Source organism: Oxyura jamaicensis, chromosome 5 (assembly GCF_011077185.1).
Source record: "Oxyura jamaicensis isolate SHBP4307 breed ruddy duck chromosome 5, BPBGC_Ojam_1.0, whole genome shotgun sequence".
In the NCBI taxonomy this organism is placed as follows: domain Eukaryota; kingdom Metazoa; phylum Chordata; class Aves; order Anseriformes; family Anatidae; genus Oxyura; species Oxyura jamaicensis.
The window spans coordinates 28,105,542-28,249,720 of NC_048897.1; the positions used below are offsets into that span (position 1 = coordinate 28,105,542).

The 144,179-nt window shown below is 40.4% G+C and overlaps 1 protein-coding gene and 1 long non-coding RNA gene across 12 annotated transcripts in view; both read left to right on the forward strand.

The window, feature by feature from the left end:
* Positions 1-31,802: 31,802 nt before the first annotated feature.
* PTPN5 (protein tyrosine phosphatase non-receptor type 5) lies at positions 31,803-115,409 on the forward strand. 10 transcript variants are annotated; one of them, XM_035328875.1, is made up of 15 exons: positions 31,804-32,122; positions 35,946-36,106; positions 56,884-56,992; positions 77,419-77,597; positions 78,498-78,617; positions 80,407-80,490; positions 86,263-86,501; positions 90,463-90,652; positions 93,188-93,272; positions 97,505-97,584; positions 98,057-98,194; positions 101,588-101,698; positions 105,361-105,521; positions 108,676-108,789; positions 112,084-114,776. In XM_035328875.1, exons 4-15 carry the CDS (start codon positions 77,439-77,441, stop codon positions 112,175-112,177), a joined length of 1,575 nt encoding a protein of 524 aa, XP_035184766.1. In that variant the 5' UTR covers positions 31,804-32,122; positions 35,946-36,106; positions 56,884-56,992; positions 77,419-77,438; the 3' UTR covers positions 112,178-114,776. The 10 variants fall into 10 exon arrangements, with proteins under 10 accessions (XP_035184775.1, XP_035184776.1, XP_035184766.1 ...); XM_035328877.1 differs by having other exon boundaries at positions 31,805-32,122; positions 77,434-77,597; positions 112,084-115,409; XM_035328876.1 differs by lacking the exon at positions 31,804-32,122 and adding an exon at positions 32,180-32,326 and having other exon boundaries at positions 77,434-77,597.
* Positions 115,410-123,511: 8,102 nt separating this feature from the next.
* LOC118168462 overlaps positions 123,512-144,179 on the forward strand; it is a 36,817-nt gene continuing 16,149 nt past the window's right edge. The window contains exons 1-13 of one of the 2 annotated variants that reach the window (XR_004751571.1): positions 123,512-124,263; positions 124,354-124,601; positions 126,281-126,543; positions 126,862-127,142; positions 127,454-127,543; positions 128,210-128,262; positions 128,934-129,052; positions 131,019-131,096; positions 132,843-133,016; positions 134,138-134,302; positions 135,805-136,186; positions 139,205-139,411; positions 141,496-141,795. This is a non-coding gene — a long non-coding RNA (uncharacterized LOC118168462). Of the gene's footprint in view, positions 124,264-124,353; positions 124,602-124,662; positions 125,120-126,280; positions 126,544-126,861; positions 127,143-127,453; positions 127,544-128,209; positions 128,263-128,933; positions 129,053-131,018; positions 131,097-132,842; positions 133,017-134,137; positions 134,303-135,804; positions 136,187-139,204; positions 139,412-141,495; positions 141,796-144,179 lie in introns of those variants that run through there. The other variant, XR_004751572.1, reaches the window with a different exon arrangement.

Sequence of the window (144,179 nt, forward strand, 5' to 3'; positions counted from 1 at the left end):
TGAGTAGATATATAGTTTAAGTAAAACCCTATCATTCTTAGAAAATCTTGCCTTCAAAATATATCCTGGGATTTCTGTTTCTTAACAGCATTAAATATAATGGAAGAGTATCTTTTCATAACTGCCTTATGCAGTAGAGCTATGATATAGTGAGAACAATGACCACAGTAACTAAAAAGGACATATTCAGCAGGTTTGTATAAAAAAAGTTACACAATTGTTTGCAATATGGTCTGTAGTATTATCATTACTGCTTAGGGAAACAAAATATTTCACCAAGGATAAATACAGCAGCCAAAAATCAGCTATTATGTAATAGCTGAAAAAAAAAAAAAAGGGGGGGGGGGGGAAGAGAGAGGGAAAAAAAGCACTCCGCATCTCCTCATGCTCCCTGGGGTATCTATCCAGACCAGATGTTAGGAGGGAAGGATGTACTAGTACAGCCTGCCGCACAACCCAGATGACACTAGGATTAGGCTTCTTGCAATAGTGTAAGCAATGAGGTGTAAGAAATGCTAAGGAACTCATGCTCATGGAAGTCAATGGGGAGGAAAAAACTCCTGTGCTTAGTTGTAGGTCTCTGCCTCAGAAGACGGAGTGTAAATTCTGGCTGTGTTGTCTGGCAAATCAGCTATCTCTTTCTGTGCCTCATCTACCTGTGTAACAGCTGTGGACAAAGAGTGATTTTTTTGTATCATTCAGAACCATGCTGAGAAAAGGAATCATTAATTTTATTATCAAATAGTCATCCTAGTAGATGACAGTCATTACACGTTGTTATACAATAATATAGTTGTTATAAACGACTATTTACATGTTATTACTCACATTTGTTATGCAGATAGAACAGTGCATTTGGAAAGCTGTTCTTCAAGTATGAAAACTACACGAATAAAACTTATTCCCCTTCCTGCATAAGCTATACCATTATGCGACACCTACCACCTACACAACTGTGACCATATGCAGTAGTTGTTGTTTCTTTCTTTTACTTTTTCTACTACTTCAGTAGAGTGGATGCAGTATTGCTTCAGAGCGCAGAGATGGACTAGCAATAAAAATGCTGTTCAGATGCTAAACCCACACACCATTTTTCTGGGCCTGAGGAAAGGATGGACAAGTAGCAGGAGAGTTAATGTCAGGAAATAATAATAACACTAATACTTCACTAATTACTCTTTTCCTCTGCACTCAATCAAAAGCAAGATTAGGACTGCAGCTAACCAAAAAATAAACCCCAACAATTTATGTTAAGAATAAGAGGATACATCTGTTTCCTGCCTTAGCCAGATCAGCTCACCCTTGTCATCAGAATAGCTGCGCTGAGACGCAAAGTTCTGAAGATTAAAGCCGAGGGTCACTATTTTTACCCAGAAGAGCTCAAGAATATGCGTAAGACTAGTTAATTATGTCATCTCTGACTGTGACAATGCAGAAGTATTGCCAAATGGGGAAACTCCTAATCATAAAAAGCTCATCTGAGGGAATGCAAGTGAGAGATTAAGCAACTATCTGCCCCCAAAGACTTCTTGACTCCATTTCTAGAAGTCAAAAAGACAGGCTTACCATGTTACTAAGCACAGAACTGACATTTGGCTTTAGCAGGACTTTACCAATATGTCCAGTATGTCTCAGCTCTTACTGTGGAAAGTCTTTTCCATATTTTAGAGCTGGGAGAAAGACATATTGAAAATGGTCTTTTTCATTTAATTTTTCTTTTACATAGCTCTGTTTCTGGACTGTTCGCAGGATTTCTTTTTTAAGATGAAATTTGCTACAAAAACTATCAGAGTGGGAATACCTAGTCACACCGTCAACTTACTACCATCTGTTCACTGGTTACTCATGAGTGGTTGGAGTCCCCTTTGTGCTAAGCGCTGCATGTATGCATAACAAATGAGAAAGTGCCTGTCCCACATAGCTTAGAATAGATCAAGCTAAGATTTGCCCAAAGACTGCCAGATGTACGTTGCAGAGTTGGGAAAAGAGCCCAGATTCTCTCATTTCAGATTCTATTCCAAAGCATCATCTTTCTTTCTGAAATGGATTTGAGACTGTTCTATGTTAGCAGGGAAAAGACCCATGTCACTGACAAACAGGGTTTCAGTAGTCTGTGGCTACAGCTGTGAATGGAAAGGCTGGTTTTATTTCAGCTGAATGAAGGTGGATGCTCTGCTACAACCAGTACTGTTAAGAATGACGGCAGCAGAAGTAATCACTTTGCTTCACACAGTCTTCTATCCCTATGAAGCCTCCTGTCATAGAGGAAATAACAGTTTGGTAAAGGTCCAGGTCAGAACTGGTCTTTGATCTTTTGTAGCTTAGCAAGGTAATGTCTCCTAGTTAACTGCCGTCAAATTATATGATCTGTGGCAGATATTTAGAGACAGATTTATCCTAAGAAAACAAAGCCTTTCAAACCCCAGCTGAGAAGGTTCTGCAATTTAATTCCATCATCCAGAACTGTTTTATCCCTGGATATAAACAATGCCATGTGTAGCATGGCCTATTGGCACAGCTGTTGTGCCTTCATTTCTCTCACATCCTGCTCTTAGGAAGGCCATTTTTACTCTCTATGGTGCAAAAACCCTTTCCAGAACATATCGCTGCAAGAAGTTAAAATACCAACCTCACCCTGGACCTACTCCTGGAGGGTCATATACAGAGGATTTTGTGCCTCCTTAGAGATAAACAAATTCAGAGGTGCTTCCCAGACAATGCCCAAGATCCTAGAAGTCTTTGCATGTCCAAGCTCAGACCTAGACCCTGCACAGCCCCACATAGCCTCAGACTGTTACTGCAGATAACTGCTTTACAAAGCTTTCGCAGTGCCATTTTCTAGCTGATCTGGCAGAAGTTTCTATCAGGTCTGTTTCACAACTCCTCACATATTTTTGCTTTGTTTCTTTGCTTTTAGAATATTTGGGGTTCTTCTCCTTCATTAAGGATCTAGATCAGCAGACACTTATGGCTGAATAATATTCCCATGTATTCCTCTTGACCTAAGTAGGACTTTTCACAGTAATAAAGCCTATATATCCAGCAAAAATGTATGCAGATTCAGACCTGGAACATGCAATTTCCTCAGTCCTCTTTCAGTTTGACATCTGATCCCTGTCTTTTTGATTCTGTGTAATCCAGAACAACAGCCTCCTTTAGCAGCTAGTTGAAAAGCCCAACTGAGAAAGCAGGTAAGATCCAGTGATGAATACGACAGTAACCTACCATTAAGGGGGTGTGAGATTTAACAGTAAAGAACCTACAGCGCCTTTAGAAAGTTTAAAGAGTTAAAGGTAGAGGAGGAAGAGCTAAGTGAGAAATAGAGATATATCTCAGACTGCTTTCACTACCCCTATAAATTATTGGACATCATTTCTCACTCTTCCCTAGTATAATTCCCGACTGCCTACTTCTTGTCATTCTGGCATCATTCTACCTTCAAACTGCCTTGCCAGGTTTCCACAAATCTGATATTTACAAAAGAAAAATACCTTTGGAATCCTTTTTAGTTGTCACCTTGCTTTTTTTTCCTTTTCTTTCTTTTATTTTTTATTTTTAAATCCAGCATCTAAGCACCTAGTTGGGCAGGGGAGAGTTTTGAAAAGGGAAGGGAGAAAGGGAGAAAAGATCCCTGCTCATATAAGCAGCCTGTTCCTGATCTTCACTGGCTCCTTACCCAAAAGGGGTAAGGGTTTTGTCAGTATCACAGAATCCGTGTTGTAGAAAATTTTCATGCCATCTTGAACCATTAACCTAAAGAGCCTGGTGTTACTGCACTCCTAACTCAAGCACTGAGTTAAATGGAACACATCTGAATCCAATTTGTATGTCCAGATTACTGGTATATTGGAGTCTCAGAACCAAAGAGGTGCAGAGAGGATCCAGCAATGTGGAGAAATTGCACAGGATTGTGCAGTGATTGCTTCTGTAGCAGGAGAACACCAAAGGCTGTCGTGGGCCCAAAGAGACAGGTCTTTGTATGTCCTACAGATCTGCTCTCAGATCAATTTCTTAAATCCCTCCAAGCAGGAACACAGAGGAGGTCAAAGCTACCACTGCAGGCCAGAAGTTGCTCTGTGCTATGTCTGCAATAGCGTTGTATCCCCATTAATTCCTGAGCACAAGGAGGTCACCACATAAAGCTCTTTTACCCTAGCTCTGTAATAAGATAGCTTTTGGATCAAGAGGCATTTAATTATGATGTAAATTAAGAACTATGGAAGGTGGTATATAGTTTCTTGACAGCCTCATTGACAGCATTACATCTGTACTTTCAATGAAAGCAATCTAATTAAGGAAAGCACAGCCAGTCTGAGTTTGCCTTGCAGGAGACAGAACTACAATGATTAAAGCATGTAGCAGAGCAATGGAAAATCAGTATTCCTCCACAGTTCATGAAATGAAGCACTCAGAGTGTCAGTTTTGAATTATTTTGCAGTATATTTTGAATAATCCAGTATATGTCTGTAATAAAACACTGGAATCCCTAAACCCCCATAACCAAACAAATGCATCCAGGCTGAAGATTAAGGTTGATTTGGGGGTGGTTCTTTTAAAACTCACCACTGCCAAATTTCAGCTGTAAGGGAAGGTGTTATATGTGCAGTTTCTAATGTTACTGCTCAGCCTGCAATGAGATTATGGTATTGTTAAATTAAAGGAATTCCTGTTCTGTGCTGTTGTTCTTGGCTGGTCCAGTATTGTGGGTTAACTTCATGTGATGTATTTTCTTTAGAACAAATTTCCTTCAATTCATCAGCAGAGGTTCAAGCTGCTCTGCTAAGAGTTTGTGACATTTTTTTGGAAGTGGTTACAAATATGCCAATGAAAAGTTAACAGATTGTCAGGAACACTCCCTTGGGAATGACGTTTCTCATTTTTCTTTATTCTTTATCTTTTGTTTATGCTTCTTTCCCTTTCAAGACTATATCTTTCCAGCCCGGCAAAACTGTTGTATGGAGCTGGCTACTTACAATACAATACTACAGAGCTGCAGAAAAACCCAGGCCAGGCAAGAACAATCTAATTATCTGCCATAATGGAGGCCTTGAGCAACAGAGATTCAAGAACAAACCTTCTGGTTACTGGTAACTGTAGTTTCTGTTCCTGGCTCTCTCACAGGCTTGTTGGATAACCCTGACCACTCTTTGCCTCAGTTTTCTTATCTGTGAAATGGAAAAGATAATAATACTAACAGACAGAGGCTGTTGTGAGTTTCTATGCATGCAGATAGATGGTTACCACCAGTGGTGAGCCATGCAAGAATGACACTCAGCTTCTGGTTGTGTCTCTAGATGCTGCACTGGTCAGCTGGGGTCTGTTCCTCCCACACAAAGCAGCAGCTGTGTAGAGATGGGAAGCTTTGAACTCAACACCACTCAGAAACACTACGCCAGATCCCAAGTAACATAGCCTTGTGGAAGTCCAGTGCTCAGGAAGAGATGTATTACTGCAATATAACTGCAGCTAAGCTTGGACCTAGGACCCAAAGTGGTATTCTAACAAAAACATCCTGCACAACATTTGAAAATGCAGGTACCTACAAGGTCCTAACAAATTACTTGATCCCTGAAATTTACAAGGTTGGAACGAACATCTGTGTGTAGGAGCACCTATGACCTGCTTCATTAGGTCTATATCTGAAGAAGAGGAGATAACACGACAACAAGGCATTGCCACAAGCCACATTTGCTGTGCCTGAGTCCCTACAGAGGATGAACTGAAGGGCATCACTGCCAATTTATTGCCATCAGTTATTTCATGGCATAAAGACAAACACCAACAAATTATAAGTGGTACAATTCCTGCAGAACAACCGGTAGGTCACCTGTGGAGTTGTCTCTAAACAAAAATAGGTGTTATCCTATGCTTCACAGAACACAGAAGCAGTCAACGCACATAGCAAAACTGGAATGAGCTCTCTGACAGAGTCATCTGGATCATGACAAGAGTGTGCCATTAAGCATTTAGTCAGAGGGAAGAGGCATGTGATTGTAGGTAATATGGGTAAGTCATCAATCTTGGTAATTACAGATAAAACAGTATACTCAGCCAAACAGTGGAGAAAGATGGATTAAAGTAACATGGTGTCATTAAGAACAGATTGAAACAAATAGAATGTTTCAAGCACAAGAATGTCTGCTATTTGTTTTCCTCTGAAGTGCTTTCATTTTATAGAAACAGACCATTCTGAGAAATTCTAACTGGTACACTGAATACAAATGTCTGTCCAAGCCTCTCCAAATCCCTTGAGAGAGTCAGGGGAATAAAGGCAGAAAGGACTATTAAGAAGTTTTTGTTGTTGTTGTGTTTTGTTTTTGTTTGTTTGTTTTAAAAAAGGGGAAACAGTCAATGAATGACCGTGTCATATAGCCCTGTTCAAACATACACTTTCTTAACAACTGCAGTGAAGTGCAGCTTTGAATTGGATGCGGAAAGAAATATTCCCCCCACCCCCCCAAAAAAAAGTTAGATTTAGCTCAGCCATGAAAGCTACTCCCTTTAATGTGGCAACAACAGGAATACAAGAGCTTCACATTCCCCTTTTATATGTTTAACCTTTGACAAAAAAGGTTAAACACTTTCCTTACAACTGACTCAAATCAGGAAACGCAAGAACTATACTCTCCAGATGAAGCCTGGCTAGCTGCAAAATGCAGTGTCAGCGTCTGAAGTGAAGTAAAACAAGGATTCCTTGTGCAGTTCCTAGTACTGCTACAGGGACAGGAAGTGGGTCAGCAGTAGGGTCTTTTCCAGACGAGAGAGAGATGAAATGGTGACGGGAACAATAAGGAAGTTCGGGGTGGGGGGAGAATTGGCTCAGATTTCAAATATCTCACTGAGATCTACTTTACATGCATTGATGTATTAAAATTCCCCTAGCAACATAGCAGGAAAGTTTACAAAACATTAAACGGAATATCTATGAAAGCTTCCCATGTTTTCTGTTCTTTGCCTTACAGATATTTTAGGGCCAGATTCTCATCTGGTGTCAATACGCCTAATTCCATTCACTTGGCTCAGATTTGGCTGACTGTGCTAGGCTGTTCATCAGGAGACTGATGGCCAAGCTCCTGAACCGTAGCAGCTCCAAACAAAGTCAACTGAATCTGCAAGTACTTAGCATCTCTGAAATTCAGGTCTGGGGACCAGATAGTGCCACCAGTTCCTACTTAGAGCCCTAACAGGCTAGAGATAGACTCCAGGTTAAACACAGGCTGTGCTAGGTGGGACAGTCACTTGCTGAGCACCAAAGAACAAAGGCTGCAGGAAACCAGGAAGTGCTGAACACTGACCTCTACCCAGTATAAGGCATAAATAAATGATCAGAGGTGAGTCCAAGGGTGACTGCTTTCCTCAGAGAAGTTTTTGGAGGGGACCACCTATTCAGGACACACCACAAGAAGTGCCAGGCACATGGTTCCTCCACCTGGAGCATGCTGGGGAATTGGAAGAGAAGAGAAATCACTATGGATATGGCAGTAGCATCTGGAAGTAAGGTCTGCCTGTTTTTGTAGACAGACTGTGGCTGGTATAACAGCCGTACAGCAGACATCATGAAATGGTCATGGTAGGGTAGACGACTCTAACGCTCTTCTCCCCGTGGAAACTTCATACTCTGGGAGGGAGAGGAGAACATGGGATGTGAAGAACCAGGCACTGTTTTCAGGAGTAGATCCTCTCCACTCAGTCCTCCTAAGCACTGAATTTGCCATCTTCCCCTACTTAATCCCTCTGCTCTAAGCCCACATTATTCTAATGAGCTCCTGGCTCTGCCAGGAGACAGCCCGCTACAAAAGCTCAGAGGGCTCTAGAGCTTCTTGTTGCCCCATGCTTCCCAATTCCTCACCTTTCCCTGATGCTAGCTACCAACCCACCCCGCTGCCCTGCTCATCCCTCTCTTAATAGTGCTTAGCTGACTCCCCCACCCCAATGTGTTTGCTGGTGGCAGCAGGAGGCAAACACAGGAGGAGACACAGGGAAATACTTCTCTTGCCTGAAGCACACGTTTTGGGGTAGAAGGACACAAAAGCTCTGATAAACCACAGCACAGTGTAAAGAGCTTAGGAAATGGTTGTGGCCAAGTTCCCAGTTCCCTTCTGCACAGTGAGGCAGTTGTGAAACTCTATGTAGGGGCAGCACAGCATGGGACAGTGTCCGGGTGTTGTCCACAAATATTCTCTTCAAGACAATATGTGGAGAGGATGGGAGGAGGAAGCTGTTTCAGGACTCTTTTGACTGAGAGAGAACAAAGCTGCTTGTCACAGCAGCATGGAGTCCTTCAGTCAAGTTGGTGTGGATGCAGGCTTCACACCATGTTACAGCATGGAAACAGTCTTCTATCAAGCCTAAAAGAAGGTGATCCCAAACCATGAAAACAACAGAAAAAAATCTGTTCTGTAGATGTGATCTGTTCAGCATGTCTAGAGAATGGCAATGCTGTTACCCACTGTTTCGAAGCTCCATCTCCTGCTTCCTCCACTATATGTGCACTATAGCCAAGGGTGAGTCCTGGTTGTGGAACCCTGTGGGTCTTCTCCCACCATCAAGAACAATTTCACTTTAAGGGAAATTGAATCTGGCTTTTAATTAGTGATTCAGTTCCCCTCCAAAACCAAAGTAAAATAAATTAAAAGGAACTCTTCTGTGTTTGAAGAGTATTCAAAAACCAGGAGATTTTTCAGACACTGGGACGATGAGGAAGTGCTGCTTCTGCCAATGCACTGATCTGCAGCACATGTTGTATTGCATGGTGCTAAGAGGCAGCAGCTTCCACCTCCATGTTCCCCAGGAAAGCCACCGCTGCAGTAAACTATGGGTTATACTGCATTCACAAAGGGTGGTGAGGACCATGTCAACAAGCATATTCCAAAATCATCAGACCCTGGGACACCAGCATTTTGGTATAAACTGTGCCCCTCCTGTCCCTCTCAGTAGAAATCTTTCAAGCCCAATATTCTATATCAACACCACAGAAGACTATAGAAATTGTCACACGAACACTGCGTTTTCTGCAGCTTGGTATGTAATGCTAGCAGGCACCAGGTGGCGATGTAATTACAAGATCAACAGCGATACCACAAAATCGTGGTGTAGTAGAAGTGTTATAAGGATTATTATATAGACATTTTCATATATCATTATTGATCCAAAAAGAAAACTCTACCACCCTCTAGCAACTGCCTGATCTGATATACACTAACTTTCTGATCCTATGTAATAAGATAGATTTGACATTTAAAAGACTAAAAGGAAGACTAATATGGGATAGCTGACAGCTTTCAGCAGGAGTTTTTGTCAGAGATTCTACGTGGGTTTTCTCATGTTTTTGCATAAGCATGTGCATTTGTGTTTCAAAGAGTAGGAATAACTTGTGAATGGACAGGATAAGCTCCTGCCCTTCTCACAGAAATGGCAGACTGTGCATCACTGTACTTTGCAATGATCCTCCATTGGGTGAGAAAGGGAAAAAAGGAGTGGGTAGGACGGCCATGTAAAGGCTGACTCAATGAGCAAATGTTCACTAAGTGGAACAAACATAAGAAAGTAATAAGGCAGTAATGAACATCCCAGCTTGCAGACTGAAATAGCTAGCACCAAGTGCTCAGACCTGGAGCAATAATGGGCTCTCCAGTTCCGGACCAGGGGCAAACACATCTCAGGCCTGTTTCTCTTCTCATCAGGAGCAGTACATTACAGTCAGCAGGGCTATTCTGACATACATTCCCATATCTGGATGCCAGATGGGAAATAAGTAACACATTTTGAAGAGAGGGAGTGACTAACCATTAGAACAGACCAGCAGGGGAAGCAGTAGATTCTCAGTCTTCTGAGCCCAAACTGGATGCTTGCTTTGCACAGGCTGTGTTTTAGTGAGACTCACAATGCTTGCTGCAAGGACAGCAGTCTGAGCTGTGATTAGAGAATGTACTATCCAATCTGGTTTGAAATCTTATTCATCTACAATAGTCAAAGCAAATGAGGGGAGAATTGGGCCCTGCATTATTATTTCTCAAGTGGGTGCATGAACCAAGCTTGTGGTGTAATACATGCAACACAGGATTCAAAGTTTATATTTCATAAGTCATCTGCTGGTATAATCACATCATTGGAAATTCACACTAGCTCATCTAAACTGGTTACAATACAAGTGAATTCATTTTCTTTTTGGAATTAATACTTTGATTCTGCATTGTGATTTTGGATGACCACAAACAAGCCTAATTTACAGGCAAAATCAGTGACCCCAATACTTTGGTTTTGCTGTTGCATATCTGCTGCTTAATTCCACTTAAGATTTCAGGAAACTGGCAAGAGATGGATACATATAATTCAGGTAGAATTTGCCTCTCTCTGCAGTAAAGTATGACCTTGAAAGTTTAAAATAAATAGTAATCACATTGAAGATTCATTTGCACACAATCTCTTCCAGATGGCAAAGTCTGTGAGCTAGTTTAAAATTATTTCTCATCAAAAAGACATCAATTTTTCTCCAAACAACTAATACAGTTTGTAAAAGTATGTCTGAGTCTTCAGAGAAATACATTTACCTCTAATGAACTGTAGTACAAGAGTATCCAGTGAGGATGGACCTATGCTACTGTAACTGACAATTGGTAAAAGTGATCTGGAGAACTTCATCAGCTGAATTTTTAAACAAGTTCTAGATGAACCAGCTCTGGGCTCACCTAAAATTGGCTAGATTGTGCCTACACTTCTGTTGCTTTTAAGCAAAAATTAATATGCCACCAGCCATAAAGTTTTGCATCTCATCTTGATTAATGGATTGGATATTCAAGAGGATCTTCCTTTACTTCAATTAAAACTGTGTTACAGTTCATGATTGGTGTAAGTAATTTAAATAATGAGTTCTTTTTGAATCACATGCTCTGTGCATTACAGAAGCATCTTATAGTCTTGTCATCTGCTTATTAGTAAATTGCATAAAAATACTAAACCATAGCTCTTCACTGAGATGAAGGAGATGAGAAACTATTTTTATCCTGCCTTTTAAATATGTGGATGGCTATGAATAATTTGTGAACTTTCTGTACATGTCTCCAATCCCATCTCCATCTTCAGGCATCACTGCCTATAAAAAATGTACTAACCTGGTCAGAAGGCAGTGGGCCAGGACAGTCCCAAGGAACCTAACAGGACTGCCTGCAAGAGAACAAGGCAAACTAGGTCTGTGTGGCTACCTACCAACAAGCTCCAGTTTGAATCGCTGGGCCATTTTATCTTCTCTGTAAAGCCACTGAAAGTATTTCAGTTCTCTGCTGTTTTCCACATTCAGAATTCAGCATAAAAGACAACTGTGCTGATTACAGGAAGAAAAGCCTGAATCCCAAGAGGACTCAGGTTTATCCCTGGGCTGGTGACAGGACCCAGACTGTCAGTATTGGTGCTCAAGTAAAGTTGTCTCCTTTCAAAACCTCAGCCTTGGGTCCCAAAATATTTGTGCCTTTCCCAATTTGGAGATCAGACTGTAATCTACATAATAGATGTCTTTCAGGGATTAAGTAATGTGTCATGGTCAATATGGTGAATGAATTACTCTTTTAATTCATTTTTTACATGGTGCTGCACAAAATTGACTCTTCCGTTCTCATCATTTCTAATCCTGCGTGCACATCTGCAGTCTTTAAGATGGCAGTCCCTTTTCTTGAACAGAGTGGGTTTTGCTTTGCACCTAACTATAAGCCCAAATTAAGCACTCCCTCACCCTGCTCTTCTAGGTTTTTCATCTCCTTTTCCTTGAACAAGATTTTGAAACATGGCTTTCAGACATATTTTTGACACACTATTGCACTGCGCCAAAGTCAAATAGCAAGTTCTCTGGACTCGGCAGATACTTGCTCTCTTTCCGAGAGCAGTACGCTTTTTATAAAGCACAAACCACAGCCAGTTATTTCAGTAGAGCTGAGCTTAAGCTGTGTTTTCCTGGAAAAATATATTACCAAACAGTAACAAACACAGCTGTCTGGTTTTTGTTTTGGGTCAGGTGGTAGGAGATCTGAAATCAATTCAATCTCCAAGACTCAAATCCTGAATGAACAGAGTAAATGAGAAAATGTACTGCTCAGGGAATTATAATGTATGTTCACTTTTCACTCCCTCTCTTCTAGTGACAAATTCTACTTCCTATTACACCAGTGTAAATTCACAGCAATAGTATTGATCTCAGTGGGGTTGCACTGAAATATATGCTCATATATCAAATTAGGGTATGGCCCTCTATCCAAAGGTGAAAAGCATGCTGTGAAAGATGCTGATTACTTATTAACAGTGGGTGCCTGCAGTATCACTAGCTGAGGTAATCTATATCTCCAGCATTTTGAGGATCATTTACTAAAAAAGTTTAGTTTTAAAATACATTTTAAGCTGTGAGTTTAGAAAATGGGAATCCTGAAGAAAGCTTTCTTTTTTTTTTTTTTTTTTTTTTTTTTTGTATTTAAACTCACAACTCTGAGAAACTTGCTCAAAATCCAAGTGAAAAAGAACTATCTTGCTCTGTATCACCCCCAGATGCACTACTGTGGGCTAGCCAACTGTGTGATCTCATGGACACTGGCCTGAGGATTCCAGCAGCCAGGCCCTGCTGCCCATCTTGCCATGACCCACCCCTCTCCTAACCTCAGTTTCTGATCTCTCCATCCTGCTCCCTGTGGCCTTACTTAAACTTCCAGCTGGGAAAGTACCACTGTTTGGGGCTGTCTCAAAAATGTCTTGAGTAAGGATTGAACGAAGCCTATGTCGAAACGGTTTCCCGGGACTGATGAGTGTACATTTTCTGAGCACAGTCTCTTTGGCCAGGGCTTGACTCCAAGAGTCACGGCCAAGGTCTAGCTATGCTGGCAAAGTCCCTTGCAGATATTTCTTACACCATGACTAAAGGAGTTTTTCTGAAAGCATTACTACATTGGGGTGCAGTCCTCCCCTCCATCCCACACCTCCAGCTAGCAATTATTCTAGCCAAATACTATAGTACAAACCTGACCTCAATCTACCTACTTCTTCGCATGGACATGACATAAATAAAGTTGCAGATTTTCCCATCCATGAGAGATCAATTGTGTTCAGAGCAATAAGCAGGGTTCTGATTACAGGGAGCAATACCCTTCAATACCACCAACAGGAGCTGTGTGTGGTGGGACAGTGGTGCAGCCAACACTCATCCACCCTCCCCAGCACAGATGCAGCTGCTCCACAAGGGATTCAAACCTAAAATCTCTAGGGTGTTGTCGCAGAACATCCAAAGAGAGTTATTAATTAAGAAGGTTGCATTTATGCTCCAAAAACTTCACTTCTTCAAGCAAACATCTCCATGTTCTCCTTTCCTCTCCTACATTGCCCTGTCTTCACACCCTTGGCTCCTTATTCAGTGTGTGAAGTTAACATCTAAGTCTAAGTAAGGGGGCCATTTTTCTTATAGACCATTTTATTTTTCTTTTGTAACAGCCCCTGCCATTTTGCAAAAAAACGTTCCCAGCTTCAGAGAGAACAGTGCATGCCTGCTGTGGGTGTTATGCGAACGGAAATTATGTGGTTTGGATTTTTACATGAGAATTCCAGGAGAAGGCAAAATGTTGCAAATAACCTCTATAAATCATTTTAAACAAAGCTCAGGAAATGCCCTAATGATTTAGCTGGCAATATCTAAAAAGAAGTTCACACTGTTCTCTGACTCCTGGTAAGTAAGTATGTTTGCTTAAGATGTAATTGAAAAAGCACTGTGTTACTGTTTAGATTTTCCATTTTGTGTCTCCTGTCCAGACACAGATCATTGCTGGCAGCCCTTAATTTGTACTACGCAGCATTTCATCATCCAAACAACAGTCCCTCTGGGGCTACAAAGTAAAAGGCTAGAGGGAGATAGGTACCAACCAGAGAATGGCTGGGGAAGGCTGGAGTGAAAGGCTGGTGACATCTATAGAGCTGCAGAGTTACTGCAGTTTCCCGTGCCCTTCACTTTCCGCAGTCATTCAGGCTGGTGAGAAAAGACAACCCTTTACTCAGTGTGGGATTCTACACTTAAAACCCTGGTCTGGTTATTTTCTGTCCTGTGCTGCCTCACACTTTTATTTACATCACTGCAAAATACCAGATTACTGTGTTGTTTTTTTTTTAAGAAATGTTCTTTGCTGGACAGTAAAGAACCATGATTCTTTACAGGTCTTTTCAGTTCAATTCAGAGCTAAGTATTGGGTGGAAAGGGGATACATTCTCTCCTGTAAAATACCTGTTCCAGTTACACAAGTATGAGGAAACAAAGTCAATATCAAGCACTGTATTTACCATCCGAAGAAGTAGTCTCAGGACAGCAGCACGAGGATAGTTTGTCTTGTTGCCATTAGCCTTTGACATTCAGAGTCATTCTAGAATGAGCTCTGGAAAGAAGAACATATTTGGAGCCCAGTAATAAAAACTGGGAATTTGTGATCATTCCCCTTACCAATCTTCCACCAAGCTTAGAGGCAGAATAGCGGATGAGCTGTTCTGAGAGCTTATGCAGTTATAAAATTCTCTCTTGCATCATTGGTTTTATAGGAATAAAATTTGTCTACAGTCAAATCTACTTACTTGTTTGTCTCTCAGGTAAGTTTTATACCTTTCAATAAAAACTCATCTGTCTTCACAAATGGGTAAATCTTACTTATTTGGTATATAAAACCAACATCAGGACATCCCATATTAATTCTGAGATACTAGAATTCATTTATTGCCTACTTAGTATTTTTTTTACTTCTACTTTTCACTTCTATTTTTCTTGTTTAGCTGCCCCGGGAGGGCTGCAGTCCAAGTATTTAGTAAGAAATGGCCTCAGTCTGATGCTCTGATACAAGACAAAGAGAGAAGAAATATTAGCATCCTTGTTTTATCAGTAGGAACAGAGGTACACGTTAATTTGCTCCTATACACCAAAAGTCTGTGTCAGAGCTGGAATTTTAATTTAGATCTCTCAAGTCTCTGCAGTACCATTTCCAACGTCTCAAAGAAAACAGACTTGAATTTCTGTCACATTTCTGAAGGCAGTGGGCCTTAGGCAGGCCTCCTTCAGCTTCCGTACACGACTGAAATGCCTCAGAGAGTTGCTCTGAGTGACAGCAGGCACTTCCTTTGCCTGCTGGCAAGAGGCACACAGGATAAGTGTGTTTATTATTTTCTCAACCTGCATGTTTGAAGGTTACTTATGCAGGCTTAGAAGTTCACGTGTGACTCTTCTGTGCCAGTCCTCAGAGTCATGGTCTCTGCTGCAGAATATTTGCAATGCTCTTTTGATCCACAGCTTTGAAGAGAGATCTATCAGAGAAGAGGGGGAACTGCCACAGCTGTCTTTTCTATAAGTATTTATTTATGCTTATGAAATCAGATGGGAAAGGTGCCCATCCTGTGCCCTAGGCACTCCTGATGATTATTTAAAAGCACAGCATAATAGAATGACAAAACCAGCAGACGCACACAGAAGCAACCTTTGCTTAGAGCCTATCTCAGAGAGTAATATGAAAGAGTATCCAGACATCCAGGAGGAAAAAAACAACCACCCCCCATGTTAAAAAAACAACCATGTTCCTAAAAGCCCTACAATTTGCTGACTCCTAATGTGGGACTCAATGACGACAGACTGAGGAACTCTGCAAGAAATGGAGTAAAAATAGTCAGGTATGCCCATAATAGCCAGTATGCCCATCACAGAGCAGGTCCATGGAACATTCAGAATGTGGTTTATGGGGAAGGAGGGGGGGGGGGGGCTCAAGCAATTGGACACTGACACAAGTGTCAGTAACTCCATATATAAATCCCTCTCTGGCTCCTGTCTCTTGCTCACGGCTCCTAAAAGCAACAGGGATAAGACATAGTGAATTCATAGTCTCTGTTCTTACCCAGTACAACAGCATTCAAACACAGGATGCAACCATTTACTTTAATGTCACTCTGAATAAAATAAAATAAAATAAAACACCTGGCAAATGTCCTTCCCCCTTCTCTCTCCCTGTAGACTTCTGAGGCTTTTCTAATCATTCAGTGCCATTCACCAGAGGCTGTTGTTTTCTCCCAGGTGGTTACAACTGCCTTCAGAGAGTATTCCTGAAGTATCTTAAGTGGATTTCAGAGGAAGCTGTGACATTTAGATCCAGACAGAACTAGGAGGTTTAGAACACCCCACTGGCTGAGTAGCTGACAGGATGAGCACACACATTGCTCAGATTGTCTCAGGACACAGAATTAGAGCCCTCCTCAGACAGGAGGCAGGAATTAAGAATCCATTTTCAAACACATCCCAGTGAAATACCAGCCACTCTAGCTGTAATTCTTTTGCTTCCTGCAGCTGAGTAGGCACCCAAAAACTAGACCCTGTACTGAAAAAAAAAAAAAAAAAAAAAGAAAAAAAAAAAAAAGCAATGTTATTTTCTTCCTGAAATATGTCCTGGTCCATATCCTCCTTAGATACTAATTTTCTAGGAGGTCTATCTTAGATGCTGCAGGTTCCCTGTATTCTACACAAGCTTCTTGAAACACTTCTGCACTTGGTGTGATGGAAAATGTTGTGACAGCACAAATGTTCACTGAATTTACTCTTATTACAGCCCATACAAACATATTTGAACCAATTACTCACTCCCCTGTAGAAGATGCGGAGAGTTTGCTAACGCCATCAATTTGAGTTTTGAAAGGCCTTCTCCTGATGAGAATACAGGCTGGCTTCAGGCATCTTGAAATGCTTAAACTGTGGGTCTGTACACAGAAATACAGGCTTCTGGGATTTTATATTAAGCGATCTCTCTCTCCCGAGGCACAGCCATTTCACCCCATCCAAGTCACCAGACTCACATTAGCACTCTCCTTTCATATTGTGTTCTTATATTTGTCCTGTCACGTGTCCTATTGGGTTCCACTCTGACGTTGCTAGGGTTTACATGAATGTGGTGGCTAAAGGGATTACTTCAGCCTTCCGATGCCACAAGCCCTGACCTTTGCTCCTTCTCACCAACAAACTTCAGGTTGCTGAGCCAAGACTGCAATGTTTCCAGGTCCCATCAATATTAGTTTGCATGTGTGGCCTCTGCTTCGGTGGTTCATATGAACTGCAGTACATCTGCCGTGTGCTTCTTTTCTCCGGTCTTCCAGCTACCTGAGGTCTCCTGGTGACACTGAATGGACGGGAGGTAGTGCACCTAATGCAGTACACCCTGGGGCTTGCCTGACTTTAGGCAACTTTGAGAAACCCAGTGGGCTGGCATGACAATCCCAAATCATTCAGCTGGCACGGAGACAAGTCAAACATAATTCCAATCTAATTACTTTTTGTTGTTGTTGTTCAGGAAATAAAAACACAACCAATACACTTTTGTACTACAGAAACATCTGAGGTCTTCATTTCCTAAACACCATATACTGAAACTTTCCAACCCACAGAAAGGAAAATATCAATATTATCATGTTTGGCCAACTCCTGACAAACATAAATTTTCAAATACCAGAAAAATATGTAGGACAGAATGCTTACATATTTTTGCTCTTTTATTGCAGAGTAGGAAAAAAGTGTAAGCATATATACATCAACCTCCAGATTATTTCTGCTTTCAGATGGAAAGACAGAGCATTAAGAGCCTGACTTCTGACTAATCCAAGGACATACAACAGTAGATCACCCCTAGGAGCCAGGAATTCTCACTCTGTCCATTGCTGTAGTGATTAGATGATGATGCCAGTCATGATAGAAACCATATAACAGAAGGTGGGTGTTGAAACACCTGTAACTGGCACCAACTAAGATAATCATATATAGTCTGTGTAATCAGAACATTTTAAAAAAATACTTTCTCCAACCCACACAGGAAAACTGTATCATTCTTTACTCCTACGATGCATTGTACTATATTTCTTCTTGTTAATACTGTATCAACAGTTTGTGTAACACTCTTACTAACACATTCTTAAGTTAGAAATAGGAAGTGAGTAATAATGCAATCAAGAGTATCTCTTGTGTTATTTTTGTGTGTGCATGCAATATATTAGTGATATGTGTCACTACTCTGAATCAACAAGAGAGATATTAGATTGCTTGATTCCTGAGTTGTGTTAAATGGAAACAGAAGGTCATCCTTTTGTTGCTTTCCTGCTCTCAGGGATATTGTATCAATAAATATAAACAGGACTCCCATGTTGTAAAAGAGTTGACATAGAATTGACATTTAAATAGATGGATTAAAATACTGTAAATTTAACAAGCAAAATGGACTTCAGATAGAATTTACTTTGAAATATGGATCTATTCATGCCTCAGTACTGCTCTAGGCAAATCTCTCACCATCAAATTACAAAGAAAACAGGGAAAGGAGCTTTCAGTTGGTGCTTTAGCAAATAAACAAAAACTTAACTCTCTTGTTTCCCAGTTGTCAAAATGTTCCATTAGCTATTTGAATCCAAACAGCTTTAACCAGTCACATAAAGAACATGGAAAGACTAAATAAAGCCCCAGGCCTTTTAAGACTTAGTCTGCTCTGGATTTAAGCAAACAGAACTGACATTAGTTTCAAACAGAATTTCCCTGGCTTATGCCACAGATGAGTTTGACTTTAGAGAAAACTTGTTTCATACATTAAGTAAAATATATGCAGGTATGAGTTCAAAATAGCACCTCTGAAGTTAGGACCTGGGGGCAAGAGGTTAAGGAGGAGTAAGGCAGGCTTTGTAAGGTGATACCACCTTAAGCAACTATAAAAGTTCAAAGTAAAGTAAGCTCTAAAGAATTCAAAAAGAAGGTCCAAAACTTCATAGTTTTGACCCATTGTTTAGTTTTAGAAGGGATTTTCTTACTTTTTCAGCTGGAAATTGCAGGTATCTTTGAATCTTCAATGACAGTAATACTGCAGTCTCATCACACAATGCAGTATCTTGACTCTCCAGACCGGGAATGAGACAGTCTCTAGGCTGTGAAGAATTTTCTTCCCTTCGTTTACCATCCACTCCGCAGCAAATTTACATTGCTGGAAGCTGAAATCTCCTCATCCATAACTTCATGAAAATGACATCAGTGGAGCTTCTGCTTTTTGAGAGGTTGTGCTTCACCACAACCCTCCATACGTCCTTCATTAGTGATCGCCTGGCACCCACAGGTAGCCACATTTCCAGTCCCTTTATCACCTTGTTACTAGTGCTGAGAAGCAAAATGCCTTTCTCGCATGGTCCAGAGCATGACCTAAGCTGTGAAGAATTGTGGGTAGGCATGTGCAAGAGAATATCTAATGATTCAGTCAAAACGGAGCAGAATCAACCTGGGTTGTGCAGAAAACAGCATAATACAAGGATACTACATTACTGAAAATGTAATGTCACCTTGTCCTTTTACCACTGTTCTGAACCTCAAACACACTCAGGATACTAAATTCCCAGCATTTACTGCTGACTACCTCATAAACCTTCTTTTGCTTCTGTTGTTATGCCTTACCTAGATGAGAAGGGTAACACCCATGGGTAAATGCTGCTGGTTTTTACAGTTGCAGAACCCTACTAAAGCTACCAGGATTGAAAACATTCAATTAAAAGAAGAGCTAGCTTATTGATATGAGTCACATCTCATGTTATCTTGTTCTGTCCTATTTCAGTTTTGGTCTCATATTTCACTGCAGCCAAGCAGTCTGAAACCATGAAAATGTCAGGAAAAAAATAATAAATAAAAAAATAAACATTTAAGGTTGTGAACTGTGGTTCTTTTTCTTCTCCTTCTGGGTTTTGGTCCCTGAAAACTCATAACAGGAGGAACATTTTATTCTTATAATGTAGCTATGCATTAGCCATGACAGCATCACATGCTGCCAGACCTGCAGTAAAATGTTACAGTTTCTTGACTCTGCCTTTGAACTCTGTCATTCTGCAAGTATTGACTGATGGAAACACCTCTCTTCCAGTTGGTTCCTATAAGGCAACAATCTCTGCACAGATTCTTCCCATATCAGCAGCCAGACAATGCAACACTTTTCTGAGGTAAAGCTTCATCAGTATTCCACTGGAAGAAGAGTGAAGTGCTGAGAGATTAATATTCAAAGTCATTTTCCCTCTCCACTCTCCAGATGCAAACTTTGGCAATCTCCCATCTCCAGACTGAGTTGTTGCCTGAGCAGGTCCTTGTTTTCCCCTATCTTCTTTACCTAACAGCCTAATTTAAGTGGAGGAAAAATAGGTGGTCAAGCTGAAAGAATAATAGAGGGGCTTCCAGTCAGGTTTCCTCTTTGGGTTCCCCTCTGGCAAAGCCTGAGAGCACAGTGAGTCATCGAGCACCCTTTGCTATTTGCCTAAGTCTCCACAGGGGTTCGGTGGCACTACAGGAAAGCCAAGCTACATCTCCAGAGACACCAGAGACAGTCTACCGGACCTGCAGCTTGTCCCTCTGACAACTCCAGTCAGATGGAGACTTTTCTCAGCAAGCAATAGCGATGAGGTACACTGCTGAAATAAATCTCTCCCTTTTCTCCTGCAGAACCAAGCTGTGAGGCAGACATTAATAAGTTGGGTAAAACCAAAACGGTTTTCAACAGCATGCTTTTGGTTAATCAGGCTCCATTTCCCTGACAGAGCAGCACTTTGCAATAGACCCTTAATGACCACTATTCACAGTTCTCAAGCTCGTTTACTGCTTTGTTCTGATGGCATTATTTTATACAGGAAATAGATGGAAAGATGGAACGTAGCTATTACCACTCAGGAAAAAAAGCAATAACTCCGTTAGTTCTGAATTCTGTCTCTGTATCTGACTTATAAAGGATGCTTAAAAAATTACATGAATGCAAGAAAAGGAAAAAAAAAAAAAAAAAAAAAAAAAAAAAAAAAAAAAAGGCAAGTTTCCTACCCTCTTCAGTACCATGACCTTAGCCACTTTTAGAGAACTCTTTGCCCAGACCCACCCAATCCTGAGCCAATATCATGAAACTTGAAGACCTGTAACTGTCACGGCTGTGTGGCTTGGAGGAACTGTACTTGCTTGAATTCCTACATCCTTCTTTTGAAGGCCTGTGGCAGTTAATTCCCTGCTTCATTCTGAGAAGATATAGTAACAGGTTAGGGATAGAGGTACTCTTTGGTGATACGACTGTTGGCATAACACAAAGATTTAAATATATATATATATATATATATATATATATTTAAAAAAAAAAAAATAAGGAGAAGAGATTAGTCTCAACCTTCCATTTAGGGTTGGCTGACTTTGCAGTTGCTGAATTCTATGCTTGAGTGCCATATAGATCCTACTTCAGCAACTCCTACCATGAGTAACATACACATCAGCAGGCGTGTGTTAAACAAGCACTAAATAATGGAAAATGCTTACTACTAATCTCAAATGATTATTAAGAAAATTAAATTATGTTTCTTGCAGTACTTAGAATTTAACAGTGATCATATTTTGCATGTAGAGAGGTACTGAATTATATGAGAGACAGGACTGTCTGTTGTATATGAAAGCGGTAAGGTTTTTCAAAGACATTTAATCCCAACTGCTTGGTTTTAGTAAAGGCTCAATCCAAGTGTTCTTGAATTTGTATACTTATATTATTATTATTTTTTTTTTCCACTCAACAGTAAATCAGACTATATTATGGTTATTTATGCAGAAAGTTTTTGTGTAATGACAAAAACTGACTAAGAAGTAAAGCTACATGTATGCATTAAGAAGACTAACGACATTAACAGTAAGTTCCTGCATGTTCTCTAAATAACATAGGAAAATGATTAGTTACATCTGCAAAAGGAATATGTATGAGAGGTAAGCTGCACTAGAAAACTTTCACCTGACAAAGCCAAACGTTATTCAATTTTTCATTACTGTCATTCTTTATTATTAATATTTTTTTCAAATGAGGAACACTTAATTCATAAGCTCCTGTAAGTCAGAATTCAGAGTAACTTTTGAGCGCTGCCTGATCAACTAGGCTTTGTTACAACAGGCAGAAAGAAAGGGCGCTGCTGCTGCTGGCAGTTCAGTAATGCTAAGTGACAACGAGACTGGGAACGAATACCAACTAGAAAAATTCAAAGAAAAAGCTTGAAAACAGCTTCAGGTGCCAGACAAAGCAGTCTTGCAGAGCATATGCCAACTTCCTCTGACTACATACAATATGCAGGTCCTTGGTTTCTTAATTAAGCTATTTTCAGCAAAAGAATGTATAGCTTGTCTTTATAACATCCTGATGTGACATACAGGTTAAAATTCTTAGCTGATTATGTTCTGTAAGACGTAATTAAACCAGAGCCAAATCTCATCCTTTTCCAGTATACTTGAAGACATCAAGATACTATTAAAACCCATAAACTTGTTTTCTCTGCTGATGGTCTCTTAGAAATATGACACAGAACTTAACTCTGCCCAAGGTATGGATCATATGGCTCTAATCAGTTTTTGTCTCCCCTGGTTCAGTATTTTGACTTGCTCTGTGGTGACCTCTTGGAGCCATCACTATTCACATACATCACATACATATTAATACACCTCACTCCGTACAGCCACAATTGGTAGTATGTACTAACAGTGAATGAACTTTAGTAGTAAATAATACTCGTTTATCTCAGACACATGGAAAGCTTAGCAACTGTCACTGAAATTGTTATTTTCTGAATAAGTTATCTGCATTTTCAAACATATCTGGACATGGTACGACTATTCAGAGGAAAAGATACTTCCCAGGAAACGTTTTCTGTGAGACTCTTGGACCAAATGTATAAATGGCCTCTTGCCAAGGGAGCATCTATTTCTGTTCCCAAGGATGATTTCTGACATTAATTTTCTTGAACCTGGAGCAGGGGGGCTATTAATCAGAGAGATAAGTGGGTAAATATCTTGAGCCATTCCCAGATACACGGACTTCAGCTATCTAAAAAGTCTATCAATTCTGCCTAGCAGCAAGGCTTGCTGTGAAATGCTTGTTTACTAATATTTGCAAGACTACAACAGATGTACAAAATTAGCTAGGCTACAGTGAACGTTAAGAAAGGGCAGCTGATTGCTTAATCTAGAGAGAGAAAAATTGTTAGAAACACCTCTAGCTGTTTGCTGGCATGGAAAATTTTTATAGTCAAGAGGCAAGATTCTCTACAGTGACAGCCTTTCCCTTCAGATTTGTGCTTTTGCCTGTCCCCTACCCCATTCCCCTGAAATTAGAGGAGCTGAAGCTAGACTATGGATTTGTAGGTACAGGGAGATCTGGCTGATGATTGCTGTTGTTTTTGCCAAAACTTTTCTAATGTGCTCATTTGCTTTTTCTATGTAAAACACGCAAAAGTAAGAGTGCAAAAAGTATGCAGAGCCAATGTTTTGAATGCTGGATGTATACTGAATCAATCTTGCAGAGGTGAAGTGAATCTAGGGATAACTGGGGTACTTTCATCCCTTAGGAAGCTTGATGTGTATTAAAATGCAACAATTTTGAGTCAACTGTACCAGTCTCATTGATTTCTTTGGGGTGAATGTTACAGAGTAGCCATGGAACTTTGCTATCTGCTTGTTGGGTAATGCAACAAACTTTCATGGGCTGCAAGTATGTATACAACACATTGTACGTGCCAATGGATTGTGCTGTTATTTGGAAAAAAAAAAGAAAAAAGAAAAAAAAAGAAAAAAGAAAAAAAAGATGACTTTTAGCACCTAAAATCTAGCTTGTGTATTTTCACGCTTTTGTAAGAATTTCACACGCTTTGTTACAGTTGGACCTGATGAGTTCATGTACTACAAACACAGAAAATTACAATCTTGGCCTCAGGAATTTACTATCCAATTCTGAAAAATTGATACATCGCTCAGGTATAACAAATAGGGTAAAATGAAGCAAGAGCAATGCAGGTGATAAGGTCAAATAAATACAAAAGCTAACAAAACTACATTTGATTTTAGAATTTCTCCATCAAATCTTAATACCTAACATTTCATTCATCTTTTTCCTACCTTGTTAAAACCAATCCTGCATCAACTGAGCAATCCTGAACTCACAAGAGGTCCAGAAATGAATTTGAAATGTCAAATGTGCTGAGTTTGGGGGTTCTGTCTTCAGCTATCTCCCAGGACATTATACTGACAACGTGCAAAATGCCTACCAACTTCTTTAAGCTGCCTTGAGTTGAGCAGTTACTAACACTGAACAACTGATGAACACCAGCTGCTTTTGAAAATAGACACACCATCTATTTTATTTTTGTTCCTTCACATACTCTACATAAAATGTTTAAAGCTCTTCTACTTCTCATTGTCAGATCACTTTCAAAATTACATGTTTGCACAGTATCAGAGCACATGTTCTCTCCTCCAGGAAAGGTATCTTTCATGCTGTAGCTATAGACGTCTCTGCAGACATGATCCCCTGAAAGCACACTGCCCTCAGTGCACTTTTTGTCCTCAAACAAGAAACAGCACGTTGTCATTCTGATTTCCTCTGAGCCATATGCTTTGGTGGCTTGAAAGTATCCAAACCAAGACTTCTCTTGTTTTTCCTGAATATCTGAAGAGGATAACCCCACAGCCCCAGTCTTAAACTTTTGGATTTTTTAAATTCTGACTTTTGCATAAATTGAGGTTTTTACCTCAAGGAAAAAATAAGCTTCCAAAGTTTTGAATATGACAATGTTAGCCTTCTGCAGTGTGTGTTTATCAGAATAACTGCTGGTGACACAAGCTGAGAGAGGGGAAACCCCAGGACATGCACCATATGTTGACAGGGACGGCAGCAGAAACAACAACTACTAATTGAAACAGTTCTTCATAGTTTCAAAATGGTTTTTCTAATAACAACTGCTGGTTGATTCTTCCTTAGGAATACTTAATTCTGAATAAATACATCTCTCTCTCAACTTTGGGAAAAGTTTTTTTATTCCTTCTGCCTTTTTTCACATTTGAAATATAAGGAATATTATAGTAACCATGGAATCCTGATGACATAATGGTTACCATGAGAACAAAGCTGAAATAGTGTCATCAGAGCCCCTTCTCTCTGCTGTGTGCTGAGTTTTATATTTAATAAGGATGGCCAAACTGCTGCAACCCAGCCTGACCAATGCTATCCTGCTTAACTCGGGTTTCAACAGCTGTAAAAGCAAAGCTGCCCTGTGCTGCTGCTTTCCACCTCAACGTGGTTAGTTTTGCTTCAGGGCAGCAGTTCCACCAGTGTATAAGATAAGTCTGCATAGCATCTATGTAAGAGGATGAGCGTGCTGTAGCAGCTCCCCTGAGACACTCATTTGTCATGTCCCTAGGATATACTCCAATATAGCCTTTGGCCATGTATAAAATGGATACTTGGTCCTTGCCAAACTAACCAGACTTAAAATCGGGTTTCCTTAACTGCACTACATCTCTTTGCTAACTACAGTGTCATTCAATGCGTCATTTTCTGTGGTCTAGCCCTGCCATGACCTCTGCCCAGAGAGTGCTCTGCACCCACAATGATCTCCCTTGGCTTCTGCAAGCACTAGCTAAATGCAGCAATGCATCATGTGCAGCCTGTTACAGGACAAGATGCTGAAGCAGACACCAAGACTCAAGACAACACTGTGATTCAAGTTGCACACAGTTAGTTTTCTGAGTGCTCCTGAGTGCTGACAATTCAGAAATTAGTTCAAATTAGTTCAGATTCTGCAGTACTGTCAGTATGACTGCTGTAAACGCCGAGTGCTACCCTTTCCCAGGGCCAGCACACCCCACTGCTACAGGGTAAACAGGCACTGTCAAAAAGCTGCACCCAGAAGGTAGCTCCAGCTCCAAAGCTAAAGCTATTCCCAGTTAGTTTCCCCAGAGAAGCTCTTCTTTCTTTTATTGCAAGAACCGCTGGACATGACTCACTGCATATTGTTTGTTCATTTTGCTATATATATTTCCCAAATGCTATTTTTAGTTGCATTTCTCCCTTATGCTCCTACCATGTTTACTGCACTAAAACAACCCTCTAATTTTAATTTCATATTTAACCAAAACAAATGTGGCATAGCTCTGTTCCTTCAGTAAAGCTGTGCTGATTTATATTATGCATACAGACATAAGAAAAGTGGTCAGAGGGGAAGACAGGGAGGGTACTACAAAACAAAGGGGCAAATTTACCAGAGGCAGCATTTCATATAAAGCTCCCTGCATTCTGCATGTTTAACAGAATATTTTCACACCAACACAGCCAGGTTCCTGCAGATGGTACACATGTAATTGCTTCCTCCTCTAGCCAGGATCCACAGCACACACTCTTTCTAAAGCTTCTGGCCACAAAGTTTCTACTGTAGCCTCTTTTTAGTACCTACTACCTGATATTTTTACCCCACTCTTTCAAATAGCTCTTCCTGTTTCCTTGCCTTAACCTTATATTTTCTTCTTGGAAAACCAGGATAAAAATGGAGACATTGTCAAAGACTAACTGCAAAGGCTCTCTACAACTACAGAATAATTCAGGTTGGAAAGGATTCCTGGAGGTCATCTGGTCCAACTCCTTTTAAAAGCAGGGCCAACTTAAAAGTTAGATGAGGTTGCTCAGGGAGTTGTCCGGCTGAGTTCTAAGTATCTTCAAGGATGGAGATACCACAGCTTGTCTGGGCAGCCTGTACTGGTTTTCAATCTTGCTTACTGTGAAAGTAGTCACTGTTTCCTTATATCTAGTCAGAATTTATCTGGTCAGAAGGTAGCTCTTGCTACAGCTTAAGAGCACTGCCTTCTGTTTTTTTGCTGTGAAGAGCCTGACCCTTGGGACACCTCCACTAGATTCTCTCCAGTTTGTTAATCTCTGTCTTGCATTAGGAAACTCAGAATTCCTGACATAGCTTCACAAGTGCCTCATGGAGGAGAGAAATCACTTTCTTCATCTGCTGCCTATGGTTTTGCTGGAATAACGTAGTATGCAGTTGGCCTTCATTGCTACAAGAGCACGCTGCTGATTCAGGTTCAACTTGTTTCACTGGGACTCGCACATCCTTTCCTGCAAAGCTGCTCTCTGGCCAGATGGTCCCCAGTTTGTACTGTCACATGGGATTACTCTCTCAGTACAAAAAGTGCATTACCAAACCCAAAATTTTGCATAAAAGCATAAACCTTTGCATTTGTCTCTGCAGAACATCAAGAAGTTTTTGTCAACCCACTCCACAGCTTCCTGATGTCCCTCTGAAAGGCAGCCCCATGCTGTAGCCTACAGACTGCTCCCCCCAGTTTGGTTTCATCTGGGAAATGTGGGAATAGCCTGTCCCCTCATGCAGGTCATTGATAATGATGTTAAACAGCAATGTCCCGGGAGGAACACCACTCATAACCAGTCATCAGATAAATTTTGAATTGTTGGTCACTACCCTTCAAGCCCTGGGGCTCAGCCCATTTTTTGCCATTCTTGCAGTTCATGTCTCATTCCATATCTGCAATTGTCTACAAGGATGCAGTGGGAGAATAAGTCAAAAGCCAAATCCTTGCTAACGTCAAGGGAAACAACATTTACTGCTTTCTTCTTGGTCCCTAAACTAAACTCTTTATCATATAAGACTATCAGACTTGTCAGGTATTTTTTGCCTTCGGTAAACCCATGTTCGCAGTCACCATCTTCTCCTTCACATGCCTAGAAATTACTTCCAGGTGAATTTCCCTCACAACCTTCCCAAGGACTGACCAGCCCGCAGTTCCATGAATCTTACTCCTTGCCACTTTTTTTTTTTTTTAAAACATGGGCATCACATCTGCCTTTCTTCAGTCACCAGGGACCCCTCCTAGTTGCCACAGCCTTTCAAAAACAGCAGAAAACAGCTTTGTATTGACATAAGCCACCCCCTTAGCATTCTTGTCTGGTCATTCATCTACAGATACTTTTTATATGAAAGGTAAACTCATAAGAAATACAACAGACACGGTGGGGCATACTTTAACATCACAATAAACATACTATGAATGTAATACTTCAGGATTTGGAATAACATTTTGTAGAGAAAAAAGAAAAAAAGAAGAAAAGAAAAAGTCTCTATGACTGAAGGACCTGTTCTTGGTAGTTTGAGAACAGGATACTCAGACAGGGGCAGTCCGTCTCCTCCACTTCCTCCTTGCCTCACCTTGGGACAGGGCCAAGATGGGGAGATAAACCCTGACTTTGAGGGTTTATCAAATGTAAGTTGGCTTCAATACAATTTGGAAAGGGCTTCTGTATGATTTCACATACCTGATGCAGAACTACAGAGCTGGGCTGGGACCATTGCTCCCATCAGTATAATGAACTTCAGCATCTCTCTTTGCCATCTCTGGTTAGCTTTCTGGCTCTTTTATTCCATTGTCTCTGTGTGAGATCTCCTGTTTAAAAGAAGGCATAGGTTGAAGAACCCAAAGAGAGGGAAAAGAAATGTAGAAGCCTGCCAGATTCCACTGGACTCTTCCCACTGGGAGCAGGACTAATCTCTCCTTACACTTACAAAATAAAAGAAAAAAGGATGCAGCCCAAACATATCAATGTGGCCAGATAAATGTATCAGGCTTTGCTGTTTTGAAAGAAATGAGCCATTTATGAGAAGGAACCTAAGCAGTTGCATTATTTATGAGGTGTTACTTTCCCCCAAGACAGTGCAAGTCCACTGGGGACCGTGTGGTTTTATGCACTATGTTGTCAGTGGGACCTGCTTCCCTTTTTAAAAGGAGCAACTGAGAGTGGCAACAAGAAATGTGGCAGAGCTGTGAAAAGCTGCAGGGCATCACCTTGGCATTTGGACAGGGCTTTGTGGCATAAAGCTGATCATTCTCTCTCAACCACAGATAGTGAAAAAAAAAAAAAAAAAAAAAAAAGAAACATTACTTGCCACAGTGTCTGTGATTCCTCAAGGCTTGCTCTTAACTCTAAGAACTAAAATGGTGTTCATGGTTGCTAGTGCAGGACAGCTGTTTTGCTGCAGGTGACACACAGGGAAAGGAAGCAACCTTACCAGGGCAAACCCCAGATGACACTTTGACCTCAGCATGTCTATCTTACCACAAAACTAAAACCTGCACTGAGTTTACCACCAGAAGACTCATATGCATTTACCAACCTGAAGTTAAAAACAAACAAACAAACAAACAAAAACACCTCTGTAGCAGAGTCCCTGAGAACAGGCTCAACCCATATCCCTCACTCACTAACAGGAGTCACTGAATGAAGCATGTTGTGAGGGCCTGACATGCTCTTTGCTGCAAGCAGTTGGAAGGTCAAAAGGGAAATGAAAACCAAAGTCACTTAGAACCAGCTGGGGTAGATTTTTGAATCACTTCCTGAGTTATACAATCAAACATTAGCAGGGAGCACAAATACGGCTATATACTAGCTTCAAACATTACAACTTCCCCGCTATTCCCACCTTAACCCACAGCTGGGATCCTTTAGCTGTTCCATTAGCTGCCTTGAGCCCAGTGTACGAGTGCTTCACTCTTAGCAAGATCAAGCTTCAAATTTCAGCTATAGCCTCTGCTCTGCAACCTTGTCAGTGGACACCCTAGAATTATTTGGTTGTACTTCCTGACTGCTACTCCAAACCTAGCTCATCAGCTGTGCTTCACTCAATGTTCAACCTCAATCCCATCTGTAAACCTAAATCAGCAACCTCTGCCTGCCTTGCAGAAAGCTGCCATCAGTGGCAGCGCCAAAGGTGCTGTCACATCTGGCAATAAACCCATCTCGGTGGTCAACAAGTCCCAAATCTTCACCTTCAGCCTCATGCCTGACATTAACCTCACCCCAGTCCCACAATTAAGCCCTTCCTAATCATGCCAGACTACTGATTTCTGCCCTCCCCAGCAATGATTCTCTCTCACTGCCTCCACAGGCTCAAGCCAGTCCATAACAATGGTTGCTCAAGCCCAAACTCTAGCTCATCTTGCCCTCATGGCTTAGCCTTATATCCAGCCCTAAATATTGGCCACTCCTGACATAAATTTTGACAAAAAATAGCTGGTTGACTAATCACAATACATGCTTTTTAGCGAGCAGTTGGCAGATTACCGGGAAACCAAATTTTGCTATTCAAAATCAGTCGAGGCATATCTGAGCTGCAGATTTTCAGCAATAAAATGCAGAGAACCGCTGGCAGCAGCAAACACGGTTTTAACATTGCTCTTCCTGCACTTTGGTAAGCCCAAGAAGCAAAACAGTTTCTTGGAGTAAAGCAGAGAAGACCTACGGCCTCTCAGCTATTTACTGCTGCTGGCCTCGTCCCCCTGCCAAGTCGCCGTGCACCCCACAGCAGCCAGTGGCAGAATCCTCCTCAGAGGATTTGGGACCAAGGAAGCTGATCCCCTGGCACACAGTAGCCTTTCTGAAATCTGGAGTTCCCATCGCAGACTCTTTCTAGCTTTTCACGCTATCAAATTTTGGAGGGGAAGAGTGCACTGAGCTCGTCCAGTAGTAACTGATGAGTCCAGTTTTGCCTCTTGCATCAAACTCTGACTCACCCTGCACTGATACCAACTTGCAATTCTCTCTTAATTGGGAAAATCACTAGGATAGTACTCGCTGCCAGAATTCTGGGTCATAAAGTCATTCTCTGACTCAGAAGAAGGTTTACAACAGCTGTGGCAGTGATATGTACTGTAGGTGAGTCATGTTGAACTATTAGCATGAAGAGAAGAGCCTCATAAAGCTGAAACAAATACATAAAGATCTGCACTGACCCATCTAAATTATAATCTTACATTTGTTATTCTATAGCAAAGGACTCGACAATGTTTTATTGTGTACACAGTTTTCTGGAATGCAAAATTTAAAAACAAAGTTACTGAGATGCTTCTCTTTGCATGAATCCCAAACAGCCTTTTAATTCTGAGGCTAAAACTTTAGCTGATATAAATTTCCTGGCAGGCATTAAATTTGTGGAGGCATACTGGTTTTAAACAGCTCAGAATCTGATTCCAGATTCATGGGACAAAAACCCATGTTTATGGATTATGTAACAGTGAATGCAGATATGTCTCAAGTGCAGCACGCAACGTATCTAGCGGCATGTAACAACATATTCAGTGAATATTGAGAAGGAAAAAACCGCCTTGTTTAATTTAAATTACAGGAAAAAATTAGATAGATAAATACCGTCAGATTTTCCAATCAAGGATTTCATTAAATAAAATTATTAAGAAAATATATGAAATACTAAGTAACTGAAACCAATTATTGACTTTTGGTGAATGGATACTGAGGTAGTTTCACTGATTTTACAGGCCCACCATTATCTGAACACTGAATCCTTTGACTGTGGAGTAAGCCAGCTAATGCCACAAGTCAAACCCAACAGTATCGATGCCAGAGCACTCATAAAAGCCTGCTCTCCAGCGTGTGATGTGCGTGTTTAACAAGTTACAACCCTTTTAGGGAGAACAGATATGAGGAACAACAGGGTTACATGGCTATCCCTCAGTACCAAGTAATCACTGGGAAGAAAGGGGAGAAAGTGTAGTGCGGTCTTTGAAATCCTTTGCTGCCTTTTATCACAACAGGACAGGAGTCCCCGTCCAGGCAGCAGGCGCTGGGTTTGTGTCAGCACCAAAAGCGTTACCTTCAGGCAGCACGGCGCGATGAGGGCCAGCGCGGCGAAAATGGCCGAGCGCTGAGGTGACACCTGCCCGCTCCTGCCGGGGGCCTGGCGCCGTGACAGGAGCGGGGAGCGCCGTGACAGGGACGGGGGCGCCGTGACAGGAACGGGAGGGCGCCGTGACAGGAACGAGCCCCCTCCCGCCGCCCCCCACCCGCGGCTCTGAGGGCACGCGTGGGGGCTGCGCTGAGCCGCTGCCGGCGGTGGGGGGCCGTAGCCTCACTGCGGCAGCGGCTCGCCGGGGAGCTGCGGGCCGCCCCCCGGGCTCCCCCCGCCGCCGGTTCCATTCATGCTTTCTCCTTCCTTCGCCATCTCCCTCGCTGAGCGAGGGGAGAAGACGGGAGCGCGCGTGGGCGGCCGCTGCCAGGCTCCCTGTCAGTCACACCGCCGCCGCTGCCGCCGCCGCCGCCGCCGCCGCGCTGCGAAGAAGGCGAGCGGGGGAAGGAGGGCGAGCGGCTTGCCCGGGGGGTAAGGGGGGCGGCTGGCGGCGCTGCCCCCAGCCTCACTGCCCCTTCCCGGGGCGTCTTCTGCGGAGACTGAGGCGGGCGCGGCCCCGCGGGGGGGAGCGGCGGCGGCCTGAGGGGTGGGTGCGCGTGCACGCGGCGGGGTACAGGGGAGGTGTGAGGGGAGGCGCGGCTCTGAGGAAAGGCGCGAGGCAACTTGGAACGGCCGTTAACGGTCGTAACGGTCGCAACGGTTCTGCGCGAGGGGGGGAGCGGGCTGAGGGCTCCGCCTTCGTGCGCCCCCCGCACCTGGAGCGCGGGCGGCGGGGAAAAGGGGCAGCAAGGTAAGGCTGAGCCGTGCCGTGCGGTGCCGCGCCGCCACAAGGCGGCTGTCCGGGTCCCGGGGGGAGGACGGGAGGGAGGTGGGCGAGCGGCGGGGGCCCCGTGGACAGCCCCAAGCCCGGCGTCCGTCAGCTGCCTCCGTGCCCTGCCCTCCCCTTCCCTCCGCTGCACCGGGCGGCTGCTCGCACCGCGATTTTTCTCCCTCCCTTCTCCAGTGTGATTTCATGCGCCTCGCAGCCCCGCCGGGGAAGGAGCGGGGAGGCTGCTCTCACACCCACAGGCACGGTAGCGGCAGCAGCGGCACGGCTGGGCGCCGCTCTCCTCAGCACTGCAGCCGGCAGCCGCTTCCCCTAGCGGGCAGCGCTTGGTGCCGAGGAGCTGCAGGCAGCGGAGCAGCCGGGTTCTGTGGGGATCGCTCTGCTGGCATGGAGCAGGACGCAGGCTTCACGTGTGCCCCCTGAGCTCGCAGTTAGGAGCGATTTTTTTCAGCTCTACGTGCGGTTTTCTCCTTAAGCAGCTGCATTTTAGCGAGGCGGTGATTCTTGTATCTGAAAAGACGATTTTAGTAGGTTTATCCTTTTGTATAACAGTGTTATTTACGGAGTTTATGGGGTTTGGATCCAGCTCCGCTGTTTCCCACCTGGTTGGCAAAGATTTGCAGCTGAGGATGAGACCCTGTGCTGGTTTAGGTTAAGGATTCGGGAGAATTGTATCCGTGTTGCCCTCTGCTCTCACTTGGTAACAGCTGTATGCGCTGAGGAAGCAACGTTTGCTTTGATTTCAGCCTTTTGTCAGGCAGTTTGAGATAACTTGTATAAATCCTGGAGCTAACGGATCAGATTGAAATCTTGGGTTGATTTAGAGCTTACCCTGATTTTAGCACAAGTTTTAGACATGACGGAGTGCTGAATTTTACCGTCTGTGATATCTGAAGTAGAAATTTTCCCTTTTGCTTTACCAACACTTGTTTTTCATCTTGTTTCTTTGCAGTAGCACTTTGGTCAATGGTTTCATTGATATATTTGAATTGTGGTTGTATATTTGTAGCAAAGGATAGTTCTGAGGCTCAATATGCTCCCATTGAGACGGAACAGAATTTAGCCTGTTGACTTGAATGAATAAAATGGATCCTAGAGCTCTTGGTTTACATTTGTGTAGAATGAATCCCAGGGATTTCAGTAGGTATGCGCAGGAAGGTGAGCACATCGTGTTCACCTGTGTAATTCATTGTGCTGTAATTGAATAGGTGTTTTTCTTTGTAATGTTTTGCTGATTTTTTTTTTTTCCTCACCCAGAATTATGGTTGTGTTTTAAGGGCAAAGCTTTAAAATATTTGTCGCTACACTACAGAGAGTTGTCAACTGGATGTCATGTGTGCAAAACTAGCAGAACCTTCAGATAGCAAGACCATCGATTTAGTGTGATAAATGTAGAATACACAACAGGAAAGCAAATCTGAATGGTTGTAGCATGCATCTTGTGATGAAGATGTTGAAAAGGTAGAAAGTCAACAAGCAGATTAATGCCTCCAGCTTCCAAGTAACTAAAGTTGTTTTAAATGGAAGAGCTTTATTCTGTTATGACATGCAGTTCATGACTTAAAGAAAGACAAGAGAAGGGGGAAGAGATGTTATTTACAAGCATTTGTTTTTTGTGGTGGTGGTGGTTTGGTTTTTTTTTTCCGTGTGTATGTTTTTTTTTTTTTTTTTTTTTTTCTGGGGGGGGGGAGAGGGGTGGGTCTCCAAATTCCATTATGCAGCAGGATGCTTTCCAGTATCTGTTTTCTCAATATCTGGAAAGGCAGATGTTGCTGCAGCAGGGGCAGTTACAATGACTTTCAGTACAGGAAGAGGAAAAAATATCTGTTCTGACTCTTTCTGCATAAACCATTGATCAGATACAGAGCTTTAAGTCCCTCAAATAGTCTGAGAAGGTTGGAAGTAAGGATCTGTTTTTTTTGGTCGGCTCTTTTTAGGCGTTGTCAACAGAAGAGATAAGCACCACAGATAAACTAGTTTCACTAGTGGAATGAAATTAATGCACAAATTAAAGGAAGTGTTTGTTTCCAGGAAAAAAAAAAAAAAGTAGCTAGTGTTACAATCACTGTTAAAGAATTCTATCTTCTTGGTTTTCCCTTACAGTTGTCCACAAACCTCACCAAAAAGCAGTTTTCCTTGGATTTCCTTGGTTGTTGGATGCTTAACCAAACTGCTCTGTCCTGGGAAATGTTGAGTCAAAAAACAGAAGAGGCAGTGGTGACTCAAGTACTGTAGGCTTTTATGGAAGAGATCTTCTCAATTGTAGCTTTTTTAAAAGGTGCATGATAAAATCCCATCTTTTCTGAGGTTGCTGAGAACTTTGTTATCGCAGGATAAGAAGCGAACTCAGAGAACTGCATAGACCACAGCGAAGTGCAACTGTTGTGACCCTAGATTCAACCTGTGATAGCATCTAGCTTTTAAATATAAAGTGTTTCTACTTTAGAGGATATTTGAGACTTCTTGCAAGTAAAACATGCAAGTGAAAATTATGAACTGAAGAGGTGACTTGTGCTAAGGCATCTTTTAGCAAAGCAAGACTGGAGGAGATGCCTTCCTTCAGGCTCCGCTTTCATACTGGTTTGATAAATAAGTTCAATCTAACACAAGAAATTACTCAAAAGGGCAAAAAGCAAATAAAATAATAAAAAAGGCTTTTTCATTTATCTTAGAGATGTTTGGTCATCTGTTTATTGCAAGCAGGGACGTCATTACATGTAGCTGGCAAAGCACTTTGGCCCCTTATTTGTATAGCAAGTGAGCTATGATACACAGGAAAGGCAAGGGTCCCTAATGTCTCAGGAACGTGGCAGGATTTTTTAACCCACTCCAGAGCTCAGGCACAATAATTCCCCCCCCCCCCCCCCCTTTTTTCATGCTCCTTTAATAATATAGAACCACCTGGACTAGTTTGGTTCTATGTTTTACTACTGTACATATCTGAATAACAGCTACTTAGTGCAACCTTCAGCATTTTTATAATAAAGCCAATGTGGACACAACTGCATGTGTCCAGTTCTTGGTTTTGACACAATCTCATCCTTCTGGTATAAACAACTCAAGTTACAGGGAGATCGTGATATTCTTTATAGAGCATCAGATAAATACCTTCCAATGAGCCTTGTCAAATACTGCTGTGTAATAAAGCCATTTAGACTCTTTTTTTTTTTTTTTCTTTTTTTTTCTCCAGAAGAGTTGTGTATTTGATGTTGGGTTCACATAGCAAGGAGTGACAGAAAAAGTGCTAGCCACAAGTAATATATTTCAGGCATGCTAATTTGTTTAGGATGATACCTGTCTTCATAACCTTGCGTGCAAACTTGGGTACTTGCAGATGTGGCAGTGGTTCAGAAAGGTTTTGAAAGCTTCAGTGAAAATAGTGATGGTTGCAATGTGCAGACTTACCCACTGTCACACACAGCTAGCATGCCATCATCCTGACGGAAGTCCGTGTGCAAACACGGCTTCATCAAACTGCATAACCTATGGTACAGATAGTGTTAATTACATTGCTTTCTTAAATCATTCAAATGTTGTAATTCATATTTCACTAGAATTTTTCTTCCACCTGCTCTGTCCACAGATCATGTTCCATTAAAAGTGCTGAGGAGCACCCAGAACTCTGAAGACAGCAGTTTTGTGCAAGATAAGAATGTTCCTTAAAGAAGCTGATGGAGAATAGAGCTCAAGAGTGCCTGTCAGACACGGGCAGCATAAGATGACATCGTAGTCTAGTCTGAAATCGTAAGTCTTGAGGAAGACTTTATGTATTTCATTTTACAAAAGGTTCTTGCACTGGAGAAACTTAATAGTTGGCTGGAGTCTGCTTTCAGGACCTGCGTGGATGTGTTTGCTTCTTTTCAGTTATGCTAATGTCAGCATGGAGCAGCTAAATTTTCTTTGGTGGGTCAGGTATTTTCCGTATGCAGATTTTAACTGAATCCCTCTCCGTTAGAGGAAGTGGAGTTTATTTACCCAGGTGAGCCTGAGATCCACAACCCCCATTTCTCAAGTACTTTGCAGAACTGCTAGGAAATCTAGGAAATAGGTGATGTAAGCTTTACAGCCTGACTGAGTCTACCAAAGGAGTCTCCATTTCAGTTGCTGTGTATTCATAAGGAATTGTTTCATTTACAGAAAGCTATTTGGAACCTGTAGTTACCAACAGTCCTGAAATCAATGATGCCATGAAACATGAAAAATATTTCACATGAATGATATCCATACCCTTGCAGAGTCTGCTTTTGACCAAGGCTTTTTACTGTATAGAGACCTGTCAGTAGGGACCAGGTTACAGGTCAGGAAGCTAGGACACTGGCAGTATATATTACATGGTTGTAACTACAGTATTAAATATAAAAACTGCACTACGCTTGGCAGATATGAGCTTGATACTACAACTCAGGGAAAAAATCAATATTAGTAGACACTTTACTGGAAACTACAAGTCCAGTGGACTTTTTTTCCATTTCAAAAAGTGGAAGAAGAATATCTCAGGCTTCCATTTCCTTTCACCTTCATTACACAGTTCTTTTAAGAAACAGTAAACGCAATAAGCAATCTTGTAAAGTGTGATTCTATTTATAAGTAGGCAGTGATCAAATCCTGTCATTTATTCCTGTGTGACCCTGAGAGAAGCAGGAGATGGATGTTTTTCACTGGGAAATGGAGGAGTAATTTACATATGGAAATTTGCTAGCATTAGTATAGCAAGCTTATTTGTTATGTGTGTACACATTTTTAAAGAACTAGGCTGTGAACAAAGAGATGTATAAGCCTAAATAATAAGAATGGCTATTCTGGTAGTTACCCCTGCATAGACAGACTCTTAGATATAAGCTGCTATTGCAGAATTTGGGAAAATTGCCTCTAAACATGGAGGAGGGGAAAAAACAAACAACAAAGGGGGGGAGGCCCCAAAATTATGCAATTTGAAATGCAACAAAAGCACAAAGATCTTTCAAAGCACATGTGCTTTGATAAAGATAGGTATTTTTACCTGTAAAACCAATGTGAGAAATTGAGGATAAATGTCCTCTTAAATATCCACACCCTTGCTTGTTCTGTAGCTATGTATAGTGAATAGTGATAAAATACTTCTACAGTTTTAACTGTTTATTTGGATAATGATACGTGCTGTACTACTAGCGCAGCAAAGAAGTGACTCTGGGATGTCTGTTACTCTTTGCAATGCATGGTTATGAAATCAGGATTAAATCTAAAAATCACAGCCTCCCTAGACCCTGCAAGTTCTTTGTGCCTAGAGATGGATGCCGTTTGCTCAAATTCAAGGGGATACACATAATGACATATCACACCAGTTATCTTTAAGAAATAGATACTGAAAATTGTTGTTGAAATAGCACTACTCTAAACTTATGTTAGTAAAATGTAAAATTACTTGAAATAAATGGTGGAGGAACAAGATGTGGGACATGGCAGACTGTTGATGCATGCAAAGTAACAAACAGGATGCTTGAAGGGTATCTTTAAAAAAATTCTACAAGTTCTGGTAAATTTCAGCAAGTATTTTAGATTTTCTTTGTAATACACAAGTTGTAAAAAATCAGCTTTTGTGTCAAGCTCCTAAGTATTTGATGTTAGAGTGTTTGCACTGTGGTACCACATCAGTCTATAAAATCATTGCAAATGAATGTCAAAGAAGTATTACAATGGAATATGGTTTAATTCATAGGCCAACTCTGAATTTAAAGTTGTGGTAGAAAATTTAAAATTGAAAATGTTTTAGAAAGCAATATTTTTACTGGAGAAATATCAATTGGAATATTATGGCTACATTCAGCTTCCTTTTGGGTCATTTCTTTTTTCATAACGTAACCATGTTTTTTTCTGGTTTCTTAGAAGCAGAAACTTGAAATTTTCATTTCCAGAAAGACTCAATTAAAGCTTACAGGGCCATTTGTGTTTATGAAATCTGTGCATAAGTTGTTTCAGTATTGAAACCATAGCATGCTACTTGCTACTTAATGTTTCTTAATTAGTTAGTGTTTAGTTATTTAATTGTGTACAGTTTAATGTATAGTTTATTTCTGTGACCTCACCTCTCAGTGGGGAGGGCGGCTTAAACAAATTTAGATGACGCAATCATTTGGATGAATGGCTACCTTGCTTTTGGGGGAGGATGAGAGGAGGTGGAATATTTGGCTTACTGCTCTGACACATCTCTCAGCCCATGCTTTGGATTCCCTCTTTTTGCCTTTGGTCACCCAGACCTCTCTTAGCAGGCCAGCGAGACCTCTCTTAGCAGGCCAGGTTTAGTATCACTGATCTTTAGCCAAGACAGATCCCCTTGTTTGAGTAGCCAAGCAAATGGAGGTAGACAAGGATCTTCACTCCAGGATTTTCTGTTCTTCCTGGAGGCCATGCTCTTCAAAAAACAAAACAGCAAAACCCAACAGTGACAGTATTGAATTCAGAGCATTCCTTACAGCGAGATGCTTTGTTCTTCGTAAAGCCTTGGTTTCCCATAGGTCTCACAATGGTTGTTTTACTTCTCTGAACAGACTGACCTGGCACTTCACACTCTTGTTTGTCTTCAGACACTTAAACATTTCACACTTCTTAGGAGTAGAGCAGAAATATTCCCACGTATCTGAGCTTCTGGAGGCTGAGCTTGAAGCTGTTTTTTCTAATACAGAGCATCCATGTGGTTCTGAGTCAATGACAATGGAACTGGGACCTAATCTTGCCCATGGGTGAGATATCTTGTCTTATGTGGAAGGAAAGTTTGATGGTTTCATGAAGAGGTAAAGCTTTCAGTTTTTCAAGTTATTTGTCATCTCTAGTTTAACACAGAAGCTAGGCATGCTTGTAACCAGTCAATTGGCAGGACAGAACATCTGTATTGGTCTCTGGAAGCTAATCCTGCAAATGCCAAACATAACCTGATAGAAGCCAAAACCAATCCGTTTTATACCATTTCAGTTCCAGGTAGTGCTGTTAGCAACTTGAGTGTCACAGTTCCCTTACCTTCCCACCCCACCGCAAACCCATGCTGTAACCAGTAGGCCTTGCAAGACATTATAAGCCAACAGACATTGAAATTCAGAGTGTGTCTTCTATTACAGAATTATCTCAGACATTTCCTCACACAGAGACCTCTCCTGGAGACTTAATAACCCTTAAAAACCAAGCTAGCTGCATCTGGTGTTTTAAAAACTTTGGCTTGTGTTTGGTGATTTGCCTTGTTTGCATTGAAGGCTTAGGCAAGCCACAGGAGTACTGGTGGCTTTTTGATTTTACTGGTCTTTGCAGAACCAAGATTACAGATCATGCTACAGATTCCAGAAAATCTCTAAAGAAATGTTTTGCCCTCCCAGATTGTGATGCTTGTGGGTTCTTTGTAGGAAGCTGCACTGGAAATCTTAACTCCTGAAGATGTGATCAGCACTGAACATGATTTGTGAATTCTTTTTTTTTTTAAATTGAAGTTTGCTATAACATGAGATTTAGTTGCTTGTACGCAAGCCTATCCGTTTTGCTGTTTACGAAATGTGGCTTTACTGCATTTTTCCTTAATTCTGCACTGGAGGAAGTAGCAAACCTAGCAGTTTCTACCCTGAGAAAAATATTCCTTTTTTTTTTTTTTTTTTTTTTCCGACAGGTAGTTGCCACTCCCCTTCAGTGGGAAAATGTGTTCTGTTTGTACCACCAGTGATATCACGAGCCTCTAATGGTATCTTAGAGTTTGTTATGAAACGCAAATACTAACATTTTGTAAAGATGCAGAGCGTTTTTTCAGGTATCACTGTGTAAAACCAAAATTACTGAAAACATAAGCTAAGAATTTTGCATGGTGGGGGATCTTTTGAACTATATCTCTCAGGTGCTATAAATAAGTATTTTCATAACAGATGACTTGCAGTCTATAAAAGCAGGTCATTCCAATTGCTATCTTCTTCCTCTTATTGCCCCTTAAAAGGCAGGAGGTATTTAGCAGATAACAGCATTGCACATTTCTTTAAGTGGAGGTGAACGCTTTGTGGAAGTGAGATGAGGGGAAGGCTCCACTGGAGTATAACCAGCTTTGGATACCTTTGGAAGGCAGGATTGAAAAAGCTGAGGTGGGTTAAACCAGCAGTAATTTTTTTTTTTTTTTTTTTGAGGGGGGGGGTTGGGGGTGGTGGATGTTTGCCTTATTTCAGTTCTTAAAGAGACGTATTTTCTAGCCCATTCCTGTGCAGATTGATGATTATAAGTATTTGGCAAGGGGATTGGGAGAGGAGAGGTTGAGAATTTTCTTTTTCGGTTGAGACAAGTAGTAGGGAGTGGAACAGTCCATCGAGCCTGCTCACTGCTCCTGGCTGGTCTCTGAAAGTGCCTTGTCACAAGCAGTCCATGGATTGTAGGCCAACACTTGTCATGCCGCAGTGGTGACAACACAAACACCAGAAACCTTGCCACACAGCCACTCTGGAAGGTTATTCCTAACATTCTGCTCTTGAGTAGTTACCTGCTCAAAAGATAGGCAGCTAGACTAAACGGGATACATTCCCTGTGTTTCCCAATCATTCATAAGATTCTGAATCTCAGAATCTTTGTGCAGAATCACCCTTTGTGCAGGGTGCAGGTGTACACTCCCATGAAATAATAAAGAAGGCAGATTCCTACAGGCTTCTAATGGCAGTGAGTCCTCATGGGCTTGAGGTTTACTGTTTCTCCCCTCCTTCAAGATTTAAGAAGCTTGGCACCTTGACTCAGCCTCTCTGAGAGAGTATATACTTTGCCAGAGATGTTATTTATGCCATTCTCTTGGACACGTGATACTGCTTTTGAATTTACTGTCAGTTCACTGAATTACTCTCGCCTGTTTGTTTTTTTAATATACTAGTAAATAAAATAAGCTCCCTTTTTTTTTTTTTTTTTTCCCAGGGACATCCAGAGACTCTGGGAAAAGGATTCTATTTTATCTGTCAGCCAGTACAATTTTCTGAAAGTTCTGCAGAGCCCTTTTACTTTTAGGAACAGAGACTTGCTGCTTCCTTTCTGTACCTTGACTTGTTGAGTACAGCTAGACTTTTGTTTATTTTCTTTTACAGAACATCTTCTATTCAGTACTCCAAGAGCATCTGTTCCATCATTTTCTATCTCAGTAACAGTACATATTACCAGCCTGGAGCTTGGCTGTATCCGTCTCCTTTAGGAGCAAAGCCTCCCTTGCCAGTACAGATCTTTGCCACCATTCCATTACACTGACCGAAACATTTGCTCCTGAAGTTTGAGAATAGCAACCCAGAGAGGTGGAATAATTTAACCAATTGGCTTGTTTCAGTCCTCTTCTAAACATGGAAATCAGAGCCTTAAAACATTTGTGAGATGAAATCTTGGCACAGACACGATCGTTTCTGTGAAACTGCAGATGTGACTACTTTGTTATGAAACTGATGGGAGCTTCGTGAATTATTGTAACAAATCCTGTGACTGAAAATCATGTAATGGCTATTTTATTTTGCTGGTGATTGTTTCTGCAATCCAGAGCCCATTTTGAATGGCTGCATAACGAAAATAGTTACAATTTTCTTTTAGGTTAGAAAGGAGGGGGGCGGCTTCTCACACACATGATGCCTAACTTGCACCAATACACATGAAGAGTTAGGCTAAAATACACACAGCATTAGGTCACCCATTATTTGTTGTCTTAAACCATGTTTTCAGACCCTTGAGTGCTCTGTTCTTTGTGGTAAATTTATTTCAAGCATGTGTAATATGTTTTATAACATCTCTGACTCCTCAGTTACACATTTTTCCATGAGTGGTCACTGCCCTTTTTAGTTAACTTTCATTTATTTTGAACTTCCAAGCATTGTGCGCAACAGCGTTATATCCTGAACTTTTTAGGAAAAAAACACTGTCCCTTTGAATTTCCCCATGTGCTCTCTGGTGCCACAGCTCCTCAAACTCCTGACTGGGAACACTGTTGTAGATCTTGCTGCTGAATATAGTGCTGGACATTTGCCATAGTTCTGTGTGTTGCCAGTGGGCAGCAGATCACAAATGGAGACTCACTGCTCTAATGTTTTGTAGTGATGCTAGATAATGAGAGAACCAGCAATTAAGCAACAATATGTTTTATTTGCAGCGTATTCTATGCAGCTGAGAACGTCGGTTATCACAGTCTGTTATGCTTGAGTGGGTAAGATTACATTATATTAGTTTGCATTAGATTAAATTGAGAACTGTTGCTCGGTGTTAATCCTGGTATGACTTTAATGTTACATAAAGGCTTTTAAACACAAAAGTTGTGTCAGTGATACGATACTGATTCAGGTGTCGTGCTGAACAGAGGAGACCATTACCTGTGTACCTAGGATTTTGAAAAAGTTTATTTTCTGCTTGGAGAACTTGCTTAAAAGTCAGGTCCTGCTAACATTATTTCTGGCTTTACTGTGTTCTGTCACAGCCTACTGGAGTGGATTTATCTGGTGTTCTGGGATTTGTAAAGCTGTGCCTGTGAGATTGCCGATTATACTGGGAAGAGAAGGGACTCCAAAGCTAGCTGGAATAGCGTCTGCTGTCATTTGGGAATTTGCTTTGTGAAGGCACCCTGCTTTCTTCCTAGGTTGTTAATATCGAACAGAAGTAGAAACTGAGAACAGATCTTCAAACTGACTTGAAACCAGATGTTTTTTCCAGTTTGGAATGTAATTTCCTAGCTGTGTCTATAAGCTTTCCTTGCTTAATTTTTTCAGCCAATATGTCTTGTCCTCAGTGGATGACTCTCCTCCTTTCTGCCTGGGTCTGTCACCTCTTCAGCCCAATTGTCATCTCCTCTAGCTATGTATTTCTCTCTCTCTCAGAAAGCTCAATACCTTCTGCCACAACAGGTTCAAACCAAGGAAGTGCAAACCACTGTCTTTGTCCATCACATCCTCACAGATTAGCAACTTCTATTTGATGTTCTCCCAAGTATGAAGGAAAGAGTTTTTTTTTCCTCAAAGCAATAGTATCACCTACATTTGTAACTTCTGAAGACACAGCAGGTTACTCATAAATGCAGTGAACAGCTTAACTGGAAGAATTCCACATTTAGCATAAAATCAGTGGCAACTGAGAGCCTCAGCAGAAACAAGTAGCCAAGCCAAAAAAAAAAAAAAAACAGTGTTAATGAGGAAGAACTTCAAATCACTGAAGATGAACCCACCCCAGATAATTAAGGGTGATGTATAAGTAGGTAGAACCAGTGAAATTATATAGAAATTACTGCATGCAGATGCTTTAAATATATTGGTATTTTTTTCTAGTACTTAACACAGTAGATGATGTGCCATCCAGTAGGAATTTTTGGGAAAATAATCTATTTTATGGCTTCTGAATCAAGGAGGAAATACTGTGAGTTAAATTAGGATCTGATACTGTGGTTCTGTGATTTCTTTAGTTCATTTGCTATGTGTTTTATGTTTATCCTTAAGCAAGGTGCTCAGTGCTTGTGGAGAGGATAAGGAATTTTGAGTAAGTTTTAAGACTTGATGGCAATTTCTTGCATGTTCATAATAAAGTCTTCTAGAGTCTTACATATAAGTAAAAGTAGTGGCAACTTGTAGGCAATAATTAGATTTGCAGAGAAGCATTATTTTTTGAGGAGCATTTGTAGTTAGTTTGCTTTCATGATATTCAGCACACTTGGGATCAAGTTTATTACAGCCTAGAATATTATTAGCTGATGATGTTGAGACTTCCCAGTCAGTAATGGGGGACAGAATGTGATGGGGCCTGACCTTGAAATGAACTGTGTATCACTGTTAAAGTCTATGTAAAAGAATCACCTGTTTCTCCTTTTTCTTCTTTGTTGGCAACTGATTGTTATGGATGTCATTCTCTCTTAGTCTTCAGGACACAGCAGGTATTTTTAAGTATCTTTTTAAAACCACTACTAGTTGTAGAAATAGCGGTACTGATTCATTCAACTATTTCTATGCTGCTTCCTGAAATATTGAACTTATACATTGTGTCTATCTGCTTGTGGTTGCTATCTTTCTTCTTCTCTGCAGTTGCTGTGTGGTTTTAGGAGCTGATGCTTCATGAGCTACCAGAGTTAGAGATGAGTAGAAATCTGAGATCCTTCTGACATTTCAGGCTATTTAAAGCCTTGCTTCCTAGTAATAGTAGTTTACATTATATTGGTCCTTTGTCCTAGAGAAGGTTTTTTTCTCTGTTGTTCAAGAACTGGTCTCAGTCTTTAAACCAGTGTAAATTTTAAAGCTTTTCTGCTGTACTAATCTCTCATGTGTCATTTTGGAGCTGTTAATTGATGATAATTCTGAATGTTTAATCTGTTTTGTTTGAGGTTTTGTAAGCCTTTTGGTGGCAGACTATCTTTCAGTGACACTGGTTGATGTGAGGAGTACTTGTTGGGAAGCAAAGGGATTGGAAGGCAAAAGAAGCCATTTCTCTTTAGTGTCTTGTGTGTACAGCAATGCTCTGAAAAGCAAGGGCTGAAAAAGGTGAGAGTGATTGGTCCTATCCCCTCTGCACCTGCCACGCATTCATGTTAGAGGATTATGGTGCAGAAGGAAAGCCCCATCTGTTGATGTTCTCCTTGGTGTAAGTTAGTTCCTTTGAGTTAGTCCCTTAAATAAAGGACTTTACATAAATGGTGTTGCTGGACCTGTGTTTCTGAGTGTATACCATATCATGTCTGTGGGTGTGTTGGTAACTGCTGCAGAGAAAAGGAAAAAGTGAGAAATCAAGTCAGTGCTAGAGCTGGAGAGACTGAGCACTCCCTTAGTTATTTGGAGGTCATTATTTCTATGCAGGGTTTAGCATCTTCACCAGACAAACAAGCAAACAAAAAACTTGGTCCAAAATAACCTCAGAAGGTATCCCCAAAGTGAAGTTTAATTTTTCCTTATGTTGAACCTAATGGCAGAAATCCCCCAGATGGGTGAAACAAAGTCAGACTTGCATGTGGTGGTCTGCAGGCTGTATAATGTCAAGGCCTGTGCACACAATCATTGGCAGTTTTCTGTCTGAAAGGATCCTGATAGTCTGCCATGGGGCAAAAGCTGTTGCTCTGTTTTGAAATTGTTTGAAGTGGTGTCCAGAGAGAGGAAAACAGTATTGGCAGCAGCTTCCTTTGCTTTGAATATTATGTCTGTATATTCCTTAGAGAACTCATTAATTTTTTAAGGCTGTGGCAGTAGCAGGCTAAGTGCATACAGTAGTTGTACAGTGCTGGTTTGAGGTGCTGCATTCATCAATTTGGGATAGCCAGGTCTGCTCCCTTCAGTGATGTATGGCACCCCAGGATGACTGGGAATATTCAACCTGAGAAGTAGGCTTCTTAGCCTACAGGAAGGTGACATTTGGTACAATGGTAGAAACAAGAAAATGGTTTTCTTTCTAGAGCATTGTCTGCTGTCTGATGGAAATGCTTCTTAAGATGAACATACTGTGCTAATAAACTCAGCCTGCTTATAGAAAGAGGGGGATTATGCAAGAAAGTCCCACTTGTTAGCTTGTGCTGGGGAGACCTCAATATGTGAAAGGCAAGGTTATGAGTTACAATATGATTTCTATTCAGTAATTGTCAGTCTGGATGAGTGCCTTGATTGCTGACTTACCCATTCACAACATTAAGACCCTGTAAGCTTTTCAAACCTGGGTACATTAAGGCTGGCCAAGTTTCATGTATGTGTATATGCCACTCTTTTGTAGCTTATGGTATCCAAATATTTCATTGTCTTAATTTTGGCCCTGATTTCCTTCTATCCTTCTGCCCTCCATTTTTTTCTCTAGGGATGACTGAAAATACTGATGTGCCTTATCCAGGAGGACATGAGATGAACAAAAACTAAACAGCTAGTCTAGGGTCATTTAGGAGGTCTGTATTAGACAAAGTATGGAACTCCTGTGTGCAGACCTAGGACCCAAGTCATCGCACCCAGCTTCCTCTGTAAGAAAAGTCAAGAGATTCCCACTGTGTTTTGAGCTACAGCATTAGACCCTAGAAGAAATGTACTTTTTTTTTTTTTTTCCCCATGCATGGGTGCTTTGAAGGTGTAGAAATCAAGGCTGAGTTGGCACAGCTGAAGCAGAGGAAGGCTGTAGCATGACCCTGGGGCCCTGATGACATTGTCCTGTCACTTGGATGCATAGCCATAATACAGAGAGCAGATTAAAAGGGACATCCTCCCGTGCCCCACTACCAATCAGCTGTGGGTCACGAGTGAGACAGGCTTGGCCACAACTGAGGCCTGAGGCTCTCTGGAGGCTGTTATTGGAGACAAGTAGACCTTCTTGAGGGGAGCAGAGACATTGAAGGATACTGAGTAGCGCGTCATGGGACGTTTGAGGCACCAGTGCCTGGACAATGAAGGAGGGAAGCAGCCAGCAGATGGGCCTCTATTTGGTACTGAAACTACTTAGTGGCTCTATTCGGACTTCAGTGTGACTTTACTATCCTTGCTTTTGACCTTTAATATTAAGACCACTTAGTGCAGACTCCAGTGGTTGTGGAGTGTCTGTTCCATACACTCTCTAACGCTGCCTAATGCTGCTTCTCCTCCTCATTACTGTAATCCATTTCCAAGAACTAAAAATCAGAGGCATGCTTTCTTTTCCAGCCAATGGGGCTGGAAGCTGTAGGAGCTCCAAATTCAATACTATATGTTCTGTAATCAAAGACACAGTGTAAACAAACTGTAAAACATACCAGATATAAATGTCAAGGGGGAAGTAATGCTCCATCCAATACAAATTATATTCTGTGCATAAAGCTCTCACGTGTGCTGTATATTTTATAATGTCTGGAATGGAATAGTGCTAATCTTTCTGACCCTGAATAGATATCATCCATCCTGCAATGGGAGCAGAATCAAGTTCTCTAAACCAAGGATAGCAGTCTAAGTACAGAGAGGCTGTGGTCCAGACCCCAGAAGTGGCTACATGCTTTAACATCCATTGATTTAGAATCAGGTAATCCATCATTCTTCAGGGGGTGCTAGCCACCCTTACTTCCCACTGAGATTAGAGTCAAGGGCGTTTACCGCCTCCAGGATTCAGCCTTAAATGCCTGCCAAAATGTTCTCTGCTTTTGGCATTTATAATGCTTCCAAGTTTTTGGTCTCTCTCTTTTTTTTTTTGTATTTGCAAATTAAAATATCAAATCAAATCTACCTTGATACTAACATTTTCTTCCTTACCTGTCCTCCTCCTTTCCCTGCCCAAGCTCCAAGTCTTTATTTGTGGACTGGAACCCTGTATATCATGTTTCAGTAAGCTTTGGGGTTGTTTTGCTAACATATAATTAGGGATTTATAATGTAAATGGTGACACAACCTTAACTAGCCTGTTGCAAATGTGACACTATTAATTAAGGGCTCTCTAGGGTGCAGTATGCTCCTTGGTGGATTAGCTTCCTGGAGATTTAATGGCAGTTTGCAAATTGGCATCCAGTTTTGCTTTTAGTCTGTTTCTTGCTACTACACAAAGGAATTTGGATTCTCATAATATGAGATGGTGTTTTATTCTTTTTTTTTTTTTCATTTTTTAAGGAGATAAAAGTAAAAATTTCTTTTTACTGTTCTGCTGTATTTTAGGCAGGAGGATGAGTCAGCTGGGGAGATCCTGGAGATACGATACAAAGACAGATTGCTTTGTTTGTCTGCTTAGTGTCCAGTTAGTTCTCTAGAAATGAAGCAGGATATTTATGCCCAGCTGTAAGTAACCAATCAAATTAATACCTCACATGTCGGTGAAGCGCACTTAAGTTCAGAAAACACACCTGAGGTTTAAATGTAATCCTAGCTCTATTTCTGCCCGGTCACTTTATGGAGGGAGGTGGAGATCAACCTTATAGGGTGCTATAGGAGCACCCTGTAGTACATCTTAGTACATTTGGAGGCTAGATCATTTTGCTGCTTCTCAGAAGAACACTGGCTTCTATTTGTGGTATGCTACAATTTTCTGTACTACTTACAGGTGATCCATGTAACATCACTGTGCAATAGCTGTTTCTAAACAACTTCATTTATAGAAACACAATTCTAGAATAGCTATTCTTAAAATACTCATTCTACTACACTCTGGCATAACTTGTATCTGTAAACAAATTGATAAATGTTTTAAAATTAGACCTCCCAATCATTATTAGAACTAAACTGACCTGTGTGGCAAACCTTCTAGCTAAACAATTCTATACCTTTAAAACAAATGAACAAACAACAACAACAACAAAAAAAACATATTCTATAAAGATCAGCATTTACCTAGCTGTTGTATACTACCTTTCAAGGCATGCCAGCCTAAATACTTCTTGTTTTGTTTTCAAGTTGTTGGTTGTCAAATACTTCCCAGCCACTTGATTTAAACACTAAAGTGCTGAAATGTATTGTGAAATCTCTTTTTTTCCCTGAAAAATTAGTTAAAGAGTGAGTCCATAAAAATGTATTGCTGTCCCTTGTGAAGCAATTTTATAGATACAAAATAAACTCTCCACCAAAAAAAAAAAAATCTAGCATTAACCATGAAAGTAGCTTAACTTTCTAAAAAATCAAAATGCTACCCAAGATGAAAGCTTGTTTAGTCATGACATATATTCTTCTGTGCATTCTACTGCGGGTTGAGTTACTTGTGGATGTGCTTGACTTATGCTGTTTGACTCTACAAGTGCTGGGAGCCATGAAAATTTTGGCTACTTCTCCTCATGCCATATGCTTTGCTAGCATGATGCTTGCTCATAAGCTGATCAGACTGTTTTGATGGAGACTCAGTGCTGAGAGATCATCAATCCACGCTAATGTTTAATGGCAAAACAGCCTTGAGTGATTTTGTGCACAAGAGCAAAAATAAATAAATAAATATAAATGAACCAGAGCTCAACATCATCCTTATGAATGGATGAAGAATATGCTGTGAGCTTGCTGGATCATCTTGTGGAACCCTGTCAACACCACTTATGGCATGTGACGAAGGAATACTGAGTAGATAACAGGCTCCTTCGGATAGCTGGTTCCTGCACAGGGTAAAACTAGATGAGGATCTGCAGTGCAAACACAATTGGCAGTAGGATGAGGGCAGGAATGTGTCCTATTCTGTCAAAGTTAGGGTGGTATAGGGAAATTATCACTTGCTTCCAAAAAAAATATGAAAAAATTGTCAAGCAAATGCATTTGATGCAAAGAGTTCTTAATAAATTTAAGCCATCTAGCAATAGTGTCTCTATGCATTTCTCCATAATGTTTCCACAAACCATTTGGCAAGCTCTCTGGATATGTGTCAAATTCAGAATTATAGCACTTGCATTTGTATATGGCATGTGATCTGTTTTTGCCCTTTATTACTTACGGCCTGTACTCTCCCTCACCCAGAAGCATATAGATGCTTTCTTACCTGAATTAGAATTTCATGAGCAGTGCTGCACTCCTTGGATTGAGATTCATGTGGGTGGGAAGGAGCATTATGTCATTTTAATCCAGCAGTTAGTTCAGGGATAAAGGAACAGGAAAGTGATGGTTGTGCGGAGGTGGGGATGCAGACCTGCATGGAGATGGTAGAAGGGCTGTGCGGCAGAACAGTAATTCCTTTTTCATTTAAAATTTCTTGGATGCAGCTGCAGTGTATATCTCATGGTGCAGTGCTAATGGCCGGAAGGTGTTCATTCCCCCCTCTTTATCCTCATAGAAAGATGTCTTTCAAAGGCTCAGGTGGATTTTGGTAGGGTTGTGGATTCAAAGCCATGCAAGTCTGTGGATCTGGTATTCTTAGTGCTCCTCATAAGAGTCCTAGCAGAAGAATGCAGTAATTTTGGTGCTTGCTTTGTATATCATTTTCATGAAACCTGCTGAAAGGAATTATCCTTACTGCACAAAGACTGATTGCTGAGGAAGATATTGTGACCACTTGTAGTGGCTGGCTCTCTAGCAGGATTTTTTGACTGCTATGTGGGAGTTTGAGGTTTCATCAGAGCAGAGAATTTAATTTCCCTATTTCACTGAGGTTAGATTTTTACAGAAATATAACTCTGTGTACCTTACAGAATCTGCAGGAGAGCAGAGCTGATTTGTGTTGAGACAGATCTCCCACACGGCTGTGAAAACAAGTGCACAAATTCAGAGGAGCTAGGTGTAAATCTGAAGCAACTGTCATGGGGATTGATGTTCTCTCTAGGAGTTAATCTAGATTTACATCAGGGTAACTGTGACCAGAATCTCTCAGGATTCATCTTTGCTAGACTTTAGTAGCTCACAAAATTAATTGCTAATTAACTTGAGATAGTTGATTATTGTGGATGCTTCCCACATATTTCTCCTGTCTTACCATCATGGAACTTAAAGGCAGAGCTCCACAAGATCAGACCAGACCCAACATATTCTGAACTCCTGCTTGTCAAAAGCTGTTCCCTTCAGCTAGACATTAACCTTCTGAGTGTGGTCGGCAGATACACCAAAGCACTTCAGTCCTCAGGAATACAAACTTGTGTATCTCTGGGGGATAAACATGGCAGCACACATCTATTGCACTTAAAATAGCAAGGAAGAAGTTAGGTCCTGCAGGGCTGTCCCAGGCTACCCTGGAAGGCTGGCCTTGCCAATTTCTGCAGTGGAGAGGTGCAGCATGAGTCTTCTTGACATAAATACGGTAGTCAATGTTGAGTGGGCTCACGGCTGAGATACCTAAGAAACAGCCTGAGCTACCTCCCCTCAAAGCACTACGCCCCTTGTGTGTCAGAAAGGATTTGTGTGCTCTTAATTCTATAGAAAGCAGGTTGTAACATGAAGTATCTCATGGTAAAATACTAATTTGCAGCATTCAGGGCCATTAGGAGGGGACGTGGCAGTGCTGTTCCTTCAAGGGTTGGCAATGCTGAGGTGCCTGAAGGTTCTGCTTCCCTCTTTTTCTCTAAAGTTTTCACCCTCAATATTACACAAAAAAGGCACACCTTTTTGTGTGTGTGTTTGGTTTTATATGGTTTAATTAAAACAGAGATGCCAAAAGAATGGGATCCGTGTGAACTTACCTGGTGTATTGCTGTAGTTTGGGCAAGGAGATCTTGTGACAGCCTTGCTTGAAAGCTCTGCTCCAGCTTTGTCTGAAATGGAGGTGGAGGAAGACAGTTAAAGCAAACCAACTGAAAAGCTGTAATGCCCGTTGAGATAGTAAAGGAATCTGTGTTGGGGTTGAAATCAAACGTAAAGCTATACTCAATAAAAGATCCTTATTCTGAAAAGAAACATTTTAAGTCCAACTAAAGGGGGAACAGGCAACATGAGTCTGAAATGTCACCCTTGTCTTCATAGACTTACTTAATAACCTTCCAGATTTTGGGCTGTACCTTGAACTTGCCTGTCTCCTAACAGCTTGTAGTTTGATCTGGGAAGGCCTGGTCGTACTGACTGCTGAACATGCAATGAAGATGTAAAAATACAATAAACTGGTAATCATCTTTCTTGCCTGCATATGAAAGTAAAGGCATTGTGCCAAGCAAATATGCGCATTAGATGACTAACAGAGCTCCCACACTGTCAGTGTAGGCAGGGAATATGCAATGCAGCCACATGTGTGTCTCAGAACCATACTGAGTGCTTTTTATTCTTAATGTTTGGTTTTGTTTTTAAATAGGAGTTCAGATCCTTGAGCAGGATGTTTATCTCTATGCACAGAAAACAATATTGGTCATAGTTTTTAATATACGATGAAGTTTTTAAAATCACCAGCTGATAAATCTATTGTGAGTGACATCAGAATTTCAAGCACTTGCTATAAATGTTCACTAGGATACCCCTGTATATATATCAGATGTAATTATGTGAGTTTACAATTTTTTCAACCTCTGGAAGAACCCTTTTGCTTTTCCAGTGGAAAGTCTTTTGGAAAGTCTTGCATTTAACTGCCCTTTTTGAGGTTTGATCTCCTTCTTTGGTAAAATGTTTGAGACTTTGACAAAAATTAGTACGCTGTAACAAAGGAATTTCATTTAATACTTGCTCAGCCATGGTTTTAAAATACCCATGCAGACATGACTAACCTGAACACCTAGGGGAAATTCTGTAAATCCCCATAAGAGGGATGCATTTCCACATTGCATTTAAACTAACAATGAGCTTCTATCGAAGGTGGTCCCCTTTTCAATTCCTCTGTGATGACTAATCTGCACCCCTAATTAATTAGTTTTCCATCAATTCTGCAAGCTGAAGCAGCAGCCCTATTTCTGCATAGATAAGATGGATGAATATGATGCAGTGGAGGAGAGTGAGCAGGGTGAAACATTTGTTTCTGTAGCAGTGTAAGGTTAGATCAGCTTAAGGTTAGTTTTATGTTTCATTTAAGTGTTAAAACAAGGCAGAAATCTTTAGACTATTCCCAGGACTCTTTCGTTGACAGCAGCAGAGTCTGTCAGTATCCTTTTAGTGCTAAATGACTTTCCATTTGATGACAAATGCATTTCTGAGTTAAAGACTAGTAATCAGGGAAGCCAGATATCTTTTATAGACCTGTTTGGTAGCCTGTGTAATAGATTGGTCTCTATTTTCTCTGTCCCCATTTTAAAAACCTGTTTTTCTTTGTTGATCTTTGTGAAAGTTGGTATCCAGATCCCTCATTCCAGTTTCCTTACTTTTAGTAGCAAAAATTGCTGTTATGTGGACTAGCAGTTACAAGGAGATGTTTGGAATGGCTGGGGTGAGAGTCTGCAGGTAGTCTGCATCATATAAACTGTGCAGTACGCTCAGCTGGTTAATTAACTTCCTTTTCTGGTCCCAAGACAGAAAGCACTTAACATGCATGCTTTAGTTTAATAACACATTCCTGCTCATCTGTCCCAGGAGACTTGTGTCTGTCTTCAGGTTTGTCCATTCTTAAGGTGGAAGAAGTGAATGTAAGGACCAAAGGTTGGAGAGTGTGTGGCTTTTTAGGGAAATGCTTTACACCCTTTGTTAAAAACTACTTTGAGACGTCTGTAACAAAGTACTTAGATGTATTTGTTGGACTAGATCCTGTGTCCTTTCCAAAACAAGAACTAGCAATAAACCATTATATCATTGTGTTCCACTCTTTAGATTTGTGTTATTGTTCTGTGATGATGCTCCTGTACATCAGCCTTCTCTGCTGCTTTGTCAGTGCCCAGGTAATGATATGCACAACTTTTGCTTGTGTCTGGGCAGGCTATGCCAGCGTTTTCAGCAAAAACTAACCTGGGAACTTAGCAAAAATTGGGGTCTAACTGCTACAGAGTTCAAAGTAAAGTCACTTCCACTGCCATGAAGTAGTCTGGATGTGCTGCTGAGTACATGGTACAAGTAGTTCAGCAATTGCTTATCAGTTTGCTGTGACACATCCTGTAGAGGTTTTACACCGAGCAAAATGATGTGCTGAATTCCTCTCTTAACTCAGAGCCTGGTTTTGTTGGCACTTATGCACATGAGTGTGTGACTAGTTTTATCTGCTTGTGTCAGTGTAACAAAGGACATGTAAGAGTTTTAAAAGCAAGGACTTGGTTGTGCAGCTATGTTCAACTTAGTATTCCAGGTGACTAGCTGTTGGTAAAATCATTCAGCCTCCAAGGTTTTTCTCATAGTCATGGGTGCATAGCAGCATATTTTGTCTAGATCACTGTGAAGTAGGTACAAAATGCTACCAGGTCTTAGTATTGTTTTCAAACCAGTTTTGATAATAACTGCAAGATGTATAAGGTGTTTGAGAATAAGATTTTTTGTTTTCAGACTGGGACAGACTCCAAACTGTCCTTGATTTAGTAGTATTTTCTTCTGTGTGTTCACATGTTGTAGGAGAGACAGAAAGATGGGGCAAGTGAGGCAATAGATGGGCTTATTTCCTTCACAAGTTGGAGTCCTTCACAGTGTGGAGTCTGGCAAGGCATCTATACTGAAGGCCAACTACAACAGTTGCAGATTGCTTAGGAAGAGGGAACGCTCTCTACAAGCTCCAAGGACTTAGAGATACAGGCCCCGTGCCTGCAACTTCAGCATTAATTCTTCATTTGGCCTAGAAATGTCACAATACCAGGTTTCTTGCACAGCAGTGGATGTAAAGAAAACTTTTATACCAGTGTTCAAATATTATGGTGAACTGCAGGCACTAGGAAAGGTCAAAGAACAGCTTTTTTGGCTGCTGCAAAGAGGTTTATGTTAAAAACTCAGGTGTGTGAACATTACCTCATGTCAGCTGAAACACAGAAACTACACGTACGCATTCTTACTCTGCTTTTGTGAAAGTATTAAGCATTTTTTGCTTGAATTTTAGCCATATTTTCTGTTTGCATTGTGCTGAGAGCATACAGAGTAGATTGCGCTTCCAGCTAACTGAAGTAGTAACTTTCTACACTGAGCATACATGTTGACACACCAGAGCCCTTTGTAGGAATGGACAGGTAGGGGTATAAAGAGGCTGAGCATCTTTCAATAAATTACTTGATAGATGGGTATATAATTTGGCTATCAGTAGCAAGTCATGAAATCCAGTTACCTCTTGGTTCTGCACCTTGCAAGCAGGTTGCTGGGTTGCAGTGAGCACATTGCAAAGCCTTGTACTCTGGAACTGTTGCATAGTGCTGGCAATTATTGCCTGAAGTCTCAGTGGAGCAATGAGGGTGGTGATGGTGGACTCAGAACTATCCACCCTGTCTTTCTATGGGACTTCTTAGCTTTGAATGACATCTGCTCTGTAAAAGAGTCCTGTCGCCCCTTGGGGCTTGCCTGCAAGATATCTTTGCTGTGTTAGAGCTTTGACTTTGGAAAACGTATCAGCAAACAAACTTAATAAAAACACTTACAAAAATAATTGTTTCTCATATTTTTCCTGGGAGGGAGTGAGGTATTTCAAAGGGGCTATAAAAATATAATATGGTCTGTGAATCTTATTCCTGTTTTTTTTTTTTTTTTTTTTTTTTTTTTTTTTCTGGTTTTAAGAATAACATTTGGATTACGTTTTGACACACACTGTGTACACAGACAGTATTCCTTATTTTTGGACCAATATAGTTCTTCCATGCTATGTTTGTATTACAAGTGAAAGATGCTGTACTGAGGCTTTACAGTAAGTTTCTTCCTTTGACTTATCAGTCCCTTACCCTTGGTAGCAGAAGATTCCTTAATGCTAAGATACTGTGTTAAGGTTATGTTTTGAGGAGTGCCTTGCAGCTGACTCTGACTTCGTTTTACCTGGCTGCTGTCCTGTTGTATCCTGGTGTCTTCTAAGAATGTGACTTGCAGTATTATAAATATATATATATATTTCTTAATGCACAGACATGCTCACCTGTATGCAGTGGTCACCTCATGTCCCTGTGTCAGAGATGAAGGCTACATTTCTAGGTGGACTTCAGTTTGTTAGCCTACTCAAAACTGATCTTTCCAATTTTGAGTAAAATGAACTATGTGATTTCAACAAGAGCTCTGTAGGAGAGGGTACTTCCAGGATTTAGCCCTTTTCTATATCCTTCTTCTTCAGGAGGCATCCTGATTGAGCTTGTGATGCAAAGTGTGTTGGCATCAGTAGAAAGAGTTGCATTGGTTTCTGTGAGCTTTAGATGAATGTGCCTGGTGATGTGCTTTAGAAGTCAATGGTGCACCGTATAAGACTTGGACGAAGAGCACTGTATCCTCTGGATAAACAAAATAGAGCTTTGGCCCCACTCTTAGTAGAATTTGTAAAGGAGGAAAAACTCCTTGTACTTTGTTAGAGGTGATTTTTTAAATTATTATTATTATTTTTTTTTACTACATGCCTGTATGGCCCTCTTTTACCCATGTTTTTTGCTGTGCTTTGAGTGACTTGTGTGGCACAAAATGTCTAAGGCTATGATGTACTGTTTCCAAATTCTTTGTTCACTTAGCTCCCTAGGTAGGTAAGATGCATTCAATGGTCCTTCACAAATAAGTAATAAGGGTCTCCGTCCCATACTATCAGACTCTGAGATCTTAGTGAAATCAGTCACTGTGATTTCAGCTGAAGGTTTTGGGTGGATCACAGTTCCTGTATGCAGGTAATAAACAAAAGTAGTTTGGCCAGCATAACACAGGAATATACTTCATCTCCTTTCTGTGCTTCCTCCAATCCTATCATTTGCAAAAAGCTGCGCAGATCAGTAAAGCAGAGGTCAAATGCCTGTTGAACATGCTTCCGGGCATAGCTGCTTTCAGACACTGCTTATAGGAACACAGCTTTAGGAGAGGACAAAGTACAGGTGGATGCACTTCTGTCTACTACTGTACAAGGAATTTGCAGGCTGCTGCCAGATTGTTTTCCAGAAGAAAGCAGTTCCATGCAGTGATCTGGGCCAGAGCAGTGATGATAAACATGAACCATAAACAGTATACCAGACTAATGATGTTATCATACCATTAAACATTTCTCCTTCCTGGTAATGTAATTTCTGGCTTCTGCTTATTTCAGATCAGTGGCTTGATAGTTTAGGGATGAAAATCACATCATAGTCCCTTAGAATTTCTTTTTTTGAGTAAAAGGATGTGTAAAAGGTCCCAATGATTCTTGGATATCTGCTAGTATTCAAGCTTGGACTTTTTTTTTTTTTTTTTTTTTTTTAGGGTACTAGAGCATAAAGGACGTAAACAATAATCCCAGAGGATCATCTCTCCTGGAACAGACATTGGAACTAAGCTACTATGTGACTAAAAGAACCGAGTGCATCTGATGGTAAGTAAGGCAAGGAAGATCAGATTACATTATATTTAAGCATGGAAGAAAAATTGTCATACAGTCTTTCAGAACTTGTCCTAATTTTCTTTGAGAATGAAGGGAACAAGGAACAGCAAGGTTGTAAATACTTTGCAAGTCCCAGTTAACAGGGAACGTATGTTTTTGCTGGATCTTTTTGGTCTGCTGAATATTTTTTAATCTAACTGTGGTTCTCACATTATGCAGAGGGTCCGTTTGTCCTCTGTTAAAAGATTACTTGATGTCTATAAAGCTCATTTTAACTAGGATTTCTAAATAAACCTAAAAGATTGATCTTCAGCTTTCTTAAAGCTCCTAGGAAAGTCATCTTAAGTCTAGTCCATAGCTGTCTCAAACATTTTATGTTTATTGGTGGTAAGCAGTAAGGAAACTAGTGTGGATTTGTGTGTGCACTTTTTTTTTGCTTAGTTGATTTTCTTTTTAAGTGGTCAGGGTAGTGGGTGAAGACTTAAGTCATTCCGGACTTGGTTCTCTCTTGGTTTATCTCTTAACTCTAAAGTGTTTCCTGTCCCCACAATGAGGGCTTTTAGAACTACTTTAGAAAGACTGGACTTTCAATAATGCATTTGGTGTAGATAGACCTTTTTTTGTTTTATTGTCTAGAAAGCTAATCCATTTACCTTCTGCTTACAATATTAGAATGCCTTGATGCTACACTGGTACAGCCTTCCATACCATCTTGCACGTATAGCTGCCTTGCAAATTATTGCAGTTGATTATTGTTTTTATGGTACAGAAGCCAGTTCAGTTGGTGTGGGTAAGCCTTTCAAATCAACTCCACACTGTGAGGGAGGCCCAGCTTATGGAAAGATGCTGAAAGCCTTTGTTGGGGAGCATTTGGAGAACAAAAACATGTTCCATATGCAAACAAGCTGTATGGTGAATGGGTTCATTCCACCTGCTATATGTTTTATTTCAGAAACGCCCTTTATGAGCTGGGACCTATTCTTGTTTACATAAAAATCCTGAGATGCTTCAGGTACCCTGCAAATATTTCTCTTGTGTGTTCAAGTTGTCTTTTCAGATGAAGCACTAATGGTCAGCTTTGGCCAGCCGGTGATCAATGCTTACTGCTCATTTAACAGTAGAAAGGATGCTCTTTCCTTTCCATAAGCTCACATTTGTGTCCTTTGCAGTCTTTGTGTTATACAGGTCTTGTCCAGGTCCTTTGAGGCCACTGTTAAACCTAGGCTATAAAACCTCAGTATTCGTTACTTTTACATTGAGGTTATGTGTAGACATGCCAAATAATTGGAAGTTTGATTGTGTTAGGACATTTTCAAACATGCAGTAAATGTCAAACTCACTTTTTGCCTCAAAGCACTGAATCATGATAGCTGAGCATAAGTAAAAACATGATACTGCATGCTATCTCATCTTTATAGGCATAGACTTTATCTTAACTTCAAAGCAAAATGTAAATGCCATTCTGCTGGTTCAACAACAACAAAAGATTCAGAACTTACTTTACAGAGCTTATCAAATTTATCCCTGCAGTGATATTTGGAGTAAAATGCATTTAAAAGTACATAGTTAAAACAGGAGTGAATTTGATCCATCTGCTAACATAGAAACCACAAACAAGATCTATTTTTTACTTTTACTACTGTCTAGTGTTTTCACTGAGTAGTAAATGTTGTATGTTTATGATATGAGGTCGGTATATGTTACTTAAAGATACTGAGTATGTTCAGAGCTTTCACATTTCGTTTCCTTTTTTCCTGTCCACATATATGACTGCTTCGTGGAGAATATAGGAAGAGTTTTAGTAAAATAATGCTTTCTTTTTCCCTTAGTTAGTATGAGACATCACTTCTCCCCCTTCTGTTTTTGCTTAGGCTTTTGCAGTGCCCTAAACCAAGTGTTCTCCTCTTTAATTTCTCGTTTCTACTGGATGCTGCTTGGCCTAAATATCATGTGTTCGTGATGTAGCCTAGAGGATATTTAACAAAAAGACTTTTAATTCAGCAATGATAGTGTCTTCCTCTTTATATGTGGGCAATATGAAGCAAAGGGTTTTTTTGGCTTTTATTTTATTTTATTTTATTTTTATTTTATTTTATTTTTTTTATATATATATATAAAAAAAGAACTAGGTTTTGTTTATTGCAGAATAAGGTGTGATAGTTCTGCACTGCAGAAGAACTTAGCCTGGGAAAACCTGATATGGGAGGGGAGACAGAAGAGATTGACAGATTGACAGTTGTTAACCATGCTTGCTGAAAAGGTACCCTGAAACAGCTTCAGTCTGAGGTGGCTGCATGGATGGGTTTTGGTACAAGAGGCGAAGACAATGATAAAATATCAGTGATAGTAATCTGAGCCAAGGCTCAGGAAGCGGTGTATGAAATGCAAATCAGTGTCTTTAAAGTTGCCAGAAGATACTTTGAAATAAACATTTTAGTCATTGTCCATTATAGGGCCATAGACTGACCCCTGCTTCCAGTTTGGCTAAGGAACAGATATCATCTACTTGCTCACGAACAAGCTAATGAACTTGGACAATACAGAAAAGGCTATCTAGAATGTGGCTGAAGGTATTTAGTGCCTAAGCTGAGCAATCAATGGAACACATGCAATGAAAACACTGTCACTTTCACTGTTGTGCATGTGAACTAATGAGAAGCTTCTAATGCTTTGCTTGGTTAGGGTAGGTTGAAGGGTAAATGTTGTATAAATATTTACTTTCAAATTCTGAACAATGCTTTGGGAATCTGTTAGAATGTGTTTGTGCTAGCCAGTGGAAAAGGATATCTAAAGCATGAAATGATGGACTATAGAGGAAAAACTGTCATTTCAAACTCCCAGAAGGCTGTTTATTTCACAGAACTGCCTCATGCTGGATTTTGCATATGCTTACATCCAACATAGTGCATCAAGTAAAATAAAATTGGATGGTGTTCCTGGAGGCCTGAAAAGTTTCACTGTAGATAAGTGAGCTGCAGCGGTGCGGGTGGAACAGAGGATGCAGATAAAAGGGGTCACATGAATCTGTGAAAAAGAGCAAAATTAAACATGCTATTTTTGAAGGAACGTGCACTTGGGTTGACAGCTTGAAGTTGAGGTCTTTCAAGTTAAATCTTTGTTAAAGCAAGTTTCTTCTGCAGTATATACACAAAACTCAATGCAGTAGAAAACTGATGTAAATCTCATTCTAACTGAACAGCATCTAAGATTCAGAGGGAGATGAGGCAGTTTGCAGTGCCAAGGTACACTGCCTCTTAAGGTTCGCATCTACAGGGACACTGATTTCAACAGAGGTAAATCAAAAATCAATCTAGTCTTCTTGACAGGTATCAATTTGGTAAATTACCATGTGCTAGTTTTAGTTATATGGTCCTTATTGCTTTAGTACAAGTTCCTCTCAGAATTATATAAGCAAGTTTGCCTTGAAGGAACTTCATTTGAGGGATGACATAGGCTGTCTACAGTACATGAGAGTATAATTGTTTTTTCTTGTGGGCCAGATTGTGATCTCTTTCATTTGGGGGTGTTGCACAAATAATCCTGATGACTTCAGGGAGACTTCTTGCAAAAAGAATGAAGTGAATAAGGTTCTAACACTTTCCACTGACAGTAGAAAGAAGGCTGCCCTGGGAACCTAGTTGTTTTCTTTAATGTTTTAACAAATACAAATTTAGACAGATTGTTGACTTAAAACCGAGCTTTCATCATGTGGACATTCCATGATTTTATTGTAGTATTTATAAACGCTAGTCAGCGTTTCTAATGAATGCTTGATTCAGAAAGATTTGTCATTATAAAGTGTTTGTATAGTAACGTGAACAGTTTGGCTAACAACATGCAAACAGAATCGTGAAAAAGCCATTCTGACTTTCGCATGAAAAATCCCATTGGTTTTCATGTAAGATTTTCTTCCAGTTTTTCTTCCTGTTTTATTATAAATCGTCAAGAAGTGGCATTCACAGCGCAGCAGGTAAATGGTGAAAATGCCAGTTGTAACATTGAGGAGCAGCATGAAAAGAAACTTAGCCATGGATGGCAAGTTCAGCATTTACCAATGGATTAAATACATGAAGTTCACACAGCAAAATTTTGTCTTCGCCAAGATCTTGGCGCAAAAGCGGTGACTTGGAAGGTGGTTTTTGAAAGACATTTTTTTGTGTGTGTGACATACCTTTATGAAGGGCTGGACAGGTTCTTAGGATTTTACTTTGAATTCTTCTTGTACCTGATCCTTTCTCAAGCTGGAAAGGTAGCAAGTGAATTGCCATGATGCTCTTCCTTCTCCTTCTATCCTGTCTGTCCTTGTCATTCTTGCCTTATACTATGTAGCAGGTATAACTGATAAACTGAAATTTGTAACTTACAGAGGTTTATACCTGCTAAGGCTGTCCTCTGGTGAAGTCTCATCCTTCTTACAATATCAGGGATATCTTTGTGTTCAATATCAAATGTTCTTTTATGTTATTCAGTCTGGGATTTCCAGAGGCATTTAAGGAAATTGTTTTCCACTGAAGTTCTAAAGGAAGTTGGGATCCTTTGGCCATCTTTCAGGCATCCTGCACAATACCACAACAGAGTCACCTTGTTGGTATGTCCATGGATGTATGTCACTAAGTGCCTTTCTAGGCCACGGTGGAGAGACTTCAGTTCTCCTTGTAGCACTACAACTACAATGTGAAAGAAACTAGAAATAGGATAGGTGGGCATGACTGACAAGTGAACGACTTCAGCAGGCCATCTTGAGTGACAACAGCTCTGGGGAGAACTGTGAAGCTGACTGGTCTCTGGCAATGCTGACAGCTTGTTATTGGTGGAGTGTGTATTTTGAGTTTTGAATTGATATGAGGCTTAACCATGAACTTCAAGAGGAGGATGAACTAGTTTAGAGCAGACAGATTTCTGCGAAAAGCAGTTTGAAGTGGTGGATTATAGTGTGTGTTGTCATCTTCAGTGTAACAGTCCAAGTAACAAAATAAAATACACCCAGGCTGATCTCGCGCAGTGTTTTCGTGCAAAGCTCCAGTTCACTATTTGTGTTTCTATAGCAAGATATCTTAACCACTCTGCTCCTGTTGCTGCTTCTCCAGCAGCTGAGTTTTTCCTGGGTTTCCACAAGGATATATGTCTCTTAGGCTTGTTATTTAGCAATCACAGAAGATAAGTCTGGCCATGTACTTTATCTGTGTCAGAGTGAGGTCTGGATGGCATCATCTTTCTTTGTTTCCTGGTTTCTGATAAGGGAAACATGGGTACGTGGGCCTGAGAAGTGCAACAGCAATCTCCTCTTACAACCCTGCTCTGGATGGTCATAGTGGGAGGAGTCACAGCTGTAGTTTGTTCCTGCTGTGCAGTTAGATGTAGAAGCCAGGACAAAAAACAGGTGGGACATAGTGGGATATAGAGCTTAGTGATATGGTTTAGTGGGGACTGTTAGTGTTAGGTCAGAGGTTGGACTTGATGATCTTGAGGTCTCTTCCAACCTAGAAATTCTGTGATTCTGTGATTGCCTGGAATGGAGTTTCTCATGCATACCAGCCCTGGCTAGTACTGTAATACTTCCCAACTTAGAACTTTGTCTCTGGTTTTGTGCAGATGCAAATATCATAAACATCCGTGTAGCTTAAGGCCTGGAAGGCTGAGCTCTCAGACTGTCCAGTTTTGGTAGCTGATGTTCTCACAGCTGCACCTGGTTCTTTGTCAGTGACACACGGACACACATTTGTGTGCTGTATTTGCAGACATACAATTAAAGAAAGCAAAAGCATATGGTTGGCAGCAGCTCGAAAAGCCTGCCAGTCTCGGTTTCAAGAGCAACCGTGCAGTATTTTCTCATTATCCAGTACAAAACAGACCCCATGTCTTTAAGCTATTTAAAAAAATAGAACTTAGGCCCATCTTTTGAAAAAGGATTAAAGTTGTATAAAGTCGTGTTTCAGCAGGACTAAGACCCTGTCTGGCTGGATTGGGAATTTTGAAAATTTCCATAGTCCTTCTGAAAATCTGGCTCGTTGATGCCCTTAACTGTTTAGGGGGTGGTGCTCAGCATCATTTTTCCCACTAGAGAAGATGAATCAAAATCCATGTCTTATTTCTGCAGGTCTGCCTTTAAAAATTTCTCTGAAGAGCTCACAGTAGCAATTGGGAAATGACAATTGCAGAAAAGTTTAACTAGATCTTCTCCTGCTTCGGAGTTTAGAGCAGGGGCTTCCAGAGGAGAGGGAGGGAAGACTCTAGCATGACTCTAAGGTTTAATCCTCAAGAGGAAGGAAGTTTTCAGGGTACTGCGCTCCTTGCATGTGCTGCCTTGTTTCATTTGAGCTGCTGCCAGCTGCTGTTTTTAGTCTCCCCTCAGTCCTTCTGCCAGGCTTTCACACTCCCCCTCTTGTGGGCTTTTCTTCTATGGCCTTGTATTAATTTTCCTTCTTTCATCTCTTCTTTCATCATATTCTCGTTCCATTATTCTTAAGCATGTTCATTCCTTCTTTTGTCCCTGTCTTAACCTTCATTTTATCTTTCTCTTTCTCTGCTTGTTGTTGCTAGTCTCTTGGCTATCTTGGCTTTCATCTTTTATATTACCTGATGGAGAGTGGTTTTATAGGACCTAGTTTAATGTCATAAAACATACATTGTAGAGGTCAAAAATAACCAAGGGCCTGTTTTAGGGATCTGAGATCCAAAACAGCTCAGTGTTTTTTGGTTCAGGCACGTTGTTACATACTAATTTTATTTAATTATTTTCATGCCTTATGGTCACTGTTCGAGATGGTAGACTGGTTGGTTGATTAATGGGCAATCTATTTACATAGGTACATGCTGAAATAAACTGAAAGTCAGCCCAATAAACATGCTAGTCATTTTTGAGAACAGAACCTTGCTGACATGTGGCTGCTTGTAATGGTCTCATAAACTGATTTTTGAGCTGAAGCAAACCACTTTTTGGAAGTCTAATGTCTCATGTCATGGTATCTTAAACCTCCACTGCTGATTCATGCTAAACAGCCAGAAGCCAGCCTGAAAACTAAGTAAGAGCATCCATTCAGATTTTTGCCATCAGTTTAACTAAGTCACCTTCCTGCCATTCCTTTAGCAACTCTGTAACGTTGATAAGCCCTGTTCTTTTGGAACCATGCTATCTAGACCTTTGCCTTAAAAGTTTGCAGACTGAAGTTTCATGCTTTATGTATATCTGCTGGTACCATTTCTGTATCTAGCAGAAGGAAATGCAAGAAACCTCAATGAGAGAAATATTTCAATAAGGATAATAATGAGAAGAGGGTGGGAGGGGAATACCATCCTTAAGAATCAGAGGTTTTAATGATGGAATATATTCTTCATTGTGTCACAGTTCTCTCTCAAAAAAGAAGCCTTGGGAACCTGAGACTTGCTTTAATTTTTTTTTGTTTCTTTTTATCTCTTTCCTCCCACTCATGATCTCTGATCTTTGTTAATCTGGATCTGCTCTGTATATTCGTAGGGGAAATTTCCTATAAGAAAGAAGAAAGACTGCAAGGACTGAGAAATTATCAAAGCTGAGGGAGAACAGGCATTGAGTTATGCTTCAACTGTCCAAAAACAGTGAGACATAACTCTCCCATCCCTGCTGCCTGGTTAGTAGGATTTCCACTTGCAGTGTGCCCTGTTTGGAAATCTGGTTGAATGTGACCTGGGAGTTAACCATGACCCTTTAACCACAAAATGTGCCTTCTAATCCAGATTTGGCTTTGACTGGGTGTTGTAAAAAGGACCATATTCAAGCATATTATTGCAGGAAGAGACAGGAAGGAAAGTCTGCCTTGGTGAACCTTCCTAAGGAGCATTCAGATTTAATGGAGAAAAGAGATTCTGCCACTGCACAGGAAAAGATTTTGGGAGGACAGGAGAGGAGTTGAGTGAATACTGACACACATTACTTTTGTGGGGTGCATTTTAATAACATCTGTCAGTTCTTTTAAAAGTACCCAGCTGGCTGTGGTTTAACCTCCCATACTTATTTCCCCTCATAAGGCATTGGCGTGTTCATTTCACACCTGTTCTTGGACATGGAAACCCAGTACACTGAATTTCTTCCCATGTGCTTTGCTGTCTTAGTATTCTGGTGGGCACCTGAGCTTTAATTGCACTATTCTGTTCAGGCTTTGTGTTGTACTGTATTCTATATAATTTCCTCTCTGAAATTGCGCCCACCACTACGATATGTGCTCATACAGGGTTGTTAGACTGTTCTCACTATGGGATCTGAATGCCTCTTCACTGGAGTCTGTTTGGCTCCTTGTGTGCTGCACCCCATGCTGTGGTAGCAAACTGCCTGGGTATTACTACATTGTGATTCTTACTCTGCACCCACCAAAGAGCATGAGTGTTTATCAGGTGTCCTTAATACCATGAATCTGGCATGGCTCTATTTTCAACTTAGCTGTTAGGCTAAAAGAATGTGTCATTTTGAATAAAAAGCAGTTTCACCTGAAAGTAAATGGCCAAATGGAATTTTTAGTCCTGACAATAGAGGCCATTTGCTGTTGATTATTGCCATCATGGCACACTTTAAGTGAGAACAAACATACTAACCCCCTCCAATACACACAGGCCTTTTTTCCTAACAGATTTATTCATTAAGCATATGTTCAAAGACTACAGCTATTACCACTTTTAAATAGAACAATTTTTTCATTGCTTTTCATAGATACAGTGCCACGGTGTTATGAAAAACCCATTAACATTCCGGATTTAATTAACTAACATTCTATTAAAACTGTTCTGCTCCAGCAGTTGTTTCACAATAGGCAGATAAATACTGTATGTTTAAGACTGACCTTCAAATGACAGTCCGAAGTTGCTCCTTGGCAAAGACTTCAGCAGTTTGAATGCCTTTGTCTTTTCTGTACATGCCTGAAGAAGTGTCTCTTACCTCTGAGCCGAGAAATGGGGACTGAGGTGGTAAGGCTGCAAGGCTTAGTTCTGAATTCCTTGCCAAGGCAGCATTCCTGCTGAAATAGGTTAGAAATAAATAAATAAAAATAATCTAACCAATTTTGCAGGCTTTCAGGAAGAAGGATGACACTCCTGAAAGACACTAAGTGCCTTCCATTTTTTAGGTCTTCTGTGGGAGATAAATACAGAAAGCTTTTTCAGAGCAGGTCATTTTTCTTTGTTGTTTTTGGGCAGGGGCTCTCAAAATGGTTTCTTTAGCACTCTGCACACTGCCTGCTGCTGCTGTGTGCTCACTGACTCTAGCGGGTTCTGAATCTCCCTAGCCAGGCCACGGGAGCCTATGCCATTTTCCATAGGTGAAAGTGCTTGTGCAGCAGCTCTTGGGTGAAGCTTCCTTTGTTCTTGAGGCTTTTCTGCATGCTGCTAAAATGCAGTTCCTAGTGGAGACATGTATGACTTGGGTGATTCTGTAGCTTTTCAATTGTTAAGACCACTTCAAGATCTGTAGAGATAAAAGGTCAGTACACAGACTAATGTCGTTACCCTCCCCCCAGAAGTAGGACTTATCTTCTTGATTCATCTCTTGTCTTTTGAATCCCCATTTGGCATATCTGAAATAGATCACAGCACTTCTACCTGAGCCGGGCGTAAAATGTATCCCCTCCTTGTCCATTATAATTATGATTTTCCCAGGACAATTAATGTTATCTTTGGCATAAAGGACAAAGAGTGTGTTGCACATAGTTGAAACTGGGAGTCAAGAGGTGCAAAGAAAAAACTGAGTGGAATCTGGCCCCTGTGGAAGAAGACAAGTAGGGTAGGTAGGAAAGTTTTGCACTGGTCCTTCAGAGGTAAGAATGAGACTTCTAAGATCATTCAGTACAGGTTTAACTACTACTTGTAGAAGTCAAGTGTGTATCTCAGTGTGGGAAGAGAATTGGTATAAGGCATTTAGCATCTCCGGTGAATGCAGATGAAGTGTTCTGGATAGCAAAGCAGGAAGAAAGCTGTGTGGATGAGAAGTTTCACTGGAAAAACTCTTGCTTCCTATTGGCACATACTGTCACCCACACTATGTAAGGAACACAGTATGGATGACATTTGACTCTATGCACTTCAAAATACACTATAAAGTTCCTGAAAACTCAGATTTAGATAGCTAGCACATGAGTGTTCCAACATGGGAACAAAGCAGTGGGACATCTTGGGCTCCATGAGGACATGTGGCCTTTGTGATGACCTGCATTACAAATGCTATGAAATCAGGAACTCTTGAAAAGAGAAATGCTCCAATCAGGGTCTGAGAAAACAATCTTTTGAACAACCCCAATTTGTGTTGCACAGATGAGGTGGTAAAATGAGTTCATGTTCTTTCATCCTCAGAACAGTAGATGGTGTGAGACCTTTTATACCTGTAGCAATGGAAGGTTTTAACGGTGTACCTTGACAGTTCTGCCTCCTGCAAATACAGCAGACATGCCACCTGCTTCAGTGGAACATCAAATCTTATGCAAGTCCTTTCCAGAGTGATCTTGGTCCAAGGTATCTGAGAACACATTCACTCTGATTGTTGGTGCACAGAACAAAAAAATTCATAGGCTAGCCAAGAGTAACCTTGCCCTAGAGCTGAATGCATCAATGCTACGTTGTTTCAGGATCTGGTTCCAAAATGATGTCTTGGCAGCTTTGCTTATCAACTTGTGGACCTGTTGGTTCATGTCAGCTCTTGCTAGATGACTTGGCATGAGGCTGTGGAGTATAAGGCAGTCACCTTCTTGGATCAAGGAAAACCTTGGGATGCAGGCTTCTGTTAGAGGTGTGTTTCTTTGGATTGTTTTATAAGTGACTGAAGCTCTTGACTGCAGGCAAGTGGTGCAAAAATGCTCCCAGAATAATTGCAAAGCTTATAATCAGCATGTGCTTTTTTTCTCACCTACACTGACATAAATCCATAACAACTTGTGTATGTCTGCTTATGTAGCTAGACGAAACATTGCCCTGTGCACGTTTCTGTCACTGGGAAGAGGATGAGAAGGCAAACTGTTGGATTCTTTTAGTTAGCTTCTTAAGCCTTTGTGTATGCGTTGATGAGCATAGTACAGGAACCCTTAAAAACTGGACACAAGAAAACAAAGTGAGCTGTTACCTTCCTGTAGGTGCACTGTTTGCTTTTGTGTTGTTATGTTGTCAATTAGAGAGGGAGGAGAGGTTGATGGAAGTATTATACTTAGCATGCATCTCAGCATGGCCCTAACATGAAGAGCCTGCAGTTACGGAGGTAGCAGAGCACTGATCCGGAGCAACAACAATTGATTGTGTAGCCTTTGGATTTGTGCCCATAATGGAACTGCTCTGGGTAGAAACGGAGAGAAAATGAAGTGTGGACATCCTGTTGCCAGGTGTCCAACACCCTTATCTAACCAAGTGCTTATTCTGGTGACTAAATGATAGTATCTGAAATATATTGTTTTTTGAGGAAGCCAAGCAGTGCAAGCATAGCCTTTTTAAATCCAGAAAAGAAAGTGAAATGCTTATAGTTAGGATGGTACCCTTGAGGCATATATAATGTTTGTGGCTGAAGATGATTGTTGAGACTAGTCTTGATACAATTTACTCTGTTCAGGGAAGAGAATGTCATTGGAATAAATGCTGAATGTGATGGTGGCTATCCTAGATGTTTTTGCTGAAGGCTCCAGGGCATAAGATTTTAGTCGTTTAGTAAAGCAGGCTGTCTCCAAATGGACGGCATCAAAATCTTCACATTTGAACTTGGCAGGAGACCAGCGTATCACCCATCTGCTTCAAGGTGCAAGATCTCATTCCCCAGAGGAGGAAACAGATGTAAAACATACAGGTCAGCAGGCTAGGAAGTTGCTCAAGAGAAATTAGGAACACGCAATTGTATTTGCATTGCAGCTGCAGAAGTTCTTTACTTGCAAAAAGAAATATGCTTTATTTGACTAATACAAGCGTGCAAATGCCAATATAAATGATAGTATTAATATTAAATACTTTCAAAAGTGTATGAAACTAGAATGCACTTTCTGTTTAATTTTCTAATTGACTCTGCTATCACAGAGGCTGTTTAACTGGTTTTAAATTAAAGCAGCTGTTTTTTGATTATGCAGTCAGGCACTTCTACTCATATCCTGTTGTTAAAGGCTAAAGGTACAAAAGTGATCATCTGGGTTTGAGCAGGGAAAGTTAGTTATTCCATCTCAGAAAGAGAATTAAACTCTGGACTTCTAAATCTGCCTCTCTGTTGCCCTGTTGACAATTCTCCCTAGCTATGTTCCTGTGCAAGGCTGATCCATAAGCAGTCAAAGCAGCAGCTATTGAACTACAGAATTGCCAAGCTGCTTTGTGGGTGTCAGTTTTCCCTGTTAAATGGAGTTTGCAGGCTGGGAATGATTTGGGGCAACCATCTCAGCTGAAAGTCAACTTGTGGTCTGTTTATAAAAGCTCAAGGCACCCCCAGAATTACTGCCAGACACTTGAAAAGCTTTCCCTGAAGAAAACAGTATAACAAAGAAATGTATTCTTTATATTAAAAAGGGGAATGCGGTTAACTGTTAAGCAGTAATGAGAAGGACCTTCTGTAAGGGGTTTAATAGGAAAGCAGGAAAAAGCCTTGTACAAAAACAAAAGAAGCTTTGAATAGAGTCCTGATTGAAAGATGGCAAATGCTAATTATGTGTGGGTGTGATGGAAGTTAATATTCACTGCCTCTGCCTGCTGAGGGTCTGCATTCACTTTTCAAGAGCTGTAATTTGACACTGTATTTAATATTTTAATTGTTTTGAACCAAACACTGCTCTAGGGGCCCTAGCTGCCATGAGAAATAGCATATTCTTAAACTTGACAGGTTTCCCAGGAGAAAAGGAAAAAGGACAGTGCTTAACAACACATCCTTTGTTTAAGACCTGTAAGCATTAGTAGATCTGTTAAGCATAAAGCTCTTGTGTATTTGATTTAATAGTGGAATTATGACTTATATGGGGACAGGGACGTAACTAACCTTCTACTGGAAACTCAGAGCAACTCCCACATTATTAGTGGAAGCATTGCAGTTTATAACTAATATTGGAGGAGAATGAGACCTGAGCAGATGGTACAGCAGCTATCATATACTTTGCATTTGGTTCCTTTATCTGACACTCTTTTATTGCTTTTGATGGCTCCTACTATTTTGTCCATGCTAAACTGGGAGGCCTGTCTTTCTCAAGCAAAGAGCCTGATGATTTTGCTTTCCTCTCACTCCATGTCAGCAGGGCTTGCACCTGAGCTAGCCTTCTCAGCCAAGGGTGTTGTGAGCTGCAATGTTCTTGCAGCTCTTTCATTTAAATTATTACAGACTAGAGATTGGATTAGATGATCAAGTAAGTTACTTGCTCATACTCAATGGGCTAGGGATATTAAGAAGTCAGTAGCACTGTGCAGGACTCTGTCCTGAGCAGCTGGGCTCTCCGAGGAAGGAAGAGTTTGGCAGCAGCACAAATGAGGTCTCTGAGTCTCACCCTTCGGTGCGGCAAAGTCTTTGGTGGCAGGCTGCATCCTTCAATGATGTTTCATAGATCAGAGTCCCATCATGTAAAATTGTGCTTTCCAAACTCTTTTGATTATTTGGAACAGCAAGCTTACAGAGGTAAGGAACTTGGAGAATGGTTATGATTTTTGCTTTTTCTCTTTTCTGTGTTTCTTTTCCCCCACGTTATCATATTTTTTCATGAACTATTTCTTGAGTAACAAGAAGATGACCACTTGAAGAGGGGGGGAAGAGACCTGATATAGGAAGGCACGTTAAAACAATTTCACTAAAATCTTCTTGGCATGGATTTTGCTTTTGCACTTCAGACCTGTAGAGAACAAGCACACTTTCAAGCAAGTAAACTTGCACTGAAAGAATTTCTGAGAAATGGGGCCAAACATTAGCTAAGAACAGATCCTTTCTCACAGGGAAAAATCAGGCTCACTTTCTGAAGTATAAAACCATTTTTATCTAGTTCTTAACAAGCCTTTAGTTTTTCTACTGAATACAAGCAGTAGCATTACTTTAAGAATTAGTCTGAAGATTAATCCTGGTTTAGTCTGCACATCGGTTTCAGAGGTGTATTTTTGGAACAGTTTAATAAACTGGGAAGCTTCTGGGCATTTTCTTTTTTAATGACTTAAAACTGAAGTGTCCAAAAATCTAATTAGAGAAAAATTACTACCTTCATAATTTAATTAAATGTATATTTCTATTCAACCGTACAGCCCAATGTAATAGAGATCTATGCCTGCTATAATCTTGATAAAACAAGTATCCCACCACAGATCACAGGGTCCCTTCTTTACATTAGAATTTAACAGATGGCAGGAAATATTGACTCCTGTTGTAGCTTCCATGAAAATCAAGCAAAGGAAAAGGGCTAAGGTTTTCTCTTCATACTATTCCGTTTCAAAAAGGATTGTAGTTCATGGACATTTCCACTGTAGCAACTCAGCTGAAGATGGCCTTAGGAACTGGGGTCTATCCAGAATGTATTGTCACTTGTCATGGTGACACTTCCCTGTGGCAGCCAGGCAATTACTACACAGTGCCTGCTGGACTGTTGAAAAAGTCACAGCATCTTGAAAACTCTGAAGTCAGAGAAAAGGGGAAAAAATCTCAAGGGCTGGTGTGAAGCCTGAAACTTGCCAAACAGATCAGCAGTGACCAGTTGGGAATCAGATGAGGTCTACGATCTGTTTGCTGGCTGGTCCCTTCTTTTAGAAGAAGAAGAGAGGAAGGCAATTTATCTTGCAATCTGATATTTCTCTTCTCCATCCCTCCCTAGCAGCTTGCAGACTTGCTCTTATATGTGACCCTGCTGTATCATAATAATGGTCCTGGGTGAACATGAAGATTTTTTCTGACTTCACCTCTTTTTCTCTCCTCCCACCCATCCCAGATGAAGTGGCAGGTGGACTGAGTGGGAGCAGTGTGAAAATGAATGCAGAGAAAATGTGTGACTCAGCAGTTCAGCAGGGAGCTGCTGAGTGGAAAGGCAGCTATTCTCCTCACACGCTCTGGTATCAGGTTCCTGTTCCTTCAGAGATGAGAATAGGCCATTTATGGATGAAGTTTTGCAGCCCACCAGCAGGGAAGAGGGCTGCATATTCTTTTTAGCAGAACTTATCCTAAGTAGAGAGGAAAGTTTTCTCTCTAAGTTGGTTAAATAACATTACCAGTAAAAAGAGGTGAGATATTAGACTAGAAATACATAGATCTCAGTTTGCTGCCTGGTTTCATCATCGTTTTTCTGCATGACTTTCCATCTTCCTTCCTTTTCCCTTGATGTATCTTTCCATTCTGGTGATCAGTTTGGCTTAAGCAGTGTCCAGCTTCTACCAGCTGACCTTGAAAAGTGTAAATCTCAGTGTTCTTCCTGGCTAGTAGAAAGCACACGTTTCCCTCTCTGTGCTTCTGTTTAAACAAACTTCAGAGAACATTTGCCTTTCTCAGAATGAAGGCTGGCTTTAGGTGCACTAATGGCCACTCCCAGGCAAGAAGGCACAAAGGAAAGTTGATGCTCTGTGTGGGTTGTCCTCTACCTCATAGGGGTAAATTAATCTTTTTCTCAACTAATAATAGGGAAGGGCGTTGCAGTGTCGAACTAAGCATTTTTGTAATGATACAAATGAAAGTTGAAATATTTTATTATCAGTTTTATCCTTAAGGAAGGACTGAAGATTTTTCTCTGTAAACTAAGCAACAGAAGGTAGGTGCTTTGTATCTGTGAAAGTACTTACCAGAAGCTCAGTTTCAGAGCTATAGTTTGTGTTGTCACTGAAGTTTCCATCAACTTCTGTTGCAGAGTTTGATCATTCAAAGAACAGATGAACTCATTCCTTTTAGCTGATGCAGATGATATGTGCACACGTGTGCACACACAGGTACCTGTAAGGTGCATTTGGGATTGTTTTTCTTTTCAGCTCTTCATCTGGATACTTTCAGGAACTACATGCTCTCCCAAACAGTATTTTATTTGGATATTTGGAAAAGGTAAAGAATGGGACTGTTGGAAACAGTAATCAAGTATAGTAGTAGGTGGTACTGCATCGTAATTGGGAAGGTAAAAAAATAATAATGGAGGAGCCAGAGAGAGAGATGCATTCTTAGTATAACTACATGTGTGGAACTAGCATTCCCACTGCTTTCAACACAGCTCATTAAATCTTGAGTGTAATTTTTAATATAACTTGTCGGATGAGTTAGGAGTGTAGAGAACTTAAAGAAAATACAGCCTTTCCCACATGGGGAATTGTATCCATCATAAGGAATTATGACATGGCTTCTGCCATTGTATTTAGTTCATGAATATCTGAGATTGGCTGGTTGTGAAAAAGATCAGTAAAAGTTTGAGTTGTAGGTTAGTGACTCACCAGATGAATTCCTCTCCCCACAGGAAACCAAGTCCACAAGTTGTTTGCAATGCAAATATGGCAGGTCCCCTTCCTTATACCCACTTCCTCCCATACCACTGCAGTGCAAAAGAAAAATTCTCTTGATCTAGAAGCTAGTTACTCTGTTTCTTTCTTTCTCATAATGCAATGTGTTTCAAGCAAAAGAGAATGCCCCCCTAAGGCCATCTCTTTGTACTAGTATTATAGTTCCATTCCTTGAGTAGAGGAGCTGTCTTTTTACACTCCAGCAGCACAAGCTGCCTCTTGTTTGTGTATTCTCTGAGGCAGCTCATCCATGTTGGGTGTGTCTTGACAGCATCTGGACTTCCCTGAAACCAATGTCTAATGACGTGCAGATTTAATGGGCTCCTTACCAGCTAGGTGAAGTACAAAACCTGTTATGTCCTGCATATGCAATTTCAATCCATATGAAAACAAGCTTTACAGACCCATATCAGTAGCATACATTCAGTTAATGTTCTCTAATCAATAGCAGACCTTCCTAGCAGTTAGATGGAAATCTGAGACAGTGATTTCAATAGAGAGTTGCATTTTGATACCTGAAGATGTAGAGGCTATATACGGATTTAGGTCTATGATGTAAAGTGATTGTAATTTTGCTGGGTGTGAAGTATTGCTGTCATGATCATAGTTAGCAATGCTTCCTAACTCTGGTCCCGTCCTTCAGTGTAAATTCTTGTGAAGTACAGTCATCATGGAGACAAACAGGTTGACAAGGGTGCATATCTTCCTTGCACCTAGCACAAACATGGGACAGTGCAGCTGAGCTGCTGCGGCCTGCTGACTGCTGCAGCTTGAGAGCTGGCAGTATAGATGAGGCCCATTTCTCCTTCCTACCTTGTGCATCTGGCAAGTAGTTCCACGGAGCTTGTGGGTTGCCTGCCTGTGCTGCCCTGCCCCAAGCTACTTCTGCTCATTGCTGCCACAAGGACAGCACCCACAGTAAGAAGCGTGGAGTGGTTATTCTTCCTGTTTTTTCTTGCTGGTGTCTGTCCTGTGTTTTCCATTTGTTAGGAAATACAGTCAGGATACGTGGTTGTGGGGATTGTTTTTTTTTTTTTTCCTGTGATGGTTCTAAATATGAATCAATTGAGTTACAGAGCTGCTGCTGCCTTGCCCACACTGGCAGTCGATTTATGGTGTATTTATTACTGCAAGGCATTGCCATTGTACTTCCATGACTACAGTGCCATTTAGTGTTCCAGTTAAGTCTGGTACTCCAAGTGTGTGGTTTTCTTCCAAGAGTGTGTATATATTCTTGTTTCATTCTTCTGCCCTATCTGTACCCATGTGCAGAGTCAAAAAAACAAGCAAACAACAACAAAAGAGAGGTAAAGGGGTTTTAGAAACAGATATATTTTGAGTTATGGAAGCCTACCGTTACCTTGTGAGGGGATGAAGAAATTCCCCTGTATAGATCATTCCTTAGCAAATTGTTGTGCCATTTATTTTTGGCAATTTGCTCTGGTGGCCACGTTTAGGGAAAGAACACAGGATGGTTGTATTGCTAGTTTGATTCAGAAAGTTATTTTTCCCTGAACAAGGATGATGGTCAAGTTCACAGTGCTGTTTTGAAATTCCAGTTTGCTTTAGCAAGGAGTAAGCCTGATACAGACGTCAGAGACCTTTTAATTCTTCCTCCAAAGGGTTTTTCTAGCAAACTTAGCCCTGTGTCAAAGGAGAAGTACTGGTGGAACTTGATTTTCTGCATCTTTGGACAGGGATTCAGGAGGCTATCATGTGGATGTTACATTTCACTGTCAGTCAAATCACTCAGAGGTGAGGCATAACTGACTCCTTCTGGATGTAGTCATTCTTGTCAGCTGTCTCAAGACCTTCCCACTGACCTTGACATGAAAACTTTTACCAATGTCTCACTCATGAGACATCTAATTTGTGCACTGGAAGAAACCCCAACCCGTTATTGCAAGCAATACATGAATGTAGGATTGTAACATGAAGTTTGAATGATGACTGAAGTATTGTTTAACACAGATATAGTTAAATCAATACAAAATTCTAGGTGGGCATCACTATGTTTGTTAAAATTTAATATTTTGGGATTTGGAATACTAAATTTTAGTGGACTTGTATTAATCTAACTTAAATTCTTTGTATCTCCAAGACATGATTCTTAATATATACATTTACACATATGAATTCTGACAGTGTTCCAGTATTTAAGTTCTTGACCTAGTGCCACTGCTGATTTTTACTGTACTAGTGAAAACACCTGTTGATAGCAGCTGAACAGAAGCAATTCAGCATAGCAGGAATCCATGGCTCTTAGTTCCATAGAGCAGATCTCTACCTCATGCAGTAAAAAATAATTGATAGTAGAAGTAGTCTATTGTCCTTCACATAGGGCAGAAGAAGAACTTAACTCCTACAATTGTGCATCTGTTGCTAGACAATACTGGAATACCGGGAATTGGGCTTCTTGGCTCTGGAGAGGCATAGATCCCCATGGTTACGGACCCAGCGCTCCCCTAACTTTGACGTCTTTGTTCCAGAAGGTGTGTGGTTAAGTGGCCTTAACGTTGTCACCTGGAGATAGGGTTCTGTTTCCAGCTTAGACACAATTGGCCTTGTAAAATCTCAGGCTGTTACAGATCTGAAATGAAGACATTCTGTTTACCTGCTTCATAACAAGGTAAATGAGCTTTTGGTCAGTTAAAAAAGAAGTCGTTTGAAATATGAAATATTATGAGATTATGAGAACTAGTTGAAAGCTGAACTTGACATCTGTATTCTCTGGTTCCTTGCTCTGGTTGTCTTCCCAAAGATATTTTAGTTGTGCTTTACACATACTGCATCTGGAGGTTCAAGAAGGTGCATCCAACAAAAGCCATCACTAGGATTTGGAAGGACAGTAAAAGACTCATCAGCCATTCTCAGGGACTGAAGTACATTATTTAATGCAGATGGAGGAAAAGTTAAACCTTCGAGTAGTGGGAAATCAACAGCTCGTGGAAATTAACAGCTCATGTTCCTGCCCACTCTCACAATTTTGTGTTCTAGAAATCAGAATGTCAGATTTCCATGAATCCTTATTGTATAGATGACCAGACCCTCAGATAATACGTGATTCCAAAGTTTCTTTTGCCTCATTTGAGCTGTGCTAGTTTCTGGATGCTTATCCAACACAGGGTTATTATTCAGAGACTTTTAGAGAAATATCTGATGAAGAGAGCATTCTATAGAAACCTGACCTTGACCAACCACAGAAGTGCCAACAATGTGGCTTTTACCTGGGGCACACAGAACCAATTTAGGCTTAAGAATAGTGTTATACATAGGGTAGCCTTGGGATTTTCCTCATGTGGAAAGGTGTAAATCAAGGGTATTTACAGCAGATAGGTCTGATCTTTTACTCCTTTTAACTTCTAAATTAATTAATGTCTATGCATACTGCATTCAAAAAGCTGCTACTGAGGGACTTATCACTCCAGTGCATATTTCTATTGAATGGAATATTGTTATAACGTTATTAAAAAAGCTCTTAAGTACAAACTCATCCACGAAGTAAGTTTTTAGACTTAATCTGTGCCATAGAACACTTAGCCAAAAATCCAGAAATCTGTAATCAAATTAGACAAAACAGACACATAAGTGGAAAGGAAGAAACTGAGGCAGGGAGGGACAAAATCGATTCTCTGCCATCATGCAGCTGGAGCTAGGAAGTAGCACAGATGGTTCATTTTTTTCTTTTTTTTCTTTTTTTTTTTTTTTTAAAAAAAAGTAAAAACAAAAAGGTACAGCGATGTAAATGAGAATGCATTAACAACAAAGCCCGGAATCTGCACCTCCGGAAAGAAAGGGAAAATAATTTATCCGCCCACACTCACTTTTTTTCTGACGAAGGCAGGTGAATACAGCTGCACTAATAGAGTGTGACGCTCGCAATCCTGAGCCACACTTACTGATGCAGAACTGAGAGGTAACCATCGTCTTTAGGAAAACAATAGTTCTTGCAGCCTCCGCAGTGGCTGCAGGGTTACGTGCTATTCATTCCCTGCACATGTCATTTTCATGTGAAGGTCTTTCCAATCCAGCTGCGATGGAGTCCATGGATGAAGCTGAAGGACAAGGACAGCTGAACAGGAAAGAGCAGTCCCTGAAAACCTCCCAGAAAACAGCACTGCTTGGTTGGGCTGCCTGGTGGAATGGATTCGTGACTGGAGACAGCATGTATCTGTTTGTCCTCTCACAGATACTGGTAAGGAAGCTTGTCATCACTTTGAAATGCTGGGACCCTTCTCTCAAGCTTTCTTGTCTTGAGAAGATTCCTCCTCATTAGTGGTGGACATAGCAGTGGACAGAGCTGCAGTCACCTCCCACAGCCTTCCTTTGCAAACAGCCTTTGCCTTTGGATGTCTCAGGCTCCCATACCATTCCCTGCCCCTTTGAAAATGCCTCCTTTGTAAAATGGCCAGGCTCACTACTGATCAGTTTTCTGCAGCTAATATGTTTGGGGTAAATAACAATCTTATTAAAAAGTGAACTGGCAAGTATACCCTTTAAGGTTCATTCCAGCATGCCCTTTGTGGTAGGAAGTGAGGGTATACCTCTCTGTGAGGGTACTAAACGTAACATCATTGTTTTTGTCATTTTATGTTAACTGTGGTGAGTGTAGCTACCTTGTGATTCAAATGAAATGCTTCAGTATGTGTGTGTATATATTTTTATAGGGATAAGTACATGAACATGGCTATTTGTGAAAGCTTTGCATAGTATGAGTTAGACATTTTAATAACACCAAGTTCATTGAATTCCAGTTTTGATTTAAAAGTGATAATGCTGAAAGCTCAGAAGTCAGAGGGATCTCTGCTCTTTTGATGTACAGACTACCGTGGGCAATCGTTTTGCTAGTATAGATTGGAGCAAGCTTGCTGAACTCACCGATAAGCATCTAGTTCATGCTTGGTGAGCATTTAGCCCTCAATCTTTTCATTGTTGTTAAGCTACAGCATAGAAAATACCTGACTTCTGAAAGCGAAAGTGGTGATCAACATAAAATCAATGAGAACTAAATTAGTTAATTATGCTGTCTTGAAATGAAAATGAATGTTTATCTAATGAGGGATACTCATTATGTATTTTCTGATGGATTGCACAGCTTCTCTGCATGATGCTGTGGTACAATACTTATGGGACCATCCCAGCAGCTCAGAATGCCTTTGACCTGCTGTCTTACCTGCTTACCCCATTTGAACAGCTTTTGTCAGATCAGGGGAAGGTAAGTCCCTGTGCTTTTCTCTCTGATCATATGGTTGAGGTCAGTATCTTTTGGATGATGTTTCCAATATCTCTTTAGACTACATGTATGATACACATGTACTCAGAATGATGTTGTGACTGCTGCATTGTGTGTATGTTCTGAAAAGCATTTTCTGAAAGCACTTTCATATTTTATTTTCAAGAAACAGGGCTAAATTTTTGTTTATGATGTTATATCAGCTCAGTGGATTATTATTATTTTTTTTTTATAATGTACAAATATTTGCAAATGAAACAAAGCAATGAGAAATAAATCCTGTAAGGCCTAGCTGACATAAAGGAAGAGCTGTAACCTCATTTATTAGAATCGATGAAAAATTTAAATTCTGGAAGAATGAATGAAGCTGCATAAAGGGTGCAGATCACAAGATATTCTGTCACTAAATTCTGTTTTTGTTGAGTGCTTAGAGCATATCTAGATGTGGTAAAAGTATTTCATGTGTACTAGGAGTATGAATACAATTATATCTTCAAAGCTACCTCAGTAAAATTGCTTAACTTCTCACCATGACATAATGACACATATACTGTTATGATTCATTTGATTAATTACTGGGGTAATTATACCCAGTGCAGATTCTGCTAGCATGGACAGAACCTTAATTAAATGGTGAGCAGCTACTTTCAAAAATCAGGTGAAATACAATTGTTACCAGAATGTTTAGATTCATTGTACGTGATCTTTGTAAAGGAGGCTAAGCAATACAAACAGGAAATCTGAGTCAGTGCCTCTTGTGGCTGAAGTACAGCAGAGACTGTTTTATGTGTTCCTTTAACAGTGTTTGAGCTGCATGTCACCTGATCTTTTCTTTATTTGAAAGAAGCACTTTCTCTTTGTCCTTCTTTGGTTGGATTTATTATGATGCATAATCATAGAGCATTGCCTGTATCTTATTTTCAGTGGGCCTATCATTAACAAACTGTTCCTTACAAAATTGTTGATTTATAGGACTTTAACTGAAAATAAATGTTCTGTGAGTTCAGTGTGGAGGAAAGTGATTCCTAGAATGCACCACAGGAACACCCTAAGTATGACTCTGTGCAGATGTTCATGCATATCTTTGAGAACTGTTTATTATAGCACTATCTACAGTACAAATTTATACTTGAGAACAGTAAAGGCAAAGAAATTTGACATTTAAATAAAACTCTTAGCTCTGAATTTCTTTCTAGCATTTTGCACATATTGCTGAGAACGAGGCTGGACTCTGAACTACTAAAATATGACTTGGGGCATTAGAATGAATTTCACTGCAAGTACTGTGAATGAACCTGATGACATTCGACAGAATGCATGGAAAATGCAGGAGAGTTCTCTGTGGCTGGATTCTTAGTAAGGACCTACAAACACAGGAACAGTACTAAAATTAATTCAGAGCCTTCTGCCAAGAGATAAAATTAGACTGACTGTGGCAATGAAACTTGGGTCCAGGCTGTGAAATTCAATAGTGGATCCAGATCTCAATTTTGGAAATATTTATGGGTAGGAAGCAGATTTACTGTTTCAGCAACAGCCTTCACAGTAGAATCTGGCTTTCAGATCTTCAGAGATAGTTTCAGTCTTCTCCAAAGCCTGGCATTTTTCTGGTGGTGGTGGCTTTTCCACAAAGTGTAGGGTATGACTAATCCACATGGAAAATCCAAGAATGGATGCATACTGTCTGCATACAAAAAAAAAAAAATGTATGCAGACACTATATTGTGCTCTGAAGTACTTCATAATTATTATCAATTCTATTGTTTTGCAGGACCTGACTAGAATTGGGAGTGTTGTGGTATCATATATCCTGCTGTCTTTAGCGTCTCTAGGACTGCTACTTGTAGGATCTCTGGTAAGTACAGTACTGTGCAAACTGTGTTTGTGCCATTTCTTCAGCAAGTTTTTGTAAGATGTCTAATTTACCCTAGGCTATTAACTCTACGCCTAGGATGATTTTAAAACGACATCTGGGCAATTTCTATGTAACTTTTGGCATGATTTACATAGAGAAATCATGACTACACTTAATCAATTTCTTGATGAATTATGGATTACACTGCTGGGTTTTATTCCTTTCATCTGCAGATGGGCAAAGTGTTTTCATTTAGATTAGAAGGGATGTGGCCCAGTAAAGGAGCCATCTCAAGTTGCTGTCTTATGACTTGACCACAGAGCATCTATTTTCTGAAGTGGCAGAAAGAGCTGTTGCAGAGCACCAGGGCACTTGCGGGTGCAATGCCCTTGTAGATATAGGCCAAGGCCCCAGCTGCAGAACAATATTAGTGGCATGACTACAATTAATGTAGTTAACTGTCAGCCACTGGGGAGCAGGAGCAGTGTATTGTGTTTGTGTGTGACTGTGTAATTGGCACAAAGGTGTGCACTAGATGGGAAAGCTAGGGAGAAATCTATCACTTTAGGGAGTTTTAATTGAATAAGGCATTTCTTGCCCCTCTATGTTGTTCTGTTAAAGTGGGGGTGCAGGTAGAACATGACCTCCTGTCACTACAGCATCTTCAGGCAGCTCAGGAAGCTGAAGCTGTACTGAGTACATGCAGTTTAAGTGATGTGCAATGTAATAAAGTCTATCATAGAATCACAGGACTGTTGGTTGGAGGGGACCTCTGGAGTTGGCTAATCCAACATCTGGTTGAAGCAGGGCTGTTGCCAATGCTTGATACAGTCAGACGAGCATTATTCTACACAGGTTTTGAAAACCTCCAGGGAAGATGTATCAACTCTCAAGGAACCCGTGCATTAACAATATGGCACGCCTGGGGAAGAAGATTTTCCTAATGCCTGATATGAATTTCCCAAACTGCAGCTTGTGGCCCCTGTCTTTTGTGGTATCAGCTGTATGAAGGGTCTGGCTGCATCAGCTCTCTAGCTGCCCTTGAAGTAGTTCAGGCTTCCATTGCATCACCCCTAGCTGCCTCTTTGCCAGACTGAAAAAGCTCAATTCTCTCCACTTTTTTCAAAGAGCATTTGCTCCACACCCCTGACCTTTTTGTAGCCCTACACTGGACCTGCTCCAGTTTGTTCATATCTATTTTAAACTGGAGGACCTAAAACTGGCCATGTTATTTAATCAATGTGCAGCTGCACCAGTGCCAAGGTGAGTGGGCTAATACCTGTTTTAATCTGCTGGCCACGCTCCTCCTGTTGTCACCTGGTATGAAGTTTGTCACATTATGTACCATGGTGAAGTTCACTCAGAGGCAGCGCAGTGGCAAAATCTTATGTTTACTGTGTAAAATTATATACTTTCAAAAACCACTCTCAAGGCAAAGTAGTTAGTGTTAATGTCTGCATTACTGTGATCATTGATGTAGGCAAGGAAGTTAGCCTGGCTTATGTAATGTTCTGCTTTTTTGATGCTGCTGTTCCTTATCCAGATGTTTATTTTTTGAGGACAAAATTCATCTGGTGATTTTGTGACTGCAAATAGTAATGAAGAAAAATGAGACATCTGAGGGTTTTGATGAACTGTGTGCATTCCAGGTAATTGTTCAGCAGAACATTCTGAGCTGGAAATCAGAATAGCAGGGGTGTGATTTCTCTGTATATCCAGCCTATTTATTGATGGATGGAAACATTTTATTGTCAAACCATTCTTCTTCTAGAATAGAAAGTAACTTCAAACAAGAGCTTTCTGCCCAAAAATCCTGATCTCGTTCAGTTTGAACTGCTTTGAATCTATAGCATTGCCTTGCAAATGAACATTTTTACCATTGTAAATGAGAACTGATTGGGCTCATTAAGTGTTGGTTAAAACTTCTGTACAGAAGCAGTTTTATAACAGCTTCCCTGTAGTTGAGTTTCCTCTGTTTTGTGATCATATGGTCTGCACTAACGTACAGGTTCTAGGTGGATTAAGGCACCAATGTCACTGTGACAGCCTGTTCTCTGGACAATTCACAGAGCATCAGACCATAAGTAATGTCATGTGCAGTCAGAGCAATGGTCTGTCTCTCCCAGTACCTTTTTTTTTCTGACAGTGGCATTAGGAGTGGGTATTTAGAGAGCACGGTCCATTCCTACTTGTTACCTTACTTCTCATCACTGGTCACACTGGTTTGCAATTTGAAAACATCGGTTTCTACCAGTATTTAGGGAATTGTGTTTAAAATAGTCATTAGTAGGACACTGGCAATACCACAGTGATGGAGCTAAGCAGGATTTCTAGAATCCTAGCCTGATGGACAACAGACAGTTGCATGAAAGCAGTTTTCTTTATTTTCCTTCTGTCTCAGTGCCATGGTTTTACCCTGCTGGGCAGCTGAACTCCACCACAACTACTCTCCCATTTCCCCTCCTCAAAGGAAAAGGGTGAGAAAATATGATGGAAAAGGCTTATTGATGAGATAGTGACAGGGAGATCACTCACCAGTTATTGTCACAGGCAAAACAGGCTCAGCATAGGGAGATTAATATAATTGCCTATTACTATCAGGCTAGATCAGTGAGGAACTAAAAGCAAACTAAAAACACTTCCCTCCACCCCCCATCCACTCTTTTCTTCTTTTCTACCTCCTCTCCCTGTGCAGTGCAGGGGAACGGGGAATGGGGCTGTGGTCAGTCCTTAATGGTTTTTCTCTTCTCCTTCATCCTCACTCTGCCCCTCTTCCACACAGGATCCCTCCCACGGGATGCCGTCCTACCCGAACTGACCCTGTGTGGGCTTCCCACAGGCAGCAGCTCTTCATGAACTGCTCCCACACAGCTCCATACCATGGGGTCCATCCCCTGGGAGCAAACTGCTTCAGCACAGGTCCCCCATGGGCGGCAGCTCCTCCCAGCCCCTCTGTTCCTGCGTGGGCTCCTCTCCATGGGCTGCAGCTCCGGCCTGGGGCCTGCCTCTGCGGGGGCTCTCCATGGGCCGCAGCCTCCTCCAGGCCACATCCACCTGCTCCACTGGGGGCTCCTCCAGCGTGGAGATCTGCTCCACGTGGGACCCATGATCTGCAGAGGGGCAGCCTGCTCCACCAGGGGCCTCTTCACAGGCTGCTGCTGGGGAACTTCTGCTGCGTGCCTGGAGCACCTCTTGCCTTCCTGCACGGATCTTGGGGGCTGTGGGGTTGTTTCTCGCTCCTCTCTCTCAGCTGCTGTTGCACAGTAGGTTCCCCCTCCCCCTTTTTCTTAAATCTTCTCTCACAGAGGTGCAAACAACATTGCTCACTGCTTCAGCTCAGGAAAGCAGTGGTTTCCTTTGGAGCTGACTAGAGGTGGATCGAACTGATATGGGGCAGCTGCTGGACTTTGCTCACAGAGGCCACCCCTGCAGCTCCCCTGCTACCAAACCCTTACTGTGTGAACCCAGTACACTCAGTCAACTGATCTTTGTTCATTCCCTGTGGATTTTAAGTGACATGATGACCAGAAAGGACTTTGGTACATAGAAGGGGTGTTTTACATTGAGGAGTGCCATTATGATAAAATCCTTTTTCACCAAATGTACCCTTGTTTCTTTATAGACGGACCTGATACATCAGTCCCACACCAACACATACAATAGATGACATACCAGTTAAAACAGCTTATGCATATTTTATTTGGCAACTGTGAGAACTTACACTAATGTTTTGCTAGTTCCTTGGGGAAGGGAGGAGAAACACCTGTTTATATAGCTACTTCGCTACCTTATTGTGGAACAATAACTATTGGACCACCAAACAATGCTGAGGAAATGATAGTCAATTGGATTTTCAGAAGTGATACCAAGAGAGCTGGGGCCCTGTCTTGCCTTTTCTGTGTACATGCTAAAATATAGCTCACTCCTGTATCAAGGAATTTGTGACTGCGATACAAGTTGAACAAATGTATCAGAAGGGCAAACCTCAGCTATGGTTTGAGACACCTTTCAGAGAATGCCCAAATACCATGCTTTGGGAAGCTAGCGATTACATAAGAGGCTGGGTAGTGTGTTTGAGGTTTGTGGTCGTGATGCTGTTTTCTACCTCATACAATGGTGTGTTAAGGTTCCAACTGCTGCAAAGGACCAATATAGCACTGTCTAGTCCTCCTGAACAGGTTTTTAGAGTAATGACAGTGCTCTCCAGCAGCATCAAGTTGCTGAGCTGATAAACACTTTGCACTGTGAAGTGCTTGGATATGACAGTCTTGTGGTATGTGTAAGAATCATGGCTAGTACTAGGGGACTGCCAAACTCCAGAAGTCATCTTGGGGAATGAAAATTGAATCAGATCTTAAAGCTTCTTGCTTGTCACCCAACAGGCCAAGCATGAAGGACAGATTTGGCCCCACATTTGTATAGAATATAAGTCTAGCAAGCATGTTTCTGTTTGCTTTTGTAATTGCTGTGTATCCTGATTAACTGAAACAACATTTTGATTGAAGCAACTGTCAACTGAATACTGCTGCTTTGTGAGAATCTAACATTCTCTAAAACTGGCTGTGGACAGAAATGAAAACTTGCTTCACTTTTCATTCTCTAGTCTTTAGAGAAAGAAGAGTACATGACACACACAGATACAAGAAAACTGTTGTTTAAAATCCTGCACAAGGTAACGTGTTTTCATAGCCTAGGAAGACAAATCTGACCTTTTTATTTGCATGTTTTCTAAATTCAACTGCCCATTTAAAAGCTATATAAGAAAAAGACAGAAGTCTTAACTTCAAAAAATGCAACCCACTCTTAGTCTCAGGAGGCTGCATGGCTGTACAAAACACTTTGTGTAATACTATCTGGAGTGATACTGCTCCTAGTTCAATGCTAGGGATGAAGCTGGCATGAAGTTTCAGATACTGGAATTCAGAGGTGGACTTCTTATTTTTAAGGTCTGTGTGTAGAATTAAACAGCCCACTGATAATATCTCAAAATCATCTATTCTGGCACAGCACCAATGCAAAACAATACGATATAATATTTTTTTAGATTTATGCTATTTCAAACACTTCATTAATGCAGAATATTCAACTTTAATATTGCATATGTCCTAGAACTTCTCAAGATTTATTATTTAGTGATTATGTCATGCTTTGTAACCTAATTATCTGATTTTAATCAGGCTTCACCACAGGCCAAAAATGATACAGGCGTTTTGAGCCTCAAAATGAGGTGCATCAAAACTCAAGGTCTCTAAAAATGATTGGTTTATGTATGAATTTAGGCTATGGTGTCAGATTATCAAAGATGTGCAATTCAGGAAAATTATATTTACCTTTCTTAACCCAAGTATATCAAATTGTTAGATGGAAAACAACATTAATTCAGGAGAGGTATCATTTGTGGAATAGTATAGTAGATTTTGATTTTGTAAACAAATCTAGGAAAGGTAAGAAAGTGAACAAAAGGACAGTAGTGTCACGTTGGCTTGCATGTGACGATAACAAGCACATTCTGCTTCCACTGTTATCCCTGAGTTCAGCCTAACCAGCTCTGTAGAAACCTCTGTGCCTGAAAGCAAGTTTGAATGGGTGGATGTGAATTCCTATAGCACACCACAAAGCTTCGCCTGCATGGAACATTCCTGTCCTCTTTGATACTACCCAATCCTGATATGTTACAGTGAGTTGGGATGCTGCCCTAATGACCCATTTTCCAGATTGTGTGCAAGGGCTGGCATCAAGCAGAAAGGTTTTTTAAATGTTTGTTTCCTCCAGTTTTGGCATCTGCTCAGAGCCCGTCCAGATCCCCCCTTTCCGCTACAAGAGGACAGACGCCAATCTGTGAGCCGGCAGCCTTCATTCACGTACTCAGAGTGGACAGAGGATAAAAATGAGGATGACTTCCTAGATTTGGATCCCGTACCAGAGACCCCGGTCTTTGACTGCGTAATGGACATTAAAGCGGAGACAGATCCAGCTACTCTAACGGTTAAATCCGTGGGCTTGCAAGAAAGGTAGGGTAGATGTAATGAATAGGGGGAAGTTTGGTCCCAGATTTTGTGGGCTTAGTTCTGTACCTTGTAGGAAGCTTTATTACCTTTATGAATGTCACTTTCAGATGTGGTTTTAAACAGAAGCAGCTGCTTTATTTCCTGTCTGGTTTTAGTCCAGTCCTAAATATGCAACATATTAATCAACAACTGCAATTTCCAGATGACTCTCACCAAGTTCAATTCAAAAGTGTCACTTGTTTCCTTGGAAAGATACATTTGTTTGATCAGTTTCTTGCCGTTCCCCAAGATGGCAACTACATAGTATGAAAACCAGTATAGGGCAGTGAAAGCTTTTACCACGGAAAGATGGATCTGGTCAATTCTTTTTCTGTCACTTATGTTGAAGGATTAGTCCCTACTCTGGAGGCAAACCATAGTACAAACAGCAATCTGCTGTAATTCTCTTAAATCGGTTAAGTTAGTCAAAAACTAAATGAATTCCTTTGGAATGAACCCAGTAATGGAATTGTAGGGTGAGCTGATGTTCACTTCTTGAACCAGGAAGGCAACAGAGCTTTTCAGGGAGATGCACAACTGAGAAAGGGCAGTGCTGAGATGAAAGGAAGGCAGGAGTGATGCAGCATTGATTTATGTTGCATTTCTTTGTCTTCACTCATACATCTCACAGAGAGGTCACCTGTAATAGGCAAACTTTGAAAGGCCCAGAGGTGCATGAATTCCAGAATGCCTGACTATGGATAGGGGAAGGCTCAGCAGAGTTGCTGAGTGTTCAGTTGGACTGAACTTCAATCAATAAAATTATTTTATTACACTTTACCAATCATAATAGAGCATGCATGTGAGTGAAAAGGAAGTACACCAGATTTAGTATCCTCATCTCTGAGGCTGAAGATGATTTTAAATTCCTGTCCTTTATTCTTTTGTGGACCATGGGAAGGCTGAGTTTACATTGTAAGCTGCCTGCATATTTTTTCCTTTCTTGTTCTTTTAATTATCTTTGTGAAACAGAACAAAAATCTTCAGAATAGAAATCCCGTAAAGAAATTCTTGAAAGATGATGGTTTCATGAATAAGAATGAGTTTATTGCAGGGCCCAATGTAGAAAGGAATCAGCTTTCTTTATTTCCATTTTTTTTTCAAGCTTAATTGGAGTGCTAACCATAGTTAATTCTCGTGTCTAAAACTTAAAGGTAAAACTGAGATTATTTTTTAAAAAAAAAAAAAAAGTATGATGCTGAATTTCCAAAGCTCCCTGTGACACAGTAAAGTGTTACAGCAGAGCCTTTTAATTTGCAGTCTGTGAGCTTAGAATGTTTTTCTCACACTTTACTTTTGATTACGTTATTCGTCCTAAAATGTCTTTCTTCTTGTATTATATTCTTTTGCTTTAAATATGAGATTCCAGTAATTTTGGGTGCACGTCCCTGAACCCGCTGATGTTAGCGAGCTTTGCTGTTGTTTTTGCATTATGGGCAAGACTGAAATGTATCAGTCACTTGTGCTTTGAAGCTTCCTTGATCTCATTCCATCTCTCTTTTTAAAGATGCTGACATTTCTTCTCAAACAGCAGCTAGTTTCAGGAAAGATACTGTTTCAAGAGAAGTTGTGAATTAAAATTTAAAAATTGTCAAGGAAGTTAGGGATGGGGAAAAAGACTACAGTTGATTGAAGTTCTCTCACTAGGTAGAATGTGTTATTGTGGTGGTTTTACTGTGCTAGGCAGTTGAACACCACAACCGCTCTCTCACTCCACCTCCTCAGATGAGGAGGGGAAGAAGTAAAGGAAAGAACAACTCACGGGTTGAGATAAGGATGATTTAATTAAAGAGAAATATATATATATATATATATATATATATATATATATATTAAGGAAATATTATTATTAATTAAGCAATTCAACTAAAGGGAAAAAAGGGAAAGGGGAAGAGGGAGGGGGAAAGGGAATAACTAAACAAAACAAGTAAAGGCTATGTGGAAGTGCAGAGGAAAGAAATTACTCTCTACTTCCCACAAATGAGCGATGCTTGACCACGTCCTTGAAGCAGGGCCTCAACGCGTGTAGCCGGTGTTTGGGAGGAGGACAGACGTCTTCACAACGAGAGCCCACCCCTCCCCTCTTCTTCCTTTTTCCACCTTTTATTGCTGAGTGTGACATCATATGGTATGGAATATCCCTTTGGTTGGTTTAGGTCAGCTGCCCTGCTGATGTTTCTTTCTCACTTTTTGCCCACCCCCTAGGAGGGTCAGAGAGAGTCCTGATGCTGTGCCAGCACTTCTCAGCAGCAGACACAACACCGGTGTGATACCACTGCTGTTCTAGCTACAAGTGCAGAGCGCAGCACTGTATGGGCTGCTGCAGGGAAAGTTAACATCCCAGCCAGACCCAGTACAGTTATACAAAGACACAAAGTGAACTTCTCTTCAATATACACATATGCTTGAGAAGACAGACCTCATTTGGAGTTTGGACTATGCTCTGAGAAATTAAATTTACATCAAGCATTGGTCACTCTTCCTTTGTGTTTTTGTGTCTAAACTATCTATCCCTCTTTTTTTATCCATCTTGCTTCTGCATCTTTCTTCCCTTTCATTCTTAACCACCCACACCATTAATAGAGTAGTTACTAAATTCAAACAGCACTGAGTGTTACTCTTATGAAGAGACCATCTCATTTACTCATGCTGAAGAATTATTGCTACCTTTACGTATGTAGCCTCTTCTACCCTAGAAGAACCCAAAGCATTTGTTATCAAATGCAGTTATTTTGGGGGAGTGATATAGTAGCTCTTTAACAGCACAGAGGATGATAGGGTCAAAATGTTTTTGAAAAGCGCCACTAAAGACTCAGTGTCTACCACTAGTAATCATGTTTCATCCAAAATCATTTACCCATGACTGTGAATTACAGCAGGAGGCTGGCTGAACATGCTTTTGGAAAAACTCCTGAATCTAGAAAAAGGCTGTGATCCAAGTAACAACTTCTACCCATTTCTCTGTGAGCTGGTCATCCTCATGTATTTACATGTTTTTTTAGCAACTTCTAAAAATTCGTCCCAAGTAGATTTTTCCAGTTGAGTGAAAGCCATCAAAAATAGGTCTACTGTGTGGATATATAAACATTATAGCTAGTAATCATCATATGGTGTGATGTCGTTAATACACTGAAGATATTTAAATACAGGTTCACTGATGGCACTTGCAACTTTTTTTTGTCTGTGGTATGTGAGATTGACAGAAGCTTTGGAATGCTTTAAAAATATTCAATGAACAATGCAGGCATTTTGGCTTTTTCATTTTATTGTATGTATGCCTAACTTGTATAAATGCCACTAAAAATTCTCCACTATAAACAGAGGTGCCCTTAACTGTTAAAATATTGGGACCTTCTTTATAACCATCTCATGATGTACTATTGTTGAAATAAAGTGTTTTGTTTTGTTTTTAAACAGGTTAATTATTCACTGTAATGTATTGATTCATGTTGAACTGGTAACGTTTATCTTAAGTTCTTCCCTCTGCAATGTTTTCTGGGCAACTAAGAGATGGTTATTCAGTAGGATCTGGCCTGAAGAAGCCTAGGACCAAGCTTTTCACCTGTGATGTTTAAAATGCCCATATTTAGCCTTGTGATTTACACAAGTATGAAAACTTTTCCTGCAGTTGCCTGCTCAATGCCTTTGACACTTCCATTTAGGTGACAAAATATAGTTACCTTACTACAGACAACAATCCAATAATATTGGCCTTTGTGTTCCAGTGTACAAAATGATCTTCAGTCTTGCTGAGACAAGAAGCATCGCCAATTTTTCAAAGGTAGTGACAATAATGTACATAGCAGAACCAGCTGGGTGCTTTTCTAAATTTGTTATTTATCTGTCATTGGGACTGCATACATTGCTGACGCATGTTGGCAATGGTAAGTCCATCCTGTTGTAAGCTGATTGTTCTGTTTTGCAGGAGAGGTTCAAATGTTTCACTCACGTTAGATATGTGTACCCCAGGCTGTTCTGAGCAAGGTTTTGGCTATATCATGTCACCACGGGAACAGTCAGCTCAAGAATACCTTCAGACAGCATCAAACATTCTTACTGAAGAGGAACTGCACAAGAAAGCACTGGATCCTTTCATACTTCAGGCAGAGTTCTTTGTGAGTATCTGACCTTTCCTTATAAGAGCATCAGGAAAATGGGATGTTGTCTATATTCTATGAGCCTTGCTATTATTTTTCTGCAGGACTAAAATTAGTACATAAAAATTCCACTTTGATCAGTGAAGCACTAAATGAAGTCCCCAAGTTCATCATCCTCTGAAATGACAATGTCTGAAAGCTTTCAATGATCTTGTCCCTTAAAAACTACAGAATTGGTTCTGGAAACAACAGCAGTCTTGTTTTCACCACTGTCTTTTTTTTTTCTTTTCCTCTTTTCTTCCTCAGCATGCTACTAGTTAATGCAAAATCCAACTTCTTCACTAAAATATGGAAGAAAAGCCTAGTTTGCTATAGACACAGCTTCTTGAAATTTTGAGTTGCCTTAGGGATGAAATTAGTCCAAGTGCATGCTCTTTGTTGTTGAATGTTTGGCATGGAGCTACTTTCCATGTTGCCTGAATGTTCTCCAGATGACTGAAGCACAGGATGGCTAGGTCACTCAGCTGGAGCCTTAGAAAGTATGTTGTACTGTTTGTTTTTTTTTGTTTGTTTGGTTTTTTTTTGTTTTTTTTCTGCACAAAAATTATTTACTAGCTGTAAGCTGCTTTGTCAGTTGCTTTTAGGATTCTCTTAAGCATAGAATCTCAGCAGAGTGGAAAGAAAATGCTTTGCAATGTAGCAGCTTTCTCATCCTGTCCCCTTTATGGCACAAGTGTCACTTGCTCTTGAGAGAGATTCAGAAATGAGATAGATTGGTCTTTTGTTTTAAAGCTGGCTGACAGATATCTGTGGTCCTTAATTCACTTAGTGTGCTGTACAAGTTGAAGAAAAGCAGCTTTTGTTTAGGTAATATGTGATAGTTTCAAAAAAAAAAAAAAAAAAGGCATCTATTGCTGTTCAAGGGAAGAAGTGGTCACTTAATGAGTGTCTGAGTTGACTGCTGAACAAATCTTATGCAGTTTAATCAGTCTCTGAGGCCCACTGTAGCTTTCACGCAAAAAAAGCAGTGTTAGAAGAAATACGTTTCCTTACTTGGAGAACTTTTGAATTAGTTTTTCTTCTGTCCAGAAAATCAACAGCCAAACCATCCCAGGTCATTTTCATACTTTAATGAAAACTGAAGTGTAGGTAAAAATGCTGTTTAATCAAAATGTAACTTCTGTAATTAAAAATGTAAACTAGATTGCTTTATGAAACAGTTACCACCAGCTCTACAGCATGTATTTTCTGTCTCTGTCTAACTTACTTGGCTTTCCAAGTGCAAATTCATAACAAAGCAAGCAGCTATGCTTGACGTTAGAAGAAGAGTCAGGGGTGTCTCTTGCAGGGCTAAGTCCTGAAATTCTTACAAGATTTAGAGTTTTAATCACTCAAAGTCCTCTTGATTTCAGCAAGAATTTGAGTGGAGAATAAGGTCCAGAGACCTTGACTCAAGTAGAGTTGTGAATGACTGAATACAACATAACTAAGGAAAACATGAAGGTTTCACTCCTATGCAGCTCCTCAAATTGAGAGCAAACTACTTCCACCAAATGTTTTATAACTAATTGCCTCTGGTTAAGGCCCACAGTATGCTCAGTGCTGTTTAAGAGGCAGTCTTCTAAAGCTTGAGAATTTAACAGGTCATCATAACTTCCTGGCTTCACTACCAGTGTGTCTAGTACTGGTCTCTCAAATTCAGTGTGCTGCTGCTGTGTTGACCATCTCTGCTCCCAAGCTTCATGAGCTGCTTCTCTGCTGATCCTGATTTACACATCCCATCTTATCACGTCTACTGTCTCCAGTTGGTGGAAGGGTCTTGTTTGTCCCTGCCTGGCACTGGTCGCTTAATTGCTGGAGATGAGTACTGGAGAATAAGAATAAGAAGGTTCTCCTTTATTGTTTTCTTTAGGACTGTAGTGTAGAGAGCAGGTAATCCCTGAACACCTCTTTGCTGTCCTTGCCCATGGAGCTGTAAAGTACGGTGAGCAAAATGAGTGATAAACACTCCTGCCCAGCTCCATGGTATCAGATCAGTGCAGCAACCTGTCATAGTATGTGTTGTCATTTGTCACTGGTGAGAGTCACTAGTAAATTACTTCCTTCCACCCTCAGAAGGAAAGAAGGAATGTGAGTCAGAATGGATGGTGTCTGAGGTCCATCGCTTTTGGAGCAGAGTATCTTACGTACCACCTTTTACTTAGTTCTGTGCCTACGCTTCCAATTCAGTTCTAATAATATTAGGAGCTAACATAATGCTGTCTCGCATATTACTCAATGAATTAGTCACTATGAACATTTTCATGTTAAGGATTTCAGAAAAGAAAGCCAGTGACAGTAAAAGGAAACATCAATCATATATTGGTGGTAAATTGCTAGAAATATAGCACCATATGTCTCAGTTGACTTCATAATGTTGCTTCCCTCACAGTCAGGACATAATGGGTTTGGGATTTTTATTCATTTTGTGAATCTAATAATACAATCTACTCTGTGTTTTTTTGTTTGTTTGTTTGTTTGCTTGTGTTTTATTGATTATTTTTTTTTGAGCAGGAAATTCCAATGAACTTTGTTGATCCAAAGGAATATGATATTCCAGGCTTGGTGCGGAAGAATCGCTACAAAACAATTCTCCCAAGTAAGTTTCCTGCTTTTTTAAGTCACTAATGCAGGGTGGTCTATTCCATATGCTGAAGGGCTTTGCACTTTAGTGTGTTTTCCAGGATACATCAAGTGTGCTGTCACTACCCCACAGTGTCCACTGGCTGTATTTATGAAGCAGCGACATAACTTCAAAGCTAAATCAAATTTCAAAAGAGGTACAGAGCATGAACAACCTAAAATTGACAGAAGATCAGTAGCACTTAGGTTTTTAAGTCAATAGAATTACATCATTTGGTTCTGTTTAAAATTTCTACACAGGAATTTTGTGTGTTTATTCAGAAGCTGCTTAGTGGTTTCTTTGATAAACTCCTTTAGAAGGACTGAATTCTATCAATGTTATTTTACCAAGTAATGTATTTCTCAGAATCATACCTTAAATGCAAACTGAGAAAGAGTATTGGAAACTGCTCTGATGGCATTAAGATGTTAGAGAAAATCAGAATCTTCTCTTACATTATTTGTAGCCAAGAACTGGAGTTTTAAGAACCATTTTGGTACAGATTTCTATATGTATAATTTTCTCCAATGTCTCAACTTAAGTTACTTGAAAATGAATACATTCAGATGTGCTTCATTTTTGCTGTGAGCCATTGTTGGAAGATGCAACCACAAACCAGAGTTAGCTATACTTGCAAAGCTTAAATGGTTCAGTGTCAGGTTAGTGAAGATAGCTGAGGACATTTTTGACTTCTCTGAAACTATACCTGTCATTTTAGACAATGAACCTGGGTTGGAAGTGGTTCCAGGCTAGGTTTTTATGCCTTTTTAAACCTAGATTTACAACTCTTTCATCTGCAGCTAATGATTCAATGTGCACAACCCTTCTGATGACTTTGCATTCCACCTTAGACCAGAAGCACAAAAACATTCAGCCAGATGTTTTACAATTTCTGTGCTAATGATTGAGATGAATGATTCAAGTATTAATTTGCTGGTTTTGCTGAAAGTGAAGATTGCAGAAGCTGCTGGTGATTGTAGAAGCCTAAACTGCTGGATTTTAAAGTGACCTATCTATTCCTCATTCCGTATTTAATGTGCATTTTGAGAGCTGGATCCATTATAAAAATCCCATTTTGGATTTCTAGACTCATAGTTGCTGCCATTTTTAACACCATGTTCCTGAGATGTAAATAACTGCCAACATGCTTCCATATACTTCTAAGAACGATCACACTCCAGGTTAATTACTTGCTGCAAACTTTATCTCAGCCTTATGGATATCTGTGTCAGCCATTGCTGTTGCTTTGACCTCTCCTGATAACTAGTTTCTACCCTGCCATCCCTCCAAAGATTAACAAGCTTATTCCAAGCTCATTATGATCTGGATTTTTTTTTTTTTTCTTGAAGGAATTTTAAAACCACAGTCTCTGTGCAACATTATGTTCTTGGCTGTGGCCAGAGGATGGCCTGATGTCTTTGAGGAGAGAAATGGGCTGACTGGGTTCATCTTTGTTCAGCTACCTCTGTTTTGAAGGGTACGGTGCTGACAGTAAAGAGGCTGGCAAGGAGTGCAAAAATTATACTTTTATCTCCCTTATGCTTTAAATCTGAGGATCCCAGTAAAGTATGCACTCACAAAACAGGAGAGGGAATTGTAGGCAAGATAAGGGAGAGACCAATCCTTTTCGGGTTTTGACCATCCACCGACTTCCCAGTTTCTGAGCTGACCAAATTTAGCCTGTGCTGCCTTGTATATCTACTTAGTATTCCTCCAAGCCACAGAAAGCACTACTGGCAGGAACTACTGGACAAGCTGCAGCAGAGCAGGCTCGGGCGACTGACTATCCAAGGAAACAGCAAGTGCTTGATTACCAAACCAGAGTGAAACCCCAAATCCAAAAACCTAAAAATAATTAAAATTCCATCACCAACTGCATCTCCAGAAGCACTCTAGGCAGTTACTGTTAAAAGGTAAAGTCACTTAACATGATGATCAGTTGCTTGCAACCCTCAAGTTAATTGTAGTAAGTGAGGGACATGACAATAGTCTGTTATTCATCTAATTTATATTTCATTTGTAGTAAATTCTTTTTGCAGATACTCACATGTCACTGTTGGTAGTAAAATGGCTTAGAATATGGCTTTCTGATGGCAGAAAGGTCTTTTCGGAAAAATGCCAAGCTAACAAGGTTGATGTGGTTATTTCATAAACATGAAATTACTTATTTGCAATCTTCTATTTGGGAAAAGTCCTGTGGAATTTCCTGGAAAATTATGACTTTTTTCTAGGACATTTGAAGGCACTGTTTGATTATATGGAAAAGGACTATTACTGTTTCTTTCTTTGTTTTTGTTTTATTAATAAATATGGTGTCTTCTTTAGCCTGGCCTATGCACTAGTTTTGTCCTGGAAGAATATTTTTTGTTAAGAGTAGGATTTGATTTAACTTAAATGTTTCTGTCTTGAAAAAATTGAAATTCATGCCACAAACTCTCATGATATTAAAGTGTTATGATTTTTGAAAGGAATGAGTTATTCCTGTTTATACATTTCTAAGAGAGCCAGTTTAACTCAGTTACACTTCCTTGAAACAGTGCAAATTCTTCTTTCAACAATGCATTAAGAAGCTTCTCTCCTATGAAATAAGATTAGAACTGCTCACTAACATACTACTGTAAAAATGTAAATACATTAGCAGAAAAATCATAAGCCAAGTATTATAATTTGGAGTAAAAGAATATTATAACATTTTAATATTTGAGGGCACAGCAGTAACAGTCCACACTGAGAATTAACTCAAGTTCAACTGCAGCTGAATACCAGAAGGAACCTTTGCTTAGAAGTCTGTGGCACTTAACTTACTTGATAGAGTTCTTCAAATCCAATTTGTTTGTCCCTAGAGACTCACTATGAGCTGGCCAACATAGTATTATTGCTGTTCTGAGAAGGGGGAAATGATGTAACCATTACTCAAACTTGAGCAGGCTCCATGGATGACTGCATAAAACCCAGACAAAAGGACCTTAGGCAAGGGGCCTCACTACCCAGTCCAGTAACATTTAAATAAACATCTGGCAACTGATGTCACCTTTTTATGGTGTAGCATTATCTCCTGTCTCATCATCTCCCCAGTACTAGAGAGATGAGTAAAGGAGAGCAGGAAGGAATTGTATTTCAGAGGAACTCACTAGCTTCCATAGTTCTGTTTTTCTAAACACCATCTCCATTAATATTTTTGCTTTGTAGATCACATGATATTGTGACTTCATTATCACATAATAGATTATGTGAATTAGTTCTGTCTGAGGACAGCATTCCATGCTGAGTCTGTTTATAGTACAGTAGAAACAGCTGTGTGTTTGGTCCTTTGTGCTTGATCCAATATCACACTGTGTTTGCATATTTATTATTTTGTTCTGGTTTCTGAACAGTCTCGTTTTTTTTAATGAAGATGTTATCTGTGGTTTGCTTCTAATATTCTCCTGGTGATGCACTGTTAATGTTTGCTGAGGGCCTCTGTCAGAAGAATGTTTCTTGTGAATGATAACTAACTGGAGTACTGGTGATAATGGATGAATATGCGCCTGTGTAAGCTTGCATTAAAACAAGTAGAACAGCTCCCATTGACTTCAGTGGGAGCGAGACTGAGGTTCTCAGGTGGAATCATGTTTTCATTTGTTGTCCTATTAAAACAAGAATAATGATTCATAAATAGTCCTGAAGTACTGAAACCTCTTGTGCAAAAGGACTGTTTAATATCCTTCAATTTCTCCCCAGCCATTACATTTGTTAATAGCACTTCTCGAACTTCAGCTTATTGCAAGACAAAATGGGGGAGAAAATATTCATCTGGCTTGCCTGCACACAAGAAATGTATATTTATGATTTAGGAGAAAAAGTTTTTGCTGCCATTAGAATGATGTCTTACAAGCCAGGATGGATCTGTTCACCCAACAGACTGAGAAATAATTTTCTGGAGCAGAAAAGTTGCTGCTTTTCCAGAGTTGCTCTGGGGCACTGACTCTGCAACAGGAAAATTCAGCAGGCTTCAGAGTGGATAACACTATCAGAGGAAGCTAAATGACCCCAAGTACCTTTCACCTTTTTCTGTATTAACATTTTAACATGGGAGCTTTCCAAGGCCACTGACATCTATTGTGATGGCTGTGAATGCATCTAAATGTCTGACTGTACAAACTGTTGTGTGTCTCTTTCTCTCCTATCAGCAAATGATAAACTATTGCTTATTTCTTTACACATTTCAGATCCTCACAGCAGAGTGTGCCTTACCTCAGCTGATCAGGACGACCCCCTTAGCTCTTACATCAATGCTAACTACATCAGGGTAAGAGCTCAACAGTCCTATATGTTTGCCTAGCCTCTATCGGCTACTGTTAATGTAAACAAATTTGCAACATCCACCGGCTTTTAAAGGCATCGTGGCTGATCTGATTGCTCTTCTCTCCTGCTTATGTTAACTGAGAACTAAATCTCAAAATACAATTGCACTAGTTCAAACCAGAGAAAGCACATTTCTGCACTTCTTGATGCAACTTGTTTGTCAGATGGCTGATCGGGGCACTGGAAAATAAGCCTCAATAAGGTTTGTGACCTAGCTAGAGTCACCTTGAGGCTGTTGGACTCATTGCTGGAGTTATGAGACCATATTGTGCCTTTGTTTCATGTGCATATGTGCAGGAGAGAGGGGAAGAACTGATGCCACGGTGTCTTAATTCCAACCAGCTTTTAAAGACTGAACCTTCAAGGCTGTGGTGGATATCCCTGTTAAAATTGTTCTCTTGTTGTTTTGTTGGCAGGGCTATGGAGGAGAGGAAAAGGTATATATTGCTACTCAGGGACCGATAGTTAATACTGTCAGTGATTTCTGGAGAATGGTGTGGCAGGAGCGTTCTCCCATCATTGTCATGATTACCAATATAGAAGAGATGAATGAGGTAATGGTGTTACATATAGTCTGTATTTTTATCTGTACTCTGGCAGATATTTTCAGCACAGATGCTAAGCCTGCAGAAATAAGTGAACAGAAGTTAGTTCAGTGGCCTAAACAATCAGAGCTAGAATTAAATTCGTCAGAGTTAGAGAAGATGTGAGCTGCTTTTCTTTCAGTTCAATTTACTGAAAGTCTTGTTTTGCGTTCTGACTTAGCTTACTTCTGGTTCTGCTATTTTTTGTCTCCCTGCTGACCTGAAGCCTTTCCAAACTTAGCTCTATTTGCAGACATGCTTTAAAGCTGTCTCTAAATGAATTGGAAAGAATTGTATTCTAGCCCTATTCGTTTTAGTCTTCAACAGCATCAATGTTTTTCAATCTTGCATTTATTATGGTTCGTTGTCTATAGCCACTTCTCTGAGAGGCTGTCCCTGATTTGTGAAAGATAGTTACAATAATCAACAACTAGAGTTGACTTGGATATGGAGGCTCTTTTCCTCAAATATGTCTAGAAAATGCTATTGAAATATTGAAATTAGGAAGCAGAAATTTTCTATTTACAACCTGCTGGAAATGGTACTTCTAGAAAGTAAATTGTCACAATGTCTCTGGTAATCTGCCTAATGTTATTTTTATTTGCAGTAATAAATACTACTGCCCTGCAGCTGTTCATTGCTAATTTACCTACTGCAAAATTTAACCCATAGCAGAGTTGCACGAACTGTGTGCTTGGTCTTCAGTTCACAAGTCAGTAGCTGATCTTCTTCTATCACTTCTATTGGCAGTGTAGAATGTGAGAATATGGTCTGGGAGTGTGTTGAGCTCTGCATCTCCCTTCACCTCTGGCAGCAAGGTGTAGTAGAGAAATACAAATGGTGTTTCTTATCTGCAGCAGCAGTATTTGTCAAAGCTTGTCCCTGAAACTCCGTAGTTCAGTTAAGAGCGTTTCTTTTGGAGAAGCCATTTCAGACACTTAAAAGACTGAGAATATAGTCATAGAGATGGCCTGAAGTGCTAGCTGGAAGCTGAGTGCCCATAATTTTTGCATGTTCACAAACCGTTAGCTTTCCCCAGTTGTGAAGTAAATCATTATAGTCTGAATTTTATTGGAAAAATAGGTGCAGATAAGACAGACACAGAATTACCAAGTTTTGCAATATAAAAAATATGTATATATGGTTATTACAGCTGGCCAATTGGACACATGCTCTCAGGGCACTGCTGATTTAAAAAAAAAAAAAAAAAAAAAAAAAAAAAAAAGATTAGTTGCTAGTCTAAATGTTTTGTTTGTACTAACATTTTAAACTCATGTCCTCACATCCACTTCTATCTGAGGCAGCACTGAAAGAATAACATGCTCATTGATCAGAGTTGGCAAGTTATGGTGAATAAGATGTTGAAGTATTGTGACATAGTGTACCCAAATCATTAAAGGACTTGGAGGTTTGAGAGAGAAAAAGAAGCAGAGGAAACATTGGTCCTGAATGATGTATTTGCTGAGAAGTTCTTCTGCTATAGTTTTCATATAACAGGAATGTAAAATAACCTTTATATCTGAATGTCCTCTTATCCACACTGACAAAATATTTCATCCAGCATCTGTCTTGGGAAGGAGCACAGTGCAGTAGTGTTGCTCTATGAGTGGAGCTAGCTACAGTCTCTATATTGTAACAGAGCTGTTGAGTTTTTTCTGATACCTTTTGTATCAAAAATTAAAAGGTGTCAGGAATCTCAGCCATAAATACAGGGTAAGTCCTTTCACGTGGATGTCTCCTATATTCATTCCCTCTTTTCCATAATACATATTAATATATGAATAACGGGACTCAGAATTACGTAGATTCAAAAGCAAAACCTTTTTTCTGCCATGATGCTAGTAACAGAGGCTTTGTGTTCCTGCTCAATGCAATGACTTGGCTAATGTGCGTATGAAGAGCTCTGTATCTCAGCCCTCTGTCGCATCTAATCTGAACTGACAGACAGCCCACAGAAATGAGTGGGCAATCTTACTCCACTCCTTGAAGCAGAGCAACGTCTGTGCTATTGATAGATGCTAGTGCACTTGACAATTTTTACAATGGATCCTGCAGTTTAAGAAGAGAGGAAGTAAAATTGAGATCTGCGTAAATAATTTTACAGAGACACAGTGGGCCACATTCCCAGTGGGTTATTAACTGATGCACTATACAGATGGAACAGCACTGCTTCTCCCACACACAAATTTTGACTCAGTAACTTGCAAGATACTTTCCTGTTGTTAGTCTTTCTCCTGAAATGGAATTATTCTTGGTGGGGGAGGGCAACACACAACTTTAACTCACTTCCTTCAAGACTGTGCTGCCGTGTAGAAGAGAAAGCATGCAACCATCCCTCTTTAACTGGGTCTGTCCAGCAGCAGGTTCTCATTCTCTTATGATAACAAGAGGTTGTTTCTTGCTTTAACACAGGGGAGTCTTCTTCTAAGAAACTGCCTTGTTCATGTCATTCCTTGTCCATGGACCTGTCCCTACACCGCATTGAAGTGCTTGTCTCTTCTTTTGCATATTGATTAGCTTAAAGAGAGATTGCATACAAAAAAAACACAATTGTTTTCAATCCTTCCAGGACAAGAGTGGTTACAGATCCCCACCTTCTTGTGCAGAGTATCAGTACCATGATGGAGATTTGCAAATGGACTGTGGTTTCAGCTTCTCTGACTGTCAGACAGTTCTTGCTGCATCTCTAGTTGTGTTTTGGCAAAATCAAATATAGCAAGCTGTCTCATAGATCCCATAACTATTGCTTCCTTTGTGTTCCTCATCTTTGATGTAAGATCCTCAACATCCATTTAAAGTGGATTTTGGTAAATAAGTTAATTCCCCAAACATCTCCAGTCATGTTCTTTTGTACAAAAACCTATGCAGGTGATAATCTTATATTCAGGGAACAATGGCCTTTTATCAAAAGTAGAAAAAACGTATTTTGTATTTCCATATCCATTTATACACACAGTGGAATTAGCGGCAACTAGTCTATACTGTGCTAATCGTTATTATCTTAAGAGAAGAGTTAATCTGAAAACACAGGCTATTAATAAACACAAGCACATTTCTGCTGGCCTTTCTAGTGAAACTTCAAAATGTGTATCAATTGCACAAAGTTAAATAAAGATGTGTGTATTTAAAAACAGTGGTTAGTCATTATTTGATTTGTGCATTTTTATCATGCAATCAAGCTGTTATGAATGCAGCAAAAATTGCCAGAAATGTGGTCCCTATATAGAAATTGAAAATGTGTACTTATTATAGAAACAACCATCATTCATATTCATCTGTGCATGCGCTAATCCAATTTCAGAGGAGTAAAAATGAACCTCCCTTGATGGCTGCTTAACTAGATTTATTTTATATTGCACACAGAAATGCACAGAATATTGGCCAGAGGAACAGGTCACCTACGAAGGAATAGAAATCACAGTTAACCAAGTCATACAAGCAGATGATTACCGTTTAAGGCTCATCACCCTAAAGGTAAATCATTCAAATGTACATAAAATAGTTTTGCTACCTAAACCCTTAAACAGGCCTTCATAGAGAGCTGTGTAGAAATATTTGCACAGTAAATTACTGTACAAGTATCAGTTTTAACTACTGCAGTCATTATTGCTCTGTCCAATTCAGCAACATACAAATACCACAATAACGTAAGCAATCCAAGACTTATACCATGTGCATACAATCTGAATACTTCCTGGCTAACTTTAGCAGTACAGGGTTAACTCAGTGGAAGAAATCAGTGACTCATTCTGTGCCTGTGTCTTTTGTGTTGATCGATCTTTTCAGTTACCAGCAATAGGACCCAAGGAAATGGCATGAAGATGCATGTTTTGGATTTTTCTTATTAGGAAAAGGCTCCAAGTACTGAGAGGGTGATCAGGCACTGCAAGAGGCTCCCCAGGGAGTGTTCATGGCACCAAGCCTGATGGAATTCAAGTAGCATTTGGACAATGCTCTCAGACATATGGTTTGATTTTTGGGTGTTCATGTGTAGAACCAGGAGTCAGACTTGATGATCCTTGTTGTGTTGCTTTCAACTCAGGATATTCTATGACTGGTCATTTAGAGTGACATGTTAGTTTGGTGACAGTATCTTACCAGCCTTTGCAAGTCATACTACAGACAGTGCTTGTGGAATAACCCACTAAACGCTATGATGATATTCTGTAGAATTTAAAGGCTTGTGTATTCTTTTGGCAATGGACTTAGTCAAAGCATTACTAATTACTAATAGGAACCTTTTACATGCATGGAGTTTTACATATTCTGTAACAGGAGACCCCTAGAAAACATTTAGGTGGTATTTTTTGACTATGTATGAATATTATTAGAATGTTGTTAGACTGCTAGATATCTCCAGTTGTTTATGCTTAAGATGACTGTTGTGCTACTAGCAAGAAATGGAGGAGTTGAGAACTGACCAAAAGTCTTTTCATGTTGTTTGCCTGCCTTCAGTTTCTTGCAGTGGTTGGACTACTGGTCTGCTTGCCATAATAGTGGTGTGGTAGCACTTCTTGTGTTCACAAGGCTGACTTGATTTTGAAGGTGCTTTAAGGAATCATTTGCTCTAAGACATTAAAACTGCTGATGACCTTTGTCAACACTTTTCACCACAGAATTCTCTCTGCTCATGTTTCTGAACATAGCATCTTTCCAGCTATTTGTGTAATTTTACATACCAGTAACCATTCTATCATCTTGTGGATAGAGAGTTTAAAGGCAGATTTACTTTTTCTTAAGTACCTGGATGCTACTTAGTCTAAAATACCAGTCTTATTTTACAACTGATTTAATTGCTAGGTTCTTGAATCTCAAGCTATATGCTTTAATAAGAACAATCTATTTACATGAACTTAATACATCTTTAATATACCAGATCTACCCTTGACTTCAATATAACAACACAAGTTCTTTCCAAGCTGAAAAAAGCCTTCCTTTTATCCAACCATTTTCAAGTTTCTTCAGCCATATGCTAATAGGCAGAAAGCCAGTATGTGAAATTCCAGGTCTGGACTGAGTGTGGAAAGTCTGTCACTCATGATTTTTGCTAAAGCAGCAAGCAGAAAATTACATTCTCCAATAAGTGGGAAGTAAAGAATATTTACAAGTGTACTGCAGACTTGCACTGACCTTAAATACAACCTATCCCAATCAATACAGTGCAGCAGCAAGAACAATATATAGCTTAATTCTTCTGGAATAATGATATCTCACAGAATTGGTCACACTTAGTTATGGTGACAAAACAATTTCCTCAATAAAAATCCTGCAGTCTCTTCCAGAAGAGTTTCTTCAGAATTACCCAAAGTCTTCTCAGCCTCAAAGAAGCACCAGTGAAGAATATTTTTATTAAAGTCAAATCAGAAGTGTACAAGGTTCTATAAGCAGAATCATAGAACTGGTAACAGCATAGACAAAACTAAAGATATCCAGAGTTCATGCTTAGAACTTCATCTGTTTTCTGTTTCTGTCAAATGAGTAGTTTTATGTAGTGATTCATGTTTTTCTTCAGATGACTTTAATCTTCTGCTTTTCTCTGAGTTTTATTGACAACATTTGAATTGCAATTTTCACGACCCACTTAAGAAGTGTTCATAACTTCTGTGGCTTATACATAGTCACATGTTGAAAGGCAACTGCGCATATCCATGTTTCAGAGCAGTGTTGAAATCTGTTCTGGTTTACTGTTCTGAGCTCAAAGTGCTATTCATGACAGTTAGTTATCCTCTCTTAACCAGAATATCTTCTGACAAGGGTAAATAACCTAGGGCCATGTTCTGTGTTACAGTAGTAAGACTCTTTTTCTCAATTGAGCTAGACATACCCTTAAGGTTCCCATGGCTGTGCACTTCAATGAGCACTTCAAACCAAGCATAAGCTGGAGCAACAACTAAATGAAGCCCAGCCTCCTTTTGTCCATCTCTCGTTTCCTAACCTTGTTCCATCTCCCATGTCCAACACAAGCATTTGTGAGAATGTGGAGTAACCCAAAGAGGGGAAGCTGATCCATGTAAAAATTAATCCTACGAGAGAAAAAGAAAAGATTTAACTAGATGACTTCCATGGACTAGTTTACAAGTGAAGCTATGCAAAACTTTGCCAGCTCAGGAGAAGGGTGGAAGGTGGAAATCATGGAGCACTTCTAACATCCATCAACTGATAGTCATAGGGACTTACCAGCCTCAGTGACAGAAACTATTTCTAGATTTTTGCATTTCTTTCTTTAGAAAGAATCAATTTTGTTCTTTTTTTCCCCCCTCATCTCTTGAACTCGGCCAGATGTATTTAAGGAAAGGTTGTGGAAACTAACACCTCAGTTCCTGGACTTTGTGAAGCCATTTGCTTAGCCCTCTGCCAGCTGGCTTATGTAATGGCTGAAAGGGTAAGGCCAATTCCCTGAGCTCTGTGTTATTGTTTGGCACCTTCAGGAATCAGGCAGAAGGATGTCACTTTGAACACAAAATCAGAGGCACGGAATGCTGCTTGGCACTCAGAAAAGGTAAAGGCACATTTGCTATATTCATAGCCATGCTGAGAGATAGAAGCAATCAGAATTTGTCTCATGAAAAGCCCTGGACTGCAGCTAGATGCAATTCCCATCTTCCAGTGTCTCTGAATCTGTCACCATGTCTAAGAGAAGAGAAGTGACAGGAAACTGATAAGAGTCTGTCTGTCAGAAAAGAGAAAAATAAGCTCCCATCTCTATCCCTCATCTAGCTAGCTAGCTATCAAAGACAGAGATATGGCTCCTGGCTCTCTGTCTGTCAAATATATTATGAAAGCAATTATGTCACAAGTACAGCTCTGGCTTTGCTGAATGAATCTGTCAAGAGGGAGCAGACTGTTTTGCACACAGCTCTTGGCACTAAAAGAGCAGAGTACTTCTGGTGGGGGGGGGGGGGGGAGGGAGGGGGTTGTAGGTTTTTCTTTCTTTTTTGAGGCAATTTGCTGAAGTGCAGACTTGATCTTTGGAGTCCAGATTTCTGTGTTGCATGGCTCACCATTTGGTCCTCTTGTTCCTTTTAACACTGATTTGCTCACCACATTCTTAAAGGAAGACCAGGTTTCAACATGATTTTACAATTAGATTTAAAAAAAAAAAATCCTTTGTGTTGTTTATCTTAACTGGGTTGCAGAAAGGAGAAGAAGTCAGAAACCTGAAACATTACTGGTACACATCTTGGCCAGACCAGAAGACACCAGATCAAGCTCCCCCTCTGTTACAGCTAGTGCTGGAAGTGGATGAGGTAATGCAGAGTGCAGAAGAGAAGAATGCCCCAGTGATTGTTCACTGCAGGTAAATAAATGACGTATGCAACTTCAAAGGGCTCCTTTGCATACAGTGACATACTGACATATTGGCCATCAGTCAGACATGTAAGAGATCTGGTCCAACTGCTTTAAATACTCTTGGAGCTTCTAAATTCAAGTTTTCTCTTTCCACCTTTTGCACGCATATGAGCTGAACACAGAAGCTGTTGGTGGCTCAGTTACAAGTAATAAGCCTCATATCATTTGTCTCACCAGAAAAATATGTCTTCAGGAACCTTAAAAGGGCTGTTTTACCAAAATGAACACACTGAATGAAACTGAGTAGGAAGATGCATGCAATCAGAAAAATAAGAACCCTTAACTTCAATAATAATAACAGTATATTTTTTACCAATAAAAAAATAGAAGTTCTTGAACAAAAACAAGTCTTGTTCTGCTAGCGTTTAGAAAGGTTAAATGTGATTACCTGAAAACAACAAGTCAGTTCTTAAAACAATTATTCCAGGTAAATTGCAAAAAATGTGGTAAGTGATGCAGTAGTACTGCCAGGATAATTTTCCATTATTTCAATAAAAGTACATTTTGATAAATGTACTTTTGGGATTTCTGTAAGAAATTTCACCTAGTTTTGCATAACATTTTATAGGAAATGACAGGTGGTCGTTAATCAAAAGCCATAGTAAATGAGATATCATATAACAGGAGTGGTTTTTTTAAATAGACTCTGGCATGAATGGCTTATATTCTAGTATTGCCAAAGATCCACTTATAAGCAAATAGAGAATAATCATTAATAGAATAGTCATATAATGCCACAGTAAATAGTGTTAGAATCAGATCTCTTCAAGTTTATCTTGACTGTTTGATTTATTTACTTAGAACATGAATTTTAATGTAGCTACAGACAAGATCTTATGTCCACAAAAAAAAAATAGATATCATGCTTAGGGCTATGATCTCCTGGAAAGCAGGTGTCTCAAAAAGTAACATGGAGGTTGTATTAGATGTATATGAGCTCCCTGTATAATGCTGAAGCTGAGAGGTCAAATGCAGTTCTGAATCCAGAAAACGAACTTCAGTAAGAAATGCAGAATTGTCATTCCTTCTATGCAGAATGGGTAAATAATTAAAGTGCGATGTCCACTTTTTCTGCCTCTGTTTTGGAATGAATTTTGACAAATCGGGGAGAGTTCAGAGAAAAATAATGAACGGTTTTTAAAAAGATCCCCTTTACCCTTGGAAATCTATATTTCTCAAAAATCTCATTGAAGAAGCATGGTGTTTGCTGCAGGTGAAGATTCTGACCACTGTGTCACTTGTGTTTTGCATATTTGCCTTGTCTTCTTGTATGGTGTCACGTCCATGATCTGGATATAATTTGGAGGCAATTAGGGCATTTTTATTTAAAAAAAAAAAAAAAAAAAAAAAAAAAAGACATGGCAATAGGGTTATGAAGTATTTTATGTGATAGGTGGGGACCAGAGCCCTTTCAGATTATTCTTAGTTGCAGTCATTTTATCCAAAGAAGGAATTTAAACTGCTGCCTCTAATTGAGAGTGGTGTCAAGGCCTGAGTTATGCAGGGTACTTGCATCTCCTTTGGCCTCTGTGGGAGGTCCTCTGTAGAACATAACCTGGTGGGTTTGGCCTTCAGTGATGTAAAGTAACCCACCTTGAAGAAAAAAATAAGTACAAGCCTAATCATGAAGCTATTATTAAAAACAATGTAAAGTTAAAGGAGGCTAGCAGTCTTGGTAAGGTCCTGTGGACAGTGTGGCAGTCTTAAAAGGATTATGACTTTTTTTCAGCCATTGAGGGACTTGCAGCTTGGCCTGGGATAAGTATTCTCTTGGTGCTGTTTGTCTTTGAAAATGTCGTACCCTCCCTTTGCACAATAATGAGATCTATGGATGGGAAGCAGCATACAAGAAATGTGTACAGTAGCCTATTTGAGTATGGTATCGAATGTAAGGTGAGGGGCTTTTTTTTTTATCTCTTGATATGCATCCATGTGCATCAAAGAGTACTTTGAGACTCTAAAATATATGAGGTCTTGATAAACAAACTAGAAGATAAATTGAGACATGAGGCACAGAGTTTTATGGACAAGGGAAAAGAAGTCAGGTAGGTACCTTCATCACAGTTATTTGACTATAAGACTGGGATTAGCTCTTAGAGAGTAAGATGGCCCACCAAACTTCCATTGAATTGCCTCAATCGTTCTGTAATACAAGTTAAAACAATTACAATGTAGCTGTTGCTAATGCAGTTTCCATAACAAGCATAAATACTGATTTATTTATTTTAAAAAAAAAGAAATCTATACAATCAAAGAAAAACGGTATTAGGAGTCAATCAGCAGCAGCTATCTGCAGACTCCATTATTGCTGGTACATTTGTTGCCAGTGTTTTTTTGTTATGACTTTAGCACAATTTAAATGGAAGCAGGATTCTTACAGTTGTCAGGTAATTATTCCTGAGGATGCTCACTTAATTATTTAACGTATAAGAAGGGCTGTCAGCTTTTGCTGTATAGTTTTTTATGAGGTGATAAGAATTCAAAGCTTCAGTAGCACTGTGCCTTTGAGAATAAAATCAATTCTGGTCGTTAAGCAAGCACTGAATCAGATACGGAGATGTTCAGGAAAGGTGAAGCTTCTTTAATAGTGTATTTGTTGTATCCTACTCTAATTCAGAGAATTAATAGATTGCCGAACTGATAGCAAATGGCACCATACTTATCATATTGCTGTTAGCTAAATTGAATTACTAAAGCAAGGGGGCTTTGTTACGGTACATATGAATCAAAAATAGCTTTCAAAGAAGCTGTAAGGATTAATAATCGCAAAGCAAGGGTTGATCTCAAAGCAAGTCTAACCAAGAAATACTATTTAACTTCTTAGTTTGACAAATTCAATGGCATGTTAGGTAAGACAGTACCTGGTAGTCTATTTTTTGACACTGTATGTGAAATAATCATGCTTTTGATGTGAGCGGCTCACACTGAATCATGTTGTCGCATTGAAGCCATTCATATTCACAAGCACCCACCCTGCAGAGATTGGAGGGAGGACAGGAATAATGGGGTTTGACTGCTGGTTTTCCTGTTAAATGAGTGCCATTAATTTCCAAAGCCCTTCTAACTTGTTCACTGCTTCTCTCTCCTTTTCCCTCCCTTAGTGCAGGCATCGGGAGGACAGGCTGCTTTATTGCAACTAGTGTCTGTTGTAAACAGCTGAAGAGTGAGGGCATAGTTGACATATTGCGAACAGCCTGCCAGTTACGGTTAGACAGGTAAGAAAACCTGTTTCTTTTCCAGAAAAAAATAATAATAAAAAGAAAATTGGTAACCTTTCCCTTTACTTAAGGAGGAGAAAACAGGAAGAGGGAGAACATTTCTGGAACGAAGTTTTCCTGTTCTAAGCAGTTCTGTCTTGCCTTTTTTATAAGAGCAGTAAATTTTAACAAACATCCCTAGCTAGGTTCATAGCTGGCATCCAAATCTGTGCAGCTGTGCAGGCTTGGAATGACCTTTCACCAGCAGAGGAGTTGGCCCCATGTTCATACAGAAGCAAAGGCTCAAAGTTGCACTTGTTTCAGAACTGTAGATCAGCACTTTGTTCCCAGGAGGAGTAAAGAAAATTGGCTTCATGTACCTGGAGCTGTGAGCGCTGCTGGGAGGGCACTGCTGCTTGGGACTTTGTGGGGAGGGGGATAGCATGCACAGGCTGAAGTGTTTGCAGACATATGAAAGGAGCTGTGAAAATCTCCAGAAATTCAATGGTTTCCAGTTAAGCATTTCTTAACACACCACCTTGAGTTTGATTATGAAGTAAACAGACTTGAATTTTGCACCAGAGATGTTATTTTTCCTCTCCCACTGGTTTCAAGTGCTATCAAAACATGTCTCAGTGCTCTCTCTAATGATAATGATAAATGTAGTCGGGGGAAGAGATGTCACGAAAAACATACCAAAGATTTTTCTGAGGAAAAAAAGAACCTCAACCCCACGCTGAACTTTATTTCAGAGGAGAAATTATGCTCAGTGGGAGGCAGAAAATGAAATGCTTGCTGCCCTGCTGAGGCTCTGATAGACAGGGACCTGCAGGGGCTTGGAGATTTGGCTATTTCAATGGATTTCAGGCCAAACAAGGAAAGGCTTCTTGAGGAAAAAGAAAACCAAAATATGAGTAGTGAGTGAGTGCTGGTTATCCATGGCCCAGTGAAGTATCTGGCTGGATCTGATATATCTTGTGTCATGACTAGTATTACATGGGAAAATAGCCACACAAATAATGATCAAAGACACCTGTTTACAAACATATTTGGCACAGAAAACAGATTTAAAATACTTGTTTTACTTGTAGACGGCAACTGACAGTCATTTGTAGAGGCAGAAGAACGGAGGTTGTGTTTAATGATACCACAGAGCAAAAGCAAGCCTGCAGGGGCCGCTGTTGCTGACGTGTACCTCTTGTTAGTCGGTGGGATATGAAAAAGCCATTTAATCTCATGGGAGGAAATACTCAAGATGGAAAGCAGTCAAATCACCACCTTGCTATAGGAAAGCATGGTTTCTTCAAGGAGTGAAAAATCCCTTCATTCCTTCACTGATTCCCTTTGCAAAAAAACTGTGTATTGGGCTTTGCACTGCTGGCCAACAGTTGGTGCTAACATAACATGGTATGACTAAGTAGAGGAAGTGGTAATTCCTGCATCCTTACTGCAGCACTGAGACACATTTGCTGTTCTTCCCCAGAATGCAACTCAAATTTGAAAGGTTCTTGTGGCAAGCAGGGGTGAAAGAGTGATATCTCTGTTCTGTGCCAAAGCCTGGACTGCAAGCACAAGCTGTGGTATGCATGCATGGGAAGGGGAGGAAGCTACTGCAAAACAGGGAATGAGATAAAATGGAAAATCACTTCCTGCGGTCTGAAACTTGATGGCCACCCTAGCGCTTCTGTTGCTACAACTTCAGGGTCCAACCTTGCTGTTAATGGGATTGCATCGGGAGTAGTTGCCAGATATGACTAAAATTCCTTGTGTGTCATGGACTGACATAAATATATTTCAGTGCTGTGCATGGCACAGAAGGACTCAAATTAACCATGAGCCTGTGTTAAATAGAGCAGATGGAGAATAGATGCTCAGCTGGGAAATAGTTTCTTTAAAAACACTCTGTGTGTTTCCCACCCTTTGCTCATTGATGAGAGGTTGAAGCATGGCTCCTGCTCATTGTTAAGAGTGTGTTTCAAGCATTCTGTTAGCAAAGTAACTGCAAGAGGCTGAAGAATGAGGTTGTCCTGAACCTTCATCTACTTTCTGGTAGCATTACTGTGTGATCCACAATTTTTAAGCCAGGCACAAGACAAGAGGGCAGTCCCTAAGGGTGGTGCTACCTGTCTGCTGCCCGTTTGGCTCAGAGGCAGCAACTTTGCATTAATTTCCTCTGATTTCTGAGGGAAGGCATCACATGTTCTCTTTCTCAAGCTGACACAGTCTGGTTGGCACTGGCCACCCCCAGGCTCCCATGTTCCTCAAAGCCAGTTGTTGTTTCAGACTCCTTTTGGCACTGCATTCCTTGGATCCATGCACCAGCACTAGTGCTGGCACAATTTTGCGTAAACCTGTGATTTGAGCTACAGGACTTAATTATTTTCATATGAATGAATTATGAAGAGATCGTATCACTGTTATGAGGTACTCTTAGTAAAATTTAAGGTGGTTTTTTTTTTCGTTCATTTTTGTCTCCCACTGTAGTATTTGTATTCATTAATATGGTACTTGCAGAAATACACAGGTTAATGATGCACAGAGAAGCAAATTGTGTTTCTGCTCCTGCTTGCATTTCCTTTCAGATTTGCAGGTTTGAAGAGAACAGTAAAAGCTGAACCAAAACACATTTCTGCTCTTGGAGTCTTTTACTAGTCAAGGTGGGCATGGCAGTCAATTCAGTTACTAGTTAGTGTTGTCCTTTGTAAAAATTAGTGTCTATTCCAAAATCCTGCTCTCAATCTGAGCAGTTTTGCTGGTGATCTTACCCCCCAAAAAAACAGTCTGGGACAGCACAAAGACATTGCAGACTGGGAAAGTAGGGTGCTGCATCAATTCTCTGTGCTAGCCTGGCTCTCTGTAGTCCTGAATTTGTTCCTGAATTCAGTCCCTAGTGCAATTGTGAAGTCTTACAGGAGCTACTTCACCTCTTTATATTGCCCCAGCTCATATCTGTCGGTGTAGAGCTTTGAGGTACGGGTTGCTTTTTGCCACGTTTAAAATGGTGCTTAGAATACAGGTGCTACAGCCATATATATGCAAATGATGATGACATTGTCTTATTGGATTCAGGCCTCTGCTGTTCCTGTTCTGACTTGTTTCTGTTCCTTGTTAGCAGAGACTTTCAGAACAGAGCTCAAGGTTGGACTGCAAGCTGGTTACAATCAATGGGTGCTTTCTCACTCCTTTCAGGAAATTTTGGAATAGATCTTTTGTGTGTAACACCAGCTTCATGCTAGCTGTGCCATTTCCTAGTATGTTATTTGCATGTAATAAGGCTACTGTTTCCCTCCCCTTTTTTTCTTTCCTTTTCAGGGGAGGAATGATCCAGACTTGTGAACAGTATCAATTTGTCCATCATGTCATGAGCTTGTACGGAAAACAGCTTTCTAGAGCAGCAGAAGAATAAGTGTTCATGATATTCCTAAAGGCTAAAACCAAGAGAACTTTTGACTGCATTCAGATATATTTCAGATCTGATAAGAGATGCATGGTAACCTGGCTGTCTTAGCTGGAGAGAAAGATATATTATTTTACTTTGATATTGCTTTTATGCTCTTGTTTGCATTGACATTTAAGAGCTGAGGTACGCCTTGTCTTAAACATATGTGACAGGACATAATCTTCACCAAAAAAGGCTTATTTATACTGTAAATAAGGATAGTAGCTTCGTTTGTTACAAAATCAAAAAAAAAAAAAAAAAGTCTTCAGTTTGCTATTTTTAAAAGATAATTGCTATTATATCCAAATACAGTGTGAAACTTTTTGAATTGTCATGCTGAAATGTGCCGTTTGTTGACTAAGCTTGAAAGTAACTTTTTGCCTCTTTCTGATTGTTTTTACATATAAAATTACCGAATACTGTGTATATCGTAAACCTTCTGAGCCTCTGCATTGAAAGATTCAAGTAGATTCATGTTGAAATGTTTCACACGTCATGTCATCATGCTTGCTTGTTTTTTTTGTTTTGTTTTGTTTTTTTTAAAGCAGTCCCCCACCAGTGTTATCTGAACTAAAGGGAAAAAAATTATTTCATTGATGTAAGTGAAATTCTTGCCTCCAGTTCCTACCAGCAACACACCTTGGTATCCTTACAGCTGGGTGAATCTGAGGTTGATAGGGGAGAAGTTAATCTGAATTCTTCATATTTTACCTTTCCTTTGTCAATATTTTGGCATCTCACCATGTAGCCAGATTTGACTCTTGCAAGTATTTTCTCTTTTTGCATAGTGAAATCATAATCCCAATACAACTTCCCCAGAAATTTGAGGAATTTGAGGTGAGGAATTATTATTCTTTTAATTCAGTTCATCTTTATTGAAAAATGAATAACAGGAACACTTGTGTTGTGAATTTAAACCTGTTTCAATGTTTTAAGAGTAACTGGGTGGTCAGTGCTCATTAAAACTAGTATGACAAGAAATGAAAATCTTATAGGCAGCTTTAAAAAAAAAAACAAAAAAAAAAAAAACTAAATCTGTCGGCTGCTCTTTGATATGTTTCCCCTCAAACGCAATTGAGGCAATTGTTAGCCCATTATAATCACTAGTCCAGGCAGCAGCATTTCCTTTAAAATAATAGACTACTGATAGACTATTATTGCCCATGCTTTTGTTTTTAGCTGTCAGTCTGGCTATGCAGGCTTAAGTTTGTGTTTAATGCTTAGAGGTAAGCACGTGTTTCAGTGTTCTGATGAGCAGAGGAAAAAAAGGAGGTACGTAGGACCCTTTATATGAAAGATGAGTGTTTTGTGAATAGAAGCTGTAATCATCTACTACAAATAACTTGCTTCTCTATTTGTGACAATAACCAAAACCCACTGCTTTTGTTAGTGCAGGAGGTTCTCTGAACTTACTGCACTTCTTTATCAGGAGAAGGGAAAGCAGCTCTCACAACAGTAAGGGCTGATCCTGCTCTCACTGAGGTTTTGCCATTGACATCAGTAGGTGCAGGGTATGGCCGGAAATGTTATGCCTACAACTTCATCACTGTGCAGAAAGCTTCCCAGTATTTCAGTACACATATTTTATGTTTATTCTGTATCCATGAACCTGTAAAAATCCTGTCAGCAGGGTTTGCATGAATGTGTGGCAAAATGTGTTATCTTTAAACCACTTGATTTTATTGCTGTATTTAAAATATTTCCTTCAGTGAGAAGCTAGCAGGAAGAACTGGCATTCTTTTTAAAAATACTGGCGGTAGTCATTAAATAGAGCAATAAACTTAAGCTTTTGAGCATAACATGACTGTTAGTTTTATGTAAACCTTGCTAGCTATGTTCTTCCCATTGCAACTGATTCTTTCGAAAGGGTAACACTATTTTGTCTGAGCTCTCCTTAGAAATAACAAAAGTACCACTGATGTTCTGAATAGCATTGTAAGTGAAATTCCCTATAAATAATGTTTTCAGCTGTTCAGTGCCCTTCAGTGTCAAAATTGACTCAGTGAATAAAATGACTTGTTCTGTCATCAGCTTGCTGTGTATCTAATAAAGAATATTTGTTGATGATGGGTAGGATTGTGCATGTAGGAGAGAAGTTGACTGTGTAAGCTGCCTTCTGTACAAGGAAACTTTCTAGAGGATAATTGCTTTATGGCAAACAAGGTATGAAGGGCTCTAACTTACTGACGAGGTCCGTACACAGATCTTCAGCAGGCATTAGTTAGCAGTGTGGTTTGTTGACTTGAACAGAAACAAACAATTTTTACTGGTGAATGAAATCTAACCTGCTGTCCACTCCTGTTCTGCATATGTGGAGTGTCCTGAGAGTGTGGTCATGGGTGAAGTCTGTCTGTTTTGCATGAATTCACTAGTACAAAGCAAATGTCAGCCTACTTCCTCTCTGGTTATGAGGACTGCCCTCCTGCCACCTCACACCAGGCAAGAGCATGCTGCTTAGTCAAGATCAAAATATTCAAATGCCTCTTGAAGTGTTATTTTGTCTAACAGTCAGAGCTAATCCTCCTATTTATAATTCAGCCTTACCATAATTAACATTTCTCTTTTTAAAAAAAAAAAAAAAAAAAAAAAAAGAGGGGTGTCTGTAGGACCTTGTATCAGCTGCTCTGGTCTCTTCTGATGGCATAGGTAGTCTTAAGTGTTTAGGATTAGCAGAAAGGGTCTCTGACCATGCAGAAGCACTTGAGGTGAGTGGAGCTGCTACTTCTGCTACTCAGAAGGTTTGAAACTGAGCTGACAATAGGGACTAAGCCAAACTGTGCATCTCACTAGGCTTCTCTTTTTACTAGGCACTCTAAGATAAAAAAATCTAGCACACTTTATCCTCCCTCTCCAGCTCACTACCCAAGTCTATTTGTACCTGAAACTGCAGTATTAACACCTATAAACAACACAGTTGTTCTTCAGAGGGCTGAATTCCTCTCCTTGGGTATGTTAGCATGTAATAACCTGAGATAATATTTAGAACCAGCTGCAATGTCTTCCCTGTCAGTTTCATAAACTTTTTCACACTTAGTGTGAAAAGGCTAAGGCACAGCCTAGATCAATTCCTTGTTCATCGGTCATTGGACATCATGTTTATGCAGTTATTGTTTGTTTCTCTTGTGGTAACAGAGTAATGACACTTTCTGTCCTTTTGTAGGTCTTCTGAGATGTGCAGACACACAGGATTACGTAAAAACAAAGACTAACATAGCATGAGAGAGCATGAGCTGTCCCCAGGTAAAGCATGACTGACTCTCTCAAGGATAATGATAAAAGTTAGTTTGGTCAAATTACTCTGAAACATCAGCTATTTACTATGTACAATAGTGTCACACTTACTTGCACAACTTTCAAAAGCTGCTAACAATTTTGGATGCTCAGTAATTACACTACTTAGGAAAATCTTATTCTTAATCTGTGAGTTTGCAGTAACAAAAGAACTCAAGACTAAAAAGATCATGAAACAGAATCTTGGTTCCCCTCATTTCCCTGCTGTCTCTGCAGTGGAGGAACTGGGCAGATTGCACACTAAGGTGGTCTTAAAGTGTTTGTCAATCACTTGCTGAGTTGGTAAGTTTTAGAAGTGGGTCTGAAGTATGACTTCAATTTGTTCTTTCCCTGGAAACCATTTTAAAGGGAAAAAGTAATTTTACAAATTGTTAATCGTAAATATCTTTCTAATTTTGACATAAAACATGCTTTTTGCATCTGCTAAGGAGGGAAAAAATGTTTTCTGAGATACATTGGGGATAACCTTATTTCTTATGCTGAGGCAGTAGACTTGTATTGGCTGATGTCTGTGAGAGTGATAATTAACATAAGATAACATAGGGCAGCTTGGGACTCCTGCAGGAAAAGATGACTCCATTCAAAAGCACAAAAGGAATATATGAATGAAAGCAGCATTTGCAGCTCTGTTCATAAGGACCAAACATTCAAAGAACTGCATGCTCTAGAAAGCTGATATCTAAAAGTAAATTTCACATATTCACAAAGAGGTGAATTCCTTCTATTGCAGGCAAGAAAAGAGTCCGCTCTCCTCTGAGTACAGATCAGGCTCCAGCACCTGAATACAGCAGAAGCCACATGCTCATGGCATAGCATGAACCTTCACAGAGGGGAGTACAATTAACTTCGATACAGAAGATCTTCCCAGGCTTTGTGCTCCACTTATTTCCAAGTAGGGCAGCAGGCAAGATTTATTCAGTTGATAGCAAAGCTGAACACAGAGGTTAAACAATTTACTCAGAATTAAAAGCCTTATTGGCACAGCAGCTGCCTTCAGAGCATCTAAGAGGATAAAGTTGGCAAAGGACTCAGGTATTGTAATTCCTGGCCCTCATTTCTCTTTCTTCACTGGACCATGCTCCTCAAATTCCGTGTTTCATATTTCTTGTTTGTCTCTTATCTGCTTGTTGCTCCTTAGGCTTAAAATACAGTAAAAATAATAATAAAAATACTAATTATTTTTATTAGTAAAAATAAATAACTCACTGTGTTGCACTAGTTTAAATCCAAAATGCTGATAGCTAGTGTCTTCCAGGGACCATCTCTTCCCTTGGAGAGAGCCTGTGTTGCCGGACACCCTTCAGAGGGCCTCAGAGGACCTCTTCTGCCTACCTTTAATCTCAACACATCTCAGAATTTTGGGGACAAAAATACCTGCAGTACCATGCATCTTTAGACTAAAGACATTTCTCCTTTGGGAAATGGTAATGTTTCCTGAATCAAATTTTTGTGATGTATGACTTTAACTCCTCTGGTCCTGTAAGCAGCTACAACGTGCCTGCTTTTCTTTGCAAAGGCAATGCTTCTTTCCAGGGATCAGAGGGAAAAAAAACTCTGCATAGATCCTTCTGGTCCAATCTTTCTCCTTTGCATGCTTATTTAACTTGTTTGCCTCTGAGGTGGACATAAGGAAAATTGTCAGGATTTAAGTCAAAACTAATAAGGCACCACATAACAACAGAAACCTTCTCTCTTAACAGATAGCTTTGTCTCCTTTTGTCTCAGAAGAAGGAAAAATGGGTGTGATTGGTTTTTAGTACATCCACTGTCATCATCTTAGTCCTTAGGCTGGTGTGAGGAATAATGCAGAGCAGACACCTAGCCATCACAAAGGTCAGGGTAATAACTCTTCATTAGAGAATCCTTCACTCCCTTCTTCAGGCCTATGCCTGACAGTGTGGCCAGACTTAAAGATCCAAAGTGAAAGATCTTCTCATTCATATACATTAGCTTTCTCCTACAGCGCTATGCATGCATGTGTTTGCATACGCACATGCCCACTCAGTGTGCTGCAGTAGCTGGCGTAAGAACAGAAGGATGAGGGAGGATTCATGAGCACTGCGAAATGAGCATGGAAACGGACTGACTGGTTTTTTGAGTCTGTTTGGAATAGTGGGTGGAATTGGATTGGGTTGGCAGTGTTTTGTTTTTGTTGGAGAAAATGTGACTGTCAGCCCAGATACCAGGTTTCTCTGTATCTAATTTGGGCCCTTGTTTCTCAATTAGAATATTGAAGGGGTAAATGCAAGTCAGTTCCTTGACAGATTCATTAGACAAGCAGTAAATAATACCTGATCCACTTTACAGCATGACCAATCCTATTTCCATGCTCTTCTGATTTGATGAATGTATCTGTGTTAATAACACTAACTTCTAGAGAAGGAAGCACAGAGCCTCTGTCGTGCTGGAATCCCTCTTTAGCCTATGAACTACAGCATGCAGTTATTTTTGGTGTCTATATACAATATTTTAGCTCACTGAAAAAGCTGACAATGTTTTAGCCTCTGCGCTATATTTTTATTGATTTCTGTTAATTTTCTTTTTGCCTTCCCCTTTCTTTCCTAGACAGGTAGAAATCATCTGAAATCATCAGTAAAAGTGTTATATTTCCTGGAGAATTGCCATTGCTTTGTGTGGTGTTTACCCTTAGAATTACTTCTGTCAGCCTCTGGAAGTTGGCTAGCAAACATTCTTTGGTGTTTCACATTCCTGTGTGTTGCAAAATGTAAGTGGAAGGTGCCTCCTGCACTAGACTCCCTTCTTATTTGAATTTAGCATAAATACAGTTAACAGTAGTCTGTTCTAAGCAGAAATCAAATGCAGCCACTGAAGAGAAGCAGTTTATTGCCACTAGTTCACCCTCGTTTACAAACAAGATATGTAGTTTGTGTCTTTCAGAATGGATAGACCTGTATCCATGTAAAGAGGCCTCTTGTACTTGCAGTATTTCAGCACTGCTGCTGTTAACACTAGTAATATAACAGAAAAATTAATACACAGGCTGTGAACTGTAATTCATTCTCTTGAGAGCTACCCAAGTGTTTGGGAATGAAGTCCTTCTCCGTACAAAGGGTGACAATTTCAGACTTATTACATGGTGAACAAGAACTGTTCAAAGAGTATCTTCTGTAATGTAAAGTTATGAACTGGTTTTCCAAAGAGCCCGGTCCCTGTCTGATTATCTGAACAAACTGGTTGGACCCAGAAGTGGTGGATACTGCTGCCTGTAGAACTTAAATGGGCAGCCTTTAGCTTTATTTTTCACTAGGTTGTGAAACAAGCACTGGGGACTGACTTAACTGCCAAAGCAGAATTTGTTGAATGCTGTAATGTTTGAAACCTGACCCTACATGTTTTCTTTTTAACATGAAAAACAAGGGTAGTAAATTGTTTAATAGTCTGCCTTTGATCAAAGTTCTAAAATGGTGTTATAAATGATTATAAGAAAATGTGGGTCTGGGGAGGTAATGTTTATTTTTAAATAAAGAAGGCATACCTTTAAATTACTGAAGATATGCTCCTTTTAGTCTCATACTTGAAGTTTCATTGTCCTGTTATTCTGAGAATGAGAAACTGCTGAAGTCAGTGTAATGGATGCAACTGGCCTGTAAGAGGCCAGTAAGTATTTAGTTTGAATGGATCAAAAGCCATATTTGTCCAGCGTGGAGGGACCAAGGCACCTTCTGAAGACTGGAACAGCCTACAGGACTTCACATAAGCCAAGGGACACAGAAGGGTCAGTAACGGTCTGAAATCTCCATTCTCTTGGTAGGTATAATCAGGACATTAACAGCTGGAGGGGAAAAAAAAAAAAAAAAAGGAAAACTATATGGCAGCGGATAGGTCTGTCAGGAATGTCCTAGTACCTTGTATTTTGTGGCTGTAGACAGGCAAAGTGGAAGATAGTTGTGTGAGGTCAATAACTTTAGTTTAATGTCTGCGTTGCTTTTTTCTTTGCTTTCCATGAAAGGAACTTATGAAATGCCACTCTGAAGTATCACTCCTTGAGACACTTAAAAACAAGGGTAAAAGAGCTGTGCAAAGTATGGTGTAGGGAAAGCTCAGTTACTTACAAACTTGTCCAACTCTTTTCTGTAACAATCTAAAATGAACATTGACTCACACGAAGTCTTTGTTTTGTATAGTGCAATGGTACCACCTAATCGTTTCTCAAGATGTGGTTTGCCTTGCAAATGGATGCTGATTCTGTTAGTAGAAGCCATACAGTGGAATAACAGTGCTGTATGGTGATGGGTGAAGTTAATGTCTCTGCAGAGTACCCATAGTTGAGTCAAGGTGATGGGCAGTAACAGACAATGACATATCCTTCAAGTGCAACTTTTTGTTCTCTGGAAGTCAGTTAGTCTTATAAAGAAGGAATCTTGTAACCTCACAGGTCTTCCAAATATCTCGCTCTTTCTTACTAAATGTACTGTTAAGGGCAATTTTTCTAACAGAGCGCTTGTTGGCTAGAAAGTAACCAGAGTGAACAATAACAAAAGGTAATAGCATTTCAGAAAAAAATAAAAAAATAAAAGTTTCTTACATTTGTACTCCACAGCTTGCACAAGCTGCTGGATCTTAACTTGTACCATTTTCATGTTCAGAAAATCTGTGGTCAAGGCTGAAAAACTTTGATCAGGTAAAGGAAATACGAGTAAATGAAATTCCATTCTAAGGTGAAAGGAGGAACTGTTAGAATGGTGGGTTGGTTTTTAAACCATGTTATGGTGAGTGTGCAGCGGATTGTGCGGTGGAGCAGGTAAGTAAAGCAGCACGCTATGTGCCTTCTCACTTTAGCATTTGATGCTACTGGGTATGGAGTTGCTCCATAGAGACTGAGGGCAAAATACACTCCTTACAAGGGCATTTGGGATTATAGAATAACATCTCTTATATCTTCCTAGCCAGCCCCATTCATTGCTGTTGCTCACACTGCTGACCGTTAGTGTGCAGGAAAAGAAAGGGTGAGAACAGAACAGTGAAAGTGAGGGTGGTAAGAAGCAAAAACCCTTTGGGCAGAGCAGGCAAGAGAAAGAGATCTTTTTTTCCTAGATTCTTGGTTTGTAGAAAAGGCTTCAAAAATTGTGTTGCTGTGAGAAAAATTCTGAGCAGGAGAAGAATGACAAAAGTGTCCAGAGACACATGATATCCCTTTATTTTTTTTTAGAGGGTATATGGAGATACATAGGCTAGGACAGAGACTCTTCACTCATCTTCTGTACATAAGGAATTGGAGAACATTCATTTCTCATACAGGCCAGCTGGAGACAAAGGCCAGTTCAGCAAGGAGACCGGAGTATGTATGTTCTGAGAAGGAAAAAGATCTGTTTGGTTGACCGCCCAAAACAGAGCACTCAATATAGCTGTAATTTCTGCTGGCAACAAAGCCAAGTCTGAAGGTCATGTGGTCTTACCATTGTCTTCCCTGTGGACTGTATCTTCTAGTTTGCAGTGCATTATTACAGCCTCTATTAGAATAGAAGCCTGTGCCCCTAACTTTGGGAAGGGTTATGTTTTGGGTTGATCTCCTTCTGCCCCATGATCCTCCAGCAAGGACACAACTGTCAAAGATTACCATTTCTTACTTTATCTGCCTTATCAAGGAACACTTTTTAAAACTAGGGACCTGCTGTTTCTACATGACTAATGCTCATCCTTTATGGATGAGAAGTGAATAGTCCCTTTTCCCCAAACTGCCTTCCGTACTGACGCTAGTCTTGGCATAGCTATAGGCAGCAGAATCCCCACTGGAAACAGGTTATATGCTGACAAGTTTCTCCAGTAGCATAGACACATGACTTACCCAAATGATGCACTCCAAACTGACAAAAAGTGGGCTGCATCTTCTCTTTGGGGTTTGCTGAGAGGGAAGTGAGCCTTTTTGTTATTCTCAAAGGCCAGCTCATGGCACTACATGTATTGCCTCTGCTGAACCATCAGCTGTGGGCTTTGATTAGAAACATTTTGTCTTGCTTTATCTTGGCTTAAAGAAATCTCCTTTCTGGTTGTGTCTTGGTATTGCAGTGAGAGCAGCGACTCAGTTCCCAGCCACATTCACCAAGAGTGAGGTGTGCACAAGCCATCTTAGCATTCATATATTCCACAGTGTGATAAACTAGAGACAGCTGTGGAGGTCCTTAATAAGGAAAAAATGCAATGAAATTATCTAAATAAATAAGCAGATATCCATTCTGATAGTAGAGTTTATGTTGATTTTCCTGGTATAAAATGGAGACCTTTTGCTATTACCACAGAAAAATGTACTAGCTCCAGTAAGGCATTTGTATGGAGCTGTTAGAAATGAGTATTCAACGTCAGTTCCTTATTGGTCAGTCTGGTTGGAAGAAAGTTACTGTTCTACCTAAACTGAAGAAATGCTTCTCAAAAAATACTAAATGGGTTCACCCTGGTTGAAAAATGCTGCACCTCTTTGGAGCCTTCTAAAATTAACAGTTTAAAATGTTGCTTATTTCAGTATGTAGATCCATGAAGTGATAAAAACAGTCTTCTAGGTTATTCTGCAAGGGTTTTTTCCACCTCTGTTATCCTGATGCACAGTGGCTTGCCAACACATATTGCTGGATAGCAGTTAGTTTGACAGGAGAGCCTTGAGAGTTTTCCAGGAGCCATTGAGAGAGTGGGTACCAGTAGAAGAACATTTTTATAGTATCAATAAGGAGTATGTGCTAAAGGTAGCACTCCTTTTTTTTCTTGCCATTAGTTCTTCTTTACAAAAAAACTTTTAAAAGGAAAATTTGAAGCACTATAACATTCCTCAGCAGCAAGGAAAATGTCCCAGTTTGCAGCTGGCATACTGCAAGTTTCAGATGCTGTTGCATGTTTGTAGGGCATTGTTGCCTGTCAACAGAAAAGAGCTTTAGAGCAAGAACCATTATTTTTGTTCCTTGGTTTTGTGTATATTGTAGTGAGGCACTAATGCATCTTGTGTGCCTTTCAGGTAAAAGCAATACTAACATTTAATTCATAATAATATTCAGGACATATGTCCCAGTTCATCCCTGTTTAATTTGTGAAGTCACATGACTGACAGCAGAAGTTCTGCCTTTCTGCATTCTGTTGTTTTCCTCATTTCACTTGCTCTGTCCCTTTGTCTCCTCTCTTAGCCCACTCTATTCCACCTCGTCTCTCAGAGAGTCCTTTATTTACAAGTCTGCCCACCAGGGCAGGTCAAACTCCCTATATCTTTTCCTACAAAACTCCAGAGTCTTAAGTCCAGCAGCTTCCATTTACGCTCCTTTGCTCTCTGTATTGCTTATGCAGTTGAGGGGTGATATTCATTTTCATTGCAGAGCACCAGAATAAAAGGATGCTTCTGAGAAGAAATGCGTCTTCATTAGCCTTAGGCCAAGAATATAAAATCCAAAATACATCACTGTCAGTGGAAAAGCTTCTGAGTGTTTCTGAGGCTTTGGCAAGGCTGTGGGAGATCTTTAGGGAGCATAGGAGTGGGTCTCAGATTTATCTCCTCAAAGATTCTGGATTTTCAACAGGTCAGTTCTATTAAAGAGTTAAAAAATACTGATTTTAACAGAATAAAAAGAAAAATTCAGTAATACATTTGCTGAATTTCCCACTACCACCACTGATAACATTGGCTTTTTTTTTTCTTTCCAGTCTCAATGCTTCTTCTGAGATGATGCAGATAAGTACAAGCATATAGTGTCCAATACCCGCACTGATACTACATGGTATCCTTGATTGTGTCTGAAAGTAAGTGCTAGGGATTTGGCTTGATTAGTGACTAGAGCAGTTAATAGCAGCTAGGTTTATAAAAATTCTTAAGTTAAACAAAATGGAGTGTCTTTACAGGGGAGATTAGCTTCAAGTAATGGAGTGAAGCAGGAGGAAAGAATCTACCTTTTCCACCCAGTGTAGCACATGAGCACTGATTGCCTACAATAGCAGCAGCTGGCCGTGGTTGAGTTTGCAGCTCTGTCCTCTGCAAATTTCAGTGAAAGAGCAGTTCCCACAGCTAAACTGGGTTCCTTACTTGCCTGTGCCCCATTCGGAGCCCACTAAAGACATCAGTGGAAGTTAGAACATCTTACTCAGTGGAGCATGGAGGATGTAAATGACTAGTGGAAGGTCACACTAGGAGTATGAGCAGTCACAAAATTACCTTGGCATTTTTCCCCAGGTCAATAAAAGTTGGACTTAAAGTGATGAAAAAAGGTCAGACAGGTTGTTTCCTTGTTTATGAACTGATTCTAAGTCTTCATTTCTCAAGACATAGTCAAACTTTCAGCACCAATAATGTGCTACACCACTGCTTCTGTCAGTTTTGCAGTGTCACAGGAACCATCAACACAAAAATCATCTTTCTTTGTTCCTGGAGCATTAGCAATGCAGCATATTCCCAGCAGATGGTCTGGCAGGCAAGGTGGTCCTAAAGATTTCTGTAATGCCTTTATCCAGCAATGACCCTCTGAGGGAAGCAATTAAAACCTTTGCTATATTCTCTGGAGCTAGGAGAGCTTGTTTGGAACCACATGAACTAGATATCTGTAACGCTATAGGGATGGCAGTTTCTTACTTAGAAATGTAGCATGAATTACTTGCAAGATGTTGTGTGTGTCGAACCTCTGCTAAGAAGAACAGAAAGAAGATGATGATTGAGGAGAAAGAAACATTAGAGATCCTCTCCAAAGTGTCAGAGAATGGCTTTGAGAAGGTGTGCATGAACTTACAAGTTCCCCAATTTCCATGGGCTTCTCAAAAAAGTTAAAAGACATGAAGAAGTAAGTGGAGGTTGAGGTTGGTGGCACTGTCTGCTTTCAGGACAGTTTAAATGTTCATTTCTATTAATACTTTTGTTTTTCTGTCCACAGTGACTAACTGTCCTTTGCATAAAAGTGCATAAAATGGCCTACAGCGTTTGTCACAGCACCCAAGACTCTTGGCAGAGATAAAAGACTTCAAAAAAAAAAAAAAAAAAAAAACCTACATCCGAAAAGACAGCTGTGGAAGAAAGTGGTTCCACATCCCAGATAGGATACACATCTACATTTTTTGCAGCAGGACTTTCGAAGGTGGATTTTTAAAGGCACATTAAAGAATTGTGCCAAATCTCAACAAGGTAAAAATGTCTTCAGAACCTCTCTGTCAATCATGTCTGTAGGAAGATCTCTCACTACAGATTAAATTAATATCAAATCAGGTTCTTGGTGTTAATGTTGTACCCTGATAGTCTAGCCAAGGTCTTCAATCCAGTATTCCTTAGGATAAACAATGAATGAAATAAGTAAATGTTAATGAAATAACCCAAATGTGAATATTGCAGACAAGATCTTATTCAGAGAAATGACTGTTGTATTACACATGCTCAAATGCCCTTGACCAGAGTAATCTGCAACATACAGGATGCCTCTCAGATGATTGGGTATGCATTCAGCTGTACTGGAGACTCACTCTCTAACAGGCTGACCTGCCTGGGGCAAAGCTGCACTTGCTGACAGTGGTTTGTTGATTTCCTACCAAAAAGACCAAGGCTGGACTTCATTTACTGTGCTACCCCCTGCTGGCTTTAGGTGTCCTTTAAGCAGCACTGTGTGTCCTGCCTGCTGTGTCCACTGCACAGAAATGATGTGTTCAAAGGTGCAGGCATTCTGCTTATTATGGGGCAAAGCTTTTGTATTCCCAGTATTCCCTGAGAAAAATACGAAGCAGATGGGTAAGAAATATATGCTGTGCATTACCAATATGAATGAAAAATACCTGGGTGTCCACAATTTTCATGAGTCTGGCAAGAAACTCAGTAATATTCAGAGCGATAGGTGATGTTTGTTATGGGATATGGGAGGTTTTGTGTACAAAGACAACATCTGCAGGAAAAAATGTGAAGGTCAAAATTGGTGGGCCAAACTGTGACCTGCTTTCTTTTCTTAGACTTCTTTGTAACAATCATGATTCACTGGTCTTTTTAGGCTCAAACAGAAATCTAACATTGTTCAAGTCATAGACCAACCTGCAATTACCAGAGCACCCATGTGAAAACACCTTTCATGAGATAGCAGATTTCAATTTGAAGCCTAGTTATTACACATAATAAGCCAAACTCTTCGCTGACGTAAGTGTGGTAGGGGTGTGAGTCACTACTGAGTTTGGACGAGTTTTAGTGGAAAAAATGGGAATGATAAAGTGCACCTTGGCACTTGGTAAAAGTGATGCTGCCTACCTTCCTTACCTTTTACTGCAGTTGGACCATCTTTTAAAGATAAGCTTTGCCAGAAGTACCATTCTTTAAGTGTAATACTTATCCTTTTGAGTAGTAGGACTTGGACACCGAGTATTTGGTAGCATTTGCCTTACTTAAGCCAAATAGTAATCCTGTGCCAGGTACTGCAGCACCCTTGACAGATCATGCAGAAAGATAGCAGTCCTCTTTCTGCTTGCCAGTTGGTTCCAGGTATGCCAAATCGTTCCAGGTATCTTATCTGCAGCTGCCTGAAGCCATTGACTTTACAATGACCCCTCAGGAGAGGGGAAAAAAACAGAGCTGAGACAGAAGAACTGAACAGAAAAATAATGTGTCTGTTGGTATTCAGTTTTGTAAGATTACGTGAAATTTCTATTGAACATTATGAGCTAGTTAGCTTAATTTCTGCTTGAAGTTTAAGGAATGAATTGATCTTTTTACTGCCATTTAAGAAAGAAATCAAACTAACTTCACTGAAGTCTTACTATTTAGTGTAGGAAATCTAAGGTCAGGAACTAGGCAAAACAAAATGAGTATTTGTCTTTTTGGTATTTTAACAGGTGAGCTCCTAACATTCCTAACAGAACCAAAAAGGCTGAAAGAAAGGCTGACAACAGTGTTTGAAATCTGCTTGCCAAACAAAATGCCAAGCTTCACCTGGAAGTTCAATGGGCAAGAGTTGAACCAAGATGATAATTATGAGGGCATTCTACTGATGACGGATCAGTCCACAATTAGGTCCCGTGGCCCTAGAGCACTCAGTGTTGAGACTGAAGATCTAGTGCAGAAAGATCCCCTCTTCATCAGTCATAAGTAACACAAGGTAAGCATCTTTGGGCTGTGGGTGAATCAAACACAAGATTAGCAAGGTTTGAGCTGCAAAGTCCATAGAGCTAAAGTGCAAAGCCCCAGAACTTGGGCAGAGAGAACTGGAGGCTGCAGTGATATACAGCTGGTTTGTAGATGGGCAAGCAGAGAAGCATCAGGGCCTCTTTCACCCTGGAAGTAAAGTCCCTAGTCTGGAATCTCTCCTGTGTAGGAACTGGGGTGTATCCTGCAAAAGCAAAGCCACCTGTTCTGATTTATAAGCTATATGCTGATACATGCTATTTCTTGTTGCCAATCCCCTCCCCTTTCCTAGCGGCTACAATTCAGTTCGTCAGTGAACCTGAGAAGCACCCAAGATGAAAAAGGGAAAAACCTGCCTGGAGCACATGCTGACTTCCAAAGATGTCACCCTGAAGGGGATGAATGGGTGATTGGGAAGGCTCTTAAGTACACCAAAAAGCATGAAGGGAAGAGAGCAGAGCTTATCATTAATGCTGCTGGGCTGAGTTATTCATGAGATTGCACAGGCATTGATTGCTGTGCAAGACAGTGACCCTAATGAGCAGTACATCAGTGGCAGTCTAACTGAAGAAGGTAAGTGTGATTGGCTCAAGAGAGGAAGAGGAACAGTAGCCTTTGCACTGTTCTTCATTGCAGAGTAGTAGTGCTGCTTTGCTGTAACAGCTAGGAAACTGATGTGAGATAATGCTGCTCTGCAGTCTGTTTATTGTTTAATGTGGAATAAGCCATTATTCTGTGCTTTGTCTTGGTAGCATGAAGGTAATAATTAAGGATTTCCCTTTGCTGTACAAAGTGGTAGATGCATAAAGGAGTAAATCTTCCTTTTATGTCCTTGCACATGCCACCTAAACCAGCCTAGTAAAATATGATGTTTTTTATTTTAGCCAGGATTGTCATAATGAATTCTCATCCTGATTCTTTGAAGTGACCCATGGGATGTTTGGCTGCAGTCTGCTGAAGACCAGCAGCACAACGTGAGGCTGTTGGTATAGTAAATATTTAATATCACATTTATTTTGTGAATTAATTTTGCAGTAGCATTATTGATGCTGTAAGCTTTTATCTATGATCTTTCTATAAGGACACATGGCTGTTGAAAGTGGAAGGTTGGCAAGCTTAGCTTCATGCTCTTGGCATAGACTGAAGGAGAATTTCAAAGTTCTTCTTCACAGTGTGTGGATTTCAGTGACTGTTAGTATTTGAGATGATTTCTGTTAGCTGTAAACCAGCTTTGAGTATGCCCAGATACCTTCCACAAAAAGTGTAGCGTTTTAAGACTATTTTAAAATAAACTGCTTGAAAGGCCAATAAAATGATATTAGTGTATCCTTCACAAGTTCAGAAACACCTGACTATTCAGTTGGCAGGATGGTATTAATGAAACCTCAGAGGCCAAAAGCAGCTCAGATGTGAAGTCAGGCAGATTTTAGGCAGTTTGTTCATGTGGAAGATTGATCTGTCCTAGTGCCCACCCATGACAGCTGTGGCTGTGAGGGTGGTCTCTTTCTAATAGCTAGACATTTTCTGCATCAGATGATGCCCCACAAATGCTAGTTTGACTTGATGCACAGACTTGAGTGGAGGTCACACTATTAATAGCATTTTGGCCAAGCACGTCTCATTTTGTTTTCCCAAAACAGGCCGGAAGAAAGGAGCAGTTTCCCAGTGGCATCCCCAGTGCTGGGTTTTCCAGGTGTGCAGCCTCATGAGGAGTCTGGGGCCAAGGTTGAATATGGCTCATGATGGTGATAGGCAGAGAAACCTCGGCTTCTGGAAAATGCATACCAGGCCTGGTATGTGAGTGCCCATCAGGATAGCCTGAAGGGACATGGTTGGGGCAGGGGCCTTCTCTGACCTCTCTTCTGGAGAAGAAACCACTTCTGTGGTAAAGGTAACCTGGGAAGCTGTGCCTGAGCCACCTCTCTATGCAGTGGTTCCAGGGGCTTCTGCCATCCTGTCTACAATGGAATTGCAGTCTGATGTCTTAGTTACAGACTTGCGCTTCCATGTGCAGAGTTCAGGTTCAGATACAAATATTCTGTAGGTAGTAGCAGAAATGTTCATCTGGTTTGAAAGTTCCTCTGCATCAGCTAAGGATCCAGAGCAGTGCCAAGACACTGTTTTTTTTGCTTTGGCTTTTGGGTTCCTAGAGCTGTATCCCTCTAGCAGATACCCAGAAAGGGTAAAAACTAGTTAACAAGAGTCTTTAGTTACCCCCCTTTCTTCCCTTGACGTCCAATTCACCAAGCAGAGATAACAGCTTTCATCCTGAGGTCCTGTCCTTTCTGTAAATACCTCCTTGGTGTTTTAAATGCTCAATCCACAATCGTTCTGCTCACATGCTTCCACTGGCATTTCTTCCAGGTGCTTTTGCCACTGTGAAGGGTGTATGTGTGATATTCTTGCTCTAACTGGGAACCTGCCAAACTCTGTGTCAACCTGAATGATGAGAAGGTGGAAGGAGTGTGGTTCAAGGATGGCAAGTAGGTAAAATACTCCTGGTGTTGTCAGTATAAAGAAAAGCTGCAAAACCCTAATGGGAAGTTCTCCGGTATAGCTACTGTGGGATTTGGCTTGATTTTGGTAAGGGGCCTTTAATTAAGGACAAACAAATGGACAGAGCAGACAAGAACTGATCTGACCCTTCCCAGTCTTCTACAGCCTTGCTCTTAGTAAGTTTTGGCTTTGGATCTTGGCATTTTTATTATTATTTTTCCTTCCCGTTTTCCTGTACAGATGCTTTCATGTTTGTTAACCCATTTTCTCAGCCTGTATACTTGCATGCATTCCCACAAGGCTGGTTTCTCACCACCCACCCTTCTCCCTCACCCAGTCTCAGATTTTCAGTGTAATCAGTAAGCATATCCTTTGCATGCTAATGCTCACCCTTCGTTGCATGCCATGTTTGGCTTTTGGAGGCAGATTTGCAGATCCCCCATCCACGTAACACTGAATTCATTCTGTCCATGCATCACAGAGCATTTTGCTAGAGAAGGAGTTAGAAATCCTGACCCCTTAGTTGTGCTAGAGGAGGAAACTCTGTTCAGAGGATTCAGGGACAGGGTTAGAGATGGTGTTTGTTGCAATGTGGGTTGTTTTGTGCCTCAATATGCTTGTCAGATTATGGCCATGAGAGGGATCTAGATAGTGTAGCAGGGAGTCATCTGCAAACTCATCATTGACAGGCTGGGAGAGAAGCAAGAAGGGAGGTTCACATTCAGCCAAGGGACAGAGCAACAGTTGCCACTGCAGGTAGTCACCCCCTCTCCTTACTGCTGTTCAGAAGGCATACAACAATGCTTGCAGAACTGATGCTTCACCAGGTGCTCTAACCCGGGCCTGTACCATTTGACAGGCTTATCTGTCTGCATGAGCAAAACAGCTTCTTTCTGCTTCTTTGTTAGCTGAGGGGAGAAAATTGAACAGTCGTACTGGTTGATTATAAGTGACTAAGCATAGGTTTCTGTATTTATAAATCCGTGATCGAGAATGTTGGCCTCAACCTTTGCTTCAAGCGTTGTTGTCATGAGCAACAAGAAAAACACCTTTTCTGAAATTACATATAAATACGTGTATTACTCAGCTCTTGGCAGCCAGATGGCGCCAGATGGACTTTCAGACTCGCCTGCTGCATGGAAATGAGCCTCTGCTGAATCGAGGTGGATAGATACCGATGCCCCGGCAGCGGGACAAATGTAGCAGTACGGATGCTTTGTCTGCAGCACCAAACATAGATTTATCTAACCTGTGTGCAGTAAAAGCTCATCCACAGCAAAGCTTTGCTTATAAGGAGGGATGACTTCCTGCTTTCAGAACTATTCTAGTCTGCATTTTTATGACTATTTCAGCAAAAGATTGTCCTTTGTAAACCATATGCATAAGACAGTTGAAAGAAAAAGTACCAGAAATATTTAGGAACTTGGTTATTTTTCTTTACTGCATTTATGACATCCTTGTCATTTTCCCATATCACTCTAACAATTGACAGAGTATTTTGTTTACAATCAGTAAACTTGGATTCCATGATCTTTGTCATGATCATAGCTATCTAAATGTAGCCTTAGGGAAGACTAGCACAAAGAGCTTCTTCTTTTACCTTCAAAACTTAGAAACTGCCTGGAATCAAATCTCCAGGCCCAAAGGAAGTGGGGAACTTTGGGGGCTTGATATTTCCCAGAGCTTGCTCTTTCTCTGCTGAGCAGAACAACTAAAGGAGATCAGCCAGCTCCCTGAACAACAAACAGAATGAAATTACTTAAATCAAAACACACAAATTTTGCACATCCCTGAAGAGTTTGATGAAATACAGGATTCTTACATTAAAATATTAAGGAGTATATGAGGGGCCAAGCAAGCTCTGGACCATCTTTGTTGGGAACTTGCAGACACAGGAAAAATGTCAAACTGTATTTGCAGATGTAGCTTTCAATTGTCTTCTGTTCTTTCCAGATTCTTCTGTTATTGAAGAACCTGTCCTGGAGCTTTTTGCTGCACGCTACAAAGACTGAACAAGCTGCAAGCATCAAGGTGCCTTTCAAGGCAAAGTCTTGCCTTGTGCAGAGTCACATGGTTCAGAGATGGTGCTGAGGTGACAGAGAAAGAGGTGATGGAGAAGACTAGTGACTGGGTTACAACCAAAAAGTGTTCAAGAGAAGACAGTAGAGCCTTTGTGCTGAATCTGAAAAAAATGTCTGTGGCTTGGTTTCTGTCAGTCTTTACCTCAGAATGGTTGGTAGATCCTGAATCTTTTTATAGCAGGCCAGTCACTGGTAGATATGTTGGGGTTGCAGACAATAAATTCAGACTTCCTTAAAAACAAAACAAAACAAAAAAAAACATCTTGCAGTGGGGCAGGCTGAGTTACCAAATCAGTTCGCTTTGCTGGAATCAATAGAACTACCCTGATTTACACCATTAAAGGATATGACCCTCTAAATAATAGCTCTCCATGTCACTCTGTTCAGCTGCTCACACTGCAGACAAACCTAAACCCTCACAGGGGATAGTAAAGCTCCTGGAATACACAGGGAAAATGCATTATATTGAGATGAAAAGCACCCAAAGGCAGTGGTGGAAAGCAGGTGACTCACTTCACCATCAAGAAGATGGGCTGGGGAAAAAAATCTTGAATCAAAGTAAGGGTGATGGAAAATAAATTCACCACATTTGTTATGGGTAAGGTGGAGAAAGAAAAAGCCTACCAATTCAGAATATGTGGAGTGAACTCTGGGCCTCACTGAGCCCCTTGAAACAGAAGTTTTTGCTAGGGCAGCCTATTGGTAAGCATTTGATCATCTCAGGACAGTTGTTTTAAGGTGGTCTCACTGTCCTGTTTCCCATCATTCTTGTCCTCTTCCTTCTTGCCAGTCCCCAAAAGAATGCTGTCCTTGTGCCTTGGGACATTCCAACGTCAGGAGCTTAGAAGCTGTTTCGTGCCTGGGCTAATAGCCAGGATCAAGCAAATAGCCAGGTCTTTTGACTACAAGTGTTTGTGGACTTAGAAACCCCTCAACATGGACTGGCCACGAGAGAGGACTGACTAACACTCTGTTCTAGTGTCAGTTACATAAGCTTAGTAGAATACAGCAGAAATGAAATGTGGCTTTCTCTGGAAATTATTGGGGGGGATGAGAGAAGATAATTTAAAAGGGAATGCTTAAAAACATTTTGTTTTGCAGCCAAGAAAGAAAATATGTCAGTCAAAACCTAACTTGGTTAGACAACACTGTTGAACTATGTTCTAGGAGTTATAGTTTGGGTACCTCTTGTGTCCATTTTCCTTCACAGACTGGGGTCCTCAGAGAAGCTGCGCCTCCCAAGATTTGCAGCCCCCTTTCCCCAGGATCAGAGTGTATCACAGATGCCAGAGTAGAAACAATGAGTCTGTCCTATTGAAGTATTTCAGAAAGACATAAAACTTCCAAATTAAAGTAATATACATCAGTTCTCACCTAAAACTTTGCATTTTTTCAATTTTATTCAAACTACCTATGGATTAGAAACGGCATTTCTGGACTGCTCTGCAGCACATTGCAGAAAGAGCTCATTTTTTGAATAAGTGCAAGCACTGAAATGTTTCAACCATTTAAAAAGATAAAGGGAAGTGGATGGCAAAGTAAGCAGCTTTAGAAAAATGTTGTGGCCATGAGTAAACCTAAACATGCAAGTTAGCCTCCTTTACTGTACATATTTATGTATGTGTACATAGACGCACGCAATTTGAAATCCACAAGTTCTGTCTGTGCTGCACTAAATTGATTTTTCTCTGTATAGAGCCTTCAAGATGGATGTCTCAGCTTCAAGTTGTAGATGACAGGGAAGAAGCTGTCACCCAGGCCTGGAACTCCCCAGCCCAGGATGGAGGCTTTCCAATGGAAGGCAACATCATAGAAAGAAGGAAGAAAGGCAGCAATCTTTGGGTCCCAGTCACCGAAGAGCTGGTCCAAGGTCAGACCAAGATTGTTATGTTTTATGTAGACAGAGGAAAAGCTAGAGATTAATCAACCAAATGTCATCATGGCATCTAGCAAGATGTATATTTTGACATACACTGTTCAAAGTGAGATCTGCTTTTCAACTCTCAAATAGAAACAGCTGGATACCCAGATGGCAAAACACTCAGCACCTCTGAAAGTTACACCCATGGATTTGGGTGCCTAATTTCAAGCATCTATGTTTTACATTTTTCCCTACCCAAATTTGGCTGTTTTTCCCTGACTTAGACCAGAACTGAATTATACAAATGACTGATTTTGTTGTATCCATCAGATAGCAACCATATGATCAATGCTTAGCACAGCTTGCATAACACATGGGAGTGTTCCTATCATCAGCAGTATCTGACTAACGAGACTTACGCTTTTCCTTTTCTGCTAATATTTTGGTACTTTCTTGGATTCTCTCCTCTGTCTCATTCAAAATGTTGGACTTTCATATTAATTAAGTTATGATCAATCACACTACCCAAAAATATCCCCCTTAAAGTAACAACATTACTCATGGTAAATAATGGAAACACTTTATGATAGATTATTCAGTTTCAGAGGCGCTTTTCTCTCTTTTTTTTTTTTTTTTTTTTTTTTTTTTAATTGAATGGAGGTTTAACCTTGCTTAAAGGCTGGACTATGAAAGGCTTGGCCACTCTGAGTTTGTTACTTCATGGGAAGGCCCACTAAAGTCAGTGGGACAAGATATTAAGATATCTTTCCCCAGCGTGTATGATTACACCAGACACTATAGACCATAATGTAGTAGAAAGCATTATAATGGCAAACTATGCATCTCTCTCCATAATATATTCTTAGAAATTCAATCTCCTTCTTCTGGACCTTAGCGAGAAATGTAAAAATGGACCCCTGGAGATCTGAAGGCTAGATTTAATTAAGGGGCTCCCTTGACCCCTAAGTTCATGTTGTTCTCCAGCAGTCTGTGAGCTGAAATTTCCTCTTATTTTTTCTAATTGCTTTTGGACTGGGGAAAAAAAAAAAAAAAAAAAAAAAAAGTGACCACTCAGGAACACTTTCATGGGTGATTAGAAAGTTGTGTAATTGCAACATTTGTCTCTCCAGGTACCATATTCAAAATGGATGGTTTTCTGAAGGATATAGGATGAATTCCATGTGATAGATACCAAGCATGCAGGCCTTGGACTTCCCAGCACACCCTCAACCTGTTGTTGCAAAGAATCCCATCATTATGTTTCTTTCAGCATTTATCATCTGGTTCCTAAACATGTATGTTATAACTAGACCTATGCATTTATGACTGAAGTCTGAGGGAATGTGGCAAACTTCAGCCTGGATTGATGTAATGAATTGAATTGTGTCTTGCAGAATTTATGAAAGTTGCCTAAATTGCATCTTTTTCTTTTTTTTCCTTCTCCCTTAAGACTGGATTTTTAGCAGAAGAAAATCTGTGCTTAATTATGGACTGACTGAAATCACAAACAAATTCTAAAGGATTGCTGTAGCCTCAGAAACTGGACAAATTCTATTTTTTACCAGTTTCAGATAATTCCTTACTTTGTATGACCATAGAACTAAAGCATTTGAAAAACAAAAGACCACCAGAAGCTATCAGTAAACTGCTTAAACTACTGATGGAATCTTTTAATCAATATAGGAGTGGACCTCAGTAGATGCACATAATTTAGGGGAAAAGAAAACCCAAGCACAGAAGATAACATAACTAAGAAAATAGAGAGTTCTATTTAGTAGATGGGAGCCTTGAGGTTAAATAGTTTCTCAGATGGGAAAGCATTCAGATTTCTTTACATCAGAAGATAACACAAAACCAATTTAATGCCTGAAGCCATGATTCTTCTCCTATTTGAAGGCTTGCATTAGACTTGCATAGGTTTCCACATTAAGCCTAGGAGAATATGTATTATCCATAGGCCCCATATGCTCGACCCTTTATGCTCATGTGAATATATTCTGTAAAAGCCACTAGCATCAAGTTTGGCACAGCATGCTGCACTAGTTGACTTTTTTTGTTGTTCATTAGTTTTGGGTTTGTTTTTTTTGGTTTGGTGGTGTTTTTTTTTGTGGTGGTGATGTTTTGTTTTTTGCATTTTGCCTGAGATTTTCAGAGTGGAACATTTATTTGGATACTCAACTCCCTATTCATTTGATTGAAAACATATTTTTTTAATATCCTATCTTTCTCTCTTCTTATGTGTTACAGAGACCTAACTAGACTGCTGCAAGGTAGACTAAAGAGCAAAAAAAATAATATCTATTTTCAAGAATGGCTATTGACTGGGGTACTGTACTCCTTGGAACATAAACTTGAAGAACATTAACAGTATCTTGCAAGCCAGTAAGCAAATTCACTTGTTTGAGCAATTCAGATAGCACCTAACCACTTGGCATAGGACTGTAAGAGGAGATTTATTAAATAAGAACAGAAACAAAGCAGTCAAAACAATAAAAAGACAGGTTTTAGGAAATATAGTACAGATCTCATCAATCAGCTAGGAAGAGACAGAAGCAATGCATAGACCTTTAATGCACAGATACCTCTCCTAAATATATGTGGAGAATGAGTGGTGGTCAGTTCTCATAAAAGGTGTTCTCTCTAGGCTGAATTCAGATGGTCCCATGTCAAACATTGTGAGGACTTCTAAATGGCCAGCCTTGGAACTGGTATCTATGTATGTGCATTCTTTTTAGAAACTGCATAATCTTGTTGGACAGAATTTGCTCCATGTTTACTTAAGCTGCTTTCACTGTAGGTTTGACGTCCTGAAATAGGAGCAGCTCTGTGTTCACATACGCAAGCGTAGGCCTGCAGGTACAGTGATCTGTCACAGTTCTCCTGCTGTCACAGAGCCTCTAGAACTCATGAATGGCCTCCACATGGTAAATTTGTCCAGCTCCAGCATTTTGTTAGCCTGGCTGGAGCCAAACCAGGGAGCTGTGCCATCAAGATATGTACTAGAGGATGTGAGCTGAGGACCAAGGAATGGACAAAATGCACCAAAATGCTTATCTCTACTACCATTTAACACTGTGGGAGGCTTGCAGCAGAGACAAATCCTTGTTCTGAATCCAAGTCGTGGAAGAAGCAATGGAGCTACTTCTACAAAGAAGGAATTCTAGCAGTGCCACCTCCCGGTAAGACCTGCAGTCTCTGTCCAGCTGGAATTCCCATTTCTCACGTTACTTTCTTACATTTTCTAACTATACATCATTTTTGTAAAGGGTTATCAAATTCATCTTGTACAAAGGAACATTGTGCAAGAAGCTCTGCTTCTTTTTGCTGTGTTTTCAGGGTGATGGCTGGAAATGGAGGCCAGCACAAGCTGTGCAGTCAGTCAAATTAAAAGCATTCAGTGATCCTGGCTAGCTCTGAGTTGTCCCATGAATGGGTATGTCAGGTATAATGGCAGTTGTTTCTTCCACCATTGACCTCTCACACTGAGCATGTGATTACAATTGATAGTCTAATTTGTGTCAAGGATACTGTAGTCTGGGTTAGGTGGGTAAGTATGACAGCAAATAAACTGTCATGTTTGAAATGCCAGTTAGTTTTAAATACAGTGGTACTAAGACAAGATTATAGTTCTTTCAGGTGATGGGTTCTAATGGGATGAGCATTCAGGTGCTAGCGTGCTAAAGATAAAATAGTATTATCAGAGGTTATGCTTCAGAGACACTAATTATGTCTTCAGAATGAAAATTTTGTAACGTTTCCTGAAATCCCCAGCCAGCTTACTATTCAAGGTAGCAAATTATTTAAATCCTTATTGTTTAAGACTTAGGAGTTCTTGATTATTAATTATGAAAATCAGACTTATTATGCCTATGATATTCTCAAGTGACAAAGCATGATGCTGACTGCTCTAAAACAGCAGTAATGCCAGCAAGAAAAGGTGTATGATTCGTAAGTCATGTTGTATAACACTGATTTCTGCAGAGTAGAAGGATGTTCACGCTTGACTAAGGAAATCTCAGGAGACAACATCTGGGTGACCAAAAAATGCTTGTTTCTACCCTGTCTCCACTTTGGAACTATATAAACAGTCTGTGAAGCATGGCTTTGTACCACATCTCCAAAGAGAGAAACACCAAAAAATCTCAGAGGGACTGTAGGCTCCAGACTTCTCTGGTGTAGAATGGCAACATGCATTACTGTACCAAAGAGTATGACAAGTCCTATTAGAAAATTATGTACAAAATTTATTGTGACAGGAGGTGGACAATAAAATCATCTAATGAGGCATTAAAGCTGCCTCTTCTTTTTGTTTGTTCTCATTCATTTTTTACATGAACTATTTTTAAATGTTCTATCTTCCTCACCTAAAATTCGTGTGAATATGTGCTCATTACTAAGATATTGTTTACTGAGGCATTAATGTTTCTCTACTTGTGGTACAGGTATTAAGAAAATAGCTGGCATCATTCGTCTCAGCCCACTGCAAACCTTACAATAACTGCCTTTTGCTGAAACAGTTTGAAGGTTTCTTCTTCCAGTCTCAGTCATTAACTTCTTCGAGCTTAACTCAACAGGCTGAAGAACAGCTTCACTCTTCTGTGCAGTCTTTCACTTTTTAAATCTTTTAATATCTCTTTCTGACTTGTGTTTTTCTTCTGTCCCCTCATAGGTTTGATGTGACTGTGAGGTTGGAGAGCCACAGGGTGGTTTGTCTGGGGAGGGCAGGGTGCGTTCATACATCTTTGTCCGTAAGATTCTGTGTTATGTCCTGTCACAAGAGGAATCCTGCGCTTAGGGTTTTCTTTGGCATCCAGTGAAATACAGCTGCAGGGTAATGGAGGCTGCAGTTATCTTTTGGCCTTTGTCATATGAGCTGTCACTTTGATTTTATAGAGGATAACTGTTGGAGAAAACTCATAACAGTGTTCATAAACTCATAACAGGCTCATCAAGTCCCGCGAAACTGCTCACTATTTTTCTGGCAAGCTCTTATCTATGAGCCTCTCTGATGGTGGTTAGGGTAGAGGGACTTCTGTGCACACAAGTTTGTCAGCTGCATTATCCAGCCCTCTGTAGCTGGACTGACAGTGTTCAGCAAACCATAAAGCATGGAGGAAGCTCTCTGGTTTATCAGCAGAAGCAGAATTTTTCAAGCATGCAATTACAGTTTGCACAAACTGAAGTTAAATAGTTCTTGATTAAACTTTGAGTGACCTAGGGAGAGCAATTAGGTTGTAAAGGCAAAGCTTGAGGTCGTTATGCTGTCCTTTCTGAGGTATGATTTCTTTTCACATGGATGTTGAGCTCATATCTGGAGAGGTTAAGGAAAATGTCTTTGCTGTCCTGTTTTTAAGCCTAGATGTCTGTGCAAGCTGTGGCTCTGTGGTACCTTTCAGAATCAGCACCAGTGTAAGAATGGATCTCTTGGTTTAAATTGTACAAATTTATCTTTATCATCAGCTATTGTCCCTCAGTTTTCAAGGCAAGCAAATGGATTAACTGTAGCATGAGGTTTATGTGGCATCTCCCAAGTCAAGCCAGCTGTTTGCCTTGTTCCCAAGCCCAACCTTTGCACTAGCTCAAAGTCAGAGCCAGTTAGCTGATGCAAACACGGGAGCGGCACAGTTCAGACCCAAGCAATAAGGAAGGTACTGAGCTTTCCTCACTGTGACCAATGTGGAGTGAAAGGATGAAGTAGTATTGCTCCAGACATCCCTAAATGCTACCTTGTTTCGTATCCCGTGTTTGATTGGGCACATACCCATAATAGCACTAACACAGCAGTGTCTGTCTGTGTGGCAGTCTGGTGAGATTATTTCCATTGCAAGTGGGTGCAGCCAGGTTTAGGCAGAGTAGCTTGCTCCTTAGAGAGACTACCATTACTGTAACAATCTGCTGGGGGTTAGGGACCTTTGCACTGTGTTTTTACATCTCTTCACAAGAGAGTGCTTTTTAAAATTAACAACCTTATTTTTTCATCAGAAGGGAATTACACAGGGCAAACTGATACTTGGGTTCCTCAAGCTAAAAGAAATGAAGGAAGAAAGTACTTTAACTACACACACACAAACTTTGGAAGGGAGGAGCTGAAGTGAATTTTCCTTTTCCCAGAAAAGGACACAGGAAGGGTCCCAAATAGAAGAAACCAGTACTTAAACATGCAAACTAATTTTTAGTTTCCCTCTGACCTACCACAGCTGGCTGAGAAAGTCCCAGAAACCATGACCCTGAAACAGAATTGCCACCCAGACGAAGATGAGGAAGACAGCTAACAGACTCATGGTATGCTGAAACATGATGTCAGTACTGCCACATGGTTCACAGCTGCAGAAAAGGTCTACAGCAACAAGCACTGTCTGACCCTTGAGCTTCAATGGAGCTGTGATACATCTGCAAAGACAAAGGTAAGCATAAACATTCATGGCAGTGCTGGAGGAAGAACGGTGCTTTTGTATTCATAACTGTGGACTAAGCTCAGAATTCCTCTTTGGCTTTGGGCATACCACTAACGGGTTCTGCACCTCAGCTCTCCACCTGGGCAGTGGGCTTAAGATTACCTTCCCTTCTATTCCATCCACTTGACAGCAGTCTTCTCAAGACCAGGCTGCCTTTTACTATGTGCATGTGTCGCACATTACATAGTGGTTCCTACAGATGTCGATTAAATTAAAATTCAAGACAACAGGGCCTATCCATGTACAGGGACAATGGTGATGTCGTGTCTTGACATAACAGAATACTAGCTTTACAAGTCATTTGTCTTGGAGTATATTTCCTGTCTGACCAAGATTTGTTTCCTAAATGAAAAGGATTCATTAAAAAAAAAAAAAATCTGTCATGGGTAGGAGATTGCATGACAGTCTTTTCAGGCCAGGAGCTATACACGTATGTTAGATGTGCTTTTAGCACACTCACTAGTCACTGTCAGGTAAATGTCTTTTCATTGTTCAGTTGTTACCTGCTCAGGCCTAATCAGTAATAAGGATGTCTCATTAGCAGTAGTCCCAAATAATACTGAACACACCCGTTCTCAAATCAAAATAGTAAGTGATTTTTCTGCCTGGTCTGGGGAAAAGCAGTATGCAGGTACTTGGAGAAGTGAGATCCAAGCCCAGTTTTTCTATCTGGCCTGTTACTATTTTGTTTATTAAAACAGGAATATAAAACAAGCAAACTATATATTAGCATGTGTCACCAGACTATACATATGTTTCTTCAGAAGCCTGTCCACATGCTTCTACAAGTCTTCTAATCCCATTAAGAGCAATGGGCAATACATTCAAGTAACAGTATTAGTAATAAACTGAAATGAGTAATTGAGTGTCAGCTTATTTTTATTTAATGATCAGCCTTTCTTGATCCATGTAACTAGACCATACGTATGTTGCTTCAGTTACATGAGCAGCCGAGGAAAAGCATCTCCACTTTGGTGGCTGTAGTCATTTTCTTCTGTGGAATTGCTGTAGGCCTGGATCTTACTCCAGGCCTGGAAATAGCTTCAGTAGCTTCTGTGTACGAGTGAGTATAAAAGAATAGTAAATAGGAGAAAGCTAGGTTGGTTGTGCCTTGTGGTACATTCCCTTGGTAAAAGCCTGCCTGTCTTCAGGCAGGACAGCAGGACACAAGCAGATGTGAACTGATTTCTTATTCATCATTATAAATGGTGAGTCACTGGGTTTATCTGCAGAAGCCTGAGAGATGGTATAAAAAATCTGAAGGAGAAGGAAGAAGATAGAGCTGTTGCCTGAGAATGAGGTCTCATAGGAGAATTTTGCCCTACAGTGTTATATTTAGGATGCAGGGGATTTACCTGATGGGACCCCATGCCAATGCAAAAGGCGCTGATGGAGACTTCAGAAAATGTGTTTAGATAGAGGCTGAAAATGGAAGATTTACAGTGGACACTGGAAATTAAATTGCCTGTGCAGATCCCCATGATTCCCCCAGAGCATTGTGTAGGCTATTAATGCCTCAGAGCAATGCCAGCAGAGCAATATCCCTTCCTTTCCAAGATCACCTGGTTTGGTTTATAATTGGGTGTAATTTAATCATGCATTTCTAAAGCACCTTGGGAGCCAAATATCCCAAAGCACTTTACAATTTAATGACATTAACAAGAGAAAGCATCAATATATCCCCATGGAGCAAAAACCTGACACCTTATTTACAGACTGAGAAACAAATAAATTAATTGCTTGCCTACAGTTGCACAGCAGGTTAATGGGAGAATGAGGTTTTTGATTCCTTCCTTTCTTGATTTTCAGTTTGTATTTGTTTACATGGGTAATAGGTACACTGGTCAGATGCTGAGGGTAATGCAGTGTATTGCTCATTCCTCTTCCTCCCTGAGTTTTCCCTCATGGGGAAAGAAGGCCCAGGACATGAACTCTCTTACCCAAGCTCTTTGGATTTGTACTTACCCAGGGGAAAATGCCATCCTGGTGGTGCTGTGTGTATGTGTCTGTATGTTTGTGTGTCCAACCGACAGTGCAGTGCAAAGCAGCCCAGGGTGTTTCTGTGTCCTTGGCAGAACGTGTTGAGTTCAAGATGGAGGATTGTCCTAGGAAGGGACTGACTGGCATCGCGCTCCTCACTGACCAGCCACACCATGAGTCGGGACAGAGTCTGCACTATGAACTGTGTTTTCATCAACAACCCCCATCCAGGGCTGACCTGTACAAGGGCAAGATTAGCATCACATGTAAGTCCGAGTTGTGATTCAGCCCAAAAAGTGGCATCTGCCTACTAAGGATCCTGACAACCTGCAGCTATAGGTTGACCACCTCTGGTAAGTCATATCTAAAGCTGCTGTGCTTCACTGGGCATGATTTCCTTCAGATTGGGTAACCAGCAGTAGATTTATGTCTTTGAGTATAGTTTATACTCTGCAGTTTTCCAAGGCAAGTTGTCTTACTGAAATTGGCAGTGTGGATCACACTTCTCTGGTCAGTTCAGCTCTTGTGCCTGCCCATGGAAGAAGCAATAGCCCCGTAGGAACTGCAACTGATGCTGCAAGGGCTATAGTGTTTCTAAGAACTTATCTTCATATCCAAAAAACAGCCTAACTGATGTTGACTTCCTCTGAAGATTTGCCTTCAGCTGCCTGAAGCAGTATTGGGTCCCTTATAATGGCATATCTTGGCTAACAAGTCTCATGAATTCCTTAGATGTCTCAAAAGCAAATATGGTTATTTCTCAGTATGTAACCAGGCCTGTCCTGCACCTGTGGCAATACTTAACACCTCCAGACAGTCAACTGATATATTCTGACAGTAGCTTTGTGCTTTTTTTTTTTTTTTTACATATACCACAGAGACTGCACTGTTTAGATCTGTTCTCTTCCTTTGTGAAATAGCAGGATTTTGCCAACATTGTATAAAAGCTAGTAAATCTTTCCAAGAGATAATTAATGAACTAATTTAAAACAGGCATTTATGTCCCCCTCTCCCTTCCCTACTTTTTTCTATATCAGAAGTTCCCACCTAGTGAAGTTTTAAATCAGGTTGTAACACAGCAACCTGGTTCCAGCTGGCTCAAATTGGTCCTGTGCAACTCAACGCTTCCAGGTGCATAGGGTGAGGGTTTGCTAACAGTAATGCACAATCCACACACGGTTTCCCCATGTCATGGTGTCCAAACTTGCAGCTTGCAGACTGGTCTTACAATATGTACAGCGGTGCCTTGAAACTGCTGTGTCCTGTGAGTTTCACCAGCCCCTGGTGAGTTCACTCTGCTTACGATTAACCAAGGAGCCTTCAAGGTTAAACATGGAGAGCAAGAATTTTCCATCCTTGTGTCGGACATGAAACTGTTTTCCCCATTTTCCCTTTCTAGAGAAAAGGCCCTGGTCCCACAGTACCTGTTGTTCTTTTAAAAGGAATGAGACACTGTCAGGCACAGCTTGAAATGAAACTGATACAGCACCAATAATGACAGGCTATATTTGGAAAGATCTTTTACGGTTATTTTTGTCTGTGATCATTGCTTCTGGACAGCCTGCTGGCAACTGCTGAGCACACACACGCACACCCCCACACCCCCCTGAAGGTTCTGTAATCCCTGCCAATGCAGAAGTAGCTCAGTGTGGGTCAGCAGAGGGAAAGGATGTGCATGCTGGGTTTCCTGCTCTGATTTTCAAGCACTCATCTGTCTTTCTCTGTAGGATACATATGACACCTTTTTCACTGAAGCCAGCCACCACACACCTAAAGGACCAAAAATGGTTCTTTATTGTGTTTTTTTTTAAGACATCCTGGTGTTACTGATACTTAGGTTTCTCAGGCTCCCTAATACACTCCTCCCCAAAACCACAGTTTGAAGCCATATTCAACAGCTGGAGGGTAGTTTCCTAGTCCCCAAAAGCAGTGGAAGCTCTTCTTGGCCAGGTATCATTATCAGCCAGGCTGCAAGGAGAACCCTGGCAGTGTTGCCTCACCTGGCCTCAGGGAGGGCAGGCAGGCCTGAGGGGCAGAACAGTTTTGTATCCTCTGGAGATCTGATTGCTGGGTAGGGCATACCTTCTCCCTTCCCACATACAGCTTGTTGAGGTGAGCACTGCTACAATAGGAACATGACTCTTCAAAGCTATTCAGAGCAGCCTATTTGTAAGCAGAGCTAGCTAAGGAGCAAGGCTTGCAAAAGCACTGTGTGGGTGAGGTGCTAATTTATATTCAGATTTCTTAATGGCCCCTTGGGAGAGGGTGAGATTTCAGAGACTCTGATATCTTATTTCTGGGGCCTCCTGAGGCTTCTCCTTGCCCTGTCCTGGGCAGTCGCTTGGGAAGGTCTCTGTCCTGCTAGGGATCTTTGTAGCTGAGTGAGATGGGGAGAGCAGATCTCAGAATAAGAAATAAGTAACTGCAAAACTGACTTTAGGAGATCAGGATTTCACTCCAAACTGAACTTAATTGCAGGCTTATTTTAGATCTGAGGAACTATATTCTTGCTGATTTTAGGTCTGGAGGGGGGGTAGTTACTGCCTGGAGATGAGTGCTGTAGGCTGGGGGACAGTGTACCTGCTGTGGGGACTCCGGCTATGAAAGTATTTTTTGTTAGGCTGGGAGCTCCTTTTGACCAGGACTTAGGAGACTTTCTTTAGGGGTTTCAATGGTCTTTACTTGGTCACAGGTGGCCTGACAGGGAAGGGAGTAAGGAATAATCTAAGGGATGAGC

What these genes read in the sequence shown, in the direction of transcription:
- PTPN5 (XM_035328884.1), top strand. Translation starts at nt 77,439, where the DNA reads ATGGAGTCCATGGATGAAGCTGAAGGACAAGGACAGCTGAACAGGAAA. An exon ending in TACTTCAGGCAGAGTTCTTT is followed by an intron (nt 90,653 to 93,187) that starts GTGAGTATCTGA and finishes TTTTTTGAGCAG; the next exon opens with GAAATTCCAATGAACTTTGT. An exon ending in TGCCAGTTACGGTTAGACAG is followed by an intron (nt 108,790 to 112,083) that starts GTAAGAAAACCT and finishes TTTCCTTTTCAG; the next exon opens with GGGAGGAATGATCCAGACTT.